This window comes from Bufo bufo, chromosome 2 (genome assembly GCF_905171765.1).
Source record: "Bufo bufo chromosome 2, aBufBuf1.1, whole genome shotgun sequence".
NCBI classification, from domain to species: domain Eukaryota; kingdom Metazoa; phylum Chordata; class Amphibia; order Anura; family Bufonidae; genus Bufo; species Bufo bufo.
Window position 1 is genome coordinate 32,510,139 of NC_053390.1, and position 111,758 is coordinate 32,621,896.

General features: G+C 47.1%; 2 protein-coding genes across 13 annotated transcripts; both read left to right on the plus strand.

Annotated features, from left to right (window-relative positions):
* Positions 1-3,887: 3,887 nt before the first annotated feature.
* Positions 3,888-79,597, plus strand: FAM219A (family with sequence similarity 219 member A). Of its 12 annotated transcripts, none has more exons than XM_040420858.1 (10): positions 3,888-3,988; positions 48,568-48,667; positions 69,756-69,858; positions 70,071-70,151; positions 70,237-70,291; positions 74,960-76,879; positions 76,938-77,120; positions 77,364-78,513; positions 78,572-78,632; positions 78,694-79,597. In XM_040420858.1, the coding sequence occupies exons 1-6, from the start codon at positions 3,911-3,913 to the stop codon at positions 75,116-75,118; spliced, it is 576 nt and encodes a 191-aa protein (XP_040276792.1). In that variant the 5' UTR covers positions 3,888-3,910; the 3' UTR covers positions 75,119-76,879; positions 76,938-77,120; positions 77,364-78,513; positions 78,572-78,632; positions 78,694-79,597. The 12 variants fall into 12 exon arrangements, with proteins under 12 accessions (XP_040276792.1, XP_040276796.1, XP_040276794.1 ...); XM_040420862.1 differs by lacking the exon at positions 78,572-78,632 and having other exon boundaries at positions 77,364-78,212; positions 78,453-78,513; XM_040420860.1 differs by having other exon boundaries at positions 77,364-79,049; positions 79,106-79,597.
* A 1,750-nt stretch (positions 79,598-81,347) lies between these two features.
* LOC120992097 (nicalin-like) lies at positions 81,348-104,100 on the plus strand. The gene is made up of 15 exons (XM_040420855.1): positions 81,348-81,411; positions 84,403-84,593; positions 84,990-85,134; positions 86,818-86,912; positions 91,236-91,319; positions 91,419-91,522; positions 92,315-92,403; positions 93,332-93,471; positions 93,814-93,995; positions 94,962-95,049; positions 100,642-100,680; positions 100,757-100,920; positions 101,101-101,154; positions 101,605-101,683; positions 103,932-104,100. The coding sequence occupies exons 1-15, from the start codon at positions 81,348-81,350 to the stop codon at positions 103,989-103,991; spliced, it is 1,578 nt and encodes a 525-aa protein (XP_040276789.1). The 3' UTR covers positions 103,992-104,100.
* Positions 104,101-111,758: the final 7,658 nt, after the last annotated feature.

Below are 111,758 nucleotides of genomic sequence, written 5' to 3' on the forward strand. Positions count from 1 at the left end.
ATATGTATATATATAGAGGTGAGGTATATGTATATATAGAGGTGAGGTATAGAGGTGAGGTATATGTATATATATAGAGGTGAGGTATAGAGGTGAGGTATATGTATATATATATAGAGGTGAGGTATAGAGGTGAGGTATATATATATATATATAGAGGTGAGGTATATGTATATATATATATAGAGGTGAGGTATATATATATATATAGAGGTGAGGTATAGAGGTGAGGTATATATATATATATATAGAGGTGAGGTATATGTATATATATAGAGGTGAGGTATATATATATATATATATATATATAGGTGAGGTATATATATATATAGAGGTGAGGTATATATATATACACTGCGTGCAGAATTATTAGGCAAATGAGTATTTTGACCACATCATCCTCTTTATGCATGTTGTCTTACTCCAAGCTGTATAGGCTCGAAAGCCTACTACCAATTAAGCATATTAGGTGATGTGCATCTCTGTAATGAGAAGGGGTGTGGTCTAATGACATCAACACCCTATATTAGATGTGCATAATTATTAGGCAACTTCCTTTCCTTTGGCAAAATGGGTCAAAAGAAGGACTTGACAGGCTCAGAAAAGTCAAACATAGTGAGATATCTTGCAGAGGGATGCAGCATTCTTAAAATTGCAAAGCTTCTGAAGCGTGATCATCGAACAATCAAGCGTTTCATTCAAAATAGTCAACAGGGTCGCAAGAAGCGTGTGGAAAAACCAAGGCGCAAAATAACTGCCCATGAACTGAGAAAAGTCAAGCGTGCAGCTGCCAAGATGCCACTTGCCACCAGTTTGGCCATATTTCAGAGCTGCAACATCACTGGAGTGCCCAAAAGCACAAGGTGTGCAATACTCAGAGACATGGCCAAGGTAAGAAAGGCTGAAAGACGACCACCACTGAACAAGACACACAAGCTGAAACGTCAAGACTGGGCCAAGAAATATCTCAAGACTGATTTTTCTAAGGTTTTATGGACTGATGAAATGAGAGTGAGTCTTGATGGGCCAGATGGATGGTGTGGCTGGATTGGTAAAGGGCAGAGAGCTCCAGTCCGACTCAGACGCCAGCAAGGTGGAGGTGGAGTACTGGTTTGGGATGGTATCATCAAAGATGAGCTTGTGGGGCCTTTTCGGGTTGAGGATGGAGTCAAGCTCAACTCCCAGTCCTACTGCCAGTTTCTGGAAGACACCTTCTTCAAGCAGTGGTACAGGAAGAAGTCTGCATCCTTCAAGAAAATCATGTTTTTCTTGAAGGACAATGCTCCATCACACGCGTCCAAGTACTCCACAGCGTGGCTGGCAAGAAAGGGTATAAAAGAAGAAAATCTAATGACATGGCCTCCTTGTTCACCTGATCTGAACCCCATTGAGAACCTGTGGTCCATCATCAAATGTGAGATTTGCAAGGAGGGAAAACAGTACACCTCTCTGAACAGTGTCTGGGAGGCTGTGGTTGCTGCTGCACGCAATGTTGATGGTGAACAGATCAAAACACTGACAGAATCCATGGATGGCAGGCTTTTGAGTGTCCTTGCAAAGAAAGGTGGCTATATTGGTCACTGATTTGTTTTTGTTTTGTTTTTGAATGTCAGAAATGTATATTTGTGAATGTTGAGATGTTATATTGGTTTCACTGGTAGAAATAAATAATTGAAATGGGTATATATTTGTTTTTTGTTAAGTTGCCTAATAATTATGCACAGTAATAGTCACCTGCACACACAGATATCCCCCTAAAATAGCTAAAACTAAAAACAAACTAAAAACTACTTCCAAAAATATTCAGCTTTGATATTAATGAGTTTTTTGGGTTCATTGAGAACATGGTTGTTGTTCAATAATAAAATTAATCCTCAAAAATACAACTTGCCTAATAATTCTGCACTCCCTGTATATACAGGTGAGGTATAGAGGTGAGGTATATATATATATATATATAGAGGTGAGGTATATATGTATATAGAGGTGAGGTATCTGTATATAGAGGTGAGGTATAGAGGTGAGGTATATATATATATATATAGAGGTGAGGTATATGTATATAAATATAGAGGTGAGGTATATGTATATATATAGAGGTGAGGTATATGTATATATATATAGAGGTGAGGTGTATATATATATATATATATAGAGGTGAGGTGTATATATATATATATGTAGAGGTGAGGTATCTGTATATAGAGGTGAGGTATATATATATATATATATATATAGAGGTGAGGTATATGTATATATATATATATATAGAGGTGAGGTATATATATATATAGAGGTGAGGTATATGTATATATATAGAGGTGAGGTATATGTATATATATAGAGGTGAGGTATATATATATATAGAGGTGAGGTATATGTATATATATATAGAGGTGAGGTATATGTATATATATAGAGGTGAGGTATATGTATATATATAGAGGTGAGGTATATGTATATATATAGAGGTGAGGTATATATATATATAGAGGTGAGGTATATGTATATATATAGAGGTGAGGTATATGTATATATATAGAGGTGAGGTATATGTATATATAGAGGTGAGGTATATATATATATATAGAGGTGAGGTATATATATATATATAGAGGTGAGGTATATATATATATATAGAGGTGAGGTATATATATATATATATAGGGGAAAAGGCAACAGGAGCCGCACTGCGACAAACAATGTCAGCGGAGTGCAAGCGGCTATGGAGGCGGTCCCCCTCCAAGGCATATAACAAAAAAGAAATTCCGCAGCACTTCCAAGGCGTAAAATGAAAAAAAGTACTTTATTTACCAGACAGCTGTCTGGTAAATAAAGTACTTTTTTTCATTTTACGCCTTGGAAGTGCTGCGGAATTTCTTTTTTGTTATATATATAGGGGAGGTATATAGAGGTGAGGTATATATATATATATAGAGGTGAGGTATCTGTATATAGAGGTGAGGTATATATATATATATAGAGGTGAGGTATATATATATATATATAGGGGAGGTATATAGAGGTGAGGTATATATATATATATAGAGGTGAGGTATCTGTATATAGAGGTGAGGTATATATATATATATAGAGGTGAGGTATATATATATATATATATATAGGGGAGGTATATAGAGGTGAGGTATATATATATATATATATATAGAGGTGAGATATATATATATATATATATATAGAGGTGAGGTATCTGTATATAGAGGTGAGGTATATATATATATATATAGGGGAGGTATATAGAGGTGAGGTATATATATATATATATATATAGAGGTGAGATATATATATATATATATATATAGAGGTGAGGTATCTGTATATAGAGGTGAGGTATATATATATATATATAGGGGAGGTATATAGAGGTGAGGTATATATATATATATAGAGGTGAGGTATATATATATATATAGAGGTGAGGTATATATATATATATATATATATAGAGGTGAGGTATATATATATATATAGAGGTGAGGTATATGTATATATATATATATAGAGGTGAGGTATATGTATATGTATATATATAGAGGTGAGGTATATGTATATATATATAGAGGTGAGGTATATATATATATATAGAGGTGAGGTATATATATATATATATATATAGAGGTGAGGTATATATATATATATATAGAGGTGAGGTATATGTATATATATATAGAGGTGAGGTATATATATATATATAGAGGTGAGGTATATATATATATATAGAGGTGAGGTATATATATATATATAGAGGTGAGGTTTATGTTTACGCCTCCTGTGCCCATGTTCTGGATTTCGCCCTGGTCACGTGGGCTGGCGCTGTATTTACAGCTCTCTGAGGCCACGCCCCCGGCGGTCACAATGGCCTCCTCTGTCCCCTTGCTCTGCGGTTGTGATGGAGGGGGCCCTGATTCCCCGCACAGCTGTGAGCCCCGCTGACCGCACACGGACCGGCTGCCGGTTATCCTACACGGTACCGTAGTCTCATCTCACTCAGGCCATGGCAACAGCGGCTTGTGACGTCATAGACGTGCCTTTTACTGACTGTCAGTCTGACCCCACCCCCGCCGCACCCGCTAATTCATATTCAGGAGCAGGTGCGCAGCTGTCACTGTTGGCTCCTCCCATCTACTAAATATTCATCGAGAGCTCCTCCCACCTCCCGATTTGGCGTTGACTTTCCCGTCTGTATCCATGACCCCGCCTTCCTGGCTCCTAAATATTAAGCAGCAGGCCACGCCCAGCTGTTGAATATTTTAGCGGGGCTCCGGAGCCGGAAGCAGAGCTGTTGAGTCAGTGCGAGGGGCGGAGCCAGACGGAGCCTCCGCCTCCTCCGCTGCCGCCCGCCTCCTCCACCGTCCTCCTGCTCCTCAGCCTCAGCACCAGCCGCAGAGCCCGGCCCTCCGCTCCGGCACCATGATGGAGGAGATAGACCGATTCCAGGTGCCTACCGTGCACTCCGAAATGCAGCCATTGGTGAGCCACCCGGTCACTACCACCACCACCATCATCATCACCACCACCATCATCGTCCTCCTCCTCCCCCCGTGTATGTCATGTGACAGGGGTATTATGGGTGCAGTGATGATGGGGGTGGTAGTGCCAGAGGTGCAGAGACATGGTGGAATAATGGAGGTTATACTGTCGGGGAGCTTATGTGATCGCTGGTGACGATGGGGGTTGTAGTATCAGAGGTTCATGGAGATGATGAAATCAGGGTAATCGTATCAAAGGAAACATTATGATGATAGGGGTTATAGTAACATGTACTGGGACATGAGAGTATCCTTGGCAAAATGATGGGGGTTGTAGTACCATGGGTGTGATGTTATGTAAGATCCTTATGTATTCCAGCACCTCCGAGCGCTGATAATATGGATGCTGACACCGGGGGGCGCTGCAGGTGCTGGAGGGGTACTGCTTGGATAGGATGATGGGAGTTGTGATCAGTGGTGTCATGTGTGTGTCACATCTTCTGCCCGGTGGTCTGTGTGTCACATCTTCTGCCCGGCGTCGTGTGTGTCACGTCTTCCGCCTGGTGGTCTGTGTGTCACGTCTTCTGCCCGGTGTCATGTGTGACATCTCCTGCCCGGTGGTCTCTGTGTCACGTCTTCTGCCCGGTGGTCTCTGTGTCACCTCTGCTGCCCGGTGGTCTCTGTGTCACCTCTTATGCCCGGTGGTCTCTGTGTCACCTCTGCTGCCCGGTGGTCTCTGTGTCACCTCTTATGCTCAGTGGTCTGTGTGTCACGTCTTCTGCCCGGTGGTCTGTGTGTCACGTCTTCTGCCCGGTGTCGTGTGTGTGTCACGTCTTCTGCCCGGTGGTCTGTGTGTCACGTCTTCTGCCCGGTGGTCTGTGTGTCACGTCTTCTGCCCGGTGGTCTGTGTGTCACGTCTGCTGCCCGGTGGTCTCTGTGTCACGTCTGCTGCCCGGTGGTCTCTGTGTCACGTCTGCTGCCCGGTGGTCTCTGTGTCACGTCTGCTGCCCGGTGGTCTCTGTGTCACGTCTGCTGCCCGGTGGTCTCTGTGTCACGTCTTCTGCCCGGTGGTCTGTGTGTCACGTCTTCTGCCCGGTGGTCTCTGTGTCACGTCTGCTGCCCGGTGGTCTCTGTGTCACGTCTGCTGCCCGGTGGTCTCTGTGTCACGTCTGCTGCCTGTGGTCTCTGTGTCACCTCTTATGCTCAGTGGTCTCTGTGTCACCTCTTATGCCCGGCGGTCTCTGTGTCACCTCTTATGCCCGGCGGTCTCTGTGTCACCTCTTATGCCCGGTGGTCTCTGTGTCACCTCTTACGCCCGGCGGTCTCTGTGTCACGTCTTACGCCCGGCGGTGTCTGTCACGTCTTACGCCCGGCGGTCTGTGTGTCACCTCTTATGCCCGGCGGTGTCTGTGTCACCTCTTATGCCCGGCGGTCTCTGTGTCACCTCTTATGCCCGGCGGTCTCTGTGTCACCTCTTATGCCCGGCGGTCTCTGTGTCACCTCTTATGCCCGGCGGTGTCTGTGTCACCTCTTATGCCCGGCGGTGTCTGTGTCACCTCTTATGCCCGGCGGTGTCTGTGTCACCTCTTATGCCCGGCGGTGTCTGTGTCACCTCTTATGCCCGGCGGTGTCTGTGTCACCTCTTATGCCCGGCGGTGTCTGTGTCACCTCTTATGCCCGGCGGTGTCTGTGTCACCTCTTATGCCCGGCGGTGTCTGTGTCACCTCTTATGCCCGGCGGTGTCTGTGTCACCTCTTATGCCCGGCGGTCTCTGTGTCACCTCTTATGCCCGGCGGTCTCTGTGTCACCTCTTATGCCCGGCGGTCTCTGTGTCACCTCTTATGCCCGGTGGTCTCTGTGTCACCTCTTACGCCCGGCGGTCTCTGTGTCATGTCTTACGCCCGGCGGTGTCTGTCACGTCTTACGCCCGGCGGTCTGTGTGTCACCTCTTATGCCCGGAGGTGTCTGTGTCACCTCTTATGCCCGGCGGTCTCTGTGTCACCTCTTATGCCCGGCGGTCTCTGTGTCACCTCTTATGCCCGGCGGTCTCTGTGTCACCTCTTATGCCCGGCGGTCTCTGTGTCACCTCTTACGCCCGGCGGTGTCTGTCACGTCTTACGCCCGGCGGTCTGTGTGTGCCACCTCTTACGCCCGGTGTTGTTTTCGGTTCTCCTGGGTGTGGTGTGTGGATGGAGCGCTCCTCCTGGAGGTTCAGGGGTTAATCCCCGGGAGACACCGGCTCTTTTCTTCTTCATTGACTCCATTATAATGGCCGCCTGTGAGTCAGCTGCTGCTCGGCCTGTGCCTTGTGCTCACTACACGGCTGTGCCCCGGGCCCCCGAGGACTGAGCCGGGCCTGTGGGTGGGGGCAGGGCCCGGCCGGCATATTATACCGCTGCATGTGATGAAATAGTGTGCAAGATAATTGTGTACAATCCGATTGTCTCCAATGTGGCGGACGATCACCCGAATATGAGGGATCACAAAATTTATACTGTATTGTGGGCTCCGGGCTGTAGATTATACATCACACGGGGTGGAGGGATATTTATACCGTATTGTGGGGTCCGGGCTGTAGATTATACATCACACGGGGTGGAGTGATATTTATACCGTATTGTGGGGTCCGGGCTGTAGATTATACATCACACGGGGTGGAGGGATATTTATACCGTATTGTGGGGTCTGGGCTGTAGATTATACATCACACGGGGTGGAGGGATATTTATACCGTATTGTGGGGTCCGGGCTGTAGATTATACATCACACGGGGTGGAGTGATATTTATACCGTATTGTGGGGTCCCGGCTGTAGATTATACATCACACGGGGTGGAGTGATATTTATACCGTATTGTGGGGTCTGGGCTGTAGATTATACATCACACGGGGTGGAGTGATATTTATACCGTATTGTGGGGTCCGGGCTGTAGATTATACATCACACGGGGTGGAGGGATATTTATACTGTATTGTGGGGTCCGGGCTGTAGATTATACATCACACGGGGTGGAGGGATATTTATACCGTATTGTGGGGTCCCGGCTGTAGATTATACATCACACGGGGTGGAGGGATATTTATACCGTATTGTGGGGTCCGGGCTGTAGATTATACATCACACGGGGTGCAGTGATATTTATACCGTATTGTGGGCTCCGGGCTGTAGATTATACATCACATGGGGTGGAGTGATATTTATACCGTATTGTGGGGTCCCGGCTGTAGATTATACATCACACGGGGTGGAGTGATATTTATACCGTATTGTGGGGTCTGGGCTGTAGATTATACATCACACGGGGTGGAGTGATATTTATACCGTATTGTGGGGTCCGGGCTGTAGATTATACATCACACGGGGTGGAGTGATATTTATACCGTATTGTGGGGTCCCGGCTGTAGATTATACATCACACTGGGTGGAGTGATATTTATACCGTATTGTGGGGTCCGGGCTGTAGATTATACATCACACGGGGTGGAGTGATATTTATACTGTATTGTGGGCTTCGGGCTGTAGATTATACATCACACTGGGTGGAGTGATATTTATACCGTATTGTGGGGTCCGGGCTGTAGATTATACATCACACGGGGTGGAGTGATATTTATACCGTATTGTGGGCTCCGGGCTGTAGATTATACATCACACGGGGTGGAGTGATATTTATACTGTATTGTGGGCTCCGGGCTGTAGATTATACATCACACGGGGTGGAGTGATATTTATACTGTATTGTGGGGTCTGGGCTGTAGATTATACATCACACGGGGTGCAGTGATATTTATACCGTATTGTGGGCTCCGGGCTGTAGATTATACATCACACGGGGTGGAGTGATATTTATACTGTATTGTGGGGTCTGGGCTGTAGATTATACATCACACGGGGTGGAGTGATATTTATACCGTATTGTGGGGTCCGGGCTGTAGATTATACATCACACGGGGTGCAGTGATATTTATACCGTATATATACTAGAAGAAGGACTCGGCTTCGCACGGATATATTTCATTTAATGTTTCTGTGTGTCGTTAAAAGATATCGACAGTATCCCCCATAACAGTGACCTCTACAGCACCCCGCCCCTTTATTAGTGACCTCTGACCTCTACAGCACCCCGCCCCTTTATTAGTGACCTCTGACCTCTACAGCACCCCGCCCCTTTATTAGTGACCTCCACAGCACTCGCCCCTTTATTAGTGACCTCCACAGCACCCGCCCCTTTATTAGTGACCTCCACAGCACCCCGCCCCTTTATTAGTGACCTCCACAGCACCCCGCCCCTTTATTAGTGACCTCCACAGCACCCTGCCCCTTTATTAGTGACCTCTACAGCACCCTGCCCCTTTATTAGTGACCTCTACAGCACCCTGCCCCTTTATTAGTGACCTCCACAGCACCCTGCCCCTTTATTAGTGACCTCCACAGCACCCTGCCCCTTTATTAGTGACCTCCACAGCACCCGCCCCTTTATTAGTGACCTCTACAGCACCCCGCCCCTTTATTAGTGACCTCCACAGCACCCTGCCCCTTTATTAGTGACCTCCACAGCACCCGCCCCTTTATTAGTGACCTCCACAGCACCCCGCCCCTTTATTAGTGACCTCCACAACATCCCACCCCCTTAACAGTGACTTCTATAGCGTACCATTCCCTTAAGGCTAAGTTCACACGAACGTGTGTGATCTGTGGCCGTATTGCGGCCCGCAAATCGCGGGCCGCAATACACGGCCACAGTTCCGTGTGAATTCCACATCACGGATGCGGACCCATTCACTTCAATGGGTCCGCTAATCCGGAATCGCGGAACGGCCGCACGGGACGGGACCCCTCGGAAGCACTACGGAGTGCCTCCGTAGGGTTACGTCCCGTACTTCCGTTCCGCTAAAAGATAGAACAAGTCCTATCTTTTAGCGGAACGGCCGGATCGCGGACCCATTAAAGTGAATGGGTCCGCGATCCGATGCGGCTGACCTACGGCCGGCGATCGTGCATTGCGGCCCGCTATTTGCAGCACAGGCACGGGTCACACACGTTTGTGTGAACCCGGCCTAACTGTGACCTCCACCGTTCCCTGCCCCCTTAAGCCCTCTTTCACACTACCGTATGGCTATTTCAGTGTTTTGCGGTCTGTTTTTCACGGATCCGTTGTTTCGATTTTTATTTTTTTTTGTTTCCGTTGTGTTTCCGTTCCGTTTTTCCGTTCCGATTTTCCGTAAGGCATATACATTATACAGTTTTTTTCATAGAAAAAATTGGGCTGGGCATAACATTTTCAATAGATGGTTTCGCAAAAACGGAACGGATACGAAAGACATACGGATGCATTTCCGTATGTGTTCCGTTTTTTTTGCGGACCCATTGACTTGAATGGAGCCACGGAACGTGATTTGCGGGCAATAATAGGACATGTTCTATCTTTCAACGGAACGGAAATACGGAAACGGAATGCATACGGAGTACATTCAGTTTTTTTTGCGGAACCATTAAAATGAAAAACGGCCCGCAAAACGGAAAAAAAAAAAACACTGTAGTGTGAAAGAGGCCTAACAGTGACCTCTACAGCAGCCCGCCCCCTTAACAGTGACCTCTACAGCAGCCCGCCCCCTTAACAGTGACCTCTACAGCAGCCCGCCCCCTTAACAGTGACCTCTACAGCAGCCCGCCCCCTTAACAGTGACCTCTACAGCAGCCCGCCCCCTTAACAGTGACCTCTACAGCAGCCCGCCCCCTTAACAGTGACCTCTACAGCAGCCCGCCCCCTTAACAGTGACCTCTACAGCAGCCCGCCCCCTTAACAGTGACCTCTACAGCAGCCCGCCCCCTTAACAGTGACCTCTACAGCAGCCCGCCCCCTTAACAGTGACCTCTACAGCAGCCCGCCCCCTTAACAGTGACCTCTACAGCAGCCCGCCCCCTTAACAGTGACCTCTACAGCAGCCCGCCCCCTTAACAGTGACCTCCACAGCAGCCTGCCCTTAGGGTGGCCAGAGGTCCAGTTTTAGGCCGGACAGTCCGGCTTTCAGACCCCTGTCCTCCGTCTGGCGCAGGGCCTGGGTGGACATAGGGATGTTCTTTTGAGCAGCTCACTCTCAGACAGCAGCACTGTGCTGTCTGAGAGTGAGCTGCAGGGAGAAAGTCACCCTCCCTCCCACCCCTGCAGCTGACAGAAGTTGATTTTTACCTTCATTTTTACAATCCCCATCGACTGCGGAGGGGGAGGGGCGTGGTTTAACGGGACCTGGGGGCGGGGTTTTTAAGTCCGTCTTTTGAGGGTGGCCTGAATGGTCACCTTACCTGCCCCCTGAACTGTGACCTCCACAGCACTCCGCTCCCTTAACAGTGTCATCCACAGCGCCCTGCCCCTTTAAAGCTGACCTACAGCAGTGAAGAAAAATGGCTGGGTTGTTATGGAAACCTGGTGTAAAACTGTGTGTATGTGGAAACTAAGGGCCTGCGAGCTTCTATTGGCTGATAAGGGTCATGTGACCAGGCATTGGCTATTGCATTTTTTGGGAATATCTCAGGCACGGTACGTCCTAGAGAGCTGAGACCGGTCTATAACCTTCCCGGACACCTGAAATGCGACGGTGCGGATTCCTTTAGCGGACATACACACACACTCAGCTTTATATAGTAGATTGTGGGGTCCGGGCTGTAGATTATACATCACACGGGGTGTTTATACTTCAGCTATGACCTGTTGACCTGTGATGTCATATGTCTTGTGACGCCCCAGCGTGCTGTGATGTCATCATATGTCCGCCTTGTTGTGACCAGGGCTGCGGTATGTGTTATATGACCGCCGTCCCTATCTATCAGGAGGTTTAGATTTCCAGCGAGTGTCTCCTCAGCATGTTCTTCAAGGTGTCTCCTACACATGGTCTGTGGTGGGGCCCTGACATCGGGGCCCTTGTGCTTGGTAGGACTGCAGGTCTACAGAGCCCCTGCGCTGTCTGTTTCCCGGATTGCCGGCTGAGGAGCTCGCTGCTCACCAGGGTGCGGTCACTTCCACAGGAAACCCCTGGACGCTGCGCTTTATAATCACACCCTGCTACATGGAGAGCACATCTGTAGCTTTCTAATAGCCGGGCAACAACTCTGCTTGCTGTCAATGAATGGAAACGTTTATTCTCTGCATCCAGGGGCAGAGAACCTTAAAGGGCTTCTGTCATCCCCCCAACCCCCAATTTTCAGTTTTTGATTTATTATACACTGCTCAAAAAAATAAAGGGAACACAAAAATAGCACATCCTAGATCTGAGTTAATTAAATATTCTTCTGAAATACTTGGTTCTTTACATAGTTGAATGTGCTGACAACAAAATCACACAAAAATAAAAAAATGGAAATCAAATTTTTCAACCCATGAAGGTCTGGATTTGGAGTCCCACTCAAAATTAAAGTGGAAAAACACACTACAGGCTGATCCAACTTTGATGTAATGTCCTTAAAACAAGTCAAAATGAGGCTCAGTAGTGTGTGTGGCCTCCACGTGCCTGTATGACCTCCCTACAACGCCTGTGCATGCTCCTGATGAGGTGGCGGACGGTCTCCTGAGGGATCTCCTCCCAGACCTGGACTAAAGCATCTGCCAACTCCTGGACAGTCTGTGGTGCAACGTGACGTTGGTGGATAGAGCGAGACATGATGTCCCAGATGTGCTCAATTGGATTCAGGTCTGGGGAACGGGCGGGCCAGTCCATAGCATCAATGCCTTCGTCTTGCAGGAACTGCTGACACACTCCAGCCACATGAGGTCTAGCATTGTCTTGCATTAGGAGGAACCCAGGGCCAACCGCACCAGCATATGGTCTCACAAGAGGTCTGAGGATCTCATCTCGGTACCTAATGGCAGTCAGGTTACCTCTGGCGAGCACATGGAGGGCTGTGCGGCCCTCCAAAGAAATGCCACCCCACACCATTACTGACCCAATGCCAAACCGGTCATGCAGGAGGATGTTGCAGGCAGCAGAACGTTCTCCACGGCGTCTCCAGACTCTGTCACGTCTGTCACATGTGCTCAGTGTGAACCTGCTTTCATCTGTGAAGAGCACAGGGCGCCAGTGGCGAATTTGCCAATCTTGGTGTTCTCTGGCAAATGCCAAACGTCCTGCACGGTGTTGGGCTGTAAGCACAACCCCCACCTGTGGACGTCGGGCCCTCATATCACCCTCATGGAGTCTGTTTCTGACTGTTTGAGCAGACACATGCACATTTGTGGCCTGCTGGAGGTCATTTTGCAGGGCTCTGGCAGTGCTCCTCCTGTTCCTCCTTGCACAAAGGCGGAGGTAGCGGTCCTGCTGCTGGGTTGTTGCCCTACTACGGCCTCCTCCACGTCTCCTGATGTACTGGCCTGTTTCCTGGTAGCGCCTCCATGCTGTGGACACTACGCTGACAGACACAGCAAACCTTCTTGCCACAGTTCGCATTGATGTGCCATCCTGAATAAACTGCACTACCTGAGCCACTTGTGTGGGTTGTAGACTCCGTCTCATGCTATCACTAGAGTGAAAGCACCGCCAGCATTCAAAAGTGACCAAAACATCACCCAGGAAGCATAGGAACTGAGAAGTGGTCTGTGGTCACCACCTGCAGAACCACTCCTTTATTGGGGGTGTCTTGCTAATTGCCTATAATTTCCACCTGTTGTGTATCCCATTTGCATAACAGCATGTGAAATTGATTGTCACTCAGTGTTGCTTCCTAAGTGGACAGTTTGATTTCACAGAAGTGTGATTGACTTGGAGTTACATTGTGTTGTTTAAGTGTTCCCTTTAATTTTTTGAGCAGTGTATTTGTTAATGTAAGCAGATTCCATATCTGCCCCTCTTACCTCGGGCTGTGCAGTAATTACAGTAAAAAACGTACTTTTATTATATGTCAATTTCTTCACTACCAGCAAGTTGGGCGGACTTGCTGGTAGCCGCCGCATCCTCTGTTTGAAAAAACGCCCCCTCCTCCACTTGATTGACAGGGCCAGCGAGCTTTCTCCTCCTCTCGCTGGCCCTGTCTGCAGCCTTCAATCCCGCGCCTGCGCCGTACCGGTCGTCATTCGGCGCAGGCGCTCTGAGAGAAGAACGTCCGCTCCTTCCTCAGTGCGCCTGCGCCGATGACGTCAGCCCTACACCCGGAAGAGAGGTAGTTATATTATAGTTATATTCTTATACATAGGAGCAGTATTATAGTAGTTATATTCTTGTACATAGGAGCAGTATTATAGTAGTTATATTCTTGTACATAGTAGGCAGTATTATAGTAGGTATATTCTTGTACATAGAAGCAGTATTATAGTAGTTATATTCTTGTACATAGGAGCAGTATTATAGTAGTTATATTCTTGTAGATAGGAGCAGTATTATAGTAGTTATATTCTTGTACATAGGAGCAGTATTATAGTAGTATATTCTTGTACATAGGAGCAGTATTATAGTAGTTATATTCCTGTACATAGCTGCAGTATTATAGTAGTATATTCTTGTACATAAGAGCAGTATTATAGTAGTTATATTCTTGTATATAGGAGCAGTATTATAGTAGTTATATTCTCGTACATAGGAGCAGTATTATAGTAGTTATATTCTTGTACATAGGAGCAGTATTATAGTAGTATATTCTTGTATATAGGAGCAGTATTATAGTAGTTATATTCTTGTACATAGGAGGCAGTATTATAGTAGTTATATTCCTGTACATAGGAGTAGTATTATAGTAGTTATATTCTTGTACATAGGAGCAGTATTATAGTAGTTATATTCTTGTACATAGGAGCAGTATTATAGTAGTTATATTCTTGTACATAGGAGCAGTATTATAGTAGTTATATTCTTGTACATAGGAGGCAGTATTATAGTAGTTATATTCTTGTACATAGGAGCAGTATTATAGTAGTTATATTCTTGTACATAGGAGCAGTATTATAGCAGTTATATTCTTGTACATAGGAGCAGTATTATAGCAGTTATATTCTTGTACATAGGAGCAGTATTATAGTAGTTATATTCTTGTACATAGGAGGCAGTATTATAGTAGTTATATTCTTGTACATAGGAGCAGTATTATAGTAGTTATATTCTTGTACATAGAAGCAGTATTATAGTAGTTATATTCTTGTACATAGGAGCAGTATTATAGTAGTTATATTCTTGTACATAGGAGCAGTATTATAGTAGTTATATTCTTGTACATAGGAGCAGTATTATAGTAGTTATATTCTTGTACATAGGAGCAGTATTATAGTAGTTATATTCTTGTACATAGGAGGCAGTATTATAGTAGTTATATTCTTGTACATAGGAGCAGTATTATAGTAGTTATATTCTTGTACATAGGAGCAGTATTATAGTAGTTATATTCTTGTACATAGGAGCAGTATTATAGTAGTTATATTCTTGTACATAGGAGCAGCATTATAGTAGTTATATTCTTGTACATAGGAGGCAGTATTATAGTAGTTATATTCTTGTACATAGGAGAAGTATTATAGTAGTTATATTCCTGTACATTGGAGCAGTATTATAGTAGTTATATTCTTGTACATAGGAGCAGTATTATAGTAGCTATATTCTTGTACATAGTAGGCAGTATTATAGTAGTTATATTCTTGTACATAGGAGCAGTATTATAGTAGTTATATTCTTGTACATAGGAGCAGTAGTATAGTAGTTATATTCTTGTACATGGGAGCAGTATTATAGTAGTTATATTCTTGTACATAGGAGGCAGTATTATAGTAGTTATATTCTTGTACATAAGAGCAGTATTATAGTAGTTATATTCTTGTACATAAGAGCAGTATTATAGTAGTTATATTCTTGTACATTGGAGCAGTATTATAGTAGCTATATTCTTGTACATAGTAGGCAGTATTATAGTAGTTATATTCTTGTACATAGTAGGCAGTATTATAGTAGTTATATTCTTGTACATAGGAGCAGTATTATAGTAGTTATATTCTTGTACATAGGAGCAGTAGTATAGTAGTTATATTCTTGTACATGGGAGCAGTATTATAGTAGTTATATTCTTGTACATAGGAGGCAGTATTATAGTAGTTATATTCTTGTACATAAGAGCAGTATTATAGTAGTTATATTCTTGTACATAGGGGGCAGTATTATAGTAGTTATATTCTTGTACATAGGAGGCAGTATTATAGTGGTTATATTCTTGTACATGGGAGCAGTATTATAGTAGTTATATTCTTGTACATAAGAGCAGTATTATAGTAGTTATATTCTTGTACATAAGAGCAGTATTATAGTAGTTATATTCTTGTACATAGGAGGCAGTATTATAGTAGTTATATTCTTGTACATGGGAGCAGTATTATAGCAGTTATATTCTTGTACATAGGAGCAGTATTATAGTAGTTATATTCTTGTACATAGGAGGCAGTATTATAGTAGTTATATTCTTGTACATAGGAGCAGTATTATAGTAGTTATATTCTTGTACATAGGAGGCAGTATTATAGTAGTTATATTCTTGTACATAGGAGCAGTATTATAGTAGTTATATTCTTGTACATAGGAGGCAGTATTATAGTAGTTATATTCTTGTACATAGGAGCAGTATTATAGTAGTTATATTCTTGTACATAGGAGCAGTATTATAGCAGTTATATTCTTGTACATAGGAGCAGTATTATAGCAGTTATATTCTTGTACATAGGAGCAGTATTATAGTAGTTATATTCTTGTACATAGGAGGCAGTATTATAGTAGTTATATTCTTGTACATAGGAGCAGTATTATAGTAGTTATATTCTTGTACATAGAAGCAGTATTATAGTAGTTATATTCTTGTACATAGGAGCAGTATTATAGTAGTTATATTCTTGTACATAGGAGCAGTATTATAGTAGTTATATTCTTGTACATAGGAGCAGTATTATAGTAGTTATATTCTTGTACATAGGAGCAGTATTATAGTAGTTATATTCTTGTACATAGGAGGCAGTATTATAGTAGTTATATTCTTGTACATAGGAGCAGTATTATAGTAGTTATATTCTTGTACATAGGAGCAGTATTATAGTAGTTATATTCTTGTACATAGGAGCAGTATTATAGTAGTTATATTCTTGTACATAGGAGCAGCATTATAGTAGTTATATTCTTGTACATAGGAGGCAGTATTATAGTAGTTATATTCTTGTACATAGGAGAAGTATTATAGTAGTTATATTCCTGTACATTGGAGCAGTATTATAGTAGTTATATTCTTGTACATAGGAGCAGTATTATAGTAGCTATATTCTTGTACATAGTAGGCAGTATTATAGTAGTTATATTCTTGTACATAGGAGCAGTATTATAGTAGTTATATTCTTGTACATAGGAGCAGTAGTATAGTAGTTATATTCTTGTACATGGGAGCAGTATTATAGTAGTTATATTCTTGTACATAGGAGGCAGTATTATAGTAGTTATATTCTTGTACATTGGAGCAGTATTATAGTAGCTATATTCTTGTACATAGTAGGCAGTATTATAGTAGTTATATTCTTGTACATAGTAGGCAGTATTATAGTAGTTATATTCTTGTACATAGGAGCAGTATTATAGTAGTTATATTCTTGTACATAGGAGCAGTAGTATAGTAGTTATATTCTTGTACATGGGAGCAGTATTATAGTAGTTATATTCTTGTACATAGGAGGCAGTATTATAGTAGTTATATTCTTGTACATAAGAGCAGTATTATAGTAGTTATATTCTTGTACATAGGGGGCAGTATTATAGTAGTTATATTCTTGTACATAGGAGGCAGTATTATAGTGGTTATATTCTTGTACATGGGAGCAGTATTATAGTAGTTATATTCTTGTACATAAGAGCAGTATTATAGTAGTTATATTCTTGTACATAAGAGCAGTATTATAGTAGTTATATTCTTGTACATAGGAGGCAGTATTATAGTAGTTATATTCTTGTACATGGGAGCAGTATTATAGTAGTTATATTCTTGTACATGGGAGCAGTATTATAGTAGTTATATTCTTGTACATAGGAGGCTGTATTATAGTAGTTATATTCTTGTACATAGGAGGCAGTATTATAGTAGTTATATTCTTGTACATGGGAGCAGTATTATAGTAGTTATATTCTTGTACATAGGAGGCAGTATTATAGTAGTTATATTCTTGTACATAGGAGCAGTATTATAGTAGTTATATTCTTGTACATAGGAGGCAGTATTATAGTAGTTATATTCTTGTACATAGGAGCAGTATTATAGTAGTTATATCCTTGTACATAGGAGGCAGTTGAATGTTTCTGACCGGACTTCATTTTAGAACTAGTGTATTTCCTCTCGTCTAGTGGGGAGACACTAGGTAGTTCCTTTTTCTCTCGGATGTATGATTTGGCGACGTATATGCTCCCGGATGCACTTTTCTGATGTTATTTTCTGGTTATGATTTTGGTATCTTGTGGATTTGCCGCTCTAGTTTTATTACTGCATTAACTCTTCCCGTTCCTTGTCGTCTATAAATTCCTTTTTGCTGTAAATTATTTTTCTGCTGTTTTCCAATAAAAGCACAAATCCGCTCGTGTCAATATTTTATGAGCGCCGCTCTCTCCTGAATATTGTCCTCGGCTCCTCAGAGTCCTGAGCAGTTTCATCCCCGGCACCTGAGATCATCATATTTACAGGGCGGCGAGCCGCCATCTTTACTGTGATCTCTGTTGGACTTATGTAGCAGAGGTGACTCGGCGCAATCAGACGGAAAGCAGAATTATGTCTGTATAACACTCAGGAGCGCTGCGCGGGGGGGGTGGCGAGGAGTACGGCGCTGCAGTCAGGATATGAAGCCAGGCTCTGTTTTTCTAGACCCCTGCGGCGCGTGCTGGCGTGTGGCTTGGTATTCAGGGTGACCAGTAGGGCAGCGGTCTTCTTGTAGGATTATAGCAAGGTTATTGTCCTGTTCTATTGATATTCGTATTTCCAGAAGATTTGAAGTGGCCGCCCCTTTAACAGTCCTGGGTTAGAGCGGTGCAGCAAGGCTTCGCTCATCAACGGCGCCCCCCAGAGGCTTCATGTTGCGCATTATTGGTTGCATTAATTAAAAGTTCCTTCCAGCAGCTCGTGGAAGGGGCATCAATTAGAGCGAGCACATGTAAATGAGGCCGGCGTCGCGGGACGTTCCCGACATCTCGTCCCCAGTGAAGCCAGAGCCGTAAGCCAACTCCTGTCTGTTGCACAACTACAATTCCCAGCATGCCCGACAGCCTCGGGCTGCTTTGTAGTAGCTGAGGCGCCGTACGTTATACCTGGTGCCAAATGCCTTTTTTTTTTTTTTTTATATATATTTTTACTTTTTACCGCAGTGACCTTTCATCCATGCTGCATGGAAGTTGCTCCTGCTGGATCAGCAGCTACTGCAGGTGCGGGCATCGCCTGTATGGGCTTGATATACCTGGCGCCAAGAAACGGAAAGATCCTTTTTTTTTTTTTTTTTTTTTTTTTTTTCTGCAGGAAATTTGCCTTTTAGCAATCTCTCCTCCTTGGTTCCCCTGCTTGTTCAGCAGCTCCCTGGTCTCAGTTCTTTGCATTTATCTTCATACGATCCATGATGGCGCCTGTAGGGGCTCTGGATCTCATTGGGCCCCCGGGGTGGACCTGGCATGAGGAGCCGTTCATGGGCAGCCTCTCTCCTGATCGTCCAGGTACCAGATAGCACTGGTGACCCGTACCTGGCATCATCTAGTGGTGACAGTCTATTATTAACCCTTTGAGTTCTTTCTGCAGGGCCGGACGCGGCGAGCTCTGTATCTGCAGCCGGATCCTGCGATATTAATGCCCATTTATCATCTGGACGGAGACGGGAGCAGCGTGTGCCGCATACCAATGCTATCCTCTGTCTGTGCCGCCAGAGATTGGGGGGGGGGGGGGGGGGGGCGCACGTGCCGTCCTGTCTGCTCACACCTGGCGCTCTACGCTGCCAGAGCATAAACGGGTGCGCGGGGCCAGGACAGCCCCTGCAGGGACGGGCTCTGGGTGGCATTGTGCTTGGAGGAGTAGGGAACGTCCACCGATGCGTACCATCCTGGACCGCCATGTGGAGGTCAGATATTGGGGTACCGGTATTATAGGGGTTGTGTGAGTTTTCAGATGCATCTGTGACCCCCCAATATGTTTACATAGGACAGCAAGGTGATTCGCTGCACATCCTGAATCTCCCGCAAAGGATTATTATTTTTTATTTTTTTTTGTAAGTAGAGTTGCACAGGTGTAGTAGAGCCGAGTTTGTCATTTTGCATGGTGAGTGGTGTTGCATAGGGCTGGCAGCGCTTAGTCATGGTGTGGTAGGTCAGCTAGACTTCTACTTCTCAGATATATATATTAATCGGTTGTTACTGTAGTTATGGCATTTTATTCATGAAGAGTAAGCTTCTTAACATAATGGTCGCAGTCTCCTCTGCTGGACGTAGGGGCGGGTGGTTATCCGCTCGCTGGAGTTTACACAGACTCTTCTTTCATTATAGAAAGTGCAGCCGTTTCCTGAAGTTCAGCTCAGGTTTCATCTCGGCAGAATTAAGTGTAAGCGCCCTGGTCCCAACACACAGGCCTCATACAGAGAGCATAGGAGGTACGCAGCCCCCCTGCCGCTCCGCCTGTACCCTATAAACCAGGAAAAGATCCAGATCAATTCTGTCATCATACATATAGTATGTACACCGTGACTGCACCAGCAGAATAGTGAGTGCAGCTCCGGAGTATAATACAGGATGTAACTAAGGGCCCCCATACACATATGAGAACATTTATCAGAGCTCGCTGATTCCTGTCGGACCAGACGATTATGTTTTGTGTATGAGGAGCTTCTGATTCTTCCCCATCGGATAATGTTGGGGGCAGTGAAGGGTCCGGCTTGTTGAAATGTCTCGATACGGTTGTTCTCTGCAGCGGAGGTGTCTGGCAGCACATGCATGCTCGGCTGATCTGAGTGGTCGTATGTGTGCACAAGTCTGGAGGAATAGCGGTGACCATTACTGACGGTGTATGGGCTGAATGTATAGCATCTGACACGATACGATATCGGCTCTGCTGTGTGACTCCTTCCACTGCTCTGCCACCAGCCCCAAAACCCACTTGTGACATTGGGCCCTTCAAACCCCCCCCCGATTCTCCACCAGCCTTGTGGAGTGTTTCCGTCTTCTGGCAGTGCAGGGGTTAATACTAGCTCGTCCGCTCTCTCTCTCTCTCTTTTTTAGAAGCTGCTAAATCTTCAAAGTGTAGAAAGATAAGTCATTTCTGCCGCTAATGAGTCGTCCACAGAGCCGGCGGATTGTGCCCGCCTCCCTCCGTGCCAGGCTGATGGGCTCTGTACAGGGGGTAGATGCCAGGCTGCCAGCAGGATGAGTGATCAGAGGACCATTTACTCCTCTGATATTACAACACTTGGCCAAACCCTCGCCACATCTGGGCATGATGACGGTGTGCCCGGGCACCTCTCCTCTGCAGGCCTGCACAGCTGTCTGTGCCCGCCTCCCCTCCATGCCAGGTTGATGGGCTCTGTACATGGGGTATATGCCAGGCTGCCAGCAGGGGTGATCAGAAGACCATTTACTCCTCCGATATTACAACACTTGGCCAAACCTGCGCCACATCTGGGCATGATGACTGTGTGCCCGGGCACCTCTCCTGTGCAGCTGTCTGTGCCCATCTCCCTACAGATAATCTGAGTGTGAGCCCCGGGGGCAGCGGTACCCGCCCCAGTCCAGGATGAGATGGATTATCTGGTCCTGTTGGAGATGAACGGAGGGGCCCTGTGAGATTGCTCCAGTCTTTTTGGATAAGATGAAGTGACCAGGTTTGCGATACCTGCCCAGTCTTGGGCATAGGGTAGATGCCCGTCATTGTTTCAGTGGTCACCGACTCTTGGGTGCCAGTAGAAATACCTTCAGCTATATCAGATCATTTGGCAGACTGGCGCCATCTTCCTTGGTGTGGGGGCAGCTGGAATAGAGTGCAGAGGAGCTCAAGGAGGAATGCCAGGGCAGTGTGGCACTCCGGAGGGACACCAAATTGTCACCCCGACCTTCGCTGGTGCAGCCACTGATCTCTGGGGATAAGGGATGACACCTTGGCATACACACTGGCACCTGGCGGTATAGGAGGGGCAGTGTACAGATGTGTGCAGTCCATTGCACGGAGGTCAAGGACCTGACAACCCCAGTCGTAGTCAGTGACCGTGTGCCCATGATGCCCGCCTGTCCTGGCTTGTCCTGGCATGTGGTTTGTGTCAGACACGTCCGTGCTTGTCTCTGAGTGGAAATTGATGCTCCCTGGTGGAGGGAAACCTGCAAATAGATGGGAATCGCTTGTGATCCCTCCGGGCACGCGGCCAGTGAGACGGCAGAGCGCACACCGCGTCAGGAAATGCTGCAGCACCAAGAGACCCTGCAGATCCTCAGCATCAAATCGGTGTGTCAGTAAATCCAGCAGATCCTCAGCATCAAATCGGTGTGTCAGTAAATCCTGCAGATCCTCGGCATCAGATCTGTGTGTCAGTAAATCCTGAAGATCCTCGGCATCAAATCTGTGTGTCAGTAAATACAGCAGATCCTCAGCGTCAGATCTGTGTGTCAGTAAATCCAGCAGATCCTCGGCATTATATCTGTGTGTCAGTAAATACAGCAGATCCTCGGCATCATATCTGTGTGTGAGTAAATCCAGCAGATCCTCAGCGTCAAATCTGTGTCAGTAAATCCTGCAAATCCTCAGCATCAGATCTGTGTGTCAGTAAATCCTGCAGATCCTCAGCGTCAGAAAATCCTGCAGATACTCAGCGTCAGATCTGTGTGTCAGTAAATCCTGCAGATCCTCAGCGTCAGATCTGTGCGTCAGTAAATCCTGCAGATGCTCAGCGTCAGATCTGTGCGTCAGTAAATTCAGTGGCAGTCACTGTATCAGATCTGTGTAAAGAAATTCTCAAGAGCCTCAACATTGGCTCTACATGTCAGTAAAATCTGCAGCAGTCTCTGAATATGATTTGTGTCAGTAAATATTGTAGAGCATTTGCAGCAGTCTCTAGACTTGATCTACATGTCGGTAAATTCTACAGAACTTCTGGATCAGTTACATCTGTGAGTCAGTACATTTTTCAGAGCCTCCAGACTTGATCTACATGTCAGTAAATTATTCCATCTCTGGACAAGGTCCCCTGGGGGTCAGTAAGTGATGCAGACTGGTGGCCTGCAGTAGATGAGCTTTATATAGCATGGATAGTTCAGAGCTGCACCTGCGTCTGGTGAACGGTGACGTGTAGCTGCGATGCTCTGCAGCGGGGCCCCTTTGGATAGAGGTGATTCCTCTGCTGATGACTAAATCTGACCCTCTTGGCACAGTGTGGGTTACGGCGCCTCCACCTGTCTGGGCGCCATCCTCCGTCCTCATTACTTCCAGCTTTGACACGGCCTGAACAGGACGGTCGGCGCTGGCCAGGAGCGCCGATCACTGCCAGTCTTCTGAGATCATACAAAGATCTTCTGACAGAACAAAGACCCTGAGACCCAGATCAATAAATGAGAAGACGGCGAGCGAAATGTGAACAAAATGAGGGGATGAGGTGGAGGCAGCCAATCGGGAGCCTCCAGTCCAACCACCTGGTCCTGTATGTGCGCTCCAGATCCTCCTGTGCTTTTGGATATTGGAAGGTTTTCCTTCTACATCACCTTCCTCAGAGGATACCATCCTAAGGACCTCCATATGCATACAGACCAGGAGAACGGGCCTAAAGGAGGATGTCTAGGTGGAGGTCAATTGGGTAGTCTTAGAAGATTTGTAGGTAGAGGCCATTGGTGTTTGGATAATCACAGGAGATGTGTAGGTAGAGGCCATTGACGATTGGACATTCCCAGGAAATGTGTAGCTAGAGGCCGATAATGATTGGACATTCCCAGGAGATGTGTAGCTGGAGGCCGATAATGATTGGACATTCCCAGGAGATGTGTAGCTGGAGGCCGATAATGATTGGACATTCCCAGGAGATGTGTAGCTGGAGGCTGATAATGATTGGACATTCCCAGGGGATGTGTTGGTGGAGGCCATTGATGTGATGATTGGACATTTCCAGGAAATGTGTTGGTGGAGGCCATTGATGTGATGATTGGACATTTCCAGGAGATGTGTTGGTGGAGGCCATTGATGTGATGATTGGACATTCCCAGGAGATGTGTTGGTGGAGGCCATTGATTATTGGACATTCCCAGCAGGCTATTGATAATTGGCATCAAATAGTTCTAGGTGAAGTGAGGGGATGAGGGGGAGGCAGCCTACAAAGAAGTCTTGGGGCCTTCAATCCAACCATCACATACTGTATGTACTCTACAGATCCTCCTGTCATTTATATACATTTCCATATCTATCACCTTCCCCATCTGTCTGTACACCTACAAGTGCATGCAACGAAAACGAGCCCAAAGGAGGATGTATGGGTAGATGCCAATGATGACTGGATGCTCCCAGGAGTTGTTCAGGTGGAGGCCGTTGATGGTCAGACATTCCCAGGAGATGTGCAGGTGGAGGCCGTTGATGGTCGGACATTTCCAGGAGATGTGCAGGTGGAGGCCGTTGATGGTCGGACATTCCCAGGAAATGGGCAGGTGGAGGCCGTTTATGGTCGGACATTCCGAGGAAATGGGCAGGTGGAGGCTGTTGATGGTCGGACATTCCCAGGAGATGGGCAGGTGAAGTGAAGGGGAGAACAATGTGTAATTTCAGTCAGATAGTTGAAATCATGGTTCATTCTCGCTGTGGTTACTGGGGAGATTTGGGATTTACTACAATGTTGTGATCTTTGATTGGTTTCTTCCAAAGAACAGAGAAAAGCCAATGTAGAAATGTCCTGTAATCCTGAAAAATAGGCTAAGATCCTCTCCGGAGAGTTGGTGACAAAGGACACTGCCACGGTTTTATTCTTATACACTCACCTAAAGAATTATTGGGAACACCATACTAATACGGTGTTGGACCCCCTTTTGCCTTCAGAACTGCCTTAATTCTACGTGGCATTGATTCCACAAGGTGCTGATAGCATTCTTTAGAAATGTTGGCCCATATTGATAGGATAGCATCTTGCAGTTGATGGAGATTTGAGGGATGCACATCCAGGGCACGAAGCTCCCGTTCCACCACATCCCAAAGATGCTCTATTGGGTTGAGATCTGGTGACTGTGGGGGCCATTTTAGTACAGTGAACTCATTGTCATGTTCAAGAAACCAATTTGAAATGATTCGAGCTTTGTGACATGGTGCATTATCCTGCTGGAAGTAGCCATCAGAGGATGGATACAGGTTCTCATTCTGTTTACGCCAAATTCGGACTCTACCATTTGAATGTCTCAACAGAAATCGAGACTCATCAGACCAGGCAACATTTTTCCAGTCTTCAACAGTCCAATTTTGGTGAGCTCGTGCAAATTGTAGCCTCTTTTTCCTATTTGTAGTGGAGATGAGTGGTACCCGGTGGGGTCTTCTGCTGTTGTAGCCCATCCGCCTCAAGGTTGTGCATGTTGTGGCTTCACAAATGCTTTGCTGCATACCTCGGTTGTAACGAGTGGTTATTTCAGTCAACGTTGCTCTTCTATCAGCTTGAATCAGTCGGCCCATTCTCCTCTGACCTCTAGCATCCACAAGGCATTTTTGCCCACAGGACTGCCGCATACTGGATGTTTTTCCCTTTTCACACCATTCTTTGTAAACCCTAGAAATGGTTGTGCGTGAAAATCCCAGTAACTGAGCAGATTGTGAAATACTCAGACCGGCCCGTCTGGCACCAACAACCATGCCACGCTCAAAATTGCTTAAATCACCTTTCTTTCCCATTCTGACATTCAGTTTGGAGTTCAGGAGATTGTCTTGACCAGGACCACCCCCCTAAATGCATTGAAGCAACTGCCATGTGATTGGTTGACTAGATAATTGCATTAATGAGAAATAGAACAGGTGTTCCTAATAATTCTTTAGGTGAGTGTAGATTCTCTATGTGTTTTTATGATGATGCTGTTGAAGTTCTTGCTGCTGTTCTTGATGCTGTGACTGTTGTTGTTGTTGTTGAAGCTGCAGTTGTTGTCGTTGCCGCGGCGGCAGTTGTTGCTGCATGATGATGGGTCCTGATATTTCGTGATGTTCCAGCTGAAGGTCGTGTACACAGAGCATTATTTCTCTTATGCGGAGTTACATAACACTTTATTACTCCAGAGCTCAACTCCCAGTTCTGCTGATTGGCTCTTGAAATTTGTCTAAATGACTCACCCCTAATGTCTCAGTGGAGCTATCATAATGCATTACTTTTATACTGAATCCTACTGATTAGGGTCCATTCACACATCCGTGTGTGTTTTGCGGATCGGCAAAACACGGAAACCGGCAATGTGCGTTCTGCATTTTGCGGACCGCACATCACCGGCACTAATAGAATATGCCTATTCTTGTCCGCTATTGCGGACAAGAATAGGACATGTTCTATTTTTTTGGGGATCGGAATTGCGGAGACCCGGAAGTGCGGGTCTGCAATTCCGAACTCGGGCCGCACATCGCGCGGCCCCATAGAGATCAAAGGGTCCGCAATTCCGTTCCGCAAAATGCGGAACGGAATTGCGGATGTGTGAATGGAGCTTAAAAGAGACAATAAGGCTACTTTCACACTGGCGTTTTGGCTTTCTGTTTCTGAGATCCGTTCAGGGCTCTCACAAGCGGTCCAAAACGGATCAGTTTTGCCCTAATGCATTCTGAATGGAAAAGGATCCGCTCAGTATGCCTCAGTTTGCATCAATTCCGTCTCTATTCCGCTCTGGAGGCGGACACGGTGTCCGCCTGACGATGTGGAGGCAAACTGATCCGCCCTGACACACAATGTAAGTCAATGGGGACGGATCCGTTTTCTCTGGCACAATAGAAAACGGATCCGTCCTCCATTGACTTTCATCCGTCTTTGCTATGTTACAGATAATACAAACGGATCCGTTCTGAACGGATGCATGCGGTTGTGTTATCTGTGCGTTTCCGTCTGTGCAGATCCATGACTGATCTGCACCAAACGGCAGTGTGAAAGTAGCCGAAGTCTAATAATAGAGGAGGGGGAGATACTGCTTCACATCAGAGGAGACAAAGCCGAGAGAATGCTGGGAGATTTCATCCATAAAGCCAGCAGAATAGTGAGTGCAGCTCTGGAGTATAATACAGGATGTAACTCAGGATCAGTACAGGATAAGTAATGTGATGTATGTACACAGTGACTGCAGCAGCAGAATAGCGAGTGCAGCTCTGGAGTATAATACAGGATGTAACTCAGGATCAGTACAGGATAAGTAATGTAATGAGTGTACACAGTGACTCCACCAGCAGAATAGTGAGTGCAGCTCTGGAGTATAATACAGGATGTAACTCTGGATCAGTACAGGATAAGTAATGTCTGTACACAGTGATTGCACCAGCAGAATAGTGAGTGCAGCTCTGGAGTATAATACAGGATGTAACTCAGGATCAGTACAGGATAAGTAATGTATGTACACAGTGACTGCACCAGCAGAATAGTGAGTGCAGCTCTGGAGTATAATACAGGATGTAACTCAGGATCAGTACAGGATAAGTAATGTAATGTCTGTACACAGTGATTGCACCAGCAGAATAGTGAGTGCAGCTCTGGAGTATAATACAGGATGTAACTCAGGATCAGTACAGGATAAGTAATGTAATGAGTGTACACAGTGACTCCACCAGCAGAATAGTGAGTGCAGCTCTGGAGTATAATACAGGATGTAACTCAGGATCAGTACAGGATAAGTGGAAGGCTGAAAAGTCAGCCTGAATTTGTGGGAGGGGCATCTTACCTTTTTAAGCTCCAGCCCCCAGCTCCTCAGGGCGCTTCTGTTCACAGTCTGGATAAGGAGTCGCTTGCTCTGGTACTGCATCCGTGCACGTTGTGAGTTACTTTCATCTGGTTCGTCCGTTCGTTTTCATACACTGCCGTCACATCTTCAGGAGAGGTAATTCTGTGCAAAACAAACGTGCCACAAGGGCCCAATCAGCGACGGCACATACCTCCGGCCCCCTGAGCCGGCGTGCGTTCCAGCGTGGAACGCACGCCGAGACACATTTTCTGCCCAAAAATGTTTTGTTTCCGCCTTCCCCCCCTCTCCCTATCTGTCCCCTGTCTTTTTTCATTCATCCCCTCCCGAGACAACAGGGGGGGGCAGGGTCTCAACCACGGGTCCCCCCCTCCACACGGCCTCCCCCATCCTTACTTGGGCTTCGCTGCGGGCCGGCGTGCGTTCCAGCATGGAGCGCACGCCGGAAGTCCCTCAGCCAGGCAGGGGCCTGGTCACGTAATCGGCGTGCGTTCCTGCCTTCGTCAGCCTGGCCTGGGTCACATGTTCGGCGTGCGTTCCAGGGTGGAGCGCACGCCAGAAGTCCGCTGCCGGCCATGAGCCGAATCACGTGGTCGGCGTGCGTTCCAGCTTGGAGCGCACGCCGGAGTCCTACAGCCGGGCCTGGCCCTGGTCGCGGGGTCGGCGTGCGTTCCGGGCTGGGGCGCACGCCGGAATCGCCATTCAGACCCGGCTGATGCATGCCATGACGGCTCCGGTGCCTGGCTCCTGCCTAGGTTTTCCCTGTCCCCTCAGGATCCCTCCCCTTCTTCCAGGACAAACTGATTCTGGCCTCACTATTAGGCCTACGGCCCCCAGATCGGCACCCCCGTCCTAACTGGCCACACGCGGCAAGCAGGGGGATCTAGCCCCTGGGCAACGACGGCCCATGCCCACAGACAATAAAAAAAAATAAAAAAAATAAATAAATAAAAAAAAAAGGGGGAGGATTTCTTTTCTCTCTCTGGACTGTATATATGCGCGGGTGTTTATGTGCATGTATATGTACATGCATATGTGTGTGTGTGGGTATATATATATGTGTATTTATGTATATATATATATGTATATGTATGTGTATGCGTCATATATATATATATATATATATATATATGTGTATGTGTGTGTGTGTGGGGGTATATATATGTGTATATATGTATATATATATATGTATGTGTATGCGTCATATATATGTATGTGTGTGTGTGTGTGTGTATATATATATATATGTATACATGTATGTGTATGCAGCTGAATCGGTATTCTTGTCATACTCTCTCCCGCCGTGCCACAGCGGGGGGAAGGCAAGTCATCCTCGGTTTTCCTCATTCAGGGGGAGGGCTCCCGGGGTCTCTTCTGGGTGGAAGGGACCTAGTTTCTGCACGGTGATCAGGGAGACCGGGGTCTCACCACGAGTAGGCCAGGTCATCAGTGTACGCCATACCCACTCAGCGGTCACTAAAAGCGCTCGCCACAAGTCACCTATTCTAGGAGGGCGACAGTGCCTTATGTTATGTATGAACGTCACGTATATGCTACTGTCTCATCTACTGGTTCACCAGGCTCACACCTACTTCTGCCTCCTGGATCGCCCAGGCACGCACCTACCTCTGCCTCCTGGATCGCCCAGGCACGCACCTACCTCTGCCTCCTGGATCGCCCAGGCACGCACCTACCTCTGCCTCCTGGATCGCCCAGGCACGCACCTACCTCTGCCTCCTGGATCGCCCAGGCACGCACCTACCTCTGCCTCCTGGATCGCCCAGGCACGCACCTATCTCTGCCTCCTGGATCGCCCAGGCACGCACCTATCTCTGCCTCCTGGTTCGCCCAGGCACGCTCCTATCTCTGTCTCCTGGTTCGTCCAGGCTCATACCTATCTCTGCCTCCTGGATCGCCCAGGCACGCACCTATCTCTGCCTCCTGGATCGCCCAGGCACGCACCTATCTCTGCCTCCTGGATCGCCCAGGCACGCACCTACCTCTGTCTCCTGGTTCGTCCAGACTCATACCTACCTCTGTCTCCTGGTTCACCCAGTCCCGTCACCCTCCTCAGTTATGTTCTCTTTTCCTTCCGAACATTATGATTTTCCCTCTCAGGAACGTGTCCTGATCGTTCTCTTGTACGACTTTGGGATCAAGGTCAGGTGACCCAACACATCGATACAGGTAGTAGCCTCTAAGCCAGGTACGTTGCCCAGACCGACTCAAGCCTTCTCATAGGCACCAGTCGCACTACGTTCCGGTCTCATATAGTTATTCGGGACCATTTTCTTTCTTTACAGGTTTAAGCATGTCACATGTTTCTGACACGGAGGACACCATGTCTCTCCCTGGAACGTCCATCTCAGGCCAGCCGGGCAACACGTCCCTGAGAAGCTGGACGATTCCCAGGCTCATCGCGGAACTCAATAAAAGGGGCATCCCTCACCCGGCCTCTGCCCGCAAAGCAGAGCTGTACAAGCGGCTGATGACCACCCCGGGTCCGTCAGGCGTCCAGCCGGGCACCACGGACACTCAACAGTCCTTGAGGCACCTGCAAGCCACCATTGACTCCTTGGTCGGCATGGTGACTGATGCCCAGTCCAGGGTTTCGGTACTGGAGTCCCGGGCCCCGACCCCTCCCTCCCAGGCTCCATACCCCCCGGCCGAGTCCGTGGTTCCTCAGTCGGCCTCCGTAGGTACGGCCATTTTCACTCCCAGGGTGGCCCCGGCTCATTTCATCCCGGACGGCATTAAGAAGGAGATCCTGGCGGGAAAGGATGTGAACTTGGCATCCATCCTCATCGCCTCACAGGACCTCCCTGAGAACAGGGTTATCAATTGTGGTGACGTCTCCCTTGTTCTGAGGGCCAAGGACGCTAGGCTGAACCGGAAGCTCACCATCCCGGAATTTGTTTTGGCGTTCAGCCTGTTCAGGGATGTCGTGTGCTCGGCCCAGCCCACAAGAAGGGAGGAACTAGATTCCTACCTCTATCTGGTCACCGATCTGGGGCATAAGTACGGTGGCGCGTCATTTTATGACTATCACCGCTCCTTCTCCGCGAAGGCTGCGGCTGCCCTGGCTCAATTCCAGTTCGTCACCAATTGGGCAAATATTGACATGGAATTGTTCTGCCGTCACTTCGCGGGCCTCAGGGCCCCGTCCTGCTCAGGGTGTCAATCCATCTTTCATTCCGCGGACTGGTGTCCAAGCGCGGTCAACCCTGTCCAGGATAGGTCCCTGCCTGGTCCCTCATGTCTCCAACTGGGCACCCCCGGAGTGGACAAACTGGGCAGGCCCATCGTGTACCTGGGCAAGAGCCAGGTCTGTAATAATTACAACAGGCATGGCTGCGGCTTCAACAGTTGCAGGGCCCTCCATGTTTGCTCGCAGTGTTTCAGGGCTCACCCGCGTTCCGCCTGTCCCAAGGGGTCGGCGAAGCAGCTATGACTAGCCGACATTGACCTCGACCTCCTTGGAATCCTTCTGCAGGGCCACCCCGACCGGGGGTTTGTGCAGTTTTTGCTGTCCGGCTTCACAGAGGGATTTCACACGGGCCTCATCGCTCTGCCGCAGACGCCTTGGGAGGGCAGCAACCTGAGGTCGGCTTCTGAAGACCCGGCAGCGGTTGAGGAGTTGCTCCAAGCAGAGGTCGACAAAGGGTTCCTAATTGGGCCACTTGAGTCGATACCGTTTTCCTCCTGGCGCATCAATCCCATTGGCCTGGTGTCCAAAAAAAATACAAATAAAAAAAGGTTAATCTATGACCTGTCCTCGCCTCATGCCTCTGCCGTCCCCAGTCTCAACTCGCTCATCCCATCCGAGGAGTTCTCCATCAAATATTCCTCTATAGACGAGGCGATTAAAGGTATAGTAAACTCCGGCAGGGGTTCCTGGTTGGCAAAAGCGGACATCTCAGACGCCTTCAAGCTCCTCCCCGTCAAACCGTACTTATGGGGTTACTACGGGCTTAGATGGGCCAATCGCTATTACTTCGCAAACAGGCTCACGTTTGGGTCGAAGAGTAGCCCTTGGTTGTTCGACCAATTTGCCAAGGCCCTGCACTGGATCCTCGTCCACCATGGCGGATTACCAACGGTCATCCACTACCTCGATGACTTCCTGATCATCGAGGGTCCACAAGGCAGGTCGGGCAACCTGGCTACTCTTCTTCAGATTTTTTCCAGCCTACAGGTCCCGATAACCCACGCAAAAACTGAGGGCCCCCGCCCACAGGGTGACGTTCCTCGGTATCACCCTGGATTCCATCCGGATGGAGGCCAGCCTCCCGGAGGAAAAACTGGCGAGTTGCCGTGCGGCAATTTCCCACGCCATGTCCGTGGGCTATCTGTCCAGGGTGGAGCTCCAATCCCTGCTGGGGCGTTTCAACTTTGCCTCCAGAATTATGCCCCAGGGCAGGGCTTTCACCTCTAGGTTGCTCCAGTTACTGCCTTCGGCCCCTGACCAGAACAGCATTGTCCACTTGGACAGCCATGCCAGGGCGGACCTGGCCATGTGGTCCCGGTTTCTATCCTCCTGGAACGGGATCTCCCTTTTTGTACCAGCATGGGCACCATCATACCCCACCGTTTTCTCGGACGCTGCTGCGTCCCGGGGGTATGCCGCTATTTTTGGGTCCCATTGGATGGCTGGCCAGTGGCCCGTAGAGATCCGGTCAGTCGCCGAAAGTCTGAGTTCATCTTCCCTCCTGGAGCTCTACCCCATCGTGGCGGCAGCCCAGAGCTGGGGTCATCGTTGGGCGAACACACCGGTGATGTTCATCACGATAACCAAGCGTTGGTGGACATCATCACAAAAGGTCGGGCTAAATCCCCCAGGATCATGTCCCTCCTGCGCAGACTAGTTTGGCTCTCCCTCACTTATAATTTCCATTTGTTCTGCAGTCACATCCCGGGGGTCGAGAACGTAGCGGCAGATGCCCTGTCCCGATTTAATTTCCCCCTCTTTTTTCCGGTCTTCCAGTCTCTAGTGAGGGACTAGAGTCCCTCCTTGCTCACGCCAGGAACCTGGTTCAGCACTCCCTCTCCTCCAATACCATCAGGAACTACCAAGCCGGTGTCAAGGTTTATGAAGGTTTCGCCAGGTCCCACCCGCAAGGTGGCTTGGACGATGTCTCCTACACCCTGGCGTTTATAGCCCTCTGTCACCGCAATCTCAGGCTATCCTTCAACACCATCAAGCTGTACCTAGCGGGGGTTCAACACTGCGCAATGCTCCATAACCCGAAGGGAGGTTCCATCTTTTCAGTGCAGGCGGTAAAAGCTGCCCTTAGGGGGGTCCAGAAGTGCGGGGTCGTCCCTCCCGTCCGTAGGCAGCCTGTCTCCGGCGAGATGTTTAGGAGTGCGCTGGATGGTCTTCCTTTTGGGCACTCTCCTAGTTTGATTATCAAAGCAGCCATGTACCTTGGGTTTTACGGGTTCCTCAGGCCAGGTGAGTTCACCAGCACCTCCCCTAATCGTCAGGGGTTGCAGGTGCGACAGTTGTCTTGGGCCCATGACCATTTCATCCTCTGGCTCCCTTCCACGAAGGTCAACCAGCATGGACCACCTACGGAGGTCAGGTTTTTCAAAACCTCCAACGATTGGTGCCCAGTCATGGTCCTCCGTCAATTGCTAGCCCTGTTGCAAGATGCCTCCCCAGAGGCCCCGCTGCTTCCTTGGCGTGGGGGGCCCCTGACGTCAATCCAGTTTGTGGCCCACATCAGAACGCTGGCCTTAGGTCTCGGTTATAACCCGCTGGCCATCACAGGACACTCACTCCGAATCGGAGCCGCGTCCTCAGCATCAAAAAACGGGGTCCCGGCTCACGTGATTAAGTGCATGGGTAGGTGGCGCTCTTCTTGCTTCACGAGATACATCCCGAACCCGCATGTAGAGATTTCCCAGGCATTTTGTAACCTTGCTCTCTGAGTGGTATTAAAGGCTTTGTCAGTACTCTGCTCTCCTCGTTTATTTTTGCCCACTACTAGGCTTACCCTCGCTCCTGGCTTCCGGCACAACACAGCCAGCTAGGTCAGGGGAAGCGCTTCACCCACTCATCACAGTTAAGCCTCTCCCATAAGTAATGTATGTACACTGTGACTGCACCAGCAGAATAGTGAGTGCAGCTCTGGAGTATAATACAGGATGTAACTCAGGATCAGTACAGGATAAGTAATGTAATGTATGTACACAGTGATTGCACCAGCAGAATAGGGAGCGCAGCTCTGGAGTATAATACAGGATGTAACTCAGGATCAGTACAGGATAAGTAATGTCATGTATGTACACAGTGACTGCACCAGCAGAATAGGAAGCGCAGCTCTGGAGTATAATACAGGATGTGACTCTGGATGGGTACATTCAGTTGATTGTGTCACATTTCGTCTAATGTAAGGTCAGACTGTGCTAATGACAGGCGGGGGCTGGTGCGCAGACCCTGGGGTGGGGGTGACCTGCTGTTCCTGTAGCCGGTGGTGTGTGCGGTCAGGCGCAGCCTCTCCTGTGACAGTGAACATCTGCCTCCAGAGCACCGACTGTACAAACTGCAGACAACTGAAGATACCCCCCCCCCCCCCCGCCCTTTAATATGGTTCAGATTTATTTACTATTTAGTTTCTCCCTCATAGATCCGTGCACCACAGCAGTGCACTGTATATGGGAGAACCATTGCTCTGTTAAACCTGGTTAATGAATAGAATACCAGTGCAGTGAATACTGACAGATATATGCAGAGCACTAAGAGAATGAGAGGTGGTGTGAAATAAGTGAGCATAATTCTTCCTTATCGTTTCAGTAGGGGGCGCCTCTGATCACCCAAACCTATATCCATCCTACTCTATTCACATCCAAAGCTGCACTGTTTGGAACTGTTCTCAGCTGGGGATCTGTGGATGACACTGTTATGGGGGGGATCTGTGGATGACACTGTTATGGGGGGGATCTGTGGATGACACTGTTATGGGGGGGGATCTGTGGATGACACTGTTATGGGGGGATCTGTGGATGACACACTGTTATGGGGGGATCTGTGGATGACACACTGTTATGGGGGGATCTGTGGATGACGCTCTGTTATGGGGGGATCTGTGACAGACACTGTTATGGGGGGATCTGCGTATGACACTGGTTTGGGGGGATCTGCGTATGACACTGTTAGGGCTTGTTCACACGACCATATGGCTTTTTCAGTGTTTTGCGGGCCGTTTTTAACAGATCCATTTTTTGTTTCTGTGGAAATCTGTGGATGACACTGTTAGGGGGGAATCTGTGGATGACACTGTTATGGGGGGGGATCTGTGGATGACACTGTTATGGGGGGATCTGTGGATGACACACTGTTATGGGGGGATCTGTGGATGACACACTGTTATGGGGGGATCTGTGGATGACGCTCTGTTATGGGGGGATCTGTGACAGACACTGTTATGGGGGGATCTGCGTATGACACTGTTATGGGGGGATCTGCGTATGACACTGTTAGGGCTTGTTCACACGACCATATGGCTTTTTCAGTGTTTTGCGGGCCGTTTTTAACAGATCCATTTTTTGTTTCTGTGGAAATCTGTGGATGACACTGTTAGGGGGGAATCTGTGGATGACACTGTTATGGGGGGTCTGTGGATGACACTGTTATGGGGGGTCTGTGGATGACACTGTTATGGGCGGATCTGTGGATGACACTGTTGGGGATCTAATCTGGTGGCTGCAGGTGTATATATAGATCTCTGCAGTCTCAAGCAGTATGTGGCGGCTGATGTGCAGACCCCCCTCGCTTCTCCTGATCTGTCCTCCCGATGACCCCCTGTATTGGCGGGCGACCCCTGCTTCACCCGGCCCCGATTCTGCAGAGCGTCAGCTGTTACAGAAATAGAGATTACATAAGACTCTGCTGGGAATTGCCGGGGAGGATCTGCAGGTGTGAACACGTCCGATAGGTCAGGCGGCATTCACACTATGCATGTTTTATGCATTTTTCGATGACTTGTTTGTAACCATTTCGGGCGCTCGTGTGTCACATGATGATGTGTTCACTGTATGGCGGTATGATGTGTTCACTGTATGGCGGTATGATGTGTTCATTGTATGGCGGTATTATGTTAACACTGTATAGTTGCATTATGTTAACACTGTATGTTTGTATTGTGTGGTCATTATATGGCGATATTATTCACTTACTATATGGAGGAATTATTTTATCTGATCTCTAGCAGCGGTGCCGGTTTTGCCGGTAGACAGGAGACTAGTATTGTAAGGCGTCGATGCCTCCACCACTTTAACCCCTCAGGTGCCAGGTCCTATACCGCACCTCCCTCCGCCCTCCACACATTGATGTCTTTCTTGTGGCTGTCACATCGGTGGTCACACCACTGTCTGTTCTATAAACACCCCCCACCGTCCAGACCTCGGTGACCACCGGACTCATTTACATAGAGCTAAGCGTCATCTCTCCAGTAATTGAGGAGGGGCCCCTGGGAGCAGAGACCTCTCAGCTCCCGCCATGCAGGCTTACAATCCATTATCTGTAGATCCTTCCAGACAGCGTCTGAATACTAAAGATGGAGCCGCAGGAGAGATCAATGAGCTGGGGGTGGGGCGGAAGCCTCTGAAGCCCCCCAGGCCTCCGTGTGGCCCCCAAAGGGGACGTCGTAAGAAGGGGAAGCGCAGAGATTTTCTGCTGATAAAGATGGGCGTCCGTGACTGTATGACTGCGTCTTCTGCATCATTCTCCCGACAGGCGGTGGGGCCGATCGGCGGGGTCTCATGTCCCCCCAGTAATTAGGACAATGGGGATCTCTGGACAAGTATTTACTTCAAAAGTCAACTGTGTGAGCTAAATGGAGCAGAAAGCTTCGGCTGAGCATGCCCACTATGAATATGGAAATTTCCATCAAGTTCTTCACCATTTCAACATCTCTGCTTACTGACAGCGGATAGAAATGCTCTGGTTTTTAAGCTGGCCCTACACATGGGATAAATGTCAGCAATCCTGCTGGTTCCTATGGGACCGGCCGACCCCGACCATCTATATGTGTGAGGGACTTCATATAGGACGAAGGGGGTCGTGTGGGAGGACGGAGGGGGGTACGTGTGTGGGAGGACGGAGAGGGGGTACGTGTGTGGGAGGACGGAGGGGGGTACGTGTGTGGGAGGACGGAGGGGGGGTACGTGTGTGGGAGGACGGAGGGGGGGTACGTGTGTGGGAGGACGGAGGGGGGGTACGTGTGTGGGAGGACGGAGGGGGGGTACGTGTGTGGGAGGACGGAGGGGGGTACGTGTGTGGGAGGACGGAGGGGGGTACGTGTGTGGGAGGACGGAGAGGGGTACGTGTGTGGGAGGACGGAGGGGGGGTACGTGTGTGGGAGGACGGAGGGGGGGTACGTGTGTGGGAGGACGGAGGGGGGGTACGTGTGTGGGAGGACGGAGGGGGGGTACGCGTGTGGGAGGACGGAGGGGGGTACGCGTGTGGGAGGACGGAGAGGGGTACGCGTGTGGGAGGACGGAGAGGGGTACGCGTGTGGGAGGACGGAGGGGGGTACGCGTGTGGGAGGACGGAGGGGGGTACGCGTGTGGGAGGACGGAGGGGGTGGGAGAAGAGTGGGGCGTAAGGATCTGGAGGGGGACAGAGGGGTCTGAAGGCACATGGAGGGACTGAGGGGGTGACAGAAGGGTCTTAAAGGGGACAGAGGAGTGTAGAGTGGGATGGAGTTGCCATTGGCAAATCCTGAATTTGTGATCATAGCTTGGAGGGAGGCGCCGCTGATTTCTTCTTGGAGAAGATGGAACAAGGACATAATGACATCAGAATCCAACCAAAACATTTTTTATTTTTTATTTTTTATTCCCCTTCTGGTGCACAGCTCCCCCTACTGCTGGGATAGAACAGTGCACTGTAGTGTGGGGTAGGATCCGTGTACCCTCCAGGTGGTGGCGCTGTCTATTGTGCAGGTTGCTGGACACATCTGGTGACTCCCCCCATGTTTTATGAATGGTGGCAGTACATCCGGGGCTCGTCCAGTGGGGGCGCTGTAGGCACTAGACATATGTAACTACTGGAGGGACCCCGCTTGGACCAGTGATGATACAGACACCACACAAATCTTCTGGCCACCACTGACTGCTCATTGATGGCATCTGTCACTGCAGCTTGGGATGTGAGTGGAGTCTGTCACATCCTGGACGGCTCTTCTGGCCTCACATTGGCTGTAAATCCACCAGCTGTGGTGCGGCAGCACAATGTCTGTGGAGGCTCCACAGATGATGGAACGTGCATCACCGACGTCTACTTATGACCCTGTGGAATCGGAGAGAGACAGTACCGATAATGACCCACCGAGCCCTCCCTGAACAGTCTGCTCCCCCTACCCACACGTCTCTGCAACCAGAGCTGCCAGCCCCCAATATCTACCGGTAACAACAGGAAGCAGTATTATAGTAGTTATATTCTTGTACATAGGAGGCAGTATTATAGTAGTTATATTCTTGTACATAGGAGGTAGTATTATAGTAGTTATATTCTTGTACATAGTAGGCAGTATTATAGTAGTTATATTCTTGTACATAGGAGGCAGTATTATAGTAGTTATATTCTTGTACATAGGAGGCAGTATTATAGTAGTTATATTCTTGTACATAGGAGCAGTATTATAGTAGTTATATTCTTGTACATAGGAGCAGTATTATAGTAGTTATATTCTTGTACATAGGAGCAGTATTATAGTAGTTATATTCTTGTACATAGGAGGCAGTATTATAGTAGTTATATTCTTGTACATAGGAGCAGTATTATAGTAGTTATAGTCTTGTACATAGGAGGCAGTATTATAGTAGTTATATTCTTGTACATAGGAGCAGTATTATAGTAGTTATATTCTTGTACATAGGAGGCAGTATTATAGTAGTTATATTCTTGTACATAGGAGCAGTATTATAGTAGTTATATTCTTGTACATAGGAGGCAGTATTATAGTAGTTATATTCTTGTACATAGGAGCAGTATTATAGTAGTTATATTCTTGTACATAGGAGCAGTATTATAGGAGTTATATTCTTGTACATAGGAGGCAGTATTATAGTAGTTATATTCTTGTACATAGGAGCGGTATTATAGTAGTTATATTCTCCTACATAGGAGCGGTATTATAGTAGTTATATTCTCCTACATAGGAGCGGTATTATAGTAGTTATATTCTCCTACATAGCAGCAGTATTATAGTAGTTATATTCTTAACCATATTTCTTTTTATTGAGGTAAGAAACAAGGCCACACGCCTACATAGGACATCATTATCATAACATTAAAAGTTACAGTAATTATCCAGCATACAAGTCATATGTAGACAATACTAGCGATTATCATCATCATCATCACCATAAAACAAACATCAAAAGGAGGAGAAAAGGGGGAGGAGGGGGAGACAATGGGTTAGGTGGGGGGGGGGCAGAAAAGTGAGGGAATCCTGCTCTATCATGTGAAATTCCTGTGTGATTTCCACGGGGACCATAGCTTTAGGAAACGATGGCGAGAGTTTGTTTCCCAATGCGCCAATTCCTCAAAGCGGTAGATATGATCTACCTTGTCCGTCCACATATCTAGATTTGGTGGGGAATCAGTTTTCCACAAAAGGGGTACTAGTAATCTCGCTGCTGTGATCAGCATTGTAGGGAGATTATTCTTAGCAGGGGTTATCGTGCTATTAGGGCACCACAGTAGGATAAGTTTGGCATCTAATAGGACTTTAGTTTTGCAAACGCTATTAATCATTGATTCTATCAATTTCCAAAACGGTTGAATCTTATGGCAGAACCACCAGATGTGTGATAATGAACCGGTTTCTATGCCACATCTCCAGCACACCTCAGGTACCTCAGGATTAAGTTTGTGCAAGAATTCAGGAGTTTTGTACCATCTACTTAGTAGCTTAAAAGAATTCTCCTGAACTCTCACACAACGACTGAAGCCATGAGAGTGGGCTAAAACAAAGGCTCTCTCTGGTTCCGTCAGGATCATGGAAAGCTCTCGCTCCCATGAGGTCACATAACCGAGCTCTGGAGGAAAAGAGGAAAGCAATTCCTTATACATCTGGGATAATGGCCTAAGAGGAGGCCTAGGGGCCAAGACTTTCTTTTCAAGCCAGGAAGGGGAGCTATTACTAGCAAAGTTCACTACGCATAACTTAGTATCTCTCTTAAAATCTGCTAAGTGGAAAAAAGAAGCTGACTTGATTTCGGGGCGATCCATTATTAAATCCCATTGCAAACTACCATCCGGGAGAAGGACATCCCGCAGGGACAAACCAGCGAGCCTTGACCAAATCCCGGAGGGGTTTGACACAGAAGGATGAATATAGCTCTGTAACAATTTAAGAGGCATACAGGGGTTAGGGAAGTTAAACTGCTGGGATTTGACCATTTTAGACCATTCTACTAGCATTCCTTTCCAAACCGGGGAAGAGGCGTAGTGGTTGGCTGAAAAGGGCCTAACACCCCATAGAGTGAGCTGATCCTGGTTGGTGAGTAGTACAGATTCGAGCCGTGAGCAAAGAGAGTTAGATTTGTGGGTCAGGGCAGACATACATCTACATAACTGAACAGCAGTATAATATGACTTTACATCAGGCATCCCAAAGCCTCCAAACTTCTTGTCCCTTGTAAGGACAGAGTAGGCAATGCGTGGAGACTTACCATTCCAGAGGAAGCGTGTGAACACTCGGCGGACTTCTGAGAAGTATGAGTTTGGCAGCCATATAGGGATGGCTTGCAGCAAATAAAGAAATTTGGGGAGAATGAAAGTTTTCAGATAGTTTTTCCTCCCTATCCACGAAACAAAAGGGAGTTTCAGATTCTGTAGGTGAGTGCGAACCTCCTGCAGGAGTGGAGCATAGTTAAGGGAGGCTAGGTCTTGAGTATTGGCCGAAACCCGTGTTCCTAAAAATGTAATGTCTCTGGAGGCCCAGGTAAATGGGGTGGCTTGTTTTAGACTATTGACTACAGATTGGGGACATGAAATATTAAGTGCCATGGATTTCCCATAATTTATTTTAAAATTGGATACAAATCCAAAATCCTCAAACGTATTCAACAACTTGGGCAAGGCCTCTGTAGGGTTGGAGGTCATGACTAAAAGGTCATCCGCGAATGCTGCAGTAACATGGGTTTGTGAGCCAATCTGAAGGCCTTTGATAGCTGGATCTGACCTAATTTTACACAAAAGGGTCTCCATGACCAGTACAAACAGTGCCGGGGAGAGGGGGCACCCTTGTCTTGTCCCGTTTGTGATGCGAAATGGTGGGGACAATACTCCATTGACTTTGACCATGGCAGAGGGGGCCAAGTAAAGGGTGTTAACAGCACTAATAAATTGGTCCGGGAGGCCAAACTTCGACAGGGTCCGCGACATAAAGAGCCAGCTGACCCTGTCGAAGGCTTTTTCCGCATCCGTGCTCACCAGGACTAAAGGTTTAGAGGATCTCTTGGCCCGATTCACAAGATGTAGAAGTCGCACCGTATTCTCCGACCCCTGTCTGCCATGGACAAAGCCTACTTGTTCCTCATGTACAATGTCAGGGAGGACATCCTGAAGCCTGGTAGCCAGAATCTTCGCCCACCACTTCACATCATTATTGAGTAAAGATATTGGCCTATAGTTACTGCAGCATGTTGGATCTTTGTTTTCCTTATGGAGGACAGTGATGTGCGCCAATAAGGAATGAGGAGCAAGAGACCCCCCTGTCAGAAGGTAGTTGCACAAGTTCCTGAAACGTGGGATTAACACATCCTGGAAGGATTTATAGTATGCAATGGAAAATCCATCCGGTCCGGGGCTTTTGCCCGATGGGATAGACATAAGGACCTTGCGCACCTCCGAATCTGAAATAGGCTTAGTCAGGAGGGAAGTTTTTAATGGGGATACAGAGGGAAGATCTAGAGACTGCAAGAATTTATCAGTGGCCTCGGATAAATCTCCTGGTGTAGTCCCATTAGGGGGCGGTAAATTATATAAGGCCTCGTAGAAGGCACAAAATGCTTTAGCAACATCTGGAGTGGACTTATGTATTTTGCCCTTGGAGTCTTTAATAGAGGAAACAAAGGAGTCAGAGAACTGCTTCTTGGCAATTGCCGACATCAGTCTGTTTCCTCTATCCCCATGTGCATAGGCCTTAAATCGGGAACGAAGTATCAACTTTGCTGAGGTGACATTCAATAGATTTTTTAGTTTTGTTCTGGCTTCAGTTAGTTCTGCTAGGATGTTTATAGCCCGAGATTCCTTATGGGAGGATTCTAAACGGGTTATGTTCGCCAATAAGGCGTCTAGTGCTAGTGTCCTTTGTTTTTTCAAAAAAGCTCCCAAAGCTATAAGCTCCCCCCTGAGGACCACCTTATGGGATTCCCATAATATAGAAGGAGAAGGAGGCGACTCTGGGGTATCATTAAGCGTGAAAAATTCGGATATTGAGGCCTTAATTTTGTCTGCATGTCTGGGGTCTAGAATCAGGGTATCATTAAGACGCCACAAGCGCTCCCTTCTCTGTGGTCCAAGCAGGGAAAAATTTACAATGACAGGGGCATGGTCGGACAATGTTATATTACCTATCCGGGCTCCAGAGACATTACGCACGTGAGAACTCGACAGGAAAATGTAATCCAATCTGTGGAAAGACAGTTTAGCATGTGAATAAAAAGTATAATCTCGGCCATTGGGGTTTAGGGCCCGCCAGACATCTAGTACTTTAAGTTTCCTCAGGGAAATTTTTAATCTTCTCAGGAGCCTGTAAGATACAGAAGGTCTGCCCGCCGAGGTGTCCACCGCTGGCTCCAGGGCAACATTGAAGTCGCCCCCCAAAACTAGTAAGCCCTCAGAGAAGGAGGACAACGCAGTAAGGGTCTGAACGAGCCATGGTACTTGGCCTTTATTGGGAGCATACACGTTGGCAAAGGTCACTGGAGATTCGCCCAGTAAACCCTTTACAAAGATGTACCTGCCCTCAGGGTCCGCTGAGATAGCTGAGTGCTTAAAGGGGAGGCATTTATGCACAGCTATACTAACCCCTCTACTGGTGGAATCATGAGTACTGTGAAACCACTGGACAAATTTCTTGGGGGGAAGTTTAGGAACTTTGCCTGTTCTAAAATGGGTCTCTTGCAAAAAGGCCACAGAGACCTTATCTTTCAGAAGGAGAGATAGAGTTTGAGACCTTTTACATGGCTCGTTCAGCCCGTGCGCGTTTAGTGAGGCGACTGTTATAGAAGACATTTCTGCATACATTCAGGTGAGTAAATGCATAATACATCCATGGAAGTATGGAAGAGCACACAGATGATATGAGCAGGAGAAGGGAAGGAAGGTAAGGGAAGTACAAAAGAACAAAAAATGAGTAAGAGAACATTAAACATGTCAAGTTGACAAATGAGTGACTCAGACAAGTTACCCGTCCGAGGAGGGTTAGGCACTCTACCTATCACCAGCCAAGACAGGATTGGGCTGGCGAGGGGGCAAGTAAAGCACCTGTGGTCTGAACAAAAGAGACCAAAAACGAAAGATGTGTCCAGCATCTTAATCTATCCGGACATCGCCCTGCAGTGAGGAACAGAATGCAATGTCCTAGAGGTAGCGTCCTGTAGCAGCCATGACACGGCACAAGGCCCTTTAAACATAACATTGAGCCCAGTGGCCACAAAACTAAAGCACTAAAAATGTAGAAAACATTGAAAATGTAGGAAGATCACGTCCGCCTTCAATAACCTGTATAACACATAGGTGAGCATCAGTCATCTCCTATTCTGTGGAGGTAGAAATATCAGCAAGGTATGCTTACAACACCTCTAATCAGGTGGGATCCCTTTCCATCCTGCTGCGTCCCGAACGGTCCGACTTGCCCGCAGACGCTGTTTGCCAAGCGTTGACACGAGGTGGTATGGGGAGGGCGCCATCTTGGTCAGCCGGTAACCATGAGGGGATTTCCATCGGAGGGACGTCCAGGGACCGCCAGACAGATTCCAGGTCAGCAGGTGAACGCACGGTCAGTAGCTTACCATTCCTGGAAATCGCCAACCCAAAGGGGTATAGCCAGCGGAATGGGGTCGAGGTTTTTCTCAGGATATCCAGGAGAGGCCTGAGAAGGCGCCGCTTAGCCAGGGTGGATGGCGCGATGTCCTGGAACATCTGGATCGGGGTATTTTCGTATTCCAGTACCTCTAATTCTCTTTGGCTTTTGAGGATGGCTGCAGTATCAACGTAACTTAACAAGCCACAGATTACATCACGTGGCGGTTCTTGCGGTTTAGGCCTGGGGCGCAGCGCCCTGTGTATGCGCTCCACCACGATTCCCGCCGCTCTGTCAGGGTCCAGCAGCTTAGAGAACAATTCACGTGCCACTGTCGGTAAGGCCTCCGCTGCAAACGACTCAGGTAGGCCGCGGATGCGGATATTGCGCCGGCGGCTACGATTTTCTTGGTCTTCCAATTTTAGGAAGGCATCATTTAGCAAGGCCTTGTGAGACGCCAGCACCTCCGACGCTTTACTTTCATATGTCATGATGGCCTCCTGAGTGGCTTCTAACGCCACCACTCTCTGCCCCAGATGCTTCATGTCGTCCTTGATATCAGACAGGTCTTGTTTCAGGGGCGAGAGGGCAGATTCAAGGACCCGGCGCAGGGTTCGCTCTGAGAGAGGTGGGTCTCTGGGTCTCTTGTCCGAGACATCGGAGCCGCTGCCTGCGTCTGATAATTCCCCGGCGTCAGAGTCCTGTGCAGCAGACGTCGCCATATTGGGGCCTTTCTGCGCCGTGAACCTCGACGTTTTCCGGAGAAACTTCTCCATCTCTGGCTGTTTGGAGCGCAGTGGGGTAGACTCTGAGCTTCCTCTGTTCTTTTCTCTGCCAGGTTTCCCCATAATCAGGCAAATTATAAGCTTATATAGGGCAAATGAGCCGGAATGCTGGAGGAGCTCAAGCTCGTGCGGCCATTCAGCAGCGTGGCTCGGCTCCGCCCCCTATAGTAGTTATATTCTTGTACATAGGAGCAGTATTATAGTAGTTATATTCTTGTACATAGGAGCAGTATTATAGTAGTTATATTCCTGTACATAAGAGCAGTATTATAGTAGTTATATTCTTGTACATATGAGGCAGTATTATAGTAGTTATATTCTTGCACATAGGAGGCAGTATTATAGTAGTTATATTCTTGTACATAGGAGCAGTATTATAGTAGTTATATTCTTGTACATATCAGCAGTATTATAGTAGTTATATACTTGTACATAGGAGGCAGTATTATAGTAGTTATATTCTTGTACATAGGAGCAGTATTATAGTAGTTATATTCTTGTACATAGGAGCAGTATTATAGTAGTTATATCCTTGTACATAGGAGGCAGTATTATAGTAGTTATATTCTTGTACATAGGAGGCAGTATTATAGTAGTTATATTCTTGTACATAAGAGCGGTATTATAGTAGTTATATTCTTGTACATAGGAGGCGGTATTATAGTAGTTATATTCTTGTACATAGGAGCAGTATTATAGTAGTTATATTCTTGTACATAGGAGCAGTATTATAGTAGTTATATTCTTGTACATAGGAGCAGTATTATAGTAGTTATATTCTTGTACATAGGAGCAGTATTATAGTAGTTATATTCTTGTACATAGGAGCAGTATTATAGTAGTTATATTCTTGTACATAAGAGCAGTATTATAGTAGTTATATTCATGTACATAGGAGGCAGTATTATAGTAGTTATATTCTTGTACATAGGAGCAGTATTATAGTAGTTATATTCTTGTACATAGGAGCAGTATTATAGTAGTTATATTCTTGTACATAGGAGCAGTATTAGAGTAGTTATATTCTTGTACATAGGAGCAGTATTATAGTAGTTATAGTCTTGTACATAGGGGCAGTATTATAGTAGTTATATTCTTGTACATAGGAGCAGTATTATAGTAGTTATATTCTTGTACATAGGAGCAGTATTATAGCAGTTATATTCTTGTACATAGGAGTCAGTATTATAGTAGTTATATTCTTGTACATAGGAGCAGTATTATAGTAGTTATATTCTTGTACATAGGAGCAGTATTATAGTAGTTATATTCTCGTACATAGGAGCAGTATTATAGTAGTTATATTCTTGTACATAGGAGCAGTATTATAGCAGTTATATTCTTGTACATAGGAGCAGTATTATAGTAGTTATATTCTTGTACATAGGAGCAGTATTATAGTAGTTATATTCTTGTACATAGGAGGCAGTATTATAGTAGTTATATTCTTGTACATAGGAGCAGTATTATAGTAGTTATATTCTTGTACATAGGAGCAGTATTATAGTAGTTATATTCTTGTACATAGGAGCAGTATTATAGTAGTTATATTCTTGTACATAGGAGCAGTATTATAGTAGTTATATTCTTGTACATAGGAGCAGTTTTATAGTAGTTATATTCTTGTACATAGGAGCAGTATTATAGTAGTTATATTCTTGTACATAGGAGCAGTATTATAGCAGTTATATTCTTGTACATAGGAGCAGTATTATAGTAGTTATATTCTTGTACATAGGAGCAGTATTATAGTAGTTATATTCTTGTACATAGGAGCAGTATTATAGTAGTTATATTCTCGTACATAGGAGCAGTATTATAGTAGTTATATTCCTGTACATAGGAGCAGTATTATAGTAGTTATATTCTTGTACATAGGAGCAGTATTATAGTAGTTATATTCTTGTACATAGGAGCAGTATTATAGTAGTTATATTCTTGTATATAGGAGCAGTATTATAGTAGTTATATTCTTGTACATAGGAGCAGTATTATAGTAGTTATATTCTTGTACATAGGAGGCAGTATTATAGTAGTTATATTCATGTACATAGGAGGCAGTATTATAGTAGTTATATTTTTGTTCAGTGTAGTAGCAGTATTATAGTAGTTATATTCTTGTACATAGGAGCAGTATTATAGTAGTTATATTCTTGTACATAGGAGCAGTATTATAGTAGTTATATTCCTGTACATAGGAGGCAGTATTATAGTAGTTATATTCTTGTACATAGGAGGCAGTATTATAGTAGTTATATTCTTGTACATAGGAGGCAGTATTATAGTAGTTATATTCTTGTACATAGGAGCAGTATTATAGTAGTTATATTCTTGTACATAGGAGCAGTATTATAGTAGTTATATTCTTGTACATAGGAGCAGTATTATAGTAGTTATATTCATATTATCTGTTGCTGCCTTTACTTGTCTGTAGTCCATCTGCAGCTTGTGATTATTTCATGTTTCTCTGAGGTGTTCTCCACCCTCTTCCATCCTTCCTTCCTAATTTTTAGCTGCTCATTAGTAACTTGTAATCGCTCTGTGGTGAATAAAGCTTATTATGTAATAGCGCTGGAGCTGTGAGTACAGACATTAGTACCGCCGCCCCTCCCCGGCTGTCTGTACTGTACATTACACTGTGTGCCGCTTGTCTCCATCGCTCTGTGTTTATAGATTGCCCCATGTCAAGGTCAATTGAGTCTGTTGCACCGAGGAAAGTCTCTGTATATTTACTGTTGATCCGAGAAGGCGGAAATCCAATAACCGCACAGTCCCTCCGAGGAAGAGAAGTTGGTTTTTGCTAATTTGGGCTATCACTTCCTGCTGGAGGAGCGGAGTGTGCCCCCCTGGGATGGAGCATCCGAGAAGGAGGAGGACTTGTCCACAGGATTTGTTTCTAAACTTTGACTTCTTGCTGTAAAGTTTGAATAAAAGCCCCCATTAGAGATAGTCCTCAGGCCCATGACTGCGTACATCCGCTGAAAGGGGAAAAGCCTTCCATTGTATATTCAGCTTGGAAGACTTGGTCATAGACTTATGGTGGAGGTACAGATGGTACTGCCGCCCTGTCTCTCCCTGTAAATGATGGAGGTACAGATAGTACTGCCGCCCTGTCTCTCCCTGTAAATGATGGAGGTACAGATAGTACTGCCGCCCTGTCTCTCCCTGTAAATGATGGAGGTACAGATAGTACTGCCTCCCTGTAAATGATGGAGGTACAGATAGTACTGCCGCCCTGTCTCTCCCTGTAAATGATGGAGGTACAGATGGTACTGCCTCCCTGTAAATGATGGAGGTACAGATAGTACTGCCGCCCTGTCTCTCCCTGTAAATGATGGAGGTACAGATAGTACTGCCTCCCTGTCTCTCCCTGTAAATGATGGAGGTACAGATGGTACTGCCGCCCTGTCTCTCCCTGTAAATGATGGAGGTACAGATAGTACTGCCTCCCTGTCTCTCCCTGTAAATGATGGAGGTACAGATAGTACTGCCTCCCTGTCTCTCCCTGTAAATGATGGAGGTACAGATGGTACTGCCTCCCTGTCTCTCCTTGTAAATGATGGAGGTACAGATAGTACTGCCTCCCTGTCTCTCCCTGTTATTCTGAGATCCCCTCTTTGTCTCTTCTTTGAAATGATGGAACTAATTGATCTACTGCTTCTCCGCTTGTAACTTGGTGAATTATGAGGGTTGGTTGCAGTTATTTTTATTCATCATTACGGTTTTTGTGGATTGTAACATGGATGGACTGTCCGCAGGGTAGGCTGCCGGTGTTTGATCTGTGGGGGTCTCCTACACTAGTGGGTACAGCCCCCGCTGTACTCTTTACATTTAGTGCTGCAGCCCGTCACATTCGGGGGAGACCTGTTAGGACTGCGCAGGTTTTCAGAGTCTGTGCGAAGGTTTCGGAACGTCTCGCACTGCAGTGATTAATGTGCATGATGACATCAGAGCCTTGTATGAGATGACATCACCAGTTCCAGCTCTTGTGGCAGTCTCACCCCTGAATATCCGCGGGTCAGCCGCTCCAGACATTTCCAGATATCTTTAGAAGACGGTGAATGAAATCTAATAACCGCTCGGCTGTCAGACTTCATTTCCACCGTGCGACTGGATCCGGGGGAAATTACCCGCGCTGCGACTCGCTCTGTGCTGCCGCCATGATGATAATGGAGCGTCTCCACACCTGGGGACCTCACTGGTGCAGGAGCCACGGAGCAGCAATACATCGCTGTGCGATGAAGCATCTATGGGGGGGGTTACATGTATATGGGCCCCAATTATGTTACCCTATACAGACTGCAGGGCATGAGGCGGTCTGACTGTAATCTGTCTATTGTATGACCTGCACTGATGGTTCTTCCTCTCTCTAATCTCCCCTCAGGACCCCGCAGCATCCGCCATTTCCGATGGAGACTGTGATATCAGAGAGGGAGAGAGCGTGTCCATGAACTACAAACCTTCCCCGCTGCAGGTGAAATTAGGTGAGTAACAGGGCCAACGCACCCATCATCAGCAAAGTAAGGGCGCCTTCACATGCGGCAGAAAATTCTGCGACTGAAAATCAGTCCTATTTGAATGGGGCAAAAAGCACATTTCTGCAAGTCCCATTAAGGTTAATGGAACTGATTATTTTGTCGTGGAATATTCTGCCGTTTTGAAGGCGCTGGATAGAGTGAGCTAAGATGTGGTGTACATACATTACTAATTCTGTATTATACTCCAGAGCTGCACTCACTATTCTGCTGGTGGAGTCACTGTGTACATACATTACATTACTTATCCTGTACTGATCCTGAGTTACATCCTGTATTATACTCCAGAGCTGCACTCACTATTCTGCTGATAGAGTCACTGTGTACATACATTACTTATCCTGTACTGATCCTGAGTTACATCCTGTATTATACTCCAGAGCTGCACCCACTATTCTGATACTCGTTATTGATGGATGATTTCAGCTCTGAAGCAGCTTTGAGTGAGTGCAGCTTTGGAGTATTATATAGGTTGGCACTCCGGGATCAGTTCTGATGAAGCGAAGGGGTTTGCATTGTGGTTTTTTCCTCTCACTCTGGTCTTGGACTCTCTGAAGACATTGATCTGGTGCCTCCATTATAAGATGCCGCATTACTTTGCTCTTCCTGCTCTTGTCATTATATTGAACATCTCTCGACCTCGCGCTCTGATTGAATTTCCTGCGCAGCTGCCCGGGGACTGGATTCTGTCAGCCTAATGTCTGCCCTGACCCTCAACTGCTGATTACTGCTGAGCAATCATCCGGAGCACAACTCATAATATATACAAATACATCATCCTGTGTGTTTTTTATGATGTTACATAGGACTGCAGGTGACATCTACTACATTATCTGTACTCAGAGAGTTATCACTGCGCTATGTGCAACGTTACATAGGACTGCTGGTGACATCTACCTCGTTATCTGTACTTAGAGAGTTATCACTGTGTTATCTGTGCTGTTACATAGGACTGCAGGTGACATCTACTACATTATCTGTACTCAGAGAGTTATCACTGTGTTATCTGTGCTGTTACATAGGACTGCAGGTGACATCTACTACATTATCCATTGTGTTATTTAGGATTGTGTGTCTTGCAGTATTGGAGAATGAGGAGCTGTAGGGGGTTGTAGTGGTTTTATAGTCTGCAGGATGGGGATGGGGTTTCCAGTAATCAATCATGTTGGTCTGCACTGGTCACTGTGATTCTAGTTTATACCTTATTCTCCGGCCATCTTGATGGTGCCTGGAATTTCACTCATGGATTTTTTTTTTCCGTATTCACCAGTAATTTTCTAGCTGTGTAATCTGTTCCCTCTGAGCTCGGTTACATTTGTGCACTTTTAACCCTTTCCTTTATTGGCGGCTGTGTCACAAAATCCTCAGTCAGATTACCATTCCAAAACTTGCTCTGCCCTGTAGATAGGTTGTCAGCCTCTCCTGTGTTGCTGACTTCCTGTGAACTACAGAATTAGATCATCATTTATCAGTTCCTTCCTGGCAGCTCTCAGACCCCACCAGTCCCCACGCTCCATAGTCCTCTGTATTTCCCCCTGTGTATAAAGTGCAGCTGAAGATCTCCTTGGTCCCTTATCTAAGATGACTGGAGTCTAGTGATGTTGTGGATGAGTCCCTAAAACAATTAGCTGCGGAGATCTAAAACTCTCTTCACTCGCACTGCCTGTCTGTACTGTCGGTGTGCTGCAGGCAGAATCTCCATTTTATTTTCATGAGATGCAACTTCTGTGAGTGCTGTGTGCAAAACTTCCAATGTATCCATGAGATACTGTTTCACACTGTTGTCCCCCAACTCATACTGCCTGACCTAGGAGATCACCTATGGAGCCTGCGGCTTTCAGGGCATCCTGGGAGTTGTAGTTTTGCAAAAGCTGGAGAACCATAGGTGAGAGATGTCTGGTCTGTACAATCTCAGTGTGCTAAATATCCAGTGTAATCCTGTAGAAGATGCAGCTTCACAATGTGGCCCAACTCGCAGTGTCTTCACTATCTGTGTGTGCTGCATGCAGAATCTCCATTATATTGTCATGAGATGCAGCTTCAAATTCACACTGCTTCCCCTGACTCTCTCCACCTGTTTCCATCTGTGATTGCTCTGTGCTGAACCTCCAGTGTATCCATGAGATGCAGCTTTACATTGCTGTCTCCTAAGTCTCTTCTGTGTGTGCTGTTTGTAAAATCTCAAATATATCTTCTTAGATGTAAGCTAGCACTCTGCTATCCTGCTTCTCCTGCTTTTTAATGCTGAAACTTGTTAAAACCAGGAGGCAGGAAAGACAATCTGAAGCTGCATCGCATGGGATACAATGAGGCTCTGCTCGCAGAAATGCTGCATCACACAGGATACACAGAGGCTGCACACAGCACTGCTGTATAACAGAATGTACCGAGACTGCAGAACACAGAAATGCTCTATCACATTATACCCTACAGAATACACTGAGACTGCACAGAGCACATAGGATGCACTGAAACTTTTGACACTGCACTGATGTATTACACAAGATGCACTTAGGGGTAGAGTTATCATCTCCCTGGCTGTGTTTGTGACTTTTTAAACGCCTTTTGCAACAAATTTTGTTGAAAGTGGCATTTGTGCCACCCTTTGAAAAGTTGGTGTGGCAAGGGTGTGAGTGGGCGCAAATGAAGACAGGCCTAGCGGACAATGCTGCTTATATAGGACAAGGCCTGTAAAGCGCCAGTCTTTACCAAATCCCCCCTTAAATTTTGTACAAGACACTGATGAATCGCCTAGGATCCACTGAAACTCTGCACACAGCACTGCTGAATCACATAGAATACACTCATCTGTCACTTGCTGCTGTTACATAGGAATCGGAACAGGGCAAGTGCAGTGTTATGAGATTCCACTGTCACGGAACCATGAACCAGACGTACAACAAGAGATAAGTGAAAATAAGAAGGCTTTATTGAAAATAAAGCTGTAAAGCAAAAGTCCAAACGGATGGTGAAACCGAAGCAGAGTCTTTGAGAGGCCAGGGGTCAGGAACCAGGAGGGTAGTCAGACGAAGCCAGGATCAGGAACCAGCAGGGTAGTCCGACGAAGCCAGGATCAGGAACCAGCAGGGTAGTCAGACGAAGCCAGGATCAGGAACCAGAAGCAGCAGCAGTCTTAGAAGCATGTGAACACAGGAGGACCAAGCAAGGAACTGAAGCCACAGACCTCCTATATATATGAGCTAGGCATCCAGCTCCTCCCAGTGGGAAGGAGGAGCCGCAGGGTGGAAGGCTACAAGAAACCCAGAAACCAAGATGGCCGCCAGCACATGTCAAACGAAGGAGAACAGCAAGAAGGTAAGACCATGACAGTACCTCCCCCTCAAGGGCCCCTCCTCTGCGGAGCAAAAAACGGTTTCTGAGGGAAGCGTGCGTGGAAGGCTCGGAGCAAGGCAGGAGCATGAACATCTGCGGAGGGAACCCAGGAACGCTCCTCTGGACCATAACCACGCCAATGGACCAAAAACTGCACCCGACCGCGGACCAGGCGTGAGTCCAGGATATTGCTCACCTCATACTCCTCACGATTGCCCACTCGGACCGGACGAGGCCGAGGAACCGAGGAAGTGAAACGATTACACACCAGTGGCTTCAACAGGGAGACATGAAACACGTTAGAGATCCGCATGCCAGGAGGAAGCGCAAGGGCATAGGCTACCGGGTTTACCCTGCGAAGCACTCGGAAGGGACCAACAAAGCGAGGCGCCAGCTTGGGAGTGGGCACTCGAAGGTTGAGGTTGCGGGTGGACAACCATACACGGTCTCCGACCTGGTAGGAAGGAGCAGGCGCTCGTCTGCGATCAGCCTGGAGTCTCTGGCGCTGCGCAGAGGCCTCAAGGGACTTCTGGATCTGTACCCAAGAAGCACGTAGGACGGAAAGGTGATCCTCCACAGCCGGAATATCCTGGGGAGAGAATACCTCCGGTAACACGGCAGGTTGGAAGCCATAATTGGCCATGAAGGGAGACGTCCCAGAGGAAGAGTTCACCGCCGTGTTCCTGGCAAACTCAGCCCAAGGCAGGAGGTCAACCCAATTGTCTTGGTGATCGGAGACATAGCAACGAAGGAATTGCTCCAAGGCCTGATTGGATCGTTCTGCGGCCCCATTGGACTGAGGGTGGTAGGCCGAGGAGAAGGAGAGATGAATCCCCAACTGGGAGCAAAAGGCGCGCCAGAACCTGGACACAAACTGACTCCCCCGATCCGACACAATCTCCTTGGGCAAACCGTGCAACCGGAAGACCTCCCTGGCAAAAATCGTGGCCAACTCTTGTGCAGAGGGTAACTTCTTGAGAGGAACACAGTGGCACATTTTGGAAAACCGATCCACAATCATGAGAATGACCGTATGGCCTCGGGATGCAAGGAGGTCCACAATGAAATCCATCCCCAGGTGTGACCATGGGCGCTCCCTGGTGGCTATGGGTTGCAGAAGGCCCAACGGAAGGTGCCGAGGGAACTTACTCTGGGCACAAACGGAGCATGCCGCTACATATGCGGCGATGTCGGAACGTAGGGAAGGCCACCAGAACAGACGTGAAACAGCCCAGGACAGCTGATTCTTTCCAGGATGCCCCGCGGTCTTGGAGTTATGGTAGGTTCGCAACAACCGAGTGCGCAACTCCTCAGGCACAAAACATCTGCCGTTGGGTCTCCCAGAGGGAGCACCAGATTGAGCCGCCAAAATCTGCTCACCCAGGGGAGAGGTCAGGCTGGTGCGAATGGCGGCCAGGATCTGATTCGGAGGTATGACCGAAGTCGGAATCGACTCCTCCCTGGACAGCTCGGAGTACTGCCGTGATAGGGCATCCGCCCTGATGTTCTTGGAACCGGGTAGGTAGGAGACCACGTAATTAAAACGTGACAAGAACAGAGCCCATCTGGCCTGACGTGGTGTCAATCTCTTGGCCTCAGAAAGGTAGGTCAGATTCTTATGGTCCGTCAGGATGAGAACCGGAACCACCGAACCCTCGAGCAAGTGCCTCCATTCTTTAAGGGCCTGCACGATGGCCAATAACTCCCTGTCACCAATCTGATAGTTGCACTCCGCGGAAGACAGTTTCCGGGAGTAAAACCCACAAGGAAGCAGAGGACCCTCTAGTGTTCTACGCTGAGACAGAAGGGCGCCTACTCCCGTCTCAGACGCGTCCACCTCGAGGACAAAGGGCAACCCAGGGTTGGGATGCGACAGAATCGGAGCCGACACAAAAGCGGACTTTAGGGCCTCAAAAGCTCGGATGGCCTCGAGCGGCCAGACCTGGGAATTACTGCCCTTCCTGGTCAGATCCGTGAGAGGCTTGGCCAGCATGGAAAAGTCCCTGATGAACTTCCGATAATAATTGGCGAAGCCCAAAAAGCGCTGCAGGGAACGAAGACCACTGGGCTGGGGCCACTGTAAGACAGCCGAAACATTCTCAGGATCCATGGAGAACCCCTCAGCGGAAATGATGTAACCTAAGAAGGTTACCTGGGATCGGTGAAATTCGCATTTCTCAAGCTTACCGAACAGCTTGTTCTCTCGTAACCGTTGCAACACTCGTCTGACATCCAGAATGTGGGCCTCCATGGATTCAGAATATACCAAGATGTCATCCAAATAGACCACCACACACTGCTGCAACAGGTCACGGAAAACATCGTTGATGAATTCCTGAAAGACTGCGGGCGCATTGCACAACCCAAAGGGCATAACCAAGGATTCATAATGACCGGTCCTGGTGTTAAACGCGGTCTTCCACTCATCGCCCGCCTTGATCCTTACCAGGTTATATGCCGCCCTCAGGTCGAGTTTGGTAAAGACCGTGGCCCCTTTAAGGCGATCGAACAGCTCGGAAATCAAGGGTATCGGGTAAGCGTTCTTGATCGTGATGCGATTGAGACCCCTGTAATCGATGCAAGGCCTCAACTCACCGCCCTTCTTTTTCACAAAGAAAAATCCAGCCCCTGCCGGGGACGAGGATTTGCGAATGTGTCCGCGTGAAAGCGCCTCCCTCACGTACTCCTCCATGGCCTCATTCTCCGCTACCGACAGTGGATAGACTTTGCCACGAGGAGGAACGGCACCAGGTTGTAACTCTATGGCACAATCGTATGGGCGGTGCGGAGGTAGGGCAACCGCGCGCACCTTATCGAATACATCCCGGTACTCCTCGTATTCAGGAGGCAACAGAGAGTCCGAGGAAGTACACAGCAACTTGACAGACCCATGGATGCAACTAGCCCCACACTGCGGTGACCACGAGAGGATCTCGGCCGATCTCCAATCGAAAGTCGGATTATGCTTCTGGAGCCAGGGGTACCCCAAGACCACCGAGTAGTGTGGAGACGAAATAACCTGGAGGCAGACCGACTCTCTGTGAACGGCACCAATGGCTATCCCCACTGGAAGGGTCTCATGAGTCACGTGTGGCGGCAGAAGGGGTCTGCCGTCTATCGCCTCAAGAGCCAGTGGGGAACCTCGAGCCTGCAGAGGAATGGAATTGGCGGCAGCGAACACACTATCAATGAACAAACCACCAGCACCAGAGTCCACCAACGCCTGGGTCGTCACCGAGCCCCCGACCCAGGAGAGGACAACAGTGATCAGTGGTTTGTCAACACGGGAAACCGGGGACGAGGAGACTCCACCCAAGATCTGCCCCCGACAGGATCTCAGGTGCGAGCGTTTTCCCGGACGGTTCGGACATGCCAACCGAAAATGCCCACCGAGACCACAGTACATGCATCGGCCCTCGCGTCTCCGGAGTACCCTCTCCCCCTCGGACAGGCGAGCAAACCCCAGCTGCATGGGTTCACCCCCAGACAAGTCATCCCCAGGAGGCGTGGGAGGAGAGGGAGGCACGGGTGGGACAGCAAACGTAGGCGCCAATCTGTTAGAAGACCTCCGCAGGCTCTCCTTAAAGGAAGGTCTCTCCCTGAGTCTGGTGTCAATCAAAATCAGGAAAGAAATAAGAGACTCGAGCTCCACTGGTAGGTCCTTAGCTGCAACCTCATCCTTCAAGGCATCCGAGAGACCATGAGAGAAAGCAGCGACCAGAGCCTCATTATTCCAGCCCACCTCTGCTGCCAGGGTACGAAACTCAATGGCGTATTCAGCTACGGATCGTGAACCCTGTCTGATGGACATAAGGAGCTTCGCAGCAGAGGCAGCACGAGCCGGCACATCGAATACCTTCCGAAGAGAAGCAACAAAACCGGAAAACTCGGCAACCACCGGATTGTTGTTCTCCCATAAAGGGCTGGCCCAGGCCAAGGCCTTGTCCGAGAGCAGCGAGATCAAGAAGCCCACCTTTGATCTCTCAGTGGGAAAGGCATGTGGCAGCAACTCGAAATAAATGCCCACCTGGTTAAGGAAACCTCGGCACTGAGTTGGCTCTCCCCCAAAGCGCTGTGGAAGAGGGGCAGAACCGGTCATACCCCGAAACACCGCAGGCGCAACAACAGGTGTCGGGGTAGACTCTGGCGCAACAACCGGAGCGGCAGTAGGAGTGACAACCGACCCATCAGCAACGGGAGCGAAATGAGCCGTGCGTTCAAGCAGGGTTAGCAACGCCACAGCGAACCGACCCAACAGGTGATCCTGCTGATCAAGTCTGGCAACCAGCATGGGTAGCGAGGATGGCCCTGTACCGTCAGAATTCATGGCTTGGTCCTAATGTCACGGAACCATGAACCAGACGTACAACAAGAGATAAGTGAAAATAAAAAGGCTTTATTGAAAATAAAGCTGTAAAGCAAAAGTCCAAACGGATGGTGAAACCGAAGCAGAGTCTTTGAGAGGCCAGGGGTCAGGAACCAGAAGGGTAGTCAGACGAAGCCAGGATCAGGAACCAGCAGGGTAGTCCGACGAAGCCAGGATCAGGAACCAGCAGGGTAGTCAGACGAAGCCAGGATCAGGAACCAGAAGCAGCAGCAGTCTTAGAAGCATGTGAACACAGGGGGACCAAGCAAGGAACTGAAGCCACAGACCTCCTATATATATGAGCTAGGCATCCAGCTCCTCCCAGTGGGAAGGAGGAGCCGCAGGGTGGAAGGCTACAAGAAACCCAGAAACCAAGATGGCCGCCAGCACATGTCAAACGAAGGAGAACAGCAAGAAGGTAAGACCATGACATCCACCATCTCTATCTCTGAAATGCTTGAGGCAAGATGAGAAATTTAGGTTTTGTAAATGAAACACATCAGAGGGGAATGAACCACCACAAGAGGGAGCACAGGAGATTACTACATAAAGATTTATGGTCACTAGAGGGAGCTACGGAGATTACTGCATACATAGATATACAGCTACCACTAGAGGTAGCTCAGGAGAATACTCTGTACAGATATATATACAGCCACCACTAGAGGGAGCTCAGGAGATTACTACATACAGATATATACAGCCACCACTAGAGGGAGCTCAGGAGATTACTACATACAGATATATACAGCCACCACTAGAGGGAGCTCAGGAGATTACTGTATACAGATATACACCGCCACCACTAGAGGGAGCTCAGGAGATTACTGTATACAGATATATACAGCCACCACTAGAGGGAGCTCAGGAGATTACTGCATACAGATATATATAAACAGCCACTACTAGAGGGAGCTCAGGAGATTACTGTATGCAGATATATACAGCCACCACTAGAGAAGCTCAGGAGATGACTACATATAAATATACAGTCACCACTAGAGGGAGCTCAGGAGATTACTGCATACAGATATATACAGTCACCACTAGAGGGAGCTCAGGAGATTACTACATACAGATATATACAGCCACCACTAGAGGGAGCTCACGAGATTACTGTATACAGATCTATACAGCTCCCAATAGAGGGAGATGAGGAACCCATGTTGTCATTTATTTATTTTTATAGAAAGCCTCAAAATTCCATTTTTAATTACTGCCATTTATTTCCTTGCATTGCCTCAGATTATGCCATGTTCGGTGACAATGCAGTGCATCCTCCATATAGACTATGATCCAGAAGTGGTCAACGTAATCATAAGGAAAAGCCTTTTGTGAATGCAGCTCTGGAGGTGACAAGAGTCTAATACATAATGTTTATGATCTTTTAAAGCAGAATGTTTCTCAGACTGCTCCCGTCTCTGTCCGGCGGTGCACAGCGCGGCAGATGATAAGCAGGCGACAGCCGTGACTGCAGCGTCATCCCTGCCTCCTCCGCTCACATCGCCGCCTGCCTCCAGGTCCAGCTGCGTCAGCAAATATTCTGCACAATCCAGTGTTCATTAATCTAAGTGTCAGGAAATTCTGCAATATTTGCCCAAGTGTCTCACTGCTTGAAGAAACAAACACGTTGTGCGCCATAGTGCGGGATGAAATTAACGGCGTAATCATTCAGTCCGGTGACTCGGGGCCTGATCTGTCCGTCTGCTACATGGACCCGTCCTTGAAGGTTTGGATGGGGTGATGCCTCAGGACGCAGATGGATAAGGTTTACTCCTGACTGTACCGTGCACCACACATCAGGACTCAGGGGGACGTAGTATGTCCTATATGGCGGCATTATTACAGGATCCTTATTAGAACAGTTAGGGCTATTACTTGGACAGTTTGTGGCAGGGTGTAGGCGCTGTCTGCGGTATTATTCATCCACATTATTCCTGTATTATGTGTGCGCTGCCTAAAACTTTTCTATATATATATAGTGTGCTGTATTTGTGTGTGTATACAGTGCCTTGCAAAAGTATTCACCCCTCTGGACTTTTTTCGTATTTTGTTACATCACAGCCTTATGTTCAATGTTTTGTTAATCTGAATTGTATGTAATGGATCAGAACCCAATGGTCTACGTTGGTGAAATGAGAAAAATATATAAATAAAACTATTGTTCAGAAATAGAAAACAGAAAATTGTCCTGTGCGTATGTATTCACCCCCTTTGTTAGGAAGCCCATAAAAAGCTCTGGTGCAACCAATTACCTTCAGAAGTCACATAATTAGTGACACGATGTCACCTGTGTGCAATCTATGTGTCACATGACCTGTCATTACATATACACACCTGAAAGGCCCCAGAGGCTGAACACCTAAGTAAGAGACATCACTAACCAAACACTGCCATGAAGACCAAGGAACTCTCCAGACAAGTAAGGGACAATGTTGTTGAGAAGTACAAGTCAGGGTTAGGTTATAAAGAAATATCCAAATCTTTGATGATCCCCCAGGAGCACCATCAAATCTATCATAACCAAATGGAAAGAACATGGCACAACAGCAAACCTGCCAAGAGACGGCCGCCCACCAAAACTCACGGACCGGGCAAGGAGGGCATTAATCCGAGAGGCAGCACAGAGACCTAAGGTAACCCTGGAGGAGCTGCAGAGTTCCACAGCAGAGACTGGAGGATCTGTACATAGGGCGACATTAAGCCGTACGCTCCATAGAGTTGGGCTTTATGGCAGAGTGGCCAGAAGAAAGCCATTACTTTCAGCTAAAAACAATAAGGCACGTTGTGAGTTTGCGAAAAGGCATGTGGGAGACTCCCAAAATGTATGGAGGAAGGTGCTCTGGTCTGATGAGACTAAAATGTAACTTTTTGGCCATCAAAGAAAACGCTATGTTTGGCGCAAACCCAACACATCACATCACTCAAAGAACACCATCCTCACAGTGAGACATGGTGGTGGCAACATCATACTGGGGGGATGGAACTGGGAAACTGGTCAGAGTTGAGGGAAAGATGGATGGTGCTAAATACAGGGATATTCTTGAGCAAAACCTGTCCCACTCTGTGCGTGATCTGAGGCTAGGACGGAGGTTCACCTTCCAGCCGGACAATGACCCCAAACACACGGCTAAAGCAACACTTGAGGGGAAACATGTAAATGTGTTGGAATGGCCGAGTCACAGCCCAGATCTCCATCCAATAGGAAATCTCTGGTCAGACGTAAAGATTGCTGTTCACAAGCGCAAACATCCAACCTGAAGGAGCTGGAGCAGTTCTGCAAGGAGGAAAGGGCAGAAATCCCAGTGGTAAGATGTGGCAACTGCTCATAGAGACTTATCCAAAGAGACTTGGAGCTGTGATTGCCGCACAAGGCGGCTCTACAAAGTACTGACTTTAGGGGGGTGAATAGTTCTGCACATTGGCTTTTCTGTTATTTTGTCCTATTTCTTGTTCTTCAAAATAAAAAACATCTTCTACGTTTTGGGCATGTTCTGTAAATTACATGATGCAAATCCTCAAATAATCCATGTTAATTCCAGGTTGTGAGGCCCCAAAATATGGAAAAAGTGCTGTTTGTATCTGTTGTATGAATGTTTGTATGCACTGTAGGTATGCATCATATGTATGTATGTGCTGCGTTATGTGCCCACATATTTACATGCTGTAGGTTTGTATATGCTCTATGTATCTGTTGTAAGTATGTTGTGTAGGTATGTCCATACATATGTATGTGCTGTAGGTAGGTATGTCCATACATATGTGTGTGCTGTAGGTAGGTATGTCCATACATATGTGTGTGCTGTAGGTAGGTATGTGCATACATATGTGTGTATTGGAGCAGCGTGCCTAGCCCAGCAGATGGGCTGAGCGCGGCGGCTGGGGGGATGTGATGCAGATAATCAGATGAGGCTGGAGCTGTTAATTAGATTATAACGAGAGTCACAGCTGAGGAGGGATGAACAACAGGACACAGGCAGACGAGGGGTTAACAGCAAGCGGAAACCGGGGGGGGGGGGGCAGTAAACACAGGAGACCACCCCGACGGCTGTGCGGACCCCAGTACTGAGCAAGAGATCAGTTATACATGGAAATGTTTTTAGTAGGGAAGGACCCCCAGCGGACAGGTAGGGGCATATGGAAGACCCTTATACACCCACATACACATGTAGTGTATGGAGATCCCCCCTCTCCCCCGGCAGGTTCAGGGTAGACATGGTGGATGGCGAGGACCCCCGCTGTAACAGGAAAGAGTTTGGAGAAGTGGAGAAGACCCCTTTGCTGCTGCAGGACTACTGTGGTGGATGAAGGAGATGGGACCGGTGTGGTGGATGGAGAAGACTGGACTGGTGTGGTGGATGGAGAAGACTGGACTGGTGTGGTGGATGGAGAAGACTGGACTGGTTTGGTGGATGGGAGGAGAAACATAGAATGTGTCGGCAGATAAGAACCATTTGGCCCATCTAGTCTGCCCAATATACTATGAATAGTCCCTGGCCCTATCTTATATGAAGGATAGCCTTATGCCTATCCCATGCATGCTTCAACTCCTTCACTGTATTTGCAGCTACCACTTCTGCAGGAAGGCTATTCCATGCATCCACTATTCTCTCAGTAAAGTAATACTTCCTGATGAAACTTGTGTGGTGGATGGGAGAAGATGATAGCGGTGTGGTGGGGGGATGGGACTGTTGTGAAGGACAAAGAAGACTCGATCGGTGTGGTGGATGGAAAGGAAGCGGCTGGTGTGGTGGATGGGAGGAGATGGGACTGGCTTGGTGGATGGAGATGATAGGACCAGTGTGGTGGATGAGAGGAGATGATACTAGTGTGGTGGATGGAGAAGACTGAATCAGTGTGATGGATGGAGAAGATGGGACTGGTGTGGTGAATGGGTGAGATGTGACTGGTGTGGTGGATGGGTGAGATGTGACTGGTGTGGTGGATGGGTGAGATGTGACTGGTGTGGTGGATGGGTGAAATGGGACTGGTGTGGTGGATGGGTGAAATGGGACTGGTGTGGTGGATGGGTGAAATGGGACTGGTGTGGTGGATGGGTGAAATGGGACTGGTGTGGTGGATGACAGGAGATGGGACTGGTGTGGTGGATGGAGGAGAATGGACCGGCATGATGGATGAGTGGAGGCAGGACCAGCATGGATGTAGGAGATCGGGCCTGTGTGATGGATGGGGGATCCCTGTGCTACAGTAAGGCAGGTGTAAGGACTTTTATGCCACACTCCACAGTAGGACCCACCCAGGTACTTCAGGTCATGTGTCTTTTTGGAGGATGCCCCAGTAGGACAGTTGAGCGTTCCTTTGTGTTCTGCGTCTTTGTAGCGATCTCTCCAGAACTGAGGTCTTTCCTGAACTATTAGATCCTGTTTTCTTCCCTTGATTCCTATTAACAAAATGGAAGGGTCAGAAGAATGATTTGAGGTGAACACATAGGACAGATTGGACCACTGCTGGAGGGTCAGAGCTCCCCGAGACCACCCATGATAAATCTAGCTCCAGTCACAGCGCACAGCAGCTGCTCCATCTAGTGAGCTAAACTGAGGAAGATTTCTACATATAATCTAATATATAAAGCCGAGTGTATGTCTGTGTGTCCGCTAAAGAAATCCGCACCGCACAGCCGCCTCCTGTGACTCGGGGAACGTCATAGACGATGCTTTGAGTGGAAATTTTCACTCCGCTCTTTACAATTATCTGCCAAAAAAAAAACCTGCTTAGTAACCCAACCGGCCAACTCCAGGAGCCATTGTCTGTTGTGGCAGTCGGGGATATTCATCAGGCTGCATCTAGCAACCAATCACAGCGGAGCTTCTATTCTAGGTCACTAATATGAGCTCTGATTGGCTGCTATAGGCAACGAAGGACATTCTTATTAGAAGACGCTTATGGGTGACGCTTATCCAACGTTGTTGTAGAGGCTGATGTACCTCACATGACCTTAAAGGGATTCTGTCACCTCCCCTAACCCAAAATCGGATTTTAAAGCAGTCATGCTCCACAGCTTACCTTGGATCGGCTGTGCTCTTCTATCTTGTAATCCGTCCAGTAGTTTATGATAAAAACGACTTTTATGATTATGCTAATTAGCCCTGAAGGTGCCCAGAGGGGCGTTTTGTTCCCCTTAGTGTGCCCAGTAACGCCCCTCTTACAGTGCCCAAAACGCCTTCCTTCCGACTGCCTAACCGCCCACAGCCTCTCATCCCTCTCCTCCCCCCTCCCTGACGGCCGAGCGAAGTCTCGCGCAGACGCAGTACCCACTGAGGGCTGCGCCAGTGCGATTTGCTGGAGACTGAGGGAAGAGCGAGCATCGGACGTCACTGGGCTCGGCGCATGCCCAGTGACGACGATGAAGCTCAGATGTCCCAATTGGTGTGAAATATAAACTTAATATCTAATTGCTAACACTTATAAAATCACATTTTAATGATAAAATATTATTAAACAGATTATTTAGATTAAAATCCGGATATAAAACTATAAATACTCCCCAATATTTATAATGGATTTGAGGAATCTTGAAAGTTGGAGATTTATAGGATTCTTGGAATATGATAGAGAAGGAAGGGTGGGTATCTAGGAGCCAAGGACACGTCGCAGCGCCGATAAACGGCCTAGCATGCGACGTGCCGTCGGCCACGAGACACCCAACCTACATGAATCCAAAAATCTCCAACTCCAAATTAGACCTTTCGGTTGTAGAGATCCAAATTCATAAATGCGTCTGGATTCTATCCTAGACATCTGTCTAATAAAATCACCGCCTCTCCAGTGTTTCTCCACCTTCTCCAGTGCCACAAACATCAGACTAGATGGATCCTGATTGTGTACATCTTTATAATGTTTTGATAGGGAATATATATATTCTGAATATGTCAATTTGGTTGCCAAGTGTATGAGTGCTCGCCCATTTTTCCATTGTTACATTTACTTTTTAACAGAGGGTGGGGTGATTCCCTCTGTATGAGCTTGCAGCACCATCCTGTAACTACTAAGGAGTGAGCCACTACAACCCACTACTATTTTCAAAATAAATTAAGTGTTTGTATAAAAAAAAAAAGTTTCACATGTAAAAATAAAATCCCCAATTAAGTAATAAAAAAAAAAAATTCTAAATAGAAAAAATAAAATAAAATAGACATACTAACGCACCTTAGTCCACTTGATCGCGAAGCCCGGCATCTCCTTCTGTCTCCTTTGCTGAACAGGACCTGTGGTGAGCATTCATTACAGGTAAAGGACCTTTTGGTGACATCACTCCGGTCATCACATGATCCATCACCATGGTAAAAGATCATGTGATGACCGGAATGACGTCACCACAGGTCCTGTTGCTGCACAGAGATCATATGAAGACAGAAGGAGAAGCCGGGCTACGCGATCAAGTGGACTAAGGTGAGTTAAATTATTATTTATTTATTTATTTTTAACCCCTCCAGTGATGTTTTACTATGCATTCTGTATTCAGAATGCTATTATTTTCTCTTATAGCCATGTTATAAGGGAAAATAATACAATCTACAGAACACCGATCCCAAGCCCGAACTTCTGTGAAGAAGTTCGGGTTTGGATACCAAACATGCGCGATTTTTCTCACGCGAGTGCAAAACGCATTACAATCTTTTGCACTCGCGCGGAATAATCGCGGGTGTTCCCGTAACGCACCCGCACCTTTTTCCGCAACGCCCGTGTGAAGGAGGCCTTAGACTATGGAGACACTTAAACATCATGTTTTTTGTTTCAAAAATGCTATTATTGTGTAAAACTTAAATAAATAAAAAGTATACATATTAGGTATTGCCACATCCGTAACGATCTGCTCTATACAAATGTCACATGACCTAACCCCTCAGGTGAACGATGTAAAAATAAATAAATAAAAACTGTGCTAAAACAACCAATTTTTTATTCACCTTGCCCCATAAAGTGTAATAATGAATGATCAAAAAATCATATGTACCCAAAAATGGTACCCATAAAACTCACCCGTTATCCCGTAGTTTCCAAAATGGGGTCACTTTTTGGGAGTTTCTACTGTAGGGGTGCATCAGGGGGGCTTTAAATGGGACATGGCATCTAAAAACCAGTAAAATCTGCCTTCCAAAAACCATATGGCGTTCCTTTTCTTCTGCGCCCTGCCGTGTGCCCTTACATCAGTTTACGACCACATGTGGGGTGTTTCTGTAAACCGCAGAATCGGGGTAATAAATATTGAGTTTTGTTTGGCTGTTAACCCTCGATGGACTAAAATGTAAAATCTACCAAAAAAGTGAACTTTTGAGATTTAATCTCCATTTTCCTTTAATTCTTGTGGAACACCTAAAGGATTAACAAAGTTTGTAAAATCAGTTTTGAGTATCTTGATGGGTGTAGTTTCTACAATGGGGTCATTTGGGGGGTTTCCACTATGTAAGCCCCACAAGTGACTTCAGACCTGAACTGGTCCTTAAAAAGTGGGTTTTGTTACGATTGTGCTATGAGACAATGTACCTGTATTATTTTTTCATTGATAAAAAAATCAATAAAATAAACAATTAAAAAAAAAAAAAAAGTGGGTTTTGAAAATTTTAAGAATTGCTTCTAAAATTCTAAGCCGTCTAACATCCTAAAAAAATTAAATTACATTTACAAATGATGCCAACATAAAGTAGACATATGGGGAATGTTAAGTAATAAATATTTTATGAGGTATCACTTTCTGTTTTAAAAGCAGAGAAATTTAAATTTTGAAAATTGCTAATTTTTCCAAATTTTTTGTAATTTTGGTATTTTTTCATAAATAAAGGTCAAAAATATTGACTCAAATTTATGACTATAATGAATTACAATGTGTCACGAGAAAACAATCTCAGAATGGCTTAGATAAAGAAGTGTTCCAAAGCTATTACCAGATAAAGTGACACATGTCAGATTTGCAAAATGAGGCCTGGTCAGGAAGTGGTTATGGAGGCAGGGAACTTTGGGGGTCAGTGTTACAGGGTGGGGGGCTGTGAAGTTCACTGTTAAGGAGCGGGGTACTGTAGAAGTCACTCTTATGGGGGATACTGTCAATATATTTTAACGACACACACAAACATTAAATAAAATAGATGAAATATACCCGTGCAAAGCTGGGTCGTTCTTCTAGTACGTGTATATGTGTGTGTGTGTGTGTATATGTATATATATACAGTACAGACCAAAAGTTTGGACACACCTTCTCATTCAAAGAGTTTTCTTTATTTTCATGACTATGAAAATTGTAGATTCACACTGAAGGCATCAAAACTATGAATTAACACATGTGGAATTATATACATAACAAACAAGTGTGAAACAACTGAAAATATGTCATATTCTAGGTTCTTCAAAGTAGCCACCTTTTGCTTTGATTACTGCTTTGCACACTCTTGGCATTCTCTTGATGAGCTTCAAGAGGTAGTCCCCTGAAATGGTTTTCACTTCACAGGTGTGCCCTGTCAGGTTTAATAAGTGGGATTTCTTGCCTTATAAATAGGGTTGGGACCATCAGTGGCGTTGAGGAGAAGTCAGGTGGATACACAGCTGATAGTCCTACTGAATAGACTGTTAGAATTTGTATTATGGCAAGAAAAAAGCAGCTAAGTAAAGAAAAACGAGTGCCCATCATTACTTTAAGAAATGAAGGTCAGTCAGTCAGCCGAAAAATTGGGAAAACTTTGAAAGTAAGGGCTATTTGACCATGAAGGAGAGTTATGGGGTGCTGCGCCAGATGACCTGGCCTCCACAGTCACCGGACCTGAACCTAATCGAGATGGTTTGGGGTAAGCTGGACCGCAGAGTGAAGGCAAAAGGGCCAACAAGTGCTAAGCATCTCTGGGAACTCCTTCAAGACTGTTGGAAAACCATTTCAGGGGACTACCTCTTGAAGCTCATCAAGAGAATGCCAAGAGTGTGCAAAGCAGTAATCAAAGCAAAAGGTGGCTACTTTGAAGAACCTAGAATATGACATATTTTCAGTTGTTTCACACTTGTTTGTTATGTATATAATTGCATATGTGTTAATTCATAGTTTTGATGCCTTCATAGTCATGAAAATAAAGAAAACTCTTTGAATGAGAAGGTGTGTCCAAACTTTTGGTCTGTACTGTATATATGTCATTTTTTTACAACTCTCTGCTACTTCATCTCATAATACATTGTTATAATGGTCAGTGGTTGGTTTTTCTAATACTGAGCTCCAAATCCCCAGCTTTTGTCACAGCCATAGAGTCGCATGAATATTTGCTTTAGTCTGCAGCCCCCACAAGAGGGAACTTAGGAGATTACTTCATACAGATATATACAGCCACCACTAGAGGGAGCTCAGGAGCTTTCTGCATACAGATATATACAGCCACCACTAGAGGGAGCTCAGGAGATTACTACATACAGATATATACAGCCCCCACTAGAGGGAACTTAGGAGATTACTACATACAGATATATATAGCCACCACTAGAGGGAGCTCAGGAGCTTTCTGCATACAGATATATACAGCCACCACTAGAGGGAGCTCAGGAGATTACTGCATACAGATATATACAGCCACCACTATAGTAAGCTCAGGAACTTTCTGCATACAGATATATACAGCCACCACTAGAGGGAGCTCAGGAGATTACTGCATACAGATATATACAGCCACCACTAGAGGGAGCTCAGGAGATTACTACATACAGATATATACAGCCACCACTAGAGGAAGATCAGGAGACTACTGCATACAGATATATACAGCCACCACTAGAGGGAGCTCAGGAGATTGCTGCATACAGATATATACAGCCACCACTAGGGGGAGCTCAGGAGATTACTACATACAGATATATACAGCCACCACTAGAGGGAGCTCAGGAGCTTTCTGCATACAGATATATACAGCCACCACTAGAGAGAGCTCAGGAGATTACTGCATACAGATATATACAGCCACCACTAGCGGGAGCTCAGGAGATTACTGCATACAGATATATACAGCCACCACTAGAGGGAGCTCAGGAGATTACTGCATACAGATATATACAGCCACCACTAGAGGGAGCTCAGGAGCTTTCTGCATACAGATATATACAGCCACCACTAGAGGGAGCTCAGGAGATTACTACATACAGATATATACAGCCACCACTAGAGGGAGCTCAGGAGATTACTGCATACAGATGTATACAGCCACCACTATAGTAAGCTCAGGAACTTTCTGCATACAGATATATACAGCCACCACTAGAGGGAGCTCAGGAGCTTTCTGCATACAGATATATACAGCCACCACTAGAGGGAGCTCAGGGGATTACTGCATACAGATATATACAGCCACCACTAGAGGGAGCTCAGGATATTACTGCATCCTGTTCATACATTGTGTCTGCTCATCATATACAGTCTGTGGTGGTTACTGTCAGTGGCCCTGATATCAGGGTGTCTGCTCATCATATGCACGGTTTGTGGTGGTTACTGTCTGTGGCCCTGATTATTGGGGTGTCTGCTCCTCATATACATGGTCTGTGGTGGTTACTGTCCGTGGTCCTGATATAGGGGTGTCTGCTCCTCATATACATGGTGTCTGGTGGTTACTGTCCGTGGTTCTGATATAGGTGTGTCTGCTCATCATATACATGGTCTGTGGTGGTTACTGTCCGTGGTCCTGATATAGGGGTGTCTGCTCCTCATATACATGGTGTCTGGTGGTTACTGTCCGTGGTTCTGAAATAGGTGTGTCTGCTCGTCATATACATGGTCTGTGGTGGTTACTGTCCATGGTCCTGATATAGGTGTGTCTGCTCCTCATATACATGGTCTGTGGTGGTTACTGTCCGTGGTCCTGATATAGGGGTGTCTGCTCCTCATATACATGGTCTGTGGTGGTTACTGTCCTTTGTCCTGATATTTGGGTGGTTTGTTATGGCGCTCATGAAATAGTAATATAATAATCTGTGGATACAGTCTTAAAAATGAGGAGTAAATGAGGGTGAAAGTGAGAGACAGGTCCGCGTGAGTTGGAAGACTAATAAAGGAATGTATTAAATATACACAAAGCAACAATAATGAGCAGAATAAAAAACAAATAAAAGATAAACATCGCCATATTACAGGCAAAGTGTGTATAAATACCAATAGACGTAAATATCCAAAAAATGCAAAGCAAATAGGAGAACAACAAATCATGATAAAGATGTCACCAAAGTCCCACGTCTATTGCCACGGTCCGTGGCTTCCTCATGGGAACCGCACAACACGAGTCCCATAAGCACGTCACAGCTGTAAGCAACAGAATAGAAGTTCAGATACAAATTCCTCTGTAAAATATTAAAGGGGGGTCCATCCAGGGTGGGGAGGGGGGGTTCTTTTCCATGGTGCCTGCCCCAGTGTGTGTGTAATATGGCAATGTTTGCTTTTTAATGTTTTTTTATTGTGGTCCTTTGTATATATTTAGTACATTCCTTTAATTATTGGTCTTCCACCACTCTTTCAGTGTTTTAGGCATGAGGGATCTTTTTGTATTTTGTACTAATTTACTATTGCCCCTCTGCCCTTTTCCACGCCTTTCCAATGTCTTCCTGCTGGTTTCCATGCCTTTGTCTTGTTATTCACGTCATCCACGCCTTCCTGATCTCATCCATTGCTTTCTCTCCTCGTCCTCGCCTTTCTGAACTCATCCACGTCTTGCTGTTGTTCTCCAGCTGGTCTGCTGCTTCTCCCTTCCTGCTCTTACCTCCCTTTATCCCTTCCTTCCTGCTCTTACCTCCCTTTATCCCTTCCTTCTTGCTCTCATCTCCCTTTATCCCTTCCTTCTTGCTCTCATCTCCCTTTATCCCTTCCTTCTTGCTCTCATCTCCCTTTATCCCTTCCTTCTTGCTCTCATCTCCCTTTATCCCTTCCTTCCTGCTTTTGCTTCCCGTTATCCCTTTCTTCCTTCTATTACTTCCTGTTATCCCTTCCTTCCTGCTCTTACCTCCCTTTATCCCTTCCTTCCTGCTCTTACCTCCCTTTATCCCTTCCTTCTTGCTCTCATCTCCCTTTATCCCTTCCTTCCTGCTCTTGCTACCTGTTATCCCTTCCTTCCTGCTTTTGCTTCCCGTTATCCCTTTCTTCCTTCTATTACTTCCTGTTATCCCTTCCGTCCTGCTCTCTCTTCCCGTTATCCCTTACTTCTTGCTCTCACTTCCCGTTATCCCTTCCTTTCTGCTCTCACTTCCCATTATCCCTTCCTTCCTGCTCTCTTCCCGTGATCCCTTCCTTCCTGCTCTCACTTCCTGTTATCCCTTCCTATCTTATGTTATCTTGGCCCATGTGATGTAAGTCTTCTCACATTCTCCTTACAGAGAAGCAGCGGGAGATGGCCAGGAAGGGCTCGCTGAAGAACGGGAACGTCGGGAGCCCAGTGAATCAACAGCCTAAGAAGAACAATGTCATGGCCAGAACAAGGTAGGACGCCTGGCGGGGTGAGAGCTGCCATGACGGCCGCCATGCCCGAATGTGACCCGGGTAGATGTTTACTGCTGGTGAAGTCTCCATCCCCGGGTCATGGTGGCGCCCCCTGCTGTAGCGTTTTGTGGTGTCCTGAGGACTTGTGTCTCATTCTTGTAGCCGCCACTCATCAAACGTCTAATTATATATTATATCTCATCATCTCCCAGACTGGTCGTCCCGAACAAAGGATACTCCTCTCTAGACCAGAGCCCGGACGAGAAACCCCTCGTAGCCCTGGACACAGACAGGTATCTTATCTATCTCCTATCTGTCTAATATCTATCTGTCTGTCTATCTTCCGTAGTCACTAATACCCGCTCTCTTCCCCTCTAGTGACGATGACTTTGACATGTCCAGGTATTCGTCCTCAGGTTACTCATCAGCTGAGGTAGGTCTGTGACTTGGTGCTCAGTTATTCTGTATCTGATGCTAGAATAATCTCTGGAAAATTCCTGCTGTCCTCCTAATAATAGTGACCCAGACGCTGCTGCCCTCAGGAGAACAGGAGGAGCGGTACTGTGCGGTATATGGGACAGGAGGAGTGGTACTGTGCGGTATACGGGACAGGAGGAGTGGTACTGTGCGGTATATGGGACAGGAGGAGCGGTATATGGGACAGGAGGAGTGGTACTGTGCGGTATATGGGGCAGGAGGAGTGGTACTGTGCGGTATATGGGACAGGAGGAGCGGTACTGTGCGGTATATGGGACAGGAGGAGCGGTACTGTGCGGTATATGGGACAGGAGGAGCAGTACTGTGCGGTATATGGGACAGGTGGAGCGGTACTGTGCGGTATATGGGGCAGGAGGAGTGGTACTGTGCGGTATATGGGGCAGGAGGAGTGGTACTGTGGGGTATATGGGGCAGGAGGAGTGGTACTTTGCGGTATACCGCATAGGAGGAGTGGTACTGTGCGGTGTACGGGACAGGAGGAGTGGTACTGTGCGGTATATGGGACAGGAGGAGTGGTACTGTGCGGTATACGGGACAGGAGGAGCGGTACTGTACAGTATATACAGGACAGGAGGAGCGGTACTGTGCGGTATACGGGACAGGAGAAGCGGTACTGTACAGTATATACGGGACAGGAGGAGTGGTACTGTGCAGTATACGGCACAGGAGGAGCAGTACTGTGCAGTATATACGGGACAGGAGGAGCGGTACTGTGCAGTATTTACGGGACAGGAGGAGCGGTACTGTACAGTATATACGGGAAAGGAGGAGTGGTACTGTGCGGTGCACATAATGAGGGGAGAATGATTAGCCCTGTAATTGCAGTAATTAGCAGGTGACCTGAGCTCATTATGGTGGTTACATATGGAGGTCCTCCGCCCGTAGATTATATATACTGTATATACTGCACCTGTTTTATTTTCTGCTGTTTGTGTCATTTTTGCTGCTGACATTTCTGCTCATTTTCTCCCGGGGAAAGCAATTTACTCTGAGCTGCAAATTTCCCAGCAGATTAGTATTAAGGATTCAGCAGGGGATGCACATGAAATATACGGCAGTTCTGTTATTAGCTTCTCTGCAAACGGTAAAAGATTTACAGACGCCTTCAGCTTTAAGTTCTATACAAGTCATTAATATGCAGGAAGGGCATTACGTTAGACGACTGTACGGACCCAGAATACAAGGCTCCAGAGCAGGCTCCCTGCAGACACTGAACAAGCAGAGAATGTGGGGATATTCTGCTGAATGCCTGCAAAATTGTGAATACAGCTCTGGAGTATAATACAGGATGTAACTCAGGATCAGTACAGGATAAGTAATGTAATGTATGTACCCAGTGACTGCACCAGCAGAATAGTGAGTGCAGCTCTGGAGTATAATACAGGATGTAACTCAGGATCAGTAGAGGATAAGTAATGTATGTACACAGTGACTGCACCAGCAGAATAGTGAGTGCAGCTCTGGAGTATAATACAGGATGTAACTCAGGATCAGTACAGGATAAGTAATGTATGTACACAGTGACTGCACCAGCAGAATAGTGAGTGCAGCTCTGGAGTATAATACAGGATGTAACTCAGGATCAGTACAGGATAAGTAATGTATGTACACAGTGACTGCAGCAGCAGAATAGTGGGTGCAGCTCTGGAGTATAATACAGGATGTAACTCAGGATCAGTACAGGATAAGTAATGTATGTACACAGTGACTGCACCAGCAGAATAGTGAGTGCAGCTCTGGAGTATAATACAGGATGTAACTCAGGATCAGTACAGGATAAGTAATGTATGTACACAGTGACTGCAGCAGCAGAATAGTGGGTGCAGCTCTGGAGTATAATACAGGATGTAACTCAGGATCAGTACAGGATAAGTAATGTATGTACACAGTGACTGCACCAGCAGAATAGTGAGTGCAGCTCTGGAGTATAATACAGGATGTAACTCAGGATCAGTACAGGATAAGTAATGTATGTACAGTCGTGGCCAAAAGTTTTGAGAATTACATAAATATTGGAAATTGGAAAAGTTGCTGCTTAAGTTTTTATAATAGCAATTTGCATATACTCCAGAATGTTATGAAGAGTGATCAGATGAATTGCATAGTCCTTCTTTGCCATGAAAATTAACTTAATCCCAAAAAAACCTTTCCACTGCATTTCATTGCTGTCATTAAAGGACCTGCTGAGATCATTTCAGTAATCGTCTTGTTAACTCAGGTGAGAATGTTGACGAGCACAAGGCTGGAGATCATTATGTCAGGCTGATTGGGTTAAAATGGCAGACTTGACATGTTAAAAGGAGGGTGATGCTTGAAATCATTGTTCTTCCATTGTTAACCATGGTGACCTGCAAAGAAACGCGTGCAGCCATCATTGCGTTGCATAAAAATGGCTTCACAGGCAAGGATATTGTGGCTACTAAGATTGCACCTCAATCAACAATTTATAGGATCATCAAGAACTTCAAGGAAAGAGGTTCAATTCTTGGTAAGAAGGCTTCAGGGCGTCCAAGAAAGTCCAGCAAGCGCCAGGATTGTCTCCTAAAGAGGATTCAGCTGCGGGATCGGAGTGCCACCAGTGCAGAGCTTGCTCAGGAATGGCAGCAGACAGGTGTGAACGCATCTGCACGCACAGTGAGGCCAAGACTTTTGGAAGATGGCCTGGTGTCAAGAAGGGCAGCAAAGAAGTCACTTCTCTCCAAAAAAAACATCAGGGACAGATTGATCTTCTGCAGAAAGTATGGTGAATGGACTGCTGAGGACTGGGGCAAAGTCATATTCAACGATGAAGCCTCTTTCCGATTGTTTGGGGCATCTTGAAAAAGGCTTGTCCAGAGAAGAAAAGGTGAGCGCTACCATCAGTCCTGTGTCATGCCAACAGTAAAGCATCCTGAGACCATTCATGTGTGAGGTTGCTTCTCATCCAAGGGAGTGGGCTCACTCACAATTTTGCCCAAAAACACAGCCATGAATAAGGAATGGCACCAAAACACCCTCCAACAGCAACTTCTTCCAACAATCCAACAACAGTTTGGTGAAGAACAATGCATTTTCCAGCACGATGGAGCACCGTGCCCTAAGGCAAAAGTGATAACTAAGTGGCTCGGGGACCAAAACGTTGACATTTTGGGTCCATGGCCTGGAAACTCCCCAGATCTTAATCCCATTGAGAACTTGTGGTCAATCCTCAAGAGGCGGGTGGACAAACAAAAACCCACTAATTCTGACAAACTCCAAGAAGTGATTATGAAAGAATGGGTTGCTATCAGTCAGGAATTGGCCCAGAAGTTGATTGAGAGCATGCCCAGTCGAATTGCAGAGGTCCTGAAAAAGAAGGGCCAACACTGCAAATACTGACTCTTTGCATAAATGTCATGTAATTGTCGATAAGCCTTTGAAACGTATGAAGTGCGTGTAATTATATTTCACTACATCACAGAAACAACTGAAACAAAGACCTAAAAGCAGTTTAGCAGCAAACTTTGTGAAAACTAATATTTGTGTCATTCTCAAAACTTTTGGCCACGACTGTACACAGTGACTGCACCAGCAGAATAGTGAGTGCAGCTCTGGAGTATAATACAGGATGTAACTCAGGATCAGTGCAGGATAAGTAATGTAATGTACTGTATGTACACAGTGACTCCACCAGCAGAATAGTGAGTGCAGCTCTGGAGTATAATACAGGATGTAACTCAGGATCAGTACAGGGTAAGTAATGTATGTACACAGTGACTCCACCAGCAGAATAGTGAGTGCAGCTCTGGAGTATAATACAGGATGTAACTCAGGATCAGTACAGGATAAGTAATGTAATGTATGTACACAGTGACTGCACCAGCAGAATAGTGAGTGCAGCTCTGGAGTATAATACAGGATGTAACTCAGGATCAGTGCAGGATAAGTAATGTAATGTACTGTATGTACACAGTGACTCCACCAGCAGAATAGTGAGTGCAGCTCTGGAGTATAATACAGGATGTAACTCAGGATCAGTGCAGGATAAGTAATGTAATGTATGTACACAGTGACTGCACCAGCAGAATAGTGAGTGCAGCTCTGGAGTATAATACAGGATGTAACTCAGGATCAGTACAGGGTAAGTAATGTATGTACACAGTGACTCCACCAGCAGAATAGTGAGTACAGCTCTGGAGTATAATACAGGATGTAACTCAGGATCAGTACAAGATAAGTAATGTAATGTATGTACACAGTGACTGCACCAGCAGAATAGTGAGTGCAGCTCTGGAGTATAATACAGGATGTAACTCAGGATCAGTGCAGGATAAGTAATGTAATGTACTGTATGTACACAGTGACTCCACCAGCAGAATAGTGAGTGCAGCTCTGGAGTATAATACAGGATGTAACTCAGGATCAGTGCAGGATAAGTAATGTAATGTACTGTATGTACACAGTGACTCCACCAGCAGAATAGTGAGTACAGCTCTGGAGTATAATACAGGATGTAACTCAGGATCAGTACAAGATAAGTAATGTAATGTATGTACACAGTGACTCCACCAGCAGAATAGTGAGTGCAGCTCTGGATTATAATGCAGGATCTTTCCTTCCTGACTTTGCATCTTTTTATTTGCAGCAGATCAACCAAGACTTGAATATCCAGCTCCTGAAGGACGGTTACCGATTAGATGAGATTCCAGATGATGAAGATCTGGACCTTATACCCCCCAAGTCTGTTAACCCCACCTGCATGTGCTGCCAAGCCACCTCCTCCACCGCCTGCCATATCCAGTAATGCGGGAGGTGCCTGTGATCTGTGCATTCCACGATAACTGTAAATCTTAACAGCCATTGCTTCCTCCTATGGTAGGACACGCACCTATTTGTGTTCATGGAGCCAGGAGAAACCAAAGCCGACGTCAGTGCGCGGGACGGGGACTAGTGAGGGCAGGGATACGCGGAGCCCCCCTTAAGCTGCTGCTGACAACACCATTATTTTACACCTCAGTGTGAACGCTCATCCCAGACACGGGGCAACGGCGAGGGCTCCGAGGTCCGTGGGGTCCGCTCTGATATCATTATATGGGCTCCATGCTGGCGGTGACGTCAGGAGACCCCCGCCCCCCATGTACTGCACAGGTGACCCCCTTTATTCTGCACAGGACACCCCCCAGATACTGCGCACATCATTTGGTTTCTTCTGTCTCCATGTTTTATGTTCATATTTTACAAGGCGACCCCCCCCCAAATACTAAAGGTGAGCGTGAGTCTGCTAGAGAAGTCGCCCCCACTCAGTGCCCCCCCCCCCCTCACCTGGACCCCTATATGTTATGTTGTGCAGCGCCCCCCAGTGCTGGGAGAGGCCACGTTCTCCGTGGCTCCTTGTGAATGGTGAAGATGCGGTTTCAGAGAGTAGAGGCGATGACGATGGATTGTGGTGATAACAACCCCCATCCTGTAACGTCTGCTGGGAGTAGTGCATCAGTTTACTCGCCGGACTCGGGGAGGATTGATTCGTAGTGCCATAGTCCGTCCTGGACAGAACACGTAGAAAATGTCAGGCCGCCATTGTGATTGTGGGTCAGGTGATGCAGGGTCACGCCCTCAAGGTGACGGCGTTCTCTGAAGGTTTCTCCTAATGACCTGCAGGGGTCGCTATTGCAGCTGCTGTGTGTGGTTTAGTCAGCGACTAACACAATAAGTGAGGAGACTTCCCAATCTGATTATTTCTGTTCTCTTAAAACGCTATTGACCACAAGAGACGTCTGTGACCCGACGGCACACCGTGAGGAGGAACACCGCCCGCCATCCCAGCAGAGAGCAGCCTCTGGGGGGCAGTTATGTCTAATGTCACATGGACCCATGTGTAATAGCCCCCTCTAGAGGTCAGCGGGGGTATATCCTGATGGTGTCACATAGACCCATGTGTAATAGCCCCCTCTAGAGGTCAGCGGGGGTATATTCTGATGATGTCACATAGATCCATGTGTAATAGCCCCCTCTAGAGGTCATCAGGGGTATATCCTGATGATGTCACATAGACCCACGTGTAATAGCCCCCTCTAGAGGTCAGCAGGGGTATATCCTGATGATGTCACATAGATCCACGTGTAATAGCCCCCTCTAGAGGTCAGCGGGGGTATATCCTAATGATGTCACATAGATCCATGTGTAATAGCCCCCTCTAGAGGTCAGCGGGGGTATATCCTAATAATGTCACATAGATCCACGTGTAATAGCCCCCTCTAGAGGTCATCAGGGGTATATCCTAATGATGTCACATAGACCCATGTGTAATAGCCCCCTCTAGAGGTCAGCGGGGGTATATCCTGATGATGTCACATAGATCCATGTGTAATTGCCCCCTCTAGAGGTCAGCAGGGGTATATCCTGATGATGTCACATAGATCCATGTGTAATAGCCCCCTCTAGAGGTCAGCGGGGGTATATCCTAATGATGTCACATAGACCCACGTGTAATAGCCCCCTCTAGAGGTCAGCGGGGGTATATCCTAATGATGTCACATAGACCTATGTGTAATAGCCCCCTCTAGAGGTCAGCAGGGGTATATCCTGATGTCACATAGATCCATGTGTAATAGCCCCCTCTAGAGGTCAGCGGGGGTATATCCTGATGATGTCACATAGATCCATGTGTAATAGCCCCCTCTAGAGGTCAGCGGGGGTATATCCTGATGATGTCACATAGATCCATGTGTAATAGCCCCCTCTAGAGGTCAGCAGGGGTATATCCTGATGATGTCACATAGACCCATGTGTAATAGCCCCCTCTAGAGGTCAGCGGGGTATATTCTGATGATGTCACATAGACCCATGTGTAATAGCCCCCTTTAGAGGTCAGCAGGGGTATATCCTGATGATGTCACATAGACCCATGTGTAATTGCCCCCTCTAGAGGTCAGCAGGGGTATATCCTGATGGTGTCACATAGATCCATGTGTAATAGCCCCCTCTAGAGGTCAGCGGGGGTATATCCTAATGATGTCACATAGATCTACGTGTAATAGCCCCCTCTAGAGGTCAGCGGGGGTATATCCTGATGATGTCACATAGATCCATGTGTAATAGCCCCCTCTAGAGGTCAGCGGGGGTATATCCTAATGATGTCACATAGACCTATGTGTAATAGCCCCCTCTAGAGGTCAGCGGGGGTATATTCTGATGATGTCACATAGACCCATGTGTAATAGCCCCCTCTAGAGGTCAGCAGGGGTATATCCTAATGATGTCACATAGATCTACGTGTAATAGCCCCCTCTAGAGGTCAGCGGGGGTATATCCTGATGATGTCACATAGATCCATGTGTAATAGCCCCCTCTAGAGGTCAGCAGGGGTATATCCTGATGATGTCACATAGATCCATGTGTAATAGCCCCCTCGGGGTCAGCAGGGGTATATCCTAATGATGTCACATAGACCCACGTGTAATAGCCCCCTCTAGAGGTCAGCGGGGGTATATCCTGATGATATCACATAGATCCATGTGTAATAGCCCCCTCTAGAGGTCAGCGGGGGTATATCCTGATGGTGTCACATAGATCCATGTGTAATAGCCCCCTCTAGAGGTCAGCGGGGGTATATCCTGATGGTGTCACATAGATCCATGTGTAATAGCCCCCTCTAGAGGTCAGCAGGGGTATATCCTGATGTCACATAGACCCATGTGTAATAGCCCCCTCTAGAGGTCAGCCGGGGTATATCCTGATGGTGTCACATAGATCCATGTGTAATAGCCCCCTCTAGAGGTCAGCAGGGGTATATCCTGATGGTGTCACATAGATCCATGTGTAATAGCCCCCTCTAGAGGTCAGCGGGGGTATATCCTGATGATGTCACATAGACCCATGTGTAATTGCCCCCTCTAGAGGTCAGCAGGGGTATATCCTGATGGTGTCACATAGATCCATGTGTAATAGCCCCCTCTAGAGGTCAGCGGGGGTATATCCTAATGATGTCACATAGATCTACGTGTAATAGCCCCCTCTAGAGGTCAGCGGGGGTATATCCTGATGATGTCACATAGATCCACGTGTTATAGCCCCCTAGAGGTCAGCAGGGGTATATCCTGATGATGTCACATAGATCCACGTGTTATAGCCCCCTAGAGGTCAGCAGGGGTATATCCTGATGATGTCACATAGATCCATGTGTAATAGCCCCCTCTAGAGGTCAGCAGGGGTATATCCTGATGTCACATAGATCCATGTGTAATAGCCCCCTCTAGAGGTCAGCAGGGGTATATCCTGATGGTGTCACATAGATCCATGTGTAATAGCCCCCTCTAGAGGTCAGCGGGGGTATATCCTGATGGTGTCACATAGACCCATGTGTTATAGCCCCCTCTAGAGGTCAGCGGGGGTATATCCTGATGATGTCACATAGATCCACGTGTTATAGCCCCCTAGAGGTCAGCAGGGGTATATCCTGATGATGTCACATAGATCCACGTGTTATAGCCCCCTAGAGGTCAGCAGGGGTATATCCTGATGATGTCACATAGATCCATGTGTAATAGCCCCCTCTAGAGGTCAGCAGGGGTATATCCTGATGATGTCACATAGATCCATGTGTAATAGCCCCCTCTAGAGGTCAGCAGGGGTATATCCTGATGTCACATAGATCCATGTGTAATAGCCCCCTCTAGAGGTCAGCAGGGGTATATCCTGATGTCACATAGATCCATGTGTAATAGCCCCCTCTAGAGGTCAGCGGGGGTATATCCTGATGTCACATAGATCCACCTGTTATAGCCCTCTAGAGGTCAGCGGGGGTATATGGACGTCTATTGATGTTCCTGAACCTCTCCCACAATCGGCGCGTCTCAGCACCGCCATCTGAAAAGTGGACAATCCCTTTAAGACTCTCCATGATCCTGCTGGTGATGCTATCCTGGTTTAGTAATGGGGGAGGGGTACATACTTTTGGCCGCTCACCGTCCGCCCCCTCTTTGTATTTCCGCTCCCATCGCTGTATTCCGTACTCATGATGTAGGATACGTTCTGCCTTAACCCTTGTCGAGCTGGGACACTGGAGAGCGCCCCCTGCAGGTCTGGAAGTGTCTCAGCTGCGCGGCCTGGGCGAGGGGTGGCACAGAAGGGGTTAAATGTTGTTTTTCTGATTTTGCGTTGTATTATTTATTCTGGGATATTCTGTAAACTTGTATAATATTTTTTTTAACATTTCCATCGCAGTATTTCTCAGTGTTCCTGGTGTGTGTAGTGTAACATGACGATATTAAAGCATATCTACCGACCCCGCCTCCGCCTCGCTCATTGTCCTGCGGGGGTCCCGCGATCCGAGACCCACCGTCCAGAAGCTGAGGGTCTGTTACAGTGTATCAGCGCAGACGACCTTTCCCCTGTCCTGGACTCTTACCTGCCCTGATACACTGTAACGAGCTACAGCGGAGTGAGCAGAACTGTGTCAGACCAGAATTGCTACTCACTGACAGCAAGCGGAGATCCTGAAACCGGTGAAGAAATGAAAAGCAAAGGGGAGAATTCATTGAAACTTGCCGACATCTGGGCAGCTTATGAGGCGCCAAAAGTGAAGATTACCTCCTGCTGTCCTTTCTGTGAAAGTGTCAGTCGTAACTGCATCTCCGGCATTCTATTCCATCAGTAAGGCTTTATACTGGGGCCACCTTTACATATAATGACACTGGCAGCTGCACGAGTCCAGGTCCCATATCCATTTGAGACAAAGTGGTGATTTCATTAACCCCCTCATGTCCACAGTGTAACCTATGGAGTGCTCAATCTCTGTATTGAAAGGTGCAGGGCGCTATTTTTTATTTTATTTTTATTGGGGAGGGGGGGGGGGGTCAAAGGACCTTAACACCCAGACAGAGGGTCCCAGATGCAAAATGATGGAGTGCGGCCCCGGAAGGGTGATTCTATTGTCCGGGATGGGCGCCCAGTAATTGCCTGATGAGGGGCTCTTAAAGAGATTATCCCATGAATGATGTAAAAAAAAAAACAGCCCTGGACCTCGTGGATCCTGAGATCTCCCCGTCCATTGCTCCAATTAATCTGCTTAGGGGGCGTGTCCTTTCGTGTGCATCTACGGGAGCATGTCCTTTCCGCTGCAGCTGGTGAAGGATGGAACTGAGCATCTGCTTCCGTCTCGGTGAGTCGGACAGAAAAATAAGGAAAAGAGCAAACAGCAGGTGGCGCTCTACAGATAGACGTCAGTGAATAACTCGGTGGCTATAGTAAATGTCACCGCAGACTGGACCTGGACCAGCTCGATGCAGACTCATCGCCAAAGGCTGGAAATGTGTCGTGCGCGAAAACTTATCACAGCTGAGGGTTTGTCACAATTGTATCCCCTGCAGATTACCCTCCAGCCCGATTAGATTTGACAGACTATCAGGACTGGAGAAGATATTGGTGCTGCCGATGTGTTTAGCTTATAGAGAGGATCGTCTGGCGTGGAGACGATAGTAACAAACCCTCAGCTGTGAGCAGTGTAAGGGCTCGTTCACATGGAGGATCCACTTCATGCAAAAACTGAGGGTCTGCCTTTGTCTCTGCAGCAAAGTTTCCATTCACTGACAGCAGTGGGTAGACTCTAGTGAGGCTCCTCCCCTTCTAATTCCTCGCGGTTGTCACCCCGATGGTTATCTCTTGCACGATTGGAAGACAGGACCCCCCACCTCCCACCTCCCGAACCTCCGTAATCTGGGGAATTCTTAATCTGCATTCTCCAGTAACTGTGGAGTTCCCCTTTAATTTTTTACATTTTTATTTGCCAATTTGGGTTGATGAGGGGCGTGCGTCCTGTCAGTGTGCACCTGAGCGGCCCCGCACATTACATCCTATAGACGGGTCACCCCCGCCTCTCAGACACAGATTAGCCGCAGATTAGGCAGATGGTGTCAGGGGGACAATGAGACGATGGTCAGTAATGAGCCGCCATCTGTGGAGGATCAGCCATGAGGGGCCGCAGCTCCAGCTCCGGGATGATGGGGGTTGTACTGCTGTGGACACTGCTCCCTGGGATGTCTGCGCTGGAGTTCACGGTGTATCGGATGCAGCAGTATGGACTGGAGGGCCGCAGCCACGGTGAGTGCGGGAGGCACAGCGACTCCCATCGCTTCACACTACATCAATCCCAGTAATGAGCTGCAGTCAGGTCCATGATCCATAGAGCACGGGGCCGACCGCCAAAATAATGTGACCATAGAAATCCATCAAATCAGTGAGTCCGAAACTCCTCCAAATATACAGGACATCACCACGGAAAACCGCCAGATACTGACTGACTGCGACTGGAGAATTAGCCCCATATGTCTCCTATACAGCATGTAGGAATAGTGCTGCCATACGCTGTGCAATACGCTGTGCAATACTCTGTGCAATACTCTGTGCAATACTCTGCTTACAGTGCCATACGCTATGCAATACTCTGCTTATAGTGCCATACGCTGTGCAATACTCTGCTAATAGTGCCATACGCTGTGCAATACTCTGCTTATAGTGCCATACGCTGTGCAATACTCTGCTTACAGTGCAATACTCTGCTTATAGTGCCTTACACTGTGCAATACTCTGCTTATAGTGCCATATGCAGTGCAATACTCTGCTTACAGTGCCATACACTGTGCAATACTCTGCTAATAGTGCCATACGCTGTGCAATACTCTGCTTACAGTGCAATACTCTGCTTATAGTGCCTTACACTGTGCAATACTCTGCTTATAGTACCATATGCAGTGCAATACTCTGCTTACAGTGCCATACACTGTGCAATACTCTGCTAATAGTGCCATACACTGTGCAATACTCTGCTAATAGTGCCATACACTGTGCAATACTCTGCTTACAGTGCCATACACTGTGCAATACTCTGCTAATAGTGCCATACACTGTGCAATACTCTGCTAATAGTGCCATACACTGTGCAATACTCTGCTTACAGTGCCATACACTGTGCAATACTCTGCTTACAGTGCCATATGCAGTGCAATACTCTGCTTATAGTGCTATACAGTGCCTGTAAAATGCATCCTGTCACAGTGCTCAAATCAGTGCATAAACTACAAGATAAACCCATACACTGTCCATATAAATAGTACATACAGTGCGCATAAACTGTCGATTTAAATAATGCCCATAGAGCGCCATACATTGTCCATATAAATAGTACATATAGAGCGCCATACATTGTCTATATAAATAGTACATATAGTGCCCATAGAGCGCCATACACTGTCCATATAAATAGTACATATAGAGCGCCATACATTGTCTATATAAATAGTACATATAGTGCCCATAGAGCGCCATACATTGTCCATATAAATAGTACATATAGTGTCCATAGAGCGCCATACACTGTCCATATAAATAGTACATATAGAGCGCCATACACTGTCTATATAAATAGTACATATAGTGCCCATAGAGCGCCATACATTGTCCATATAAATAGTACATATAGTGCCCATAGAGCACCATACACTGTCCATATAAATAGTACATATAGAGCGCCATATATTGTCCATATAAATAGTACATATAGTGCCCATAGAGCGCCATACACTGTCCATATAAATAGTACATATAGTGCCCATAGAGCGCCATACATTGTCTATATAAATAGTACATATAGTGCCCATAGAGCGCCATACACTGTCCATATAAATAGTACATATAGTGTCCATAGAGCGCCATACACTGTCCATATAAATAGTACATATAGTGTCCATAGAGCGCCATACACTGTCCATATAAATAGTACATATAGTGTCCATAGAGCGCCATACATTGTCCATATAAATAGTACATATAGTGCCTATAGAGCGCCATATAAATAGTACATATAGTGCCCATAGAGCGCCATACATTGTCTATATAAATAGTACATATAGTGCCCATAGAGCGCCATACACTGTCCATATAAGTAGTACATATAGTGCCCATAGAGCGCCATACATTGTCTATATAAATAGTACATATAGTGCCCATAGAGCGCCATACAGTATCCATATAAATAGTACATATAGTGCCCATAGAGCACCATACATTGTCCATATAAGTAGTACATATAGTGCACATAGAGCTCCATACATTGTCCATATAAATAGTACATATAGTGCACATAGAGCGCCATACACTGTCCATATAAATAGTACATATAGTGCCCATAGAGCGCCATACATTGTCTATATAAATAGTACATATAGTGCCCATAGAGCGCCATACATTGTCCATATAAATAGTACATATAGTGCACATAGAGCTCCATACATTGTCCATATAAATAGTACATATAGTGCACATAGAGCGCCATACACTGTCCATATAAATAGTACATATAGTGCCCATAGAGCGCCATACATTGTCTATATAAATAGTACATATAGTGCCCATAGAGCGCCATACACTGTCCATATAAATAGTACATATAGTGTCCATAGAGCGCCATACACTGTCCATATAAATAGTACATATAGTGTCCATAGAGCGCCATACATTGTCCATATAAATAGTACATATAGTGCCTATAGAGCGCCATATAAATAGTACATATAGTGCCCATAGAGCGCCATACATTGTCTATATAAATAGTACATATAGTGCCCATAGAGCGCCATACACTGTCCATATAAATAGTACATATAGTGCCCATAGAGCGCCATACACTGTCCATATAAGTAGTACATATAGTGCCCATAGAGCGCCATACATTGTCTATATAAATAGTACATATAGTGCCCATAGAGCGCCATACACTGTCCATATAAGTAGTACATATAGTGCCCATAGAGCGCCATACATTGTCTATATAAATAGTACATATAGTGCCCATAGAGCGCCATACACTGTCCATATAAATAGTACATATAGTGCCCATAGAGCGCCATACATTGTCTATATAAATAGTACATATAGTGCCCATAGAGCGCCATACAGTATCCATATAAATAGTACATATAGTGCCCATAGAGCACCATACATTGTCCATATAAGTAGTACATATAGTGACCATAGAGAGCCATACACTGTCCATATAAGTACAGTATATGTACATGGGTGCTGTCCTTCCTGCAGGGTGTCGGTCGGCGCAGGTCAGTGCTGAGAGCCGGACGCTGGACGCGGAGCTCCTGACTCGCCGTTGTGTTATCATGAGAGTCAGTGACTTCTCTATGGAGAAATGGACCCGAGCCTTGGCCCAGTCTGCCGCCGCCGTCCTCATCCTGGTGCCTGCTGAGCTGCCCGCTGGGCTGACAGGACCGGAGCAGGTAGGTGCCATGCCAGCTATAACCAGCAGTGGCCCCCTCACCTGCACCATGGATGACTGGACTTTCAGTTCTAGGTGCCAGCTATAAGGATTACATTTACAACTGGGCCCCGGAGCCTGAGGGTCCCAAAAAGTCCTTCTGCTTCATATGAGAGCAATCACCTACATTATATGGGGGTCCCTCATACAGACTATGCTCTGGGGTGCAAGTTCTGACCCTGGTGCCCACCACTAGTAGTTACCACCCGTCCATGTTCCCTCATTGTTGTGGAATTCTTGGGTCATCCAGAGCTCCACCATACACAGTGGACAACCAATGCACATGGACTTCCCCTGGTGCGAGGTGGTTCCTCACCATCCATGTTCAGATTGTTCATCCACCTCGTGTCACCCGCAGCTTTTCCTGGAACGAGAGATGGAGATCCTGAGGAACGAGACCCTCCTGCCGGTCTACTTCACGCGAGAGGACCCAGACCTTCTCGAGATGTATAAGGAAAGCAGAGTGGTCTCTCTGTCACTGGCCTCATCATCGGCCTTGGAAGGTGAGTCCATGTAGACTTGCAGGAGCAGATCAAGGTCTGAGAAAGCTCCTGGCAAAACCTTGAGTAGTGCTCAAATAATACTACAAAGCACTGTCTAGAAACAGTAATACCACCACATAGTGCCCACAAGTTGTTACAGATCAGCGAGTGTGAACCCAGGGGTCTAGACTTCGCTGCAGAGAAGCAACCAGACCGCTACCTCCTGAGATAGTCCCAGTGTAGTTGGCAGCTGATCCACAGGGGTTAGGGACACCAAGAGCTCTGGGTATAGAAAATGCACCTAGAATGCAGGAAACCACAGGTACAGTCTGAACAGGCACCAAGGCTTGAATACTGGTTTTAGAGCTCGTGGACACAGGGAGGCTCGGAACTTGACTGGAGCACAGACAGAGAAGACAAACTGGGTTGATGTAAACACGAACTGAGCTGAACTTCGACTTGAAAGTGTAGGCGCAGATAGGTAGGATGGAAACAGAACCTGGAGCAGGGCAGGAACACAGGCAGGGAATAATGCAGGATAAACACAGGTAAAGCGTAAAAGCAGCAGACTATCAAGCACCTTTGCTGGTCACTAGGGAACCTAACGCTCAGGCACCCTAAGCCTGGACAGGGTGCCTTAAACACCCAGGAACCTTCAGCCACTGACTGGGGAAGGATTTGGGAGCGTGCACGCTGGCCCTTTAAGAGGCTGTAGGTGAGCGCATGAGAGTCCTAAGGTGGAATCAGGCAGGAACATGGAGAAGATGCCAGCGACTAGGATACTGGATGGCATGGTGAGTGGCGTGGGTACAGCAGGAGGGTGGAAGCATGGACCGCAGACCTGAAACGGGGCGGAAGTAAATGACACTTATGGCAGGGGTTGGCTTAGTGGAAGCCCTCCCCCCGCTTTATCTGATAAGTCTGTAATAAGTTGATTATAGAGGAATACATTGTATCCACTTCTTAAAGGGACAGTAACTCCAGACTGATAACCTGATAGAAAATCAGTCCTATGATGTCAAGGATACCAGACAGAGGAACATGTCGGTCTAATGGTCAGCAACATAGTAATGAGGCCCAGCAGAAGGTGACCTGTTCATGGCTTCTCTTGCACTTCATGGGCCTTTGTTGGAGGTTCTCAGGGGTGTAACTATAGGAATGCGCCCAAGAGCCTGAAGGCCTGTAAGGTCTCGGTTACCCACATAACCTGCATTGTAAATGAAGCATGATGGGTGGGGGCCCTGTTAATGATTTTGCATTCTTTGGGAGGCCTCCATTATCACGTCAGCACCTGGCCCATTGGGTGGACAGTCTTTTAGCTCACCGGTGGTCCAGGCCAACACTGGCAGTGGCATTCAAGTCACATGAACATCCAAGATCCTCATTTTATTTGGGGGGGGGGGGGGGGGGGGGAGTTAAAACCAAAGCAGCAGGGAGAGTAGGGGGGATGTGGAGCTGCATATCTGAGCAGAACCATAGAAGGCCAGGAGTAAGGGGCCTGGAGTCAGGACGTTGCGGAGCAGTTGTATATATGGGGCGCTGCTGTAGGAGTTTTGCCTGAGGGTGGCCATATAAGCGGTCATATTGGAGGACTCTTGATGACGTGTGGCGGTCTTGGGGGAGGGGCCACTTCTTTGGACTCTATTGGGGCTTACGATGACCTATAGCACAGACTGTAACCTCGAAGCCTCTGTGTCTCCCCAGTCATGATCGGCATGGTGATGGGAAGCGGTTTTCAGATGACGACCAGTGAGGTGCAAAGTAAACCCATCAAAAGCCCCTCCATGGTCACCCTGGAGGTAAGAAGCCGGCACCGCAGCAGTGGTGGTACGCAGATGACGTATCTAAATGTATCTAAGCCCAGCTCTGTGTGTTCTTATATCTCCCCTACTTAGATGCTTTTTACTTTTCATCTGTGACATTTTGCTCGCGTTTCTCTCATCTGTGACACCAGAGAGATGTTACTGCATTTTAGGTCCTTTGTCTTGGTATTCTGGTTATATCAAGTTATCTCCTATTAAATCAGTGGGGGTCCTACTGCTGCCAACCCCACCGATCACGAGAACGGGGATCCTAAACCAGTCCGAAACTGAATTTTATAAAAACATAATATAATACGAGTCAAAAATTATCCGCACTCCGGCTGAAGAATTTATTTTAATCAACTTTCAGAAAAGACAATTACAGTATGTTTTGGACTATAAGACACTTTTTTAGGAGGAAAAAAATCTTGCTTAAAAGTGTCTGTGTCTTTATAGTCTGCAGTCACGGTGCTACAGTTTTAATTAGTAGAAAATATTATCTTCTAATTTCTTGTGATCTAAACCTGGGGTGGGGGGTCTTATGGTCAGGTGCAGTGGCTTTCAGTGGAGGCATACCACGCAACTGCTATGGATCCTAGGGGATGGGGGCTTTGGCTTTTTTCTCTTCACAATGGAAAACAGTGCATTTTCATACATCCGCCACCAGAGGGAGCTCAATGCAAAGAGATTATTTCAGCTTCCAGTAAATCAGTGGTGCCCAACCAGACTTGGTATAAATTTTGCGGGCCAGAACCAGGTAGCTTTGCCAAAAAGAAATGCAAACGCTGTGAGGGGGTACGTGTGGGCATTACTACTGTGAAGTGGGCACATATCTGGGCATAACTACTGTGAGGGGGCTTGTGCGAGCATTACATCTGTGAAGAGGGCACATATCTAGGCATTATTACTGTGAGGGGGCACATATCTGGACATTACTGTGAGGGGGCACATATCAGGGTAGAACTACTGTGAGGAGGGCACATATCAGGGCATAACTACTGTGAGGGGGCACGAGTGAGCATTACTACTGGGAAGAGGGCACATATCTTGGCATTATTACTGTGAGGGGGCATGTGATGTATACATGTATGTAGTGCAGTATGTATACATCACATACTGCGCTGTCACCTTCTTCTGCAGGTCTACCTTGATGTCTGGTCTTTAGGCTTCAGTCAGATCCTCCACCGCCATGCTTGCGCCGTGTGCCCGACACCACCAGGAGCTGGCCCCTCCTCCTTTCATCTCCCGCCGGCTTCTCCTACAGCAGGGCACTCTATCGCTCCAGTGCCCGCCCAATCTTAACAATCAGGGGCGTAGCTAGAAATGACTGGGCCCCATAGCAAAAATTATGGGGCCCCCCTCCCGTATCTCCCACCCCCACATACCTATCGGACCTCCCACCCCTTCCAGAGCTTCCACCCCAACATCCCCACACCCCTCCCTAGATCCCCCCACAGTGTCATCCACAGATCCCCCCACAGTGTCATCCACAGATCCCCCCCATAAGTGTCATCCACAGATCCCCCCCTCAGTGTCATCCACAGATCCCCCCCTCAGTGTCATCCACAGATCCCCCTCAGTGTCATCCACAGATCCCCCTCAGTGTCATCCACAGATCCCCCCCTGTGTCATCCACAGATCCCCCCCTGTGTCATCCACAGATCCCCCCCTCAGTGTCATCCACAGATCCCCCCCCTCAGTGTCATCCACAGATCCCCCCCTCAGTGTCATCCACAGATCCCCCCCTCAGTGTCATCCACAGATCCCCCCCCATAAGTGTCATCCACAGATCCCCCCCTCAGTGTCATCCACAGATCCCCCCCTCAGTGTCATCCACAGATCCCCCCCTCAGTGTCATCCACAGATCCCCCCCCCCTCAGTGTCATCCACAGATCCCCCCCCCTCAGTGTCATCCACAGATCCCCCTCAGTGTCATCCACAGATCCCCCCCTGTGTCATCCACAGATCCCCCCCTCAGTGTCATCCACAGATCCCCCCCTCAGTGTCATCCACAGATCCCCCCCTCAGTGTCATCCACAGATCCCCCCCCCAGTGTCATCCACAGATCCCCCCCTCAGTGTTATCCACAGATCCCCCCCCTCAGTGTCATCCACAGATATCCCCCTCAGTGTTATCCACAGATCCCCCCTCAGTGTCATCCACAGATATCCCCCCTCAGTGTCATCCACAGACATCCCCCTCAGTGTCATCCACAGATATCCCCCATCAGTGTCATCCACAGATACCCCCCCCCTCAGTGTCATCCACAGACCCCCCCCCCCTCAGTGTCATCCACAGACCCCCCCCCCTCAGTGTCATCCACAGACCCCCCCCTCAGTGTCATCCACAGACCCCCCCCTCAGTGTCATCCACAGATCCCCCCCTCAGTGTCATCCACAGATCCCCCCCCTCAGTGTCATCCACAGATATCCCCCTCAGTGTCATCCACAGATATCCCCCTCAGTGTCATCCACAGATATCCCCCATCAGTGTCATCCACAGATACCCCCCCCTCAGTGTCATCCACAGACCCCCCCCCCAGTGTCATCCACAGACCCCCCCCCCCTCAGTGTCATCCACAGACCCCCCCCCCTCAGTGTCATCCACAGACCCCCCCCTCAGTGTCATCCACAGACCCCCCCCCTCAGTGTCATCCACAGATCCCCCCCTCAGTGTCATCCACAGATCCCCCCCCTCAGTGTCATCCACAGATATCCCCCTCAGTGTCATCCACAGATATCCCCCTCAGTGTCATCCACAGATATCCCCCTCAGTGTCATCCACAGATATCCCCCTCAGTGTCATCCACAGATATCCCCCTCAGTGTCATCCACAGATATCCCCCTTACCCAGAGCCGCTTCCTAGCTAATTTATTCACTGCACTTGCCTCTGTATAATTGAAGAGAAGCGCCGTAATCTCGCACAGGCGCACTGGCAGAGGCCAGGAGGACGGTGCATGCGCACTTCGATGCCTCTGCCAGTGCACCTGTGCGAGATTACGGCGCTTCTCTTCAATTTCACAGAGGCAAGTGCAGTGAATAAAATAGCTAGGAGGCGGCGCTGGGCGGGGAGATTGCAGGCACAGGCAGCATCGCTTTGCTGCCTGTGCCGTTCGCAGCGCGCCCTGCGCTGATAAAGTCCGGTCACTGCGCGGGCCGCATGACACGGCTTCGCGGGCCGCATTTGGCCCACGGGCCGTAGGTTGGGCATCACTGCAGTAAATTGTAACTGCATAAATTCCTATGCACTGAGCTCCCCCTAGTGGTGGCTGCTGGCAGACAGCTTTATAATAGAAGAGAAACAGGCGATTTATCAATGTATTTTGCTAGTTATCTGGTAAAAATACATTGAAAAGTATAGTGTTTAGAATGAGCACCATAGTTATGAAGCACCTGTTTCACCTTTTCCGACATAGAAGTCTGCTAAAGTGGGCGAGGTGGAAGGAGACTTTTTGAATCATATTTTTATTTTAATTTCTTCTGCTTAATAAAAAATAAAAAACATCCATTTTTATGAAATCTGGGGCGTTGCACTTTGCGTTGCCTGGGACTGACTGTCGCATGCATATTGAGAAACTGGATGAGGCAGGGGGCCAATGCTAAGTTTTGCTATGGGGCCCTATTAGATCCGTGCACGCCCCTGGTCGGGTGCATCTTATAGTCTGAAAAGTACTGTACATGGTCGCTGCTGTGCAGGTCTGAACGTGTTATGTCACTTCATTTGTGACTACGGTGCAAGGAACGATGGCCGCCCCACTTGTGACTGGCAGGAGGAGCAGCGTGCAGTGATAGGTTTTTTTAAGTCTGAGTCTGGAGTCGATATCTATCGAAGACTTTGTGCCCAGAATGGAGAAAGTGTTTTGTCGCAAAGAAGTGTGTATGAATGGAGAAGGATGGTCGGCCATGTAGAAGGAGCCGGACGCCCGTACACGACTGATGACTGACTGATTCTGCAGGATGGAGGAGTGACGGTGGATTATGTGGCCCTATCTGATGAGGAGGTGAAGACAGAGGTGCATTCGTGGCTCACAGCTCAGCCTATAACACTTTTGAATGAGGGAATAGGATAGCTTGTTAATAGATGGACATAGTGTATGGAGGAGCTGAGAGATTATGTAAAAAAACGATTTATAAAATAAATTCTACAGCCAGAGGGTGGATCATTTTTGTGTCCACGCTGGCGGTCCGTAGAAGATATAGTGGTCCACAGAGGACTGGAGGGTCCCACTATATGACACGTCGGCAGCAATATTTACATGTATGAACAGGAAAAATATAGGCCCAGGAAATGCAGATAATAAAGACAATCCCTTTCTACAGGGGCAATTATCAGGACGCGGAGAAGATGCAGAGAACCCGACAGTTGTTGTAGTAGCACATTATGACGCCTTTGGGGCTGCTCCGGTAAATATCTATCTATTGATCTATCTCCTATCTCTCTATCTATCAATGTATCTATATATTGCTCTATCTCCTATCTATCTATCCATCCCTGTTCTGCAGTTTCTGGCATACGGTGCAGACTCTAACGGCAGTGGAGTTTCTTCGCTCCTGGAGATGATTCGTCTTTTTCACTTTCTGTATAACACCCCAAGGAGTCAGGGCCGGTGAGTCTTTTATTTCTTCTCACATTCCTTCTGATATCAGGACTATTGATGACGTTTTCTGGATCGCACTTCTAAATATTATTTCTATAAATATTTCTATGGCGGCTGCAATGAATGTGAGTCAATGGACAGAGAAATGCCATAGAGAAGTGATGCGTACAGCCCCACCCCAGAGACCATAGAGATGCAGGAGAGCTGCTCACAGAACCAGATTTGTCTGTAAAGCGTTATTAGGCCTCCAGCAGTACATCAGAGCTGTCCTCTGCCATTAGAGAAGTTGTTCAGGATAGCCCATCAATGTTTGCTTGGTGGTGGACCCACTTAAGGGGCCCCTGCACCCCCTTCATTGTCTACACATGCACAGCAGCGTATCCATATGACAGCTCAGCCCCATCAAACTAATAGCATAACCAGTTGTATGGAGGAACCAATGTACCTGTGTAAACAATAGGCTAGATGGCAGTGACCCCTTCATTGTGCTGACTGGTTCTCTTTTAACTGTCGCATTTAATAATAATCATGAGATGACTCTGCTCATTCTGTCCCATTCTACACAGAAAAGCTAACAATTGAGCTGTAGAAAACAGGAAGTGCCAGTCTATTGTACCCACTCCAGTGGCCGGTGTGAAAACTGCAATATTTTTAAATAAAAAAGTAAAGGACAAAAAAAAAAACCTTGGTTATTTTGTGGGATACTTTCTCTTGAAATTTCTATTTGCTTCGGCAAAATATCCTGATGGAGGTTGGGAATAGGATCCAACTACAGATCACGTATCTGTCATGTTCCTCCAGGTATAACATCCTGTTCTCTCTGACCGGAGGGGGAAAATTCAATTACATGGGCAGCAAGCGCTGGATCGAGGAGCATCTGGACCACACTGGTAAAGCGCAGATATCATTTCATGTTTAGGATTTGAATTTATGTAGAACTTAAATTCCAGAGGTTGTCTAGTCCAGACTGGAGAGCGGTTATAAAGAGCGTCTATCACTTTGGGGGACCTCTCCTGTCCTGCACTACATAGACATTCCATTCATGTGCATGGACACTGTGTAATACTTCATGTGTCCTCTGGTGTCACTGCAGGGAAACTGAACACTTCCTGCCAGGTTTCCCCACAGATCATAGGTGTTCGCTGGAGGTCCCAGTAGACCTGCCTTTCTTCTAACAGAAGCAGAAAAACCCTTTTAATCTCATAATATATCTTAATAGGCTTTGAATCGATTATGCTGTTATAGAACTCCAAATCCCCTGCTTCCCTTACACAGCCATAAAGGTATCTGACAATATTTTGGCTGCCACTGGGGGGAGCCTAGGAGCATACTGAAGACTGATTTCTTATTGGGTCCAGCAATAGCCACATAGATCCCTAGTGGCGACTGTGGGCGGACCAACATACAGTGTTCTCCAGCGCTGTGAAGAGATTACCATCACTTACATATAACTGGGAGCCAATTAACTTATCTGCACTTCTCAGAGTGTGGAAGGAAACCCAAAAACCAGTAGGAAACCCAGAAGAAAACCACATGCAGATGTTGCTCCTGGTCAACTCTAGGAGCCCCAGTGCTGCAAGACAACAATACTTACCACTGAGTAACAACGTAGGGAAGGCAAAATAACATAAGGGGAACTTCTACAATGTGGAAACCATACTGTAACACTGACTATTGGGGGACACAGAAACTTTACGCTCAGTACGGTGAGGGACAAGTTTTGATGTTTGGCAGGTGTTTCCTGAATGCTACTGTGTGAAAAACCATAGTCTCCTTGTAAATTGTTCATGGCTATTGAGTTATTCTCTGATCTTTCAGAAACCAGCATCCTTCACGAGAATGTGGCATTCGTACTGTGTCTGGACACGTTGGCCAATGGGGACTCACTCCACCTTCACGTCTCTCGACCTCCAGCAGAAGGAACGGCTCAATGGGAGTTCATGAAGGAGCTTCAGTCGGTTTGTGGACTTTACCATCCAGCATCACTCACTATGTTTGCTCCTCTTTTGTAGCCCCTTTTTAATGTATTTTATTGGTCATCATTCTGGTTGTTGAGCCACCAGTTGACTTTCCCCCATGTGACCACCACTTGAGTATAGGCACAGAATCATCTGTGTACCATACAATATGCTGCTTCCCCATGATGCACCAACGTGCTTCAGGGAACTAACCCAAGTATCTATGTCTCAGTAGATCCTTGACGTGGCATTGTGTAGTAGTTTTGGATTTAATGGGCATGTCACTTCATAGTTATCTCTGTGATGTCTCACAGTTTATGATATGGACTCTTGTCATTCCAGGTCGTTCTGTCGCCCCCGTTCCTCAGTGTAAATTTTTCGGTTGTTCACAAGAAGATTAATTTGGGAGAGAATATCTTGGCCTGGGAACACAAGCAGTTCAGTTTACGGAGACTCCCGGCCTTTACAGTGTCTCACCTGGACAGCCACAAGAATGGTTTGAAGAATACCATTTTAGACACCAGGTGGAGTCATCTTATATTTGACCTTCTCATTTATCTTCTCATTCCTCTTATTCTCCTTGCATTATTCTTTATAATTTTATTCTTCTTCCACATCTTCTTCTTAGCCATCTTCTTTACTTTTGTGTTTTTCTTCTCCCTTTACCATCTCAGTCTTATTATTCTTGTTTTTGGTCATCAATTTGGTTTACTTTTCCTCATTTTCTTCTTTTTCACTCTCTTCTTTTCCTTCTTCCTCAAAACCTACTTCTGTCTTCATCCTTTCCATCATTATAATTGCCTTCTCCTCTTTCTACATTTCCTCACCTTCATTGTTTTCTTCTCCTTGTTGTTCCTCTTCTTCCTTCACGCTCTTCTCATTCTTCAATCTTATTGATTTTCATTTCTGCTTGTCTTTTTTGTTCTTTTCACTCTGTTCCTTCATTTTACCTTCTTATTCTATTTTTCTATCATCATGATTGTCTTCTCCTCTTTCTCCTTCATCCTCACCTTCTTCTTTTTCTTTTTCTGGCATGGGGTATTGTTCCGCCATAGGGTACACATCTGAGAGAACATGGTCACAATGATTGGTCCCAACTCTCATACCCACCTGATCCTATACGCCATCATGATATATAGTGTAATGGGCAGCACGGTGGCTCAGTGGTCAGCACTGGTGTCTTGCAGCCCTGGGGTCCTAGGTTGGAATCTAACCAAGGACAACATCTGCATGGAGTTTGTATGTTCTCCCCGTGTTTTCGTTGGTTTCCTCCAGATGCTCCAGTTTCCTCCCACACTCCAAAGACATACTGATAGGGACCTTAGGTTGTGAGCCCCATTGGGGCCATTGTGATGCTAATGTCTGTAAAGCGCTGTGGAATATGTCAGCATTATATAAGTAAGTAAAATAATAAAACTAATAGAAATGCCCTTTAAGTGTCAAGCTGAAAACCAGTAACCAACCTGAGCCACCGTTGACATATCCTCCAGATCACGTGTAGATGTAAAGAAGCTTCGGAGAAACACGGAGATCTTGTGTGAAGCCCTGGCCCGGTTTCTGTACAAGGACACAATGAAGGTAAGTGATCCGGGCGCTGTACTAGTCAGACAAGTCATATAATGACCCCAACTGTTCTAGAAGGTCCACAACCACCTCAGCTTTTAGAGACCACTGAAAAACAGCTGATTGTGGGGGTGCCAGGTGTTGGACACTGGTGACCTATCTTTAGGACCCGTTACAGGCTGCATCAGAGGATCTGTTACAAATTCCTGCACACAGGTCTATTTTGTCCTGTAAAATGCTGGACTCCTGAATGGAAATCTGAAGGACCCCATTATTGCCTTTGGGATCAGTCCAGCACCATTCGTCTCAATGACTTGCCAGATCTGGCCCATCCGCTATTTTCACTGTTTTGCACCTATGATGGAAATCACTAGCAGTGATGTGAACACCGTCTTATCACACATCCCACCTCCATCAGATACACATAGGAAGCTCTGCCCTTGAGGCTACATGCACACGACCGTATGTGTTTTGCGGTCCGCAAATTGCGGATCCGCAAAAAAAAGGATGACGTTCCGTATGGCATCCGTTTTTTTTGCGGATCCATTGTAATAATGCCCATCCTTGTCCGCAAACTATAAAAAAAATAGGACATGCACTATTTTTATTGCGGAGCAACGGAACGGACATACTGATGCGGACAGCACACAGTGTGCTGTCCGCTTTTTTTGCGGACCCATTGAAATGAATGGGTCCGCATCCTATCCGCAAAAAAAACGGATCGGACACTGAAACAAAATACGGTCCTGTGCATGAGGCCTAACCCTTACCTGTGTGAAAGACCTCAGTCCTCTTATGTGTGTATAAGGCCCCACCCTCAGCTTCCTGTGCATAAGACCCCACCCTCAGCTTCCTGTGCATAAGACCCCACCCTCAGCTTTCTGTGCAAAAGGCCCCGCCATCAGCTTCCTGTGCATAAGGCCCCACCATCAGCTTCCTGTGCATAAGGCCCCGCCCTCAACTTCCTGTGCATAAGGCCCCGCCCTCAGCTTCCTGTACATAAGACCCCACCCTCAGCAACCTGTGCATAAGGCCCTTTCCTCCCCATCCATTGGTCCTGCCCTCAACGCCTTGCTCCTGCGCATAAGGCCCTGCCCTCAGCTTACTGTGCCTAAGGCCCCACCCTCATCAACCTGTACATAAGACCCCACCCTCAGCTCCCTGTGCATAAGGCCCTGCCCTCAGTCCTTTTCTTCCCGTCCATAGGCCCTGCCCTCAACTCTCTGCCTCCTGTGCATACGGTCCCGCTCTCAACTTGCTGTCCATACGCCCTGCCCTCAGCCCTTTGCTTTCTGTCCATAGACTCACGTTCAACATCCTGCTTCCTGTTTACAGGCCCCACCCTCAACCTCCTGCTTCCTGTGCCTAAAGCCCCACCCTCAACCCTCTGCTTTTAGTGCATAAGGCCCCATCCTCCGCCCTCTCCTGCTGCTTGCTGTGGTTAAAGCTCTGCTCAAACTTCTGCTGTCCGTGAATAAGACCTCATTTCCATCCCTCAGCTGTCTGCTCATGATGGCCACTCACCAGCCCCCTGGTGCTACCTGTACATTAGACCCCACCTCCAGTGGGGACACAATGCTGCTGGTGCAGGGTGACCCACTCACCCCCAACTCCTGCCCTCATATTTGATATACTTTAGTACAGAGAGCACAGCTTACCCAGCAACATGAATATTAACCCCCTCACCACCCTAGACCACCAGGAACATTAATTAGCAGCGGCCACATTTGCAGTGTTGGCTCCATCCTTTTATGAACCCTGAAATATGAAGCGACTCCAGATATCTCAGTTGTTTTTCCCATCTTTTGTTCCGCAAGTTAATACTGAGCAATGAAAAGACGAAGCGCTTGATGGATCACGACGTGTCCAAGGCTCAGGACTCATTATCTTCTGAAGACGAAGTAAATGAGACGTTTGAATTATTATTATGATGGAAAGAGACGGAATGAGACCTTCCAGATAAATTATATGGAGATTGCAACCTCTGGCCGCGGTAATCAGGGCTGGCGGAGAGGGTAACTGCGGTGACTGCAGAAAAATGGGCTATAAATACGTGAACCCACCAGGAACCGGTGCTACATATAAACATCCAGAAGCAGGTCCTGTAGACCAGGCATGCTCAACCTGCGGCCCTCCAGCTGTTGAAAAACTACAACTCCCACAGTGCCCTGCTGTAGGCTGTTCGGGCATGCTGGGAGTTGTAGTTTTGCAACAGCTGGAGGGCCGCAGCTTGAGCATGCATGCTGTAGACCAGTGTTTCCCAACCAGTGTGCCTCCAGCTGTTGCAAAACTACAACTCCCAGAATGCCTGGACAGCCTTTGGCTGTGCGGGCATGCTGGGAGTTGTAGTTTTGCAACAGCTGGAGGCACACTGGTTGGGAAACACTGCTGTAGACGATGTCAGGCTATTACCAGCCAAACATCTGTGTCCCTCCCTGCAGTGGGATGTAGTTTGCACAATGCCTGGGACATGCTGCGCGCTGCTGCACAGAGCACAGTCTGCAGCCTCTCCTGGGCCTTTTCCTGCATCTGCGTCTAACCAGCATCCTGCTCACAATTTATAAATATTTGACATTTTTCAAACCAGCATCTTATATGATGTCTGATTTTTAATTTCTATATTAATCATGGGATAATCACTTCAAAGGGGTTGTCCAGGATTAGAAAACATGGCTACTAGGGATGAAGGGATTGACTTCGGATGAAACATCCAAAGTCGATTTGCAAAAAACCTTCGTTCCAATACAGTACGGAGCAGGAGCTCCGTACAGTATTAGAATGTATTGGCTCCGATGATCAGGGCCGGCGCTTCCATAGAGGCAAGGGGGGCAATTGCCCCCAGGCCCCCGAGTCCTTAGGGGCCCCCTCACGCCGGCCCGCAACTAACTTTAGACAGGCAGGACAGTCAGTAGGAGATGAGCGCTTCCATTGTGAAAGCGCTCATCTCCAGTCATCTGTATCGCAGTCCTCAGGACAGCGATACAGATGGCTGTGCGGCAGGGGAGGGAGAGGTGTGTCCCCTTCCTCTGATAGGCTGCAGGCACTAGACCGGCAGCCTATCAGAGGCCGGCGCAGGTGGTGCGATGACGTAATCGCGCCGCCTGACCCCTGAGCCGTACACAGCGCGGGACACAGGCCGGAAGAGGCCTGCATCGCATCGCTGCCAAGGAGGTAAGTATAAGTGTTTTTTTTCTTTTTTTTTCTTTCTGTACAATACTGGGGGGGCGGCTGGCTATGGCTAGTGGCACATGATGGGGGGCCGCCTATGACTACTGGCAAATGATAGGGAGGGGCCCTATGGCTACAGGCAAATGATAGGGGGGGCCCTATGGCTACTGGCACATGATAGGGGGGGGCCGCCTATGGCTAGTGGCACATGATAGGGGGGGCCGCCTATGACTACTGGCAAATGATAGGGGGGGGGGGCTATGGCTAGTGGCACATGATGGGGGGCCGCCTACGACTACTGGCAAATGATAGGGAGGGGCCCTATGGCTACAGGCAAATGATAGGGGGGGCCCTATGGCTACTGGCACATGATAGGGGGGGCCGACTATGGCTAGTGGCACATGATGGGGGGGCCGCCTATGACTACTGGCAAATGATAGGGGGGGGGGGGCTATGGCTAGTGGCACAGGATAGGGGGGGCCCTATGGCTAGTGGCACATGATAGGGGGGGGGGCCCTATGGCTACTGGCACATGATAGGGGGGGCCCTATGGCTAGTGGCACATGATAGGGGGGGCCCTATGGCTACTGGCACATGATAGGGGGGGGCCGCCTATGGCTACTGGCACATGATAGGGAGGGGCCCTATGGCTACAGGCAAATGATAGGGGGGGCCCTATGGCTACTGGCACATGATAGGGGGGGGCCCTATGGCTAGTGGCACATGATAGGGGGGGCCCTATGGCTACTGGCACATGATGGGGGGGGCCGCCTATGGCTACTGGCACATGTTGATGGGGGGCTTAGGCTACTGGCACATGATAGGGGGGCCCTATGGCTACTGGCACATGATAGGGGGGGGGGGGCCTATGGCTACCGGCACATGTTGATGGGGGCTCAGGCTACTGGCACATGATTGGGGGACATCTATGGGGGCACTTCTTACTGGCACATTATTGGTGACACTATAGGGGCATCTACTGAGGCCACCAAGAACGGTTATTTTATATGGGGGTTCTGTATAGGGGCATTTTATACTGGGACACATTGTGGTGGGTACTATGGGGAAGGGGGGAGAGGACTACTATGGGGTCATCTACGGGGGCACTGAGAAGGGGTATTTTATGCTTACAAATTATGAGGGACACTGAGGGCATCTACTGGTGCACTATATATCGGGCATTTTATACTGGTACATTATGGGGGGCACTAGGGGGGAGAGGAGCACTATGGAGGCATTTACTGGGGTCACTATATAGGGGTATTTTACATTGGCACATTATGGGAGCACTTTGGGGACATTAGCTCAACTAGGGGCATTACAAGGGGGTATTTTTTGCACATTATAAGGAGAGATATTTCTACTGGGGGGGGCATTATGATGGGCTTTATTACTACTGGGGGGGGGGGGGCATTATGGTGGGCTTTATTACTCCCCCATGGTATGACCCCCTAGTAGCAGCTCCATCCTCTCCCTGCTCTGCTATCCCTCTGCCCCTTCTCCAAATCCTTATTATGAAATCTTTCTCATTAGGATAAAGCACAACATCAGCTCCGCCGAGCCCCCGGCCAAAGTGTGGAAGTGGCGTCCGAGATCCCCAAGGGTCAGGTAACTGTAAGTGTTCATGTGAAATATGTTTATGTTATACACATATAGCCCACACTGTGCCCCAAAATATACAGTTTCTTCTGTAAAAGTCATCAAGTATCATGGGGGGGGGGGGCCCCTTATTGTTTTTCGCCCCAGGGCCCCATTTCACCTAGAACCGGCCCTGCCGATGATAAATTAATTTGTACTGTAAAAAAAAAATACATTTCTCGAACTCGGGTTCAGTTCCGAGGTACCACTTGGAAGTTGAATTGCTAATCCCTAATGGCTACCTTCTTCCAAAAAACAGCACCACCCCCGCCCACAAGTTGTGTGTAGTATTGCAGCTCCGCCCAATTGACTTCAATGGAGCCAAGCTGCAATACCAGACGCAACCTGTGGACGGGAGCGGTGCTGTTTTTGGATGAAAGCAGCCAAGGGACAACCCCTGTAATGCCTTCAGCTGCATGGCAGGGATTCCTACGATGATAACGGTAGACAGAAGCCGGATTATTCACGTCACAAGGAGAAAAATAACGTGGGTGCGGTGAGGAGAGGTCGGAAGGATTTAATGTGGCTGCTGGAGTTTCCCCTTTAAATTTTAACCCTTTCACTGCAAACAGACAAAACATTTTACTGCAAAGGAGGACCAAACGCCCTAGCGAGATGCTCTGCGACACTGCTCCCAAGTGGTAGAGCCTGGATACTGCAGATATCTAAGCAAGTAATTAGGAAAAAAAAGACCAGTTATATACATACAGACTATGTTCTAATGGACTTTTTTTGCGGCCCAGCCCTGCCCCCTAGTGGTAATATTGCAGTATGCGTGACAAATTCTCTTCACTTTTTCAGAATACTCCGAGAAACGTACGCCTCTTTCAAGGAGATCTGGTGAGTTCTATACAAAAAAACCTAATCATCTTATTTCCAGCGACTGAGTCTCTAAGACGTTTACTGGTGGTTACAGGGCGTCCAGGAGGAGCGATTATCAGCTGTTCTCGACTGGTTGACCTCGCAGCCTCGTGCGGCACAGCTGATCACGAAAAACCACCCAATGCTGTCCACCATGGAGCACCTGTTCAGAAGACACCTGAAGGACGTAAGGCGCCATATCTTCAAGCCGGACGACAGGTACTTAAAGGGGGAGGCGCGCCTCATATATTCATCATGTATGGGCTGCCTGTCAGTCGGTGACACTGATTCCCGGTCTCCAGGGAGGACCACAAGGGTCCAACCATGTTGGTCGGGGCACAGTAACTGATGGAGATCGCTCTGCCCCCTGGTGTTCAGATTTATTCCCTTTCTTGCCAGGAATCCGGAGTTTGTATTCTACGATCAGATGAAGCAGACGATGACATCACACAGGTGAGGCCGCCGTTAACGGACACGGGGAGAACCATGTAAAGGCCCCATCACCCTCCATAGTCTAACCTCTGCCTTAGCTGCATTGTCTGTTAGAGTCAGAAATCCTCTTCCTATCTCATCAGAGGCTCAGGCCGCTGCTCTGTCCACATGCTTTACACTGCAGCTATGCAGGTTCAGATTCAGCAGGAAGAATGATCCTTAATTATAAGTAACTAAACCTTTGGTGAGAAAAAGGGGATGATTAGGGCACTGCTGCATAGAGACTGACAGGAGGACCCCCGTGTGGAAAGTGGGGGTCTGAGGAAGGAAAAACTGCTGTTCTGGTGCAGGGGGTGGAGCCTGACAAAGGGGCGCTGTGTTGTGTGCCCCCTCCCCCTGCACCGTCTACGGTTCCTTTCAGTAACAGGAGAGGATAGCCGTCCTCCATATAACTCCACTTGTGTGTTACAGGGTGAAACCTGCTGTGTTTGATCTGTTTATGGCTCTGGTCATTGCCGCTTATCTGGGGGTCATTCACCAAGCTGTCCAGGTGAGAAGAGGATCTATATATGGGGTCACAGAATGAGCCCTGCCGTGTATATGGGATAATACTAGGAGCTCTGCATTGTATATGGGATAATACTAGGAGCTCTGCATCGTATATGGGATAATACTAGGAGCTCTGCATCGTATATGGGATAATACTAGGAGCTGTGCATTGTATATGGGATAATACTAGGAGCTGTGCATCGTATATGGGATAATACTAGGAGCTGTGCATTGTATATGGGATAATACTAGGAGCTGTGCATCGTATATGGGATAATACTAGGAGCTCTGCATCGTATATGGGATAATACTAGGAGCTCTGCATCGTATATGGGATAATACTAGGAGCTCTGCATTGTATATGGGATAATACCAGGAGCTCTGCATTGTATATGGGATAATACCAGGAGCTCTGCATTGTATATGGGATAATACTAGGAGCTCTGCATCGTATATGGGATAATACTAGGAGCTCTGCATCGTATATGGGATAATACTAGGAGCTGTGCATCGTATATGGGATAATACTAGGAGCTCTGCATCGTATATGGGATAATACTAGGAGCTCTGCATCGTATATGGGATAATACTAGGAGCTCTGCATTGTATATGGGATAATACTAGGAGCTCTGCATCGTATATGGGATAATACTAGGAGCTCTGCATCGTATATGGGATAATACTAGGAGCTCTGTCTTGTATATGGGATAATACTAGGAGCTCTGCATCGTATATGGGATAATACTAGGAGCTCTGCATCGTATATAGGATAATACTAGGAGCTCTGCATTGTATATGGGATAATACTAGGAGCTCTGCATTGTATATGGGATAATACTAGGAGCTCTGTATTGTATATGGGATAATACTAGGAGCTCTGCATTGTATATGGGATAATACTAGGAGCTGTGCATTGTATATGGGATAATACTAGGAGCTGTGCATCGTATATGGGATAATACTAGGAGCTGTGCATCGTATATGGGATAATACTAGGAGCTCTGCATTGTATATGGGATAATACTAGGAGCTGTGCATTGTATATGGGATAATACTAGGAGCTCTGCATCGTATATGGGATAATACTAGGAGCTCTGCATTGTATATGGGATAATACCAGGAGCTCTGCATTGTATATGGGATAATACTAGGAGCTCTGCATTGTATATGGGATAATACTAGGAGCTCTGCATCGTATATGGGATAATACTAGGAGCTCTGCATCGTATATGGGATAATACTAGGAGCTCTGCATCGTATATGGGATAATACTAGGAGCTCTGCATCGTATATGGGATAATACTAGGAGCTCTGCATCGTATATGGGATAATACTAGGAGCTCTGCATCGTATATGGGATAATACTAGGAGCTCTGCATTGTATATGGGATAATACTAGGAGCTCTGCATCGTATATGGCATAATACTAGGAGCTCTGCATCGTATATGGGATAATACTAGGAGCTCTGCATTGTATATGGGATAATACTAGGAGCTGTGCATCGTATATGGGATAATACTAGGAGCTCTGCATTGTATATGGGATAATACTAGGAGCTCTGCATCGTATATGGCATAATACTAGGAGCTCTGCATTGTATATGGGATAATACTAGGAGCTCTGCATCGTATATGGGATAATACTAGGAGCTGTGCATCGTATATGGGATAATACTAGGAGCTCTGCATTGTATATGGGATAATACTAGGAGCTCTGCATTGTATATGGGATAATACTAGGAGCTCTGCATTGTATATGGGATAATACTAGGAGCTCTGTCTTGTATATGGAAGGTTAATAGAACAGCTCTACGTTCTATATTGAGTAATATGATTTTTGCCTTGTATATGGGGGGGGGGGGGGGTGATAGAATGAGCTCTGCTTTGTATATGGGGTAATTTAATGCACCCTTTATAGTATGTGGGTATCAGAATGACCTCTGCAGTACTGGTGTCCCGGATTAAGGCTAGGTCTACACGACGACATTTTGTTGCACTAATGTCGCGCGCCAATTTTTATAATGGCAGTCTATGGTGTCGCACTGCAACATGCTGCGACTGCGACGCAACAGTCGCAGAAATTATAAAAATTGACGCGCGACACATGTTGCAGTGTAGTTGTGCCCGATCTGTCGTCATGTAGACCTAGCCTAAATCCGGCTTATTCCGCAGATTGGTGGGGTCTCACCACTAGTGGCGTAAGACTGTTGTGTGCCCCCCCTTAATTCCATCTCCTCTTCCTCTCTCAGAACTTCGCTCCCGTGTACTGCAGGCTTATCCAGCTAATCACCAAACAGAAGAAGAAGTGATGTGAGAAGACGCCATATGCACAACGCGGAGCTCGGCCCGGACCTCAGGGACATGTGTGACCAGTAATGGCCGAACATCAGCCCCAAAGAACCAAGGGGCTGATGACAGACAGCAAAGTGTAGACACCCCGATATTAATAAAATCCTCACATTATATTCCACATGTAACGTTGCTGTCCCGCTGCTGGATCCTTACATGGGACTGCATGTTTTATAATGAGATGTATCTGATAATACAGAGATCACAAGCTTGTGCTGGATAATCAGATTTTTCAGGAAATCATGGCAGACTTGCAGATGAGCGGTCTAGCAAGAGAAAGCGTCCTCCGCAGTAGGGCTGCAGCTATCGATTATCTTTGTAATCAAGTATTCTACCGATGAATCCAGTACTAATCAATCGAAAACTAATTAAAAGAACATTTTCCTTTAAAAAAAACTCATCAGCCCCCCAGTGCCATCAGCTGCCCCCCTCCAGTGCAATCAGCCCCCTAGTGCCATCAGGCTCTCCCCCCAGTGCCATCAGCTGCCCCCCTCCAGTGCAATCAGCCCCCTAGTGCCATCAGGCTCTCCCCCCAGTGCCATCAGCTGCCCCCCTTCAGTGCCATCAGGCTCTCCCCCCAGTGCCATCAGTTTACCCCCCTCCAGTGCCATCAGGCTCTCCCTCCAGTGCCATCAGGCTCTCCCCCCAGTGCAATCAGCTGCCCCCATGCCATCAGGCTCTCCCCCCCGCAAGTGCCACCATATCCCCCTCTTAGACGTAAGTCCCCAGTGCCAGTCAAATAAAATACCTCTCCTGCAGGGGCGCTGCCAACACTCCAGGGATCTTCACACGATGCACTGGGACCTGAGGTTACGCAGCGCCAGGTCATACTGCGTACTTACGTGCATTACATCCTGACAATGTGTGTATGTCAGAATCCAGTGCAGAGCCGGCCGGCGGGAGACCATGGAGTGTGAGTAATAGCAAGCGCTTCACTCCCGCTCCGTGGTCACATGGCACAAACGGATCCTCGATGCTAAAAAATTTGCATCCAGGATTTAGGCCCCATTCACACGGGCAAGTATTCCGCGCGGGTGCAATGAGTGAGATGAACGCATTGCACCCGCACTGAATCCGGACCCATTCATTTCTATGGGGCTGTTCACATGAGCTGTGATTTTCACGCATCACTTGTGCGTTGCGTGAAAATCGCAGCATGCTCTATATTGTGCGTTTTCCATGCAACGCAGGCCCCATAGAAGTGAATGGGGCTGTGTGAAAATCGCAAGCAAGTGCGGATGCGGTGCGATTTTCACGCACGGTTGCTAGGAGACGATCGGGATGGGGACCCGATCATTATTATTTCCCCTTATAACATGGTTATAAGGGAAAATAATAGCATTCTGAATACAGAATACATAGTACAATAGCGCTGGAGGGGTTAAAAAAAATAAAAAATAATTTAACTCACCTTAATCCACTTGATCGCGTAGCCCGACTTCTCTTCTGTCGTCTTCTTTGCTGTGTGCAGGAAAAGGACCTGTGGTGACATCACTCCGGTCATCACATGATCCATCACCATGGTAAAAGATCATGTGACGGACCATGTGATGACCGGAGTGACGTCACCACAGGTCCTTTTCCCGCACACAGCAAAGAAGAAGACAGAAGAGAAGCCGGGCTGCGCGATCAAGTGGATTAAGGTGAGTTAAATTATTTTTTATTTTTTTTAACCCCTCCAGCGCTATTGTACTATGTATTCTGTATTCAGAATGCTATTATTTTCCCTTATAACCATGTTATAAGGGGAAATAATACAATCTACAGAACACCGATCCCAAGCCCGAACTTTTGTGAGGAAGTTCGGGTTTGGGTACCAAACATGCCAATTTTTCTCACGCGCGTGCAAAACGCATTACAATGTTTTGCACTCGCACGGAAAAACCGTGCATGTTTCCGCAACGCACCTGCACCTTTTCCCGCAACACCCGTGTGTCGAGTAACTTGATTTAATCAAGTAATCGTTTCAGCCCTATTCCGCAGTGCCACCTAGAGGAGGTAACTGCCCCGTAAGCAACGTCCAACCCTTTTACAGGCCTTGCAACAAACCTAATTGGTATTAAGTAAACCAAGAGTCTACAGTGTTTTTTATGTTTTAAAAGGGCTATCCGAGAAATAATATTGATGACGTATCTGCAGGATATCATATTGGTGGGGGTCTAAGTCCCGGCACCCCCCGATCAGATGTTTTGAGAAGAGCTCTGGTGAGCAAGGCGGCCTTCCGAGCGCTTACCAAGCACAGCGCCATAGATCAGATAGTGGCAGTGCAGGGTACTGCAGCTCAATGGGACTTAAATGGGGCTGAGCTGCATCTAGGCCATGTGACTGATGAATGGTGATGTGACAGGCCTAAGAAGAGGCCGATGCTCCATCCTCCTCGGGTTCCAGCGATCCGATTTTGATGACCTATCCTGAGGTCATCACACTGCCATATTCTGAACCCCATAACATTTTCATCTACAAAGCTGTGTAAGGTCTCTTTTAGGGTCCATTCACACGTCCGTGGTGTGTTGCGGATCCGCAACACACCCGGCCGGCACCCTCTATAGAAATGCCTATTCTTGTCTGCAGCTGCGGACAAGAATAGGACATGTTCTATATTTTGCGGAGCTGCGGACCGGAAGTTCCGGGCCGAAACCCGGAAGTTCGGGTGCCGCGCTCCGCAAATGCGGAAGCGGAGAGCACATAGTGTTAATTGGGGGTTACTTGTCCACGATCATAACATCTCCAAATAGCCCGTGTGTAAAGCAACTGGCGCCGGCTCAGCTCTTGAGCGTGCACCATCTTTGAAGACCCGACATCGGACATACAGTGGGGGAAATAATTATTTGACCCCTCACTGATTTTGTAAGTTTGTCCAATGACAAAGAAATGAAAAGTCTCAGAACAGTATCATTTCAATGGTAGGTTTATTGTAACAGTGGCAGATAGCACATCAAAAGGAAAATCGAAAAAATAACTTTAAATAAAAGATAGCAACTGATTTGCATTTCATTGAGTGAAATAAGTATTTGAACCCTCTAACAAAAAAAGACTTAATACTTGGTGGAAAAACCCTTGTTTGCAAGCACAGAGGTCAAACGTTTCTTGTAATTGATGACCAAGTTTGCGCACATTTTAGGAGGAATGTTGGTCCACTCCTCTTTGCAGATCATCTCTAAATCCCTAAGGTTTCGAGGCTGTCTCTGTGCAACTCTGAGCTTGAGCTCCCTCCATAGGTTTTCGATTGGATTAAGGTCCGGAGACTGACTAGGCCACTCCATGACCTTAATGTGCTTCTTCTTGAGCCACTCCTTTGTTGCCTTTGCTGTATGTTTTGGGTCATTGTCGTGCTGGAACACCCATCCACGACCCATTTTCAGTTTCCTGGCAGAGGGAAGGAGGTTGTCGCTCAGGATTTCACGATACATGGCTCCGTCCATTTTCCCGTTTATGCGAATAAGTTGTCCTGTGCCCTTAGCAGAAAAACACCCCCAAAGCAAAATGTTTCCACCCCCATGCTTGACGGTGGGGACGGTGTTTTGGGGGTCATAGGCAGCATTTTTCTTCCTCCAAACACAGCGAGTTGAGTTAATGCCAAAGAGCTCTATTTTGGTCTCATCAGACCACAGCACCTTCTCCCAGTCACTCTCTGAATCATTCAGGTGTTCATTGGCAAACTTCAGACGGGCCTGCACATGTGCCTTCCTGAGCAGGGGGACCTTGCGAGCCCTGCAGGATTTTAATCCATTGCAGTGTAATGTGTTTCCAATGGTTTTCTTGGTGACTGTGGTCCCTGCTAATTTGAGGTCATTAACTAACTCCTCCCGTGTAGTTCTAGGATGCTTTTTCACCTTTCTCAGAACCATTGACACCCCACGAGGTGAGATCTTGCGTGGAGCCCCAGAGCGAGGTCGATTGATGGTCATTTTGTGCTCCTTCCATTTTCGAACAATCGCACCAACAGTTGTCACCTTCTCTCCCAGCTTCTTGCTAATGGTTTTGTAGCCCATTCCAGCCTTGTGCAGGTCTACAATTTTGTCTCTGACATCCTTGGACAGCTCTTTGGTCTTTCCCATGTTGGAGAGTTTGGAGTCTGCTTGATTGATTGATTCTGTGGACAGGTGTCTTTTATACAGGTGACTAGTTAAGACAGGTGTCCTTAATGAGGGTGACTAATTGAGTAGAAGTGTCTAACCACTCTGTGGGAGCCAGAACTCTTAATGGTTGGTAGGGGTTCAAATACTTATTTCACTCAATGAAATGCAAATCAGTTGCTATCTTTTATTTAAAGTTATTTTTTCGATTTTCCTTTTGATGTGCTATCTGCCACTGTTACAATAAACCTACCATTGAAATGATACTGTTCTGAGACTTTTCATTTCTTTGTCATTGGACAAACTTACAAAATCAGCGAGGGGTCAAATAATTATTTCCCCCACTGTACATGTGCACTAGCTGTCGGTAGGGGGGTATAAAGGAAACTTCACTATTTACTTCAATGGGATCTGTCCTGGTCTTGTGATGGACGCACAGGTGTGTGGCTCGTGCATAAAAACTCCTGAAATATTGCAATTGCACACAGGCTGCTAGAGGAGAGACAAGTCTGCAGCGTGTGAATACGCCCCAAGAGACTCTGCAGGGTCTTTCCCCCCTATAAATGCTTCCCGTGTAGCATTTTCTCACTTCTGGTTTATGATCTGTGATTTACGATGATTCTGCAATTACCATAAGGCCTCATGCATATGGCCGTTGTCGGCTGGTGCCCGGGTCTGCAATATACGGGCACCGGCCGTTTGTGCACCGCATCACAGACTCATTCATTTGAATGCTTCTGTGGGTTTTCTGTCTGTGCCGCCGCACTGCAAAAAAGTAGTGCATGCAGTACTTTTTTGCGGTGCAGACAGTCGGATGCGGATCACGCACCCCATTCAAGTGAATGGGTCCGCGTCCGCATATGGTGGGCACATGGTCGGAGCCTGTGTGTTGTGGACCGCAAGCACGGACACAGGTCAACAACGGCCGCGTACATGAGGCCTAATAGAAACAGGCTTGTGCTGATCCACAGCAGCCAGTCCGAAAAGTGTGAGCTTTAGTACGGAGGGCGGGGGAAGAAGCCTGAACCAATCAGGAGGCAGGAGGTGTGTCTCAGACTCCACTGTACCTAAGTGGAGAGCAGGTAAGTGCACCTATAGCGACAGCCCTATATAGCCATTTATGACATTTTTGCCCCTCAGGATGATTTACCTCACCTCCTTTCGAGAGCCATAGTTTTAGGTTTTGTTAATGTTGCTGTACGATACCTTGTTTTGTGTGTGTGCATATTTTTATACGGCCTGTGAGAGTAGATATATATTTTTTTCAGTTTTGAGACAGGCCATACTATTATATGGCACCTTAAAAATAGCAATAAAAAATAAATAAATAAATAGATCAAGGGTTTAGAAAAATATTTTTTAAAAGTCCTCAAAACAAAAAAAAACAAAAAACCCTGTTGACCGCCTAACGCAGGATCGCGTTCCGGAGGCGGCAGTCTCAGGCAGAGTCACGCATCTACGCGTCATCTCGCGAGATGCAAGATTTCCTGTGAACGCGTGCACACAGGCGCGCGCGTTCACAGGAACTGCAGGTAAGCGAGTGGATCTCCAGCCTGCCAGCGGCGATCGTTCGCTGGCAGGCTGTAGATGCGATTTTTTTTAACCCCTAACAGGTATATTAGACGCTGTTTTGATACCAGCGTCTAATATACCTGCTACCTGGTCCTCTGGTGGTCCCCTTTTTGCTTGGATCGACCACCAGAGGACACAGGCAGCTCAGTAATAAGTAGCACCAAGCACCGCACTACACCCCCCCCCCCCCCGTCACTTATTAACCCCTGATCACCCCATATAGATTCCATGATCACCCCCCTGTCATTGATCAACTCCATGATCACCCCCCTGTCATTGATCACCCCCTTGTAAGGCTGGCTCCATTCAGAGGTCCGTATGTGTTTTGCGGATCCACGGATCGGATCCGCAAAACACATACGGACGTCTGAATGGAGCCTTACAGGGGGGTGATCAATGACAGGGGGTGATCACCCAATACAGACTCCCTGATCACCCCCATGTCAGGCTCCATTCAGATGTCCGTATGTGTTTTACGGATCCACGGATCAGATCCGCAAAACACATACGGACGTCTGAATGGAGCCTTACAGGGGGGTGATCACCCCATATAGAGTCCCTGATCACCCCCCTGTCATTGATTACCCCCCCTGTAAGGCTCCATTCAGACATTTTTTTGGCACAAGTTAGTGGAAATTGATATTTTTTTTTTTATTTTTTTTTTTCTTACAAAGTCTCATATTCCACTAACTTGTGACAAAAAATAAAATCTCACATGAACTCACCATACCCTTAACAGAATCCAAATGCGTAAAATTTTTTAGACATTTATATTCCAGACTGCTCACGTTTTAGCAAGGAGTTTGGCCGGCACACGCTGAGGTGCTCGCCGCACGGGATAGGATAATTACCACGTGTGATGAAAAGAAAGATCCCAGCAGGCGAGTCTTCAATGCTTACAAAGTTTTAATGCCTGTAACAATAGTCCATCAAAGGGACGCGTTTCGGCGTCCCTTTGATGGACTATTGTTACAGGCATTAAAACTTTGTAAGCATTGAAGACTCGCCTGCTGGGATCTTTCTTTTCATCTGCTCACGTTTTAGGGCCCCTAAAATGCCAGGGCAGTATAAATACCCCACATGTGACCCCATTTCGGAAAGAAGACACCCCAAGGTATTCGCTGAGGGGCATATTGAGTCCATGAAAGATTGAACTTTTTGTCCCAAGTTAGCGGAAAGGGAGACTTTGTGAGAAAAAACAAAAAATCTATTTCCGCTAACTTGTGTTAAAAAAAAATAAAAATCTTCTATGAACTCGCCATGCCCCTCATTGAATACCTTGGGGTGTCTTCTTTCCAGAATGGGGTCACATGTGGGGTATTTATACTGCCCTGGCATTTTAGGGGCCCTAAAGCGTGAGAAGTCTGGGATCCAAATGTCTAAAAATGCCCTCATAAAAGGAATTTGGGCCCCTTTGTACATCTAGGCTGCAAAAAAGTGTCACACATCTGGTATCTCCGTACTCAGGAGAAGTTGGGGAATGTGTTTTGGGGTGTCATTTTACATATACCCATGCTGGGTGAGATAAATATCTTGGTCAAATGCCAACTTTGTATAAAAAAAATGGGAAAAGTTGTCTTTTGCCAAGATATTTCTCTCACCCAGCACATTGCCCTACTTCTTCTGAGTACGGCGATACCAGATGTGTGACACTTTTTTGCAGCCTAGGTGGGCAAAGGGGCCCATATTCCAAAGAGCACCTTTCGGATTTCACAGGGCATTTTTTACACATTTTAATTTCAAACTACTTCTCACACATTAGGGCCCCTAAAATGTCAGGGCAGTATAACTACCCCACAAGTGACCCCATTTTGGAAAGAAGACACCCCAAGGTATTCCGTGAGGGGCATAGTGAGTTCCTAGAATTTTTTATTTTTTGTCACAAGTTAGCGGAAAATGATGATTTTTATTTTTTTTCTTACAAAGTCTCATATTCTAATAACTTGTCACAAAAAATAAAAACTCCCATGAACTCACTATGCCCATCACGAAATACCTTGGGGTGTCTTCTTTCCAAAATGGGGTCACTTGTGGAGTAGTTATACTGCCCTGGCATTTTAGGGGCCCTAATGTGTGGGA

Coding starts and splice junctions, on each gene's coding strand:
- FAM219A (XM_040420856.1), top strand. CDS start 3,911: ATGGAGGGGGCCCTGATTCCCCGCACAGCTGTGAGCCCCGCTGACCGC. Junction 48,668..69,755: donor CCCGCTGCAGGTGAAATTAG/GTGAGTAACAGG, acceptor TTCTCCTTACAG/AGAAGCAGCGGGAGATGGCC. Junction 70,152..70,236: donor GTAGCCCTGGACACAGACAG/GTATCTTATCTA, acceptor CTTCCCCTCTAG/TGACGATGACTTTGACATGT.
- LOC120992097 (XM_040420855.1), top strand. CDS start 81,348: ATGTCTGCGCTGGAGTTCACGGTGTATCGGATGCAGCAGTATGGACTG. Junction 91,523..92,314: donor ACCCCAAGGAGTCAGGGCCG/GTGAGTCTTTTA, acceptor ATGTTCCTCCAG/GTATAACATCCTGTTCTCTC. Junction 95,050..100,641: donor TGTACAAGGACACAATGAAG/GTAAGTGATCCG, acceptor TCACTTTTTCAG/AATACTCCGAGAAACGTACG.